General features: G+C 40.5%; 4 protein-coding genes across 11 annotated transcripts in view; 2 read left to right on the top strand and 2 right to left on the bottom strand.

Annotated features, from left to right (window-relative positions):
* Nucleotides 1-917, bottom strand: part of eaf2 (ELL associated factor 2) — a 7,940-nt gene extending 7,023 nt beyond the window's left edge. The window contains exons 1-2 of the mRNA XM_058623433.1: nt 734-917; nt 232-326 (exon numbers count right to left, since the gene is read on the bottom strand). Coding sequence (XP_058479416.1) covers nt 232-326; nt 734-836 — 198 coding nt within the window. The 5' untranslated portion in view covers nt 837-917. The remainder of the gene's footprint in view (nt 1-231; nt 327-733) is intronic.
* Nucleotides 918-4,194: 3,277 nt separating this feature from the next.
* si:dkey-91i10.2 (uncharacterized protein LOC555224 homolog) lies at nt 4,195-61,229 on the top strand. Of its 3 annotated transcripts, none has more exons than XM_058620581.1 (9): nt 4,195-4,461; nt 20,202-20,304; nt 34,794-34,923; nt 42,639-44,317; nt 51,784-51,982; nt 54,002-54,209; nt 56,629-57,218; nt 58,686-58,831; nt 59,980-61,229. In XM_058620581.1, the coding sequence occupies exons 4-9, from the start codon at nt 42,759-42,761 to the stop codon at nt 60,821-60,823; spliced, it is 3,546 nt and encodes a 1,181-aa protein (XP_058476564.1). In that variant the 5' UTR covers nt 4,195-4,461; nt 20,202-20,304; nt 34,794-34,923; nt 42,639-42,758; the 3' UTR covers nt 60,824-61,229. The 3 variants fall into 3 exon arrangements, with proteins under 3 accessions (XP_058476564.1, XP_058476571.1, XP_058476579.1); XM_058620596.1 differs by having other exon boundaries at nt 4,196-4,461; nt 54,005-54,209; XM_058620588.1 differs by lacking the exon at nt 20,202-20,304.
* Nucleotides 61,230-63,114: 1,885 nt separating this feature from the next.
* tsn (translin) lies at nt 63,115-67,075 on the bottom strand. Its single transcript, XM_058620610.1, has 6 exons — nt 66,900-67,075; nt 66,134-66,227; nt 65,952-66,048; nt 65,358-65,473; nt 65,194-65,273; nt 63,115-64,338 (listed from the first exon to the last, which is right to left on the bottom strand). Exons 1-6 carry the CDS (start codon nt 66,963-66,965, stop codon nt 64,108-64,110), a joined length of 684 nt encoding a protein of 227 aa, XP_058476593.1. The 5' UTR covers nt 66,966-67,075; the 3' UTR covers nt 63,115-64,107.
* A 1,178-nt stretch (nt 67,076-68,253) lies between these two features.
* LOC131455356 (protein FAM124A) lies at nt 68,254-103,045 on the top strand. Of its 6 annotated transcripts, none has more exons than XM_058622928.1 (4): nt 68,254-68,502; nt 75,286-75,317; nt 92,663-93,438; nt 100,886-103,045. In XM_058622928.1, exons 1-4 carry the CDS (start codon nt 68,426-68,428, stop codon nt 101,690-101,692), a joined length of 1,692 nt encoding a protein of 563 aa, XP_058478911.1. In that variant the 5' UTR covers nt 68,254-68,425; the 3' UTR covers nt 101,693-103,045. The 6 variants fall into 6 exon arrangements, with proteins under 6 accessions (XP_058478911.1, XP_058478912.1, XP_058478913.1 ...); XM_058622929.1 differs by having other exon boundaries at nt 92,672-93,438; XM_058622931.1 differs by having other exon boundaries at nt 68,475-68,530; nt 92,672-93,438.
* Nucleotides 103,046-109,480: the final 6,435 nt, after the last annotated feature.

Below are 109,480 nucleotides of genomic sequence, written 5' to 3' on the forward strand. Positions count from 1 at the left end.
CTTACAGTATTTTGTTTATAAAAAAAGCTTACCGATGGTACATACATTTATAGTAAGTTTTGTATACTTTTGTAACGCACAGGTGGCACATTTCTATAACCAAAGTATGGAAAAAGAACCAAAGCTACTGTAATAAAGCTCAGTAGGGCTTATAAGGAGTGTAATTCTGGCCTACCAAACGACATCCCCACATATCAATCATGTAGCAAGCTCTGCACATTACATACTGACCTCTAAATTGGGTAAAGTAATCGTGACTTGCTCTCCCTTTCCCACTTCAAGTTCCCCTTCACATGTTGTGTCGATTGAGGCTGGTTTGAAGTCATCTGCGGGGAAATCAAAGAAAGAACATGCATGTATACAACGTGACCATACGGTGGTGTATTCACACAAAAAAACATGGGGAATTTGTGCTGCTACTTCCCACCAGTACCCACCAGATGGCGGTAGTGTAAAGCTCGACGACGCAGTGCCAACACTAGCAAACAATTTGACAGCTGGGGCATCAACACTTTCGAATGGCTGAGATTTAACCAACTAACGAACATAACATTAAACAGAGAGAGAGGCATCCACTTCTTAAACGAAAGCACCGGCGGCTAGCTTTAACATACGAACTGACAATGCGGCTAAAACAGCTGCATGCACTTATCGAGCTAACGAGCTAACTAGCATGCTACTGTTAGCTTCTTAGGAAACCAGGCATAACAAAGTGATTCGAACTCCCACTTACATCGCACTGTGTGGTAGGCACTTTTGGGGTGTTTCTCAAACGTCTCTCCCAATTTCAAGACATGTTCTTGATTGTCAAAGTTGGAGTAAGCCGTCCCATTCATTCTTCGACTTTCATGGGTTTTACACTTTCTACTGTTCTTTTTCCGACAACCATGTATGGCAGAGCTCAGCGCTCCTCATTGGTACCGTCAAGTCCTGCCTTCCCTATCTTATGATTGGTCAGCTCAGCGTAGCCTTGTCTGGTTGGTTTAGCGTCTGTCAATTAAGTTGTTGCGGTGACAAGGCATTACAGGGTAAATCTCATCTATCTATCTATCTATCTATCTATCTATCTATCTATCTATCTATCTATCTATCTATCTATCTATTTATCTATCTATCTATCTATCTAGCTAGCTATCTAGCTATCCATCTATTAAAAGAAAAAACAACATGAAAAATAATAACTTTCAGTTTTTATTTGATATTATGCTCTGAATTGAGTCCAATACTATCTGACACACATTTTATGGTATATTAGAATCCTAACCCACATATTCACTCACTGACTTCTTCATTCATTAATCCATCCATCCATTCATTCATTCATTCATTCATTCATTCATCTTCTACTGCTTTATCCTCCACAGGGTCACAGAGGTCACTGTTGCCAATCCCAGCTGACAGGGCAAGAGACAGTGGACAGGTCGCCAGTCCATCACAGGACCACATAGAGATAAACATCACTGACTTCTCGATACACTAAATTAGCAGCAGTACCGGACTGAGTTGTGAAGCTACAGATATTACTGAATCACGTGAATAGGCCAAGCCCACTGTGGAGGACCTTAAGGTCAAGTAATCAGAGACTAATGAACTACAGCAGTAACACTCACTGACTGTCATTTCAATCTCCACAGGCCGTTGAGACTCTGAACTCCCTGATCCACATGGCACTAACAATAATCTCTTTTTCTTGCTTTAAACTGATAATGAATCCTGAGACTTAAACACTGGCTCTGTCTTGACTTTACCATATGCCGCACTGCCTTCACACATTGAAGGATCAGCGCCCAAGACGACTAGAATGACGAGTGTATACAAGAGTATAACCACCAGTTTCACAACCAACAGTCCCCTTGCCCCCTGTCCTCTCATGCCAACCCCCCCCCCCCTGTTTTTCTGTTTCTGTCATTTCTTCTATATCCAAGCCTAAGTGTCTGTCTAGGGAGAAGTAACACTGGAAAAACTGAAACTGTTGAGTTGTAGGGTGCACCCTCTGCACCTGCAAACACAATTAGTCAATTATTTGACTTAATTTCACCATATGATAAATATCAATTTATCTTAGGTGATGAAACCATGAACTGTCTCACCAATGCTTGTGATTCTCTAAATAATTTCTAAATAAAATATGTGCCACACTCATAGATATTATTCTAACCAATATAAAAAATAACATGTATATAATAATAGATAAATTCAAGTATCCTGTGAGATTCAGTTTCCGTTTTTCACATATTAAAAAAACAAACAAACATAAAAAAAACTTCTAAGATGCCATTGTCATGTGTTTTTAAAACGAACAAGATAGATTGCAAAAAGACAGGCATCCTGTTACACTGTGTCTGTATCCCATATGAAAAGAAGCGAGGAGGGTTGGTTTCCATGGATGGAGGTAAACACTGGCTGCAATTTGATGATATCAGTTACTGAGGGGGTTGCCCTAGCACTGTGGGAGGCAAGGTTTACTGTTTCCAAGCAACTATCCACAAATTCACAATACTGTTGTTGAGTCACAACAGAGAGTTCCCAGGTTGTGAGCCAGTAACTGTGATGGCAGCCCCAGTCTGCAGGGGGGAAGTGTGGGCCTATGTAAACGTTTAGCTTCTTATTAGTATTATTATAGTTTGCATATTGCAGGATGCAGAATAGTCTTTATGATTACAGTCTGTAATATTATACTAGTGCAGTACACGCATCTTGGGCCTCAACTTAGCATCACGAGCATGCCACATGCCACATTGCCCTCTCTCAATTGGCACGACTTCACATCTTTAGGCATACAGAATAATCTATATATGTTGCATTTCTACTGCATCTACTGCTCTTTTGAGCCATAGGTTGGTTGTGGTGTTGTTGAAGGATACACTCCCTTAAAAATGTATAATTTTATGTTCTTCTAGTCATATTATTACCTTAAGTATTATATAACACCAAAAAACATTAGCAATAAGACTAACAGAGAAGTGTTATAGCACCAGAAAAAGATGTGTACTATATATTTATTCAACATTTTTCTTGTTTGCCTCATGTATAAAAAAGACCCACCTTTGGTATTAAATTTCAGAATTTCAGATTTTACTCGAGAGCACCATCATCATCTTTGCCTCTCTGCCTTGTGTGTGTGTGTGTTTTGGGGGTCTGAGGGGACACAAGGGGCTGAATGGGTGGCCTCAGCTAGCGTTTTTTCATCTGGACCAATCAGGAAGAGAGAGTGTGAGAGCATAGTCCAGCATTTGGTTAATGCTCTCTTCACTTGCTGTTGGAAATATACAATTCACCATATGCCTGGCCCATGTATGACCCACTAAAAGCTAAAAATGCCCAGTCAGTCTCCCACTCAACTTAATGTATAATATCAGCCATATATGTATATGTACATGTATATATATATATATATATATATATATATATGTATATATATATATATATATACATATATCTTGTTATGCTACAGATGCATTTAAATGCACGTCCATTTTGATCTTGATCTCTGCTCTTAAAATGTTAAATTATATGTAACTGCACACACACAGTGCACACTTAAGTACAAACGCTAGCATGCAGAGATTAGAGATGGCTTATAATGATGCGCTGACATTTTCTACTTAAGAAGCTCTGATGGAGTATTGCCAGTGAATAGTTTGTCTGTGCGAGTCAATACTCCTCAGGCTGTATTAAGGAAGTTTCAATTTATTAGTCAACTTCATGCATCTGTAGATGAGATCCTGTTGGTCATGTTTAACACCAGGTGCACTATCACACTAATCAGTCCCAGCTATGGAGACATTAGTACAGATACTGTACCTCCTTTCGGAGTTTAGTTATTTGTTTGTATACATTTTGGAACCTGTATATCCTTTTTTATTAGGCTATGATCTTTTGGTGGGGACAGTTTGCTTTTATAATAATATAATAATAAATAATAAATATTATATTATTATATAAATATAATAATAATAATAATACCAATAATAATAATTATCTGGAAATAATGGCTATTTCTTTAAGACAGCTTCTTTCTTTCTTTCTTTCTTTCTTTCATTCATTCTTTCTTTCTTTCTTTCTTTCTTTCTTTCTTTCTTTCTTTCTTTCTTTCTTTCTTTCTTTGTGTAAAGCCAGCTCGCTTTATTGCCATTCCAACCTGAGTGCTGATTTTTACGAGCACGAATTGAACGCAACACAGTTCCCAAGGAGAAACCCGCAAAGCCAAAGGAGAGTGGTCGTGTGTGGTGTATCCGGGATCCACCGTTAAAATCCATCCAGGCAGTACCGGGGAAGGTCGGTCTGTGTTTTAAACAAACGGTCGGTCAGTGCAGGTTCTTGCTTCCTGTGCCTGCACACATTCTTTACTATCCATTAGTGTGAGGAGCTGCCAAGATTCAAGCTGCTGAGCCTCAATGTGAACGGGACTTTCATGTGAGTGATGCGATGCAGGTGAAAGCGCCCTGAACGCACCCCTTAGTAAGTAGCCCTTCAATTTTCTTTCTGAAATGAAAATACAGAGAAGTGAATGTTGCCTGTTTGATAGATCATTTTTTCCCACCACAAACAATGCTGTACTTCACATAAAGTGTTCCTGAGGGCACTGATATGTGTGTGTGTGTGTGTGTTGAGGTCCCTAACTAGGATTATATCAACCATCAGTCGTTTAATTTATTTTTTATGTATTTATTTTTAACACAATATACAGTATTTTATGTATAACAGTCTATGTACATAATACATTTGTAACTGATTCATGGTTTAATTTGTTTAAAGACAAATTAACTGGGACCTAGTGTTTTATCCCTAGAGGTCTTTGACTGACTTTGTTTGATAAAATATTGAAAGATATTTGTGTGCAGTCAGTCGCTGAAGCTCAGTAATGAATTTTGCTGTCTTAACTTAAGAAGCCACTGTGGACAAAAAGTCCCCGTATAGTGCTAAAAATAGAAACATTAACATTTACTCATCCATCTTTTACAAATATTTTTGCGACATCGAACCATAGTCTTGAGTATTTGATTTCCATTGTTCAAAGCTGCTCTAGAAATGACTGTCTGACTCCTACACTTAAGAACTTAACCTCATTACCTGACTCAAAGGAGGAAAACAGCTGTCACACTGAACTCTCCTCACCTTTAGTAATCATCCAACACTGTCACCTGTGTCAGACAGTCCTGTGGACAAATATTGTATGCCCACGACAAAAGAGTGTAAAATGATGATGTTTTAGAATGATGACTGCATTTGTCTTTATTTTCTCATCCCATTATGTGATGTCATTTAGTAAGTGAAATACCAAGGCAGTGCCGTTATTTCTCGGTGAGTCCCTGGAGTTTTTGAAATACTCCCTGGAGTGTGGTCGTGCAACATTTTGGGGATGACTGGGCGTCAGGAAACAGGTGCATCCATCCAAGCAATGACTGGAAATGCCCTGAGGGCCGATGGGAAATCTGGCTGGCTTCTAGACTGCAATCAGATAATGTTAATGAATACAGTAAAACTGTGTAATTAGGACCAGTAGCAGCTCCTTTGTTTTTGTAGGAATGGAAAATACTGTATAATAGAAGCTAGGATTGCTGCTGAGTCCATTTCACCTGCATGTTTGGCTTGTGTGGTTTTAAGCAGGAAAGACTGACAGGAAACAGATTCTTCATTTGCAGAATCTCTTCACAAATTAGATCATGGCAGCACAGACATACGCAGCAGCTGATCACTTTCTAAAACGACACTGTTTGTTTGCTATTTCTGATATTATACATGTGCCGTCCCTGTGGATACTGTATATGTCTGCAATAACCCCTGGGACAATATATGCAATATTTTTGTTAATATTTTTTTATACATTATGCATTTGTGTTCATGATGCTGCAGCTCTTTCGGTTATTTTAATTCTACTCATATTTTACTCTCACAAATCATAGATGTGTGTGAATGAGTGCATATGCATCTTTTTTGGTGCTATTAAGCTTGCTGTTTTGCTTGCTGAGAATTTGTAATAACTCATCTCTAGTGTAAAGGTGAGCTGCAATGGTCGTTTATTGCTGTATGATGGACTGGTGTTTGGTGACCTGGCCTGAACAGCTTGCACCCTGCCTCTCGCCCTTTGGCTCCAGCTCCCCCATGACTCTCGTTAGGTAAGCAGGGTTGATAATAGATGGATATATAGTTAAATTTTAGTAGCAAACACTACTTATGAGTGTCCTCCCCTTTCTTCTCTACATGAGGCCTTTCTTGTGTGTCTAGTTGAAATAAATGAACATATAACCTGATGGCCCTACCATTATGTTTTTACAAATGCACACAGTTTACACATAATATGGTTCCCCATTAACTTGAAAGGGAGGAAATTCTAACATACATTGGGAGTTATTTTCAGTTTCCAATAGTGAAGTTGACAGGCTAATGTCTAGGGACGCTGTCATGCGCTGTAGAAGTCATAGATTTTACATCCTCCTGCAGAGTGTTGCCTTGTTGCTCCCTACATGCATTTAATCAGTGGGGTGATGTGATGAAAGGTCAAACAGTGGTCCTGCAGGCTTACACACACAGATGTAAACAGAAGTCTCTAAGACCAGAATTAATGAGACAGGTCGATCTGTCAGGCTAAACCAGCAGGAATGCATAGCAGGTGTACGAAGAGCCCCGGGGCCTTCAATGCCAGTGTGGCATCGAATTGGTTTTGTTTTGGAGCAACATCAGCTTGACTGGACACAGTGTAATTACCCTCCATTAACTTATTGGCAGAGTTCATGTGTTTCTTTTTTCCATTTTATTGACTTCCAATTGCTTGGACCCTTAGTCATAGTAATTGCTGTGGTCATTAAAATGTCGTGAGTTCACTCCCCACAAATGACACCACTTTATATGACTACAGTGTAAATTTAGATAGGAATACTGCTTTGTGGATTTCTCTGACACCTATTTGTTGCTTGACACTGTCCAACAAACAAAAATACAATATATAATGTGATGGTGGTGCAGTGGTCTCCTTGAGTCAGTCCTATGATGGACGAGGAATTTGTCCAGGATAAACATTATCTCTTACCAAAATGATGGTTGGATGGGCCTCAGATCCTATTACCCTCCACAGGATAAGTGAGTTAACTGTAGATAATTAATTAACCGTACCAACCATATTAATCCCAGTCATTTGTGTGTGACTCAAATCTCTGCAGAGTTTTACTGCACAGGTTTTAGAAACACCTTTTACATTGCACTGTATTCTATTTTTTTGTACATTCTGCTGAATCAACACTTAAAAAAAATGCTGAATAGAGTGGCGCTAAATGTAGCCTCTGCTGTTGACCACAGCTAAAAGACACTCAGCCTTGTTGAGAGGAATGCCACCTTGATTCACGAGCACAGTGATTAAACCTTTTGAAAGAATTTGAAATATCTGAGCTGAGCTGGAAAAGACAGCTCTGCTCAGATGCCATGAACAACATGAAGGTTGTTCATGGCATCTCATTTGGAGATATACGTATAATATTGGGATTTGTGGCGGTAACAATGCAGCATGCAACATAACAATGACCATGGTTGTTGGTGTGTGTGTGAAGCAGCTAAACATTGTTGAACCTCTTACACTGAACCCTGTTGTCCCCTGAGAACCTCCTTTGTTCTTGTGTCCTGCCTGCAGGATAAACTGTAACTCATTCCCCCCCACACACACTTGTCCTGTTAGAACATCAGTCGCAGCTGCATGAAGGCAGTATGAGTCAATGTGTGTGTGTGTGTGTGTGTGTGTCAACCATCCTCCCCCCTTTACCAGAAAACACCGTCTACAAGGGATATTGTGGGTGGGTGACAGTCTGGAGTCCCTATCCCAATTATGGAAAACCTCTAATTACCATTGGAGTAATTAAAATCAGGCAGCTGTGGCAACAATAATCTGCTACACAGAAAGACCATGGGGAAATGCTTTAACTGGAGGTGAAACTGTTAATTTTATCCCTTTACGATGCATGTGCACAACATCAAATATGACCACCAACCCTCAGAGACAGTTTAAGAGAGAATGATCTACTGTACCCCAGCTGAACAGTTGCACTTTGGGGAAGGGTTGATGTATTAATCAGTCCGGCCAATTACATAAGCCGATTTTTGCCATTTTTTAATGGCCATCATTGGTCGATTATAATTTCATTAATCAGCTTCTTATTATAGAGCTCCAGATGCCACATGACTCAATTTGCTTATAGCGCCATGTTGGCAGGAAAAAATGAACGTCACTAGTGCCGATTTTAACCTTTGAGAGCTTACTTTGCACTTTAAATCCACTGAGATCGAGCGATATATCATAGAATCTTACACACTGAGTATATCTGATCCTTACAATACCCCCAGGTGCTTATGGAAGTATGGAAACAACCGGAGTTGAAGGTTAATGTCATAAGGTTAGTGTCTCAAAATACAGTTCAGGCTCTCCATTTTAGTTGCCTGTGTGTCCCCATTACTCCATCTTCTATTCTTGCTTTGAGTTTGTTTTATTGCAGTGATCCACCTTTTCATCTTCGGTATCTTTGGTGAATTGATTTCTGAAGATTAGCATTAGTCATAGAAAGACCCATATTGGTCCACCCTCAGGGTTAGAGGGTTAGATCCTGTAAAGGAAATTCAGCTTTCCTTGTCTTCACACATTGTATATATTAGATATTCTTTTCAAAAACTTGCAGGCATGTCTGAAAATATGGCTTTATGACGCTCAGGAGCCACATTTAGCTCAACTCCTCCTCAAAAATGGTGTCAATATAAAAACTCTCAGGACCTTTAACTGCACCTGCACTACTTCCTTTGTTTTGTCCCACAAATGTGTCTTACTTGGATGTAAAGACACACAGTAAAGCACTGACACTTTATCTAAAAGATGAGGAAATGAAGCAGAGAAGAAGAACAGAAAGAGGAGCAGACTCCTGCTGTGAGGCTGCAGGAGCTGCTAATAAAGAGGGAGAGTGAGGGTGAAGGACTGCTGCTAAACTAGCTCTGTTTATGTGCATGTGTGTTGTTAAACTGCCACCAGAATGGTGAAAATGTTGCTTCTCTACATGTTATCAGAGCGTTTATGTTAATATTCTGTACAAACACTGTAGAACTGCGACGTTCGTAGACTCTGGTCCCCACTTGAACTGGAAGACCAGAATAGTGTGTGTGAGTGTGGCCACGCCCCCACAGTCTCAGAACAGAGAGTGAATCCGAATTTTACATGATTTAAAACCTAATTTTTAAAACACTTAGCGACTTCTATAATCACTCAAATTTGGTGAGGTGGTTATTAACACATCGAAAAGTCAGAAGTGATATTTTTTTATCACTTTACAGGGCTTTTAAGTTGCTGACTGGAGAGCAGGAATGCCGCTTGATAAAAATGCTAATAATTGTTTAGCATGTTCATGCTCTGTCAGTCTGACGAGGCCGGCTGAACTAGTTGGCTCGGGAGATGTGTTCAAATAAACACACACGCAGCAGCTGACAAAAAGAAGCACGTGCTGTGGAGGACGCAGATAGTGTCAGACTTCACGAAGATTCTCGTCGAGATTCACAGACAGAGTGAGTAGTTAAGATTCTCGTTTGATATGAGTTCAGATTTTATCTCACCAAGTACTGGCCTTGTTGCCAAGCCTATTGGCTGACTTTTATTGTTATGTCCAGTGGTGGGAAGAAGAAACAAAGAACATATTATTTTACTCACAAGACATGGCAATTTACCCCACATGACTCATTTCAAACAGCATTTCACAAAGGACATACAATAGTAATGTACACACTGAACAGTGTTTTACTTCCTTACAGCTTTCATTAGTATTAAATTAGTATGATATGTCCAAAGTGTTCCTCCTCCAATGAAGCATTTATTCCATGATAATATAATCTGGATTAGCCTGCATAATCAATCTGGTTTATTAGTATGGTTTTATTAACATAATGGTAGTGGAAGACGTGCAATTGTCATCCATAATCACTTCTGTAAATGTAAAGGTTGATTGAAGGCATTTTCACCCACAAAAATAATTTTGCTTTATTTTATTTTATTAGCTGTTAAAGTAGATCAAGCTTTTTCAATTGAGTTCAACATTTAATTGTGATTTCTGGCAGAGATTGATCCTACATTCACTCTGTAACAGGCATCAAAACAAGATAGAGTTTCACATGACACCACAAATCTAAAGTATTAAAGGACTGAGTGGCATCAACTGAATCCCATGGGTACTCAATGGAATAGGACCAGTTATTTAATATAAGGGGCTCATTATGAGGTAAGGCACTCAAAACAGTTCTTCATTATCAGATGAATATAGATGAATGAAAATGTAATTTTAAATATTGTATTCAATTTCTGTTGGTAACCACCTGGTATTGTAGTTCTTCATGTTATATAAGGCCATTTCTAACAAGACAAACAGAAGATGTAAGTGATGGCTTTAATGTCAGCTCAGCAGCAGCATCAGCCTCTTCTCAGTGCAGTCATCTTTTAAAAGCACAACCTTACTGACAGGCAGCTTGTGGCAGAGTGAACGACCCCTCCATCCATCACCATCTATAATGTAACCACATGTCTGCAGCAGACTGGACTCAAGCAAAAGTCACGCCATCCAACCCTTTTCCTTTTCCTCGCTGACAACCGGTAACGCTTTTTCTATTCCATATATATCCAACCTCAACATAGACATTCAGTGAAGCTCTATTCAAAATAAGTAAGGGGAGGAAAAAACTTGTCCAGCTTTGACAACAAACACATTCCACCTCAGGTTTTCCAGGTTTTTTGTTCAAAATTCACTTTAGGGTTTGTCTCCAAAAGAAAACCGCTACAAAACATTTGCAATTTTGCTCATCAAATCGCTGCGATTCTTGCTTGAATATTTGTATTTGCCACAACGTTGTAAATCAGTGAGCAGAGCTGAATCCTTACATGGACGTGATGAAGTACCTTGATCTGTCGGGTGTTTAATTTGCTAATACAATTTCAAAAAGTTTATCTGTATTATTTTCACATCCTTAATTGGGTTTCCGAAAAATACCACAAATTACTTATTAAAAAAATTTAATGACAGATTTTATCTGTACCGGGCACCATTAACCTTTAATGTCTGTTCAACAATTAAATGAAAGATAATAAAAACATTGTGACTGAGCGGAGTTTTACCCGTGAACACTGTTTTTTATAGAGAAATTATGGTTCCACTTGATCTATTGTTGGCTCACGTTCCCCATCAAAATGCAGTGTATTTCTCTCAGAGGACATTTCTCCCTCTGTGTGTGTTTTTGTGTGTGATGTGAAGCCAGATGCAGAATGTTAATGAGACTGTGCTTCTCTGACAGCTTGAAGACAGCATCTGCTTGTGTGTTTTGTGTTGTTTGCATCCACAACCTTTCCACTGGACTGTTAGGAATTCGGCTCAGAGCACAGGGGTTATTGTAAAAGCAGCTGAGTCGGCCAGATTGTTTCCAGTTAAGAGGTTAGCTAGTTGATCATCGGGGTCCCAAAGGAAACCGTCCGGTTCAAGAGGCTGAAGACGCTGCAGACGCTGAAGACTCTCTTTGTGTGTCTGCTCTGTCTTCAGCAATTTCATTGGTAATTTAAAGCTGCAAGCAGCATCTAACAGGCCTGGGTTCTGGCTGTCAGCTTGTTTTGCTTTACGGGAACTAGAGATGGACACACTTCTGCTGACAGGACTGTCTTGTTCTCAGGTGTCTCCTCATCTCGTATTCACACCAGCCCTTCTAACTCGAAGTGTGTTAGTGTGAAAGCAAACTCGGACCGGCTATGTTGCAACTCCCAATTGAACCGAGTGTAGCGGAGACTATTAGGTGTGAATACGACTTAAGATCTCATGGTAACGCACAGTAACGCGGTTTTGGATGTCTGCAGTTACCAGACTGAGATCATTTTTATAGGGTACATTGACCCCAGCACTTTGCATACATGTGTAGGTGGAATATGCCCCATTTGAGCATTTTGGCACATTCAATTAACCAGATCTGATGCCAAAAGTGTTATTGTGCCAGACACATCTGCGTGTTTAACTTACTGTGTGGGGATTTAGCTATAGATGTGAAGTACAATCTAGTAAGCTGAGTTTCACACTCCTTTTTATAATTACACATTAGGATTCAGCTTGTATTCATTCATTATGCAACTGACATATTGCTTTTTCAAAATCCTTACATAATCAGCAGCTTTTCCATTGTGTCTTCTTTTATTTAGAGTCTCATATTTATGTCCACTGCTTTATGGTGATGTGCATTTCTAGCCCAAGGACTCGTCTAATGGCTTTTCCATGTGCTGCTATTCAAAAGGCAGCGACTTTGTGTGGCTTCCTGCACTTTTCTATGGACCCATGGCCATATTAGTCTCATTGCATAATGTTTGATTCAGACGTGGAGCTCATCCTCATGCAGCATAATTGCCTCCCAACAGCTCACAGCCATCGCTTGTTGCCTTCGTTCTGCCTGAATAGTGTCATTCAGATTCAAAAAGCCTCACGCACTGTTTGAACATTTTGCATACATGTCAGCCAGCCTCCTCCATTAATGTGTAAGTGCTGAATTTTTAGTTGCTTCCTTCTATTACTATGAAGATTACCGCCACTGAATTTTGATGTCCAGTGTGTTTTATTTCTTCCTCCCACGCAAGACTGAATCTTTATCAGCAGCCTTCTCTGTGGATAAGAGGACTATTCATCACTGAACTCTGTTACTCTTCCCTTCATTGATAGTGATCCAGTCCAGCATTGCTTCTGGTGTCTTTTCAGCTCTTGAGATTTAATAATCCAAGCAAACACCATTTGTAAATATGTTTCGCAGGAAAATGTGTCTACCACAATGCATTTATTGTAAGTACCTGAAAGATGTTCTTAAGAGATGTGCCCATTAGATAATGAGACACATTTAAACCAAAAGCTGTTTTAAGAAATGCACTCAAGTCTGGAAATGTTGTGGATGAGACCAATCAAGGCAGGTTGATGAGACAGACACGTGGCTGGTGTACTAAGAGCTCCTGCTTTGAGCGGGACTCTATGGCACACTGCAGGGACACATGGATTGACAGGAAAATTGGATCTCAGGGCTTCCCATCAGGAGGGCTGGGTTTATTCAGGGCCCTGTGCGGCTGCAGGCTTGCTGATTATGAGCGCAGGCTCCCTCCTGCACGTGGGGATTTAACTCAGCAGAAGCACAGCTCAGGGGGAAGCATGTGTACACAAATACCGTAGGCTGACATTTTCATTCATGGGCACATCTGAGAATACAGGTCATCGAGTTTGTGTTTTTCTAACATTCAACATGTAAATGCCAGGTTCATTCACACCAGACCGGATAAGTGTGAATTGAAAATGACTAATAAATTAGGTCAATAGGTCATGATGATGCTTACCTGTGACCCCGTTTTTGCTGTTAATGCACACATACATCAAAGGCATATTTAACATAGCACACACGGTCACGATTAAAAAAACACTGCTATGTTTTAGCATCAGATGGTGGCTCTATAGTTGCAAGCCTCTGTGTTGGCGTTCTGTGGTTTCAGCTTCAGTATTGTGAAGATTGGTTTGTTGGATAATTGTAAACTGAATCTGTATGGATATTTTTTAGATTTCAAAGTCTCATGAACAATGTCATTCCTTAAGACTTCATATAGTTGCCCGTTACGAAAGGATACTAGTGGGTTCAACACCGACTTTGACAGTGTTTGGATGAGAAATGCAAGAGAACAGGTACTGGTTGTGCACTTTTAGACACTCTAATAATACATTATAATACAATAATTATACATTGTTTTACGCTATTTAATAGAAAACATTTTTAAAACCTTATTCAGACATGATATTAACATTCATCCTGAGTGATCTGATCACATTTGGACAGTAAGTACTCGTCAGTGCATGCCAGATCGGATCACAAAAAGCTGGTGAAGCATGAGGTCACAGGGGGCACATTAGGGAAGCATTTTAATTCCAGGTGTGAACAGCATACATACAATGACCTAATATGATTGGGTCTCTCAGGACAGCTGTGAATACCAGGTCTGAACACTGTTGGTTGTTTGGTCGTGTTTGTTTTGGTGCTAGGGTTATGGTTTTATTGAAGTGTTTTCATACCTCTACATTAGAGGTGGTGTTAAAGTAACTCTAGAGCACCGAGCCAACTCTGTCTGACCAAATCCTGCCAAGTGTATTTTTATGCCAGTGGACAAAGACCTAGTTTATTATTTAAATTTAGTTCAGTGTGTCAACCCTGTGGCTACTTCCCTGTATGTGTGCCATTGTGTTCCTTTGTGAGTTGTGCCCTCCATCAACCTCCACCCATCTCTCATTGATTGTCAGGCATCAAAGGATGGCACTGTGCCCCACAATGCCCCTGTGTTTCCCAAGTAATCAAGCACCATGTAAACACACTGGCAAAGGGCTTTGTTTTTTCAACATCCTGTATTAACTCACCACTGCCCCATCCATGTGTATGGATTTCCATTTAGCCAAGGAGGTCAACAACATTGCATTGTCCCTCTCTAGGATAAAACACTAACATTTATTGTTCAGCAGCACTGAGGTTTGCATGTTATGAACAAACTGGCTGTTCACACTTTCCTCCCTCCTCATGCATGTGTATTAGGTCTCATTTAGTCCTGGTATTAAAATTCGTCCGATCGTGGATCATGTGGACAGCCTTAAGGACCACTGTTCATCCATCCATCAATCCATCTTGTACCGCTTTATCGCCCTCATGAGGGTCGCGGGGAGCGCTGTACCAATCTCAGCTGACATAGGGCACGAGGCAGGGTACACCCTGGACAGATCACCAGTCCATCAGGGCCACATACAGAGACAAACAACCATCCACCCTCACACTCACACTCACACTCACGCCTACGGTCCATTTCGAGTGTCCAATTTACCTAATCCCCATATTGCATGTTTTTGGACTGTGGGAGGAAACAGGAGACCCCAGGGAAATCCATGCACTCACGAGGAGAACATGCAAACTGTACTCAAATACAAGGAGAGAAAACAAAATTGACTGTACAGATATGCCCGATATGAACCAAAGCACTGCTCCAGCTGCAAACATGAAATAAGAGTTTAACCCTTAGAAAAAAAAAAGTGACCATCGGTGTTCGTATCGGTTTATTATTAAGTGTAAAACTGCAATAGAAGTTGGATGGATTAGTGTAAAAACATGGTTAAACTGCAGTGGATGCGAGGACGTAGGCTGAGGAAGCGGTCTGTGGATTCTGTGATTGAATCTGAGGAGGAATTCAGGACGTACAGTGTAGGACCATTAAGAGCTGTACGTGATCTGGCTGTGGTTGGATCCCTGAGGACAGACACATGTAAATGACAGGTATTTTAATGTGGACAAATGACTTGAGTGAAGCCTGTCTCCTGCGTCTACTTCCTCCTGTGTTTACTGATTCAGGAAATCCCTCTGCTTTAATAGGCTGCTTCATGCTTTCTGGCCCCCTCAGTTACTACCTCATCACTAAAAGCTGCCTCACCCTCCCTCGTCCTCCTCCCCTGAGTCATGGAGACTGTGCTAAATTTAGCAAGCCTAAAAAAGTAATAGGGTGGCAAGTTGTTATTGAGTTTGCACACAAATGTCTCTCTTTCTTGTACCGTGGTCCCTCTGCTTCCTCTCTCAGTAAAAAGCTTGTCCGTGACTCACCAGTGGCAGAGTAAGGGCCTTGTGAATTATTGAACCAGAGGTGAAGAACTCATAAATTATCTAACTGTGTGTCGCCGGATGGAGTGGGGCCGCTCACTGGAAACATCTCTTCTTGACGACTGGTGTCAGTACCACATACATGGGTCTGATAACAGGACGGGGCCAACCTGAACATTAAGACACCAACACACTCGCTTACTTGACGTACTCTCTGCAGCAAAGGTCATTTGTTCTTGATGGGTACACACCCCCACCGGACCAGCCCCCAGTGCGGTGACCGCGGCCCGACCCGGTACCCAACTCTCAATGAAATCAGAGAGATTGCATTGTGTACACAAGCGCACATATACAGAGAGAGGGGAAAAAAAACATGTGATTTGTCGACTCCTAACGCGACTTGTCGACTTGTGCCACTGACATTTTGACTAATTGGCTTTTCTGTTAATGCCCTAATCTCCACTAATTCATGTTATTTTCCCTGACATTAAAAAAAGGGATCAATTGACTCTCAGTTGACTCTTGCCTTTGCAGCAAGAAGTCCCGGATTCGTGACCCGGCCGGAACAAGGGCTTTTCTGCATAGACTTGCATGTTCTCCCCGTGTGTGTGGGGGTTTTCTCCCAGGCGCTCCAGTTTCCTCCCACAGTCCAAAAACATGCCGATTTGGGGATTAGACAAGTTGGACACTCTAAATTGAGTGAATGGTTGTTTGTCTCTATGTAACCCTGTGATGGACTGGCCAACTGTCCAGAGTGGACCCGGCCTTTCGCCCTATGTCAGCTGGGATTGGCTCCAGCGCCCTCTGCGACCCTCATGCGGAGGATAAAGTAGTAGAAGATGATGATGACGTTGGTGGATGTGGATGTACAACTGCTTGTTTTCATTATGCAGTCTGTGAATGCTGTCCTCGGCAAATAAGCTCAAGATACTCTGCCTACCCAAAGCAGAATGAAAAAGTTAGGTTAGGAAATTGCATTTTTGCAGTTAGTTTTATCATACAAGATCTAATCATCATGAACACGAATGTCATGCAAGACTGATACAAAATCATACAAGAAAAATAAAAAAATCTTGTATTATTATAATAATTAATAATAACAGACATTATTGTAGTATTGGTTTGGTCTATTCAGTGTCAGGAAACAATAAAAACATTTCACCCACTCTCCAGAGCATTTTCAGTTGTCTTGCTCACATTCATGTAAACACGTGTGAGTCCCTCCTCCTGTGAAATGATTTATCTGTTTTGCAGAACTGTTCAACGATTCACTGCACAAAATACTGTGATTGGATTTTTAATGCGAAGGGTCTGCCGTGTTTTTTCAGATGTTGTCCTCGCTCCTTGCAGCAAACACAGCACCTGCCTCTTTAGAATGTGAGCAGCACCTGCAGTCCTGTTGCCATCACGTGCAATCAGTGTAAAATTCAAATGGTCACATTGGAAATGAAAGTGGATTTCTAACATGGTCAGTTTGGCATTAATCTCACAAACCTACACCCCCCTTTTGAATGGATGAAATAATTAATGCCCTCCTGTGGTTGCTAAATTGATTTTTTTTGTGATGGAGCTGCTAGATATTGAAGAAACACTTCTGTTGATGGCTAGAAGTCTTGTGATCCAGAATCCTGGGCGCTTAGTGAACGCACCCCCTACAGGGAAAGCTGCACGGACCGATGCTAATGGTTTCAACAATGTGCGACGTTCTTCTGTCAGAAGCTCTTGAAATAATACTGGTGTAGCACAGTATTGGGAGAATATGTGATAGCATTGTTAGAGATTGCAATGACAATATGACAATTACTTCATACTGAAGTATAGAATAGTGTCTTTCAGCTTTGGTTGACCGCTAACATAGATCCAGACAGTGAGATGCATTATTTCTATTCGATGAGCATGGTTTTATTGAGAGAGGGAAAAAAAAGAAAAAAAAAGGAAGTGTTCTCCTCATGCAATGATTTCTAACACCCCTTACTGCCTGGATTGATGGCATAAATGAATAAAAATCAGAAAATAAGTAAAAATTTGAATAAAAATAATCTTGTCTAATCATTTCCATTCTGATATCCCTATGAGGGTGTTGGACTATGTTGGTCAGATTTAACTAAAGTGTGATAGAAGATGCTGATGAGAAAATGCTAACAATTTAAAAGTTAATTATGAAACAAAAAAGCAGGAATTGCAGTCTTTGCGATGTAAAATACCGACCCAATGTCTTAGGCCACCATTATATGTGTTAGCAATGCTATAATGACCATACAGTATAATGATTTCACTTTATTGGAACAACAATTAAAACAACACAAATATTTAGTATGACCTACACTCACACTTACACAATAGCACGACACTGCCACTCTTTTAACTGGAGTGGAAACTTAATTAATGTTACTGGTGAAACCTGTGTTTGTTCTACTATTTTATTCCAATCTGCTTTGAAAAAAGGTCTATCACACCAGGTTTATGAAAGACAGGCTTTAGCTTTATACTCAACAGCAGATTTCTAAAATATAAGACCAGCTTTTAGTCACATCATTCCAAACAAAATGCCAAAGATCGCAGAATTTGACAGACATAAAAACAACAAAGCTGGTGGAAACCTTTGCACAATATTATGTGATGATGATCCGTTTTCGCTATGTTGTGCAGCTTTAGTCAACACTACAGTTGGACTATAATAAGCAGTGAAGAAATTGGTGTTTATAGATGTTGTATGTCTAATTCTGGCAACGAGACATCTGTAGCCCTTGGTTCGAGCTCTGTTTCATACACACAAACACACACCATGGAACTTCTGGCTAAACCCTGCGTGGCGCCTTCCATGACTGGCATTGCCACAGGAAGTTGGGGTTATGGGATGTCCCTTGAGTCTCTCATGTGGTGCGCCGACGGCAAATACATACAACAACACCAAAGCAGGAGACAGACATGTCCCACATGTGGATTACGAAACAGCTTCATTTTGTGAGCCACGAATACAATGGTGTTTGATGCCGTCGTCTGTTAAAATGATACAGCACATAATCATATTGGAGTTTAAATATTGTGTTATGTAATAAGTGTGCTTATTAAAGAGGAAAATGGGATTTTATTTGCATTAAAATCACTTTGGTGGTATGAGAAGACATTTTCATGGTTCATAATAGGAAGCAATCATGTTAATTGGGTCTTGATGCATTGTGCTGCCCCTCACAGTCAAAAGCCTGCATATCCTTAATGCATATAAAGCAGTCATTTTGTAATAATTTATAATATTTCATGATAGAATGGTTTTGAAATTTTTTTTTTTTTTTTTAAATGCCTCTGTTTGATGAAGAAACAGTAAAATGATTAAGGTTTAGAAACAAAACCAACTGGGTTAGGACAGGAAACGATAATTTGGGCTTTAATTAAATACTTTGTTTGGGTTAACCGCCTCCATCCTCTGACTGAATAGAAGTTAAAAGAAACCAAAATGGTGTTGGGAGACAGGAAACTAGCTGTGGTCTCCCCTTATCCCGACCTAGATATGACTTCATTCACACATGTAGATCCAAAGCTGATGTCTTCAGGACATGCCTTTCTGAAATATCCGCACCATGTTACTCCTGCCTTTCATTTCCTGTCATCTGTTTACAGTGGATGTGGCAACAAAATTCTTGAAAAAGATAACTTACGATATCTTGTCAAGCAAGCATAGTCTTTCAGATTAACTAGCAATTTTGATTCAAGATGACTGTTGTTTTTAAATAGATTCGACTAAGTTTTTCCTGATCTGTACTGTATGCTTGCCACTTTCCTCAACATCAAACTGAATCCACATACAACAACTCATTCAGTCAAAGATGTATTGGAACATTTGTTTTCACTGTTCACATCCAAACTTTCATTAAAGATAAGATATAATTTTAAGTCATTTTATTGGGGTATCATATGTTATATTGTGGGCATGTCTTTCACTGAGACAGGTTTTGTGATGGAGAGATGATGCATGATGAGATTATGGCAGGACCGCTCCAGTTGTTCGGGTTTTTCCAGGTTTAAAGTCAGGAGTTTGGTATGTGTGTGTGTGTGTGTGTGTGTGTGTGTGTGTGTGTGTGTGTGTGTGTGTGTGTGTGCGCACATTGAACTCTGGACTGTGGTGGCTTTACTGTTATCCATGGACACTCAGTCTCTGGAGTCATGTTTTTAATCCAGGTCCTTGGCCAATGTGCAGCTGTCATGTCACTCTCTCTGACGAGAATGAAGTGAAAATCGAAGATTGACCAGCTCTCCAAACGTGGCCAGGATGATGAAAAATTAGAATCAGTTATTTTTCCGCACAGAGGCTGCCCCAAATGACACAGCACCTGCCTCCACTTGGCTGTGTGTGTGTGTGTGTGTGTGGCTACAACAGAAAGCACCTCACAGCTCAAACATAACAGCCGCTTCCCCGTTTCCATGCCAACCACAAGGGCTGTTCATGCTGGAGCATGCTCAGTTTGGCTGCCTTCCATGTAACAATAGCCAGTGAGAGGGCTCACACTCACTCACACACACACACTCACGCTCTCCCTCTCCCTCTCTCTCTCCCTCACACACTCTAGTCCAGCTCACGGTGGGAGCGAGACGGAGAGGAGAGGCTGCCTGCTGCGCTGCAGAGCTCATAACCCACTGACCAACAAACACACACACTCGTCCACAACAAAGGTGAGTACACAAACCAGCAAATGTTGAATTTCCTGTCTTTTTATTTACCGGTGCTGGGGAGTTTACGGCATCTGTGGCTTCACCTCTCTGATGGAAAGGGCTGCAGTGTGGATACAGTTGTTGCTTGTGAAAGACTAGAGATGAAGAGCAAGCATGTGCTCTGCTTTGTGACTGACAGGACGGCGTGTGCTCCCTTCTGTATAATTCTGTTTCAAAGCATCACCGTTGTTATACTGGTTTGACTCCCAGTTCGAGCTTGAGAAAGATGAGGTTTTATTTTATGAATGGCAAAAGCAGATTTAATATTTATTCCGCTCAACTGGAGGTGTAGTAGTTGACAAAGCAGGGTGACTCAATAATTCATGTAGCCTTGTGTGAAGGACAGTCAGTGGGATGACAGCAGGTGTAATGTGATGCTTTGCATGGACACAGATAGCTCTTTTATGCTCTTTTGACACTGCAGCTCAGTTTTACAGCCCCCTCCCGTCTGCCCAGCTCACCATATAAAGAGTTTCAAAGCCTGCTCTTTGAAAACTATCTTCAGCCCCAGTTATGAACCAAACAATAATCAGTCACCGTTAAAAGAAAAGGGAAGATCCAGCCTGGTCTACATTCTCTCTTACTCCTGATGATGTTACATGATCTGAAGGTGGAGTGAATGTGAGGAGCTCATCCTCACGCTTAGCCGACCCTCTACGATCTCGTGTCTCTGTATGTGTGCGAGTGTGTGTCCAGGGGCACAAATAGACTCTCTGTCTCTCATTGTCTGTCTCGCACACACACACACAAGTGTCTCCCACAAGAGTAATTGTTGTGGCTGATACATTTGTGTTTATTCCTTTGCAGCTTGTGTGTGTTGGTTGTTCACAGAGCGCATGATGGTGTGGTCTGATCTGTGGTCTCATATGTAAATTAGAGGTAGAATCAGGGATGGATGATGTGGTTGACATGGGGATATTTGTGCTGTTGTTGTCAGTTTTGTCAATACTTCATTTATTAATCAATATTTGCTTGAAATCATAGATTGAAATTTATATTTAGCCACACCAAAATTGAATTCCTGGCCCATGGAGCACAGGTTGAAAATTGATGCTAGGTGATTTAGTTTGACACCAGTTTTCTGTTAAAGCTCTCTCTTGATCAGCAAGTAAACAATGTTTATTTACTCTAAATAAAAAATAGCCGTTTAATAATAATAACAATAATAATAATACTACAAAAACACTGGCAAGTTTGTTCTAACTGTGTGGACGTTAGGAGAAACCTCTTTTACACTTAAGTCACCTGATTGTTAATCTAAATATATTGATTGATGGACCTTTGAACTCTTTATCATTTCAATTTAAATTGGTAATTTGCCCCTCTTGATAATTTCACTAATTGATCCAACTGTAACATAAATGATTATTGGTTGGCTCCTGTCTGCCTGGTGCGACACATGGAGGACACATGTCAGCACATGGAGAAAGAGGAGGAGGAGGAGGATGAGGAGGAGGACAACATGACAACACAATATTGTGTTAGTGCTGGAATTTCAGCTCAGGGGAAAATGGACAAATAAAAGGCGAGAGGAAGGAACACTGTAAAACAGGGACAGAAAATAGAGAGATGTACAGAGATGTCTGGGAGATAGAGGCAAAAGAGAGAGTCGGAGTCATTCTTACGCCCTGCGGGAAATTGGAAAATAAATTGAGTTGACGTAGGCAGGTTTGCATAGTGATATTGATGCTGGCTGGTGTGGACTCGGGGCTTAGGAAGTTCACACAAGGCTAATCATCTCTGTAGCCACCAGTTAGGATGACCACAAGACTTCCTGGGGATAGCAATTAGTAATTTCCATCTGCCAATGATAAAAAAAAAAGATACAGTTGATCGTGCCCGATGAGTTTAATTAAAGCGGCTGTCAATTTTTCCATTGCAATATTGCAGTTTTTCCCCTTAATCTCGAAACACTGTCAGCTGATGTTTGAGTGTCTGTTTTGTGTCGGGCAGAATATAAAGTGGTACCCAGTGTGGGAATTTCATTGCTTGGAGTGACAGTGTGACACTTCAGCATCGTGAGCAGAACCTTCCCTTCATTTTTCTTTGTTTTCTTCCACATCATCACATTTGTCTTCGTCTCCTTCCTCCTCTGAGGCAGTTTGATTTTGGAGAATTTAAAAGAAACAACTTGTGGTTGTAAAGTTGTCACAGGTAGAGATGTGGGGGGGAAAAAAGCTTCTATCTTCAGTCGTTTGTGTTTGTATCATTACGGATGGATTTGATCTTTCCTTACTTCTTGTTCCTTAGTAGTCTTCAGTTGACGATTTACCTTTACTCCCAATTTGATTCTCTATTTATATGCTTCCTCTCGGCCAAATCATCATGCGACACAATGTCATGTCACATGTGGACGACACAAAGACATCTGAGTATCTGTATCTGAATATCTCAGTGATATTAATGCTGGATGGCACAAAGCTTTCTCTAACTAAACAACTCCACTTCAGAAATCATTTTACAATTATTTGATTCATTGATTATTGATTGACTAGTAGTCAATTGAAGATTACTAATTGATTAACTATTTTGATAACCAATCCATCAGTTTCTACGTCTTAAATGTGAATATTTTCTGGTTTCCATATAACAAAGAAATCATTAAAACTGAATCAGTTTAGTTTCTTGTCAAAACAAGACATTTGAGAACGTCAACGTTTCCCAGTTTGAAAAACACTAATCAACATTTTTTAACAGTTTATGGACCAAACGATTAATCGATTGATTGAGAGAATAATCAACAGAATAATTGTTAGTTGCAGGCCTCATTTTGTTTAATGCCCCAAACTGATGATAATAAATAAACTTGGTTTTCTGTCCGTTTGTGTCAGACCATCAGCCAGAAACCTCAGTGTATACTCTGATACAGATTTGACCTTTGACCCTCAAATAAAGAAAATTGTCAAGTGCTGGTTTTTACAATTAATCCAAAAATCTCTCTCTTGTATGGTTCAACTGGCTTGAGTTTAAGCGTTTACTGTTCACTTTTAAAGCTTGCGTAGCTCTGGCTCCTAGCTGCTTTTCAGAAATGTTGCCCAGAATGTTGTTCCAAATTTTAGGCTCAAATCCAGAGGATCCATCCCTGGACTTTGGAACAATCCGCCTTAGGAGATAAGGTTCACAAAAGCTGCTTTTAAATCCACTTTTATATATTGGCATGATTTACTTATTTATTTTAATGAATTCATGTTTGACAGTTTTTACCTTGTTGTTACTGTTGTTTGTTTCTCGTCCGTCATTGACCTTGTCTGTGAAAGCACTTTGACAACTACATAAATAAAGTTCTGATTTTTATTATTATGAAAAATATGAATCTGTTATTATGAAAAGAGAAAGAAAGAATGCAGTTACAAAAAGATGTTGAAAGAAAATTAATTTTTCCTGCTACAATATTTGTATATGGTAACGAAGCCTCCACTAGGGTTAGGTACTGTTCAAATTTTACTGGATTCAGTACCAGTAATTTGTATCCAGTATTGGTACCCAAAAAGTACTTTATTTCAATACTTTGATTTTGGATATACTTAAAAACCACATTGTACTACATTTTCACACACAAACATACACAGTTTATTCAGTCTACTTCCTGTAAACTGTAGTTGCAGTCAATCATCATGCCTCTTCATTGCCAATCCCATCTCCCACCATTTCCCTCTCCTTTCTCCATCCTCTCCGTCATCCTCTGAGCTGAAAGTCATCTCATCCTTACAGCTATATCCCTCCTCAGCACTCACCCTTTCCTCTCCTGTCCCCCTTTCCCTTGATGGGTCTCTGTCTTTGCTGTCATCTGAAAAGTCCTCCTCTTTCTCCATGTAGTTTAATCCAATTACAAACTTGTCCTTGGCTACTGGAGGAGAAAGAAAACCGGCGTCTCTTTTATTTTAGTCCCCCCTCTTTTGTCTCCCGCTCTCTTCAAAGTAAGAGTGAGTCATACGATGACATCCAGAATGCCTACAGCAGATATAGATCCTTGGAGTCGTTGGCAGCAGCCAGTCACTCGATAACCAGCTCATGATGTATCTCTCGTGCATCCTTGTTAAAGCCGACAATGAGCTGATGAGAAAATCTTTTGGAAAACATTGACACACTCAGTAAGGTCAAGGGCCAGCACTGATCCAGCAGATAAGGAGATGAGCTGAATTTGAAAGCGATTAGTTTAAAAATAAACTTAATAGTGACAGTTTTTTCTCCCAGAAAAAACAAACAAACTATGTATTTGATGTACATTTTTTGACAACATTTTAGAGGAAGCTGAGCTTCCCACTGGCCTGTATAGACATTTACCTACTTATAACTATCACCATCTTACAAAATGTATCCTGAACTTGTTAAACGGGGCTTCCCATGATGAATTCAAATTGCCACAAAATCAGTAATCTGAATAAGATGATGCATCTTGCATAAAGCGACGGTAAATTAGACAAAGGTTAGTGTTCCTTCCAGGAGAAAGCAACTGTAATAGCCACTATTACACATGTTGTTGTGAGGACTGCCTCTTTTGAAACATCATCCTCTTGTCATTTTTATTAACGACAGGGAGGTTATATCCTCAGCAGCTGCCCAGGATCCAGCAGCTCTACAAAACAGCAGACTCTGTTTATTAATTTCTTTAGTGGCGGTCTGGTTAAATAGAGGATGTGGTGCTCTGATTGCATACATGCATTATTTTTCTCTTTCTCTTCCCCTCTGCCTCCATCATCAATCTCCATTTCTCCTTTCTCCCTCCACCCTCACCGTCTCTTATCTTACCTACAGTATCTCCCCTCATTCCTGGTTATGAGAGTGACTCACATAGCCATCTGCTGCCCAGCAGAATCCTCTCTTGCCTTATTAGCCTCCTTTTGTTTATTAACACCACTCCTGGGATGACGCTGATACGTCTATTTACCCTGTCTATCCCTTTCTCTGTGTATCCCCAACTCCTCCAATCCCCTAAAACTCTCCTCTTCTTCACTTTCAGGCCTTTATCTTCTTTTCTTCTTGCACAACCTTTCTCCCATTGCTTGGCCCAATTCATCTCTGCACGGGCTGCTTGCCTTCATCATTTCACCTTTTTTCTTATTTCTCCCAGGAGACAGAATGTAGGAATGAGGTCAGGCATGTATGTGTGTGTGTCTGTGTGTGTGTGTGTTTGTGTGTGTATTTGGATTTGTTGCCTTTTTAGGACCTTTTCTGGCATAAACACTGACCTTGTCAGGACTAGTAGTCCTCATGGAGACCAAAACCTGGTCCTAATGAGGCAGAAGCTAAGGAGATTAAGCTAACTGATTAAGTTAAGGGCTAAAATTGTAATTGTGGTTAGGTTAAAGTTAGGGTTTGTGGTTAATGTTAGGGACAGTGCTTTGGCTTTGTTTAAAAGAAGAAAACCTGTGCAAACCTGTGTGTGTGCGCACGTAAGCATGAGCATATGGATATCAGCAGACTGTTGATGTTTTGTTGATGTAGGTGTTGCTGATGTCATTATGATCCCCTGCAGAATTGTCAACAGAAACAGGAAAATAACCTGGAGTGTATATGTGCGTGTGCATGTGTGTTAGTGTCAGACCTGCTGAACCTAACTAGTGTCATATTACATCTTTATGATTTGCCCAGTTGTTGTTGGTCTTCATGGATTTTTACACTGTGGCTTCCACATGAACACTGCGCTTTGTGACCTTGGGAAGTAATTAGAGTTGAAAACGCTGCAGCCAAAACAGACCGAAAAAAGGCTCAACTGTTTGGTCTGCTGTGGCTGACGTGTTTTCCTGCTTTGTATTGTATTCATAGGAAACAGAAGGGCAGGAAATGTCACTGGCTTGATACACAAAGCCAAAAGAAAACATCGCTGCCACATCATCACATCGCAATACTGTTACTGTGCAGTATAATTACAAAGCATTTTCACCCTACTGTACATGAATTGGGTTTGATGACAAATTCTGTGTTTCTTGTATTGATTTCAACAAATAAGCATTAAAAAGACACTAAAATGGACTTGTAGAGTATGAATTGTTTAGATATGAATACATTCAGAGCAAAAGCTTCATTCAGTTAACATTTAGACAATGGTTGTTATAGCTGGAGCACTTCAGTGGCCTGGATGGACATACAACTGTCAGTACAAAATAACATGTGAGAGTATCTTTCTGTTGCTTTTCCTTGCATTGAAGCGTGTGTAAATAAAAAGAAGAAATATACGTCAGCTGCGACGACCAAGCTCTGCACTAATGGCTGCAAGTTGACTGCAGCCATTAAGATTTATGATGTACTATCAACCTACTGATGTTGAATGTGTTTTGAGGACTAACATCTTTCCAACTAATCATGACTTAAGACTTAAACTTCAAGCAGCATGAATAAAAATCACCAAAATTAAGCAAAATGCTGAAATGTCTGTAAAAGTGGAAAGATTTAATAACAGTGACACAATTTTTAGTTTGTCTCTTTCAATGTAACCCACTGTGAGAGTAATTTCAAAGTCGGTATATCGGAGCGCTCATTTCTCCCTGATGCTTTCTTCTGAGCCTTGAGCAAAGCTAAATGTACAGTATTGATTACTCATTATGTCACTCATTCAGACATTCAGCCTGTCTGTATTTGTATTTCTCTCGTCTCTCTCTGTTTTGTGGAATGAGACTATATCATTCGGTCATTCATCTCCGGTCCCAGATTAACAGTGATGATGGGAGCGCTTCATCGCTAATCCTTGGAGGGAAAGATGCTTGAAAGAGCTTTGGCAACTTGTTCAGTTCATCAAACACCTTGTGTGAAGATCAGAGCTTTAAACTGTCTCAAGGGATTTGCTGCAATTCAAATTGTTCTTTCTGTGTCTGTGTAACCTTTATGTATTGCTCTAAAACCCGCTCTGTTGTAGCAGCTTGTTATAGAGGCTGCCACCAGGCTGAGAGAGATCCATAACCTTCCATCAGTCGATGGGAAAGGCTGGCTGTGGTGTGACAGAAAGTCATTCTGCTGATTGGATGAAAAAACATACACGCACTCACTCACTCACTCACTCACTCACACACACACAGGTTTGCGCGGCTATTTGTCTTAGGACACTGCATTGAATTACATTCATTTGGACAGCCTAAACAATGCTCTGTCCCTAACCTTAATCACAACCAGATAATGCCTAACTCTACCCTCAACCTAATCACTATTCCAATATTTGCCATAAACTTTAGGACCAGGTTTTGGTGCTGACAGGTCAGCTGCTATGCCAGAAAGCGTCCTAACGAGGTAACAAATACACACACGCACACACATTTATTAAGATGATTTCTATTTATATCAAGGCCTGTTTTCCTTTGTGATCACTAGGTAATCACACGCCTTGTTGCTTCATCAAATAAACATAAGCCACTGGTATGCAGACGTCAGTTTCATCTAATATTGACGAGGGCTTTTGTTTCCAAAAGTATGCCACTAATGAACATTTTCATTGAAACGGATTAATAATGTTTCCTCGGAAATTAGTTGAGTCAAAAATCAACGAATCCTGTAATGTGTGTAAGTTAAGTACCCATATGCCGGTGCTGCATGTTTTGTTTGAATGGCAGCAAGAAAACAAAAACAGAAGATTTCCAGTTTACTTTATTTTGTTGGAGGCAAATTCTCACAAAGAGATGTCTGCTGGTCCATCCATGTTCTACTGCATGATCCTCCACATGAGGGTTGTGGTGGGCTGGAGCCAATCCCAGTCCATCGCAGGTCCAACATACAGAGACGAACAACCATTCACTCTCACACCCACAACCTAATCCCCAATCTGTATGTTTCTGGACTGTGGTAGGAGGCCAGAATTCCTGGAGAGAACCCACACACACACACACACACACATGCAAACTCCACACAGGGGGGTCCAACCAGGATCTGAACCGGTGACCTTCTTGTTGTGAAGCAACAATGGGAGCCACCCTCCACCACCATGTGAATACCTAGTATTTTTGTCTAACAGAAATGATTAAATAAATGAGTTGCTCACGTTCTGTCAGACAACAATCAATTATTGCACATAATTCACTCTGCCTCTACATTTGTTTCTGTGGTTGTCAAAAAGAAACACGACACATGTGATCAAAGAATAAATAATAGGCTTTTGGAGGTGGTGACGGACACAGGCTCTTTGCATTGCACTGCAATAATATAAGCACAAACACGATAACTCTCAGAGGAGAATCAGACCCTCTTTGTGTCGTTTCAAAGTGTCAGTCTTTCCAGAGCAATTCATCTTTATAACAAGGCCTCATATCACCTGATATGAGGCTGTGGTCATCATTTGCATGAATTGGCTCTTTTCAACTGAGCAGGGGACGAGTCTCTCTTTTGTCCTCCTGTGAATATGTGCAGATCTGTTCATGGAAAACCTCATGCAAAAGAAGAAAGGTGTTTGCTCCCAGGTCATCTGCTGCCTGTATTATTCATATGCAACATTTCTCCCTCCCAGCACACGAAATATGAATGAGATTTGCAATGACCTGGAACCAGATGAGGAGGACAGAACAGAGCAGGCTGAGTTAGGTGGTCTTTATTGCCACACTCTAAGGTGACCGTTGTTTTTTGACCTTTTATGAAGCTGTTAACTTGATAATGGAGCCTTGACACAGTTACCAGTCAGTAGTCTTTGAGTTTACCATAAAGATTTAAGCTGTAGTAGACTATTGGCTTGAACTTAGCATTATGCAACATATCCATGCACTATTTAGTCGTGCTGCATCCATAGCTATGTTGTGTAATTGGACTATTACTCTTGCCCCAATATACAATAGTGGGAAATCAGTTTATTGGAAGAAGTGTCCACTGTGCTGATATCACCACCTTTTGCAATGCACTGCTCTGGGGAAGCTCCCTGAATTTTGTTGTACACTAGCTGTACAATAGATGCTTCGATAGAATAGAAATGTATTTCAGGATCAAAGTCCAGGGCAGGAACTGGTGAGACCAGTTTGAGTTCGACTGAATGTAGATGCAATGGTAATTTGAATCCCAGCCGCGTTATCTTAGTGTATTAGTATGACTTTCTGTGTTACATGCGGTACATGTTAACATGTATTTTAGAAGTGCAATTTTAGTTGGACTAAATATGGGCAAAATAATAAATTCACGTAAATGTACTGGCTGATTGCGCAGACAAACAACTGCACTTGTATATTAGTCACTTGTAAGCCTTCTTATGGGGCAACAGCAGCTCATTGGTAGAGCGAGTCGTCTTTCAAGTGGAAGGTTGTGGGTTAGATTCCCGGCTCTGCTAGTCTAGATGCTGATGTGTCCTTGGGCAAGACACTTAGCCACACGGTGCTCCTGACATGCATGTGTGCAGTGTGTTACCATATTACTGTGTTATGCTCTTGGCAATAGGACACACGGTTGGTGTAGTGGTTAGCACTCTTTCTGTAGAACTGAATATTATTTTGATCAGGGAAAGCAGCCATTTCCTAGTAAATATATAAATATGCCCTGTGTTATTCTGAACACATATTCATATATCCTATGTAAAAGGCTGGACAAAAATTCAGTAAATAATATATTTGGCAACCTGCAAAGAAATCTCTTGAGCCAGTCTCTAGGAATGACTGATCCATCAATGCAGAATTCCAATAAAATCAAACCATGTTAATGTGAGGGGGCACTGCTAACCACTGCACCACCGTGCTAGCTGAGTTTTGACCAGATGACTAGATCAATTTTAAAATTTAAATACCAGTGCAAAAGATTCCTATTTGAATAGTTCAGACGGGCCATCTCTCTGAGTAATAAATAAATGAAAGGGAACGTTCTGAAACTTAATTATGATCCAGGAAGATTATTTTTTTTTTGAATGACAGCTTCAACAAAAAGTCAGTTTTATTTTTAACTCAGTTTCAGATCCCTGCAGAGTGGAGCTCTCAGCTGCCGTCGGAAGCCGTGTCTACTGTACAACTCCTTTAATCTCCCTGCAGACTTGTAATTCATACACAAACCGCAGCCATTCCAACTAATGAAGTGCACTCGCAGCTTTGATGTTGCCCCTGCTCTGTGTCTCGCAGGCCCACATACCCACTCTCTCGTCTGCCCTCCCTCTGATGAGACTGGTAGAAGGTGTTGTTGATAGTCGCGCCCCCCGAGTGGGGCCTCATTAACCCATATTTCAGGGGCTGTTGGGAAATGTTGTGAAGAGTACGAGAGAGTTTGTGTGTGTCTGTTTGTGTGTGTGTGTGTGTGTGTTTGTGTGCATGGATATGGTAATGCGTTGGGAAAAACATTGAAGAAAAAAAAAATGTGGTAACCATCTGCGGAATCTGGAAGCTTTGTTATTTTATTTTACCACCATTTGTACAAATGTGTGTCCCCCAGTTCCACATAAATTGCAAATGATAGTGTGCACTTAAAATGAACAGAAGCCGTCATTTATGTTTGGTGAAATGTTAATGTTCACTTAATTATAGTGCGACGTCACATTAGTACTATATATATTGTACTATATTTAATGCATGTTACTTTAAAAAGTTAATTTGTTATAGTTACTTCTTTAGTTAGTAACTGAGCTACTGCATTGTAAAATAAGTAACTAGGGAAAGTAACTATTGTGTGTGTTTTTATGTTCAAATATGTCAATGAATTTTAAATTCAAATGTATGTTCAATTATTTATAGTAAAACGGAATATTAAATATATTTAATGATTAAAATGGACACTTAATATGATAAATTATTTATAGGAATCATTGTACACTAATCTGCACTATTTTAATGTTGCTGTGGGACACCTATCAAATATTGTTGATATTATCCTTCCCATTGTTAAAATAGTCGAACAATGAAGCACAACGGATGTTTTAGAACTTTTGATATACATATACATTTGTTTATTTTTATCACAATAAGAGAAAGGTAATGTCTGTGCTTCCACTTTGAAAACGCTACCTTAGAATTCACTGGGCTCACCATCGCTGCATGTGTCTCTTAGTAATAAGTTAGATTACCCTGTTACTGGAAAGTAGAAACAATGCTGTTGTATTCCCATCACTGCTGAGCAACATAACTATTCCACCAGTCCAGCTGGTTCATATGTTTATTACATATTTGTAATAAGTGTCTGTTAAACCAGTGAGAAGTAAAGAGACATTTGTTATGGTATTACTGTAGCAAAATGTTATGCAAATTGAATCATGTGATATTTTAACACAGGCAGTGATGGGGAAGGCCGCACTTTACATTTTGAAAGTCAATTCAATTTTATTTATTTACAAACACAGTTCACCTCAAAGAGCTTTACAGTCTGTACAGCAGGTGACACCCTCTATCCTTAGACTCTCACATACAATGAGAAAAAAACGCCATAAAAACCCTTGCAAAAATACCTCAGGAGGGATGTGTTCAGAAGATTACAAACAAAACATCAAATTCAGTGGAAACATAAATCACAGGAATGTAATATGTAGAAAATAGTGGATATTGTAACAGAAGCTAATAGTAGAGAGGCAAGCGTTCAAAATGACAGTTATTAATATTAATATCAATATTAATATTGATGAATATGACGTGAACACAAGGCTGTGGGTGGTTCACAGTTACAGGTCCATCATAGGGAAATGGAAACACGATTGTGCAGGTTTTGCCAGAATTTGGCAGCACAAGACTCTGCCAAACAGAAAGAAACCACTGACCACTGTGGAGGTCTGGAAGAGGACAGACCACAAGGAAAATGAATCCAATAGACTTCAGAAGACGGCACAATATTAAATAATCGCAATAGTCAATCACAGGTGGGAGGGTCCTCTGGGTGTAAGATGGGAGAAGTCTGAAATTACATGGCCTCCTTTCCGCCTGATGGCCTAAGAGAAAGAGAGAGAGAGAGACTAATATAAAGCTTGGAGCACTTCTGATCTCTCACAGTAACACGCTCTGGCTCTGCTCTCTTGGCCACAGTACAAGTCCCTGTTGTTGCAGGCTGTTACAGTGGTTTGAGAAGCTCATAAAAGAAAAAGCAGTCGGCTGTCGTTTAATGTTCACTGGTGACCAGAGACTTCAGAGTCACTGCTGTGTAAAGTGAAATATCCCAGTGTCACACATGTCAGCACACGGTGTGTGGAAAGCAGTCTTGTCGTTTTCTGCCACGCGTTAAGTGGCAAACAGAGACGTGCTGCGTGCTGGGCACTTAAGCACATGCACACACAAACGTCTGTCGCACCATGAGGCTTTCTTTCATGTCAATTGCTGTGTAAGGTTTTCTGGTGTGCGGTAATTTACTTTGGTTTTCTCTCCGGGTTCACAGTTTAAAAACATGCAGATTTGGGGATTAGGCAAATTGGACACTCTGAATTGACCGTAGGTGTGAGTGTGAGAGTGGATGGTTGTTTGTCTCTATGTGGCCCTGTGATGGACTGGCGACCTGGCCAGGATGTGCCCGGATTGGCACCAGCGCCACCAACGACTCTCATGTGGAGGATAAAGCGGTAGATGGATGGATGGATAGTTCACTTTTCCATTTTCACTCCAAATCTTAAAGGCACTGTAAATGATGTGCACAAAAACACCTTTGGGTAATATGTCCGTTCATCATCTTCTGGTGATGATGTGCGGGGAGGTACCAGAGCTGTACCCCAATGGTTGGCAGGTGCAATGGCGCCTCAGTGATCTCATCCACATCCCTCCAGTGAGGAGCTGGAAGGTGTTGCCTCCCCCTCCTGGGCCACGTGCCCTTTAGTGCTCTCTTGCCCACAGGAGGAGAGTTGGGACCTCCCAAACACAGAGGGTGGATGTTCCATTTTTAGGTCCACAGCTAGACCAGATGGAGGCATGAGACTTAATGCCTGTAAGCGACACTGTAGGTTTCAAAAGCCACGGAACACGGTTATACTCTCCTCTTTTTCCTCTGTAAAAGGTCTAATAGACACACACAGAATCACTTCAACTTCCAAAAGCGCCCAAGAGGAGAGGATGGATGAAATGAATCAGAACGGCAGGGAGTTGGCTCAGTGATTTAAATGCTCACTGGATAAAAGGGAATAAAATAAAATAGAATAAATGGTTCACTTCACTCAGTGCCGAAAGCCAATTTCTCAATCCCTCCCTGAAAAGCCATCAGTTTCAGTGGGATTGTCTGTGAGGTGACTGAGCGGGCACAGGAGCCTGTGAAAGCAAGTGTCTGCAACGTCAAGCCTGGAACACAGAGCTGAGCTGAAACACGGAGCTGGGGACAAACAAACGTGAATAAAAATGAGTTGGATCACTTTTGCAGAGAAGGTGCAGGAGGCTGTTAGCATTAAGGGAGGATCCTCCATTTTTGTCACTTGTGCAGTCCTTGTGGGAGAAAGATGGGGGGGGGATGGTGAAGGGCTTCATTTCACAGTGACAGCCACTTGTCAAAGCTTTGGAAAATGCAGCCACAGCAATATCCATTCCAACATCCCATGAGGTGGAGGGGAGATTGTGTTGACGTCAAAGGTCATGTGCTTCTCCTCGTGTGGCTGAAGATGTGGGTGCGGACGAGGTGTGATGATGATGATGATGATGTTTCTAGAGGAGCAGAGAGAGCGGAGTGTTTTGACCTGAGCTGTCGCTGAGTTGAGTGTGTTTTGGTTTTGCCCTACTGGCCTACATATATTCATGTGTGCTCTGTGTAGTTATGTCTGGAATGTGTGCCATTTATTCCCTGCTTCATATCCTGGAAAGATTTTAGAGGGCATCACCCATTTTTTCCCACTTGGTCAAATGAAGAATAAACTTAAAATCATTACGTTGCTGCTCTGTTTGTTTAATTCGACCACATTTGACCAGTTTTTTTGTTTTTTTTCATTTATTTTATTTTTTCAGATCTTTTACTCACAGAAACACAGTAAAGAGTAGTGTAGGGTTGTTATTTTCTTTGAACGAAGTGACTTTGACGTCGACTTTTTGTCTGTACGTTTTGAAATGCTTGAGTTTAACTTCAACTGTACATATAGTGACTGAATGTTGTTGTTGTGTTAATTAATACTGTATTTTGTATCATTTACATTTGTACTTTTAATACTAGTTTTATTTTTTAAATCTTTATTTGACAAGAATTTAAATAATTCATACTCCACTGTTCTTCTATTGGGACTCTCTGGTAGTGATTGGGTTGTTAATTTGCTTGGAAATACAACATTCAATAATTATCTGAAGGCAGTTTTCCAGGAACTGAAGAAACCTTTGACTGATTCGACACAAACATAAACTGTATACAAACCCTTGGCTCGTTGCGTGTCATCTGCTACTCTCTCCTGACAGGGAAACACTAATTATGTAATTGACTCCGCAGCAAATTCAATCTGTGAAAGGAGGACACAGTTTGTTTAACAGTATCAGAATACACTGCTATTCAAGCCTTGGGTCTCTGTTGCTCGAGTCAAAAGCAGCAGCACTCGTCAGAGGAGTGTTCTCCATCGCTGTTGTTTGTTTTTATGTTCAGAAAATGCACCTTATTGATTGAAGTTTTTTCTTCTCGTTCTCTCTCTGTACCTGTAGCTGCAGGCCACGTCTGTCTGGCTCGGTGGAAGCTCGCGGGGAGACTGAGAAGTGGAAGCCGAGCACTTTGGGATCCGAGCCAATGACCGGTGGGAGGAGAGAGGCAGAGTAAAGGCTTGATTAAAATGGGGTAAGTTTAGAAGATCAGTCAGTGCACTGCCAGCAGCTGCAGGAACTGCTGCCTGCAACAGGATCACTCGTTTCAAAACTTGATCCCTGCAACGCGATGCTCTCTGTTAGATAAAGTCTGCACATCCAAAAGAAACGAAAGCTGTGCCGATGGCAAAATACAGATTCTGACTCACATGCAACACACAGACACAAAAACACAGAAACAGGACGCACTCACACACTGTCATCTTTCAGACAAAACAGAGACATTTTTCTGAAATCTTTTTATTCTACGATACAAGGGTTTCCATCAGCTTGTGCATTGTTGTGCATAAAAAACCTGAATGCAAACAATGTTGTTGAAAACAATGTATATAAATATATAGTTTTTACGCTTGAGGGAGGTGGAAAGGTTGGTGTAACAATATACAATATAAAGTAAATACAAATGACTGCAGTGGACACAGATTCAGCTAAATGTTCCTACAGCTTCCACATTGCTCTGCACTGGAAACAGAACACGTACTGAAACACTGGACGAGGCGACGGATGTGCGGACTGACGAGGAACCCTCAACATTCCTTGACTTAGTGCAAGAAGCAAAGATTTCTACAATAATAGATGGGAAATAGGAATAAAACGCTTTCTGCAACCAGGCCCTAGGGGAAAACCTGATCGCGACATGAATGAGGAGACAACAAATCATTAGTAAAGCAAACATGAGACGCCTGATGGGAATATGGTTATAAGTGGTCCACTGCTGCTGCTGCTGCTGCTGCTGGGACGCTGGAACCTCCTGTGCAAGGACCAATGAGCCACCAGGATCCACCGTCTCACTCACACACACAGGTTATTCAATCAAGCATGCACACCTGCAACCCATCACACACACATGCAGAGAGAGAGACAGAGAGAGAGAGAGAGAGAGAGAGAGAATCACACAAGCAAAGGGAAAGCAAGACCATGCATGAGACTGTAACATCCCATTTTAAAAGAGAACACTATAATATAAATAAGATATGTTTGATACAACAGGAATGCTAAAGTTACACATGCTCTCATGTTCTACATCTAAACAGATAAAAGCAACCTGTTCGTGGCCCAGCCTGTGGTCCCGATTCATACAGCAGCACTGATCACAAAGCGATCTGTGTGGCCTGTGATAGTTTTGATAGCGTTGATATTTATTTTGCATTCTGTTAAATACACTATGATCATGACTATGTGACATAATTATCTTATTTCAAAGAGAAACAAATGCTGTTGCTAATATTGTGCAACCTTTTGATTTTATGCACTTTGAGTTAAACCTGAGTTAAATATGATAAACACATTTCTTTTTTTTATTTAAAATAGTTACAGCTAATGCTGTGTACTTGTAGGTGTGTGGACAGGTGTGACCAACATATTTGTATTAATAGTGCCTCAGATTTTGCTTTTTGATCAATTTTGATACATATATTTGTGGTGGTTTAAAGTTTTTTATTACCTTCTCATGTGTCCCAACTGAGTTGGTAAATGAATAGCCCTTGGTTACAGGATATCTAAGATCTGAACTGGGTTTAACTGAATCTTCGCTGTAGCCAAATCAGTGGTTGCTGCTCCCACAACAACATCACAAATATAAACGTTAACAACAGTAACATAAGTGGGCTGCAACAGCCAAAAACTAAAAGGGTCAAATTCGGAGTCCATCTCCAAAGTTGCTGCCATAGCAACATGCAAAAACCAACACAAGTCAACTGGCATTTACCACAAATCAAAATGATTGAATTGCAAAAAAACGGACTGATTAACTGAAAAGGTCACCACGTTAAGATCTGTGGAGTGACTTGATCCCACACAGGTCACAGCAGAGTGGACTTGCATCAACCATAGCACAAACATTAGCACACACTAATGTTGCCCGTTTACACCTGTGGTGCAACTGAAAAGTGACCCAACAAACAAACAAACATGGAGTGCACAATATTGCAGTTTGTAGTTATTTGTCACAGTGCACCAAGTGAACAGCATCTCACACAAACACCAAAATGATTTTAAAAACGAAAAGAAAGATGAAGCTCAGCCTTGCTATCCTTCAGTGGCTTGTTGAGCTCGAGGCAACTTTAAACACTGACGAGGTGTAGTCATCTGTGACTGATCCTGGGGTCTTAGCATTAGTATATAATCAATAATTGATTCATCGATCTATTCAGCCCTGATTGAAAACTAGCTAGTGCCATTATTGAATTGTGAGACTTCATCCGAAGACAATATACAACATTCAGGCAAGCATTTCGGTTTTGAAGTCTGAGACACCAATGATAATCCCAGCACACGTACTGTATAAGATTATCTGATGATTACCAGACACAAAATGTTGGTCCAAATCAAGATTTCTTGCATAAGAAAAATAACATTTAAATAATTTCTAGTTTGATGAGTGCTGTTGAATGGGACCAGAGTAAAATGAGAGTGTTCTAAATGTGACTGATGCATAATCATCAAACTTGATGAAGATTTTGTACATCACTGAATACGATTGGGGTCACACAGTGGAGCACGTGGCTAGCATTGTTTTGGTTCGGACCTTTCTGTGTGGAGTTTGCATGTCCATGCGTGGGTTTTCTTCGGGTTCTCCAGTTTCCTCCCACATGTCAAAAAACAGAGGTCAATTAGACACTCTAAATTGCCCATAGCTGTGAGTGTATGAATGAATGGCCCTGTGATGGTCTGGCGACCTGTCCAAGGTGATTGGCACAGCACCCCCCGCGACCCTCCTGTGGAGGATAAAGCAGTAGAAAATGGATGGATGGATGGATGGACTCAGAATATATGACTCATACACCACTGTCTCCTTTTTACCTGCTTAAAAATGTTTTTTTTGTCAAACTCATGTGTGTTAATCTGCTGTTGTAACGGCCTCCACTCAGTTTCTTTTTAGGCTTTCAAACTGATTTTGCTGACTGGTTGCAGTTGATTTATTCCTATTCAGTCAAGAGAATGAGTGACATCCAGCTCTGATGTCAGCTGAATAGACCTGGCTCCTAGTCAGTGATCCAGTTCACCTGATTAGTGTTGAATGGGGCTGAAGTCAGGCTCTTCTATATCAAGATAGTTAAAACAATTTCTTCGTTTGAGATTTAATGTCACCAGAAATACAGTTTTTAGGTCAAACCCAGATCAAAAGTCTAGTTGTTGTGTGTTGTCCACACAACAATGACTTGTTTAGCTAAAGATTTTCTTCCTGGACGTTTAATAATGTAGACGGTCGGAAAGCGAATCCTGTCACATAAAAAATGTATTTCCTTCAATTTGATGCTGCCCTCTTCACACACTCACTCACTCAGCCATTATATTTGGAGAAACCAGCTTCTGTGCATGCTGGGAATAGGACGGCTGATTTACTGCCCCGCTCGTAGGGATGAGTTATTCCTCAGTCAACTCCAATGACAGAGAGAGCAGAGAGAGTGCGGACCTCCAGCGAGCGTTTAAACAGTTAATAATTCAGCCAGGGAAAAGCACAGAGAGAGAGAGAGAGAGAGAGAGATGGAGGCACAGGCACACTGCTGGGCACACGCTCATGACTATTAAACCCAAACACCACATATCGGCTATTTCTTCTCTATTAACAATGCACACACGCACTCACCAGTCTCTTTATAACGTTACACCTGCTTACGTCAACTGCTTGTCAAGGCAAATATTAACTTAATGCATTAAGGCAGGTAGACATCAACATCATCCTGGCAGCCGACTGAAATTCAAGCAAAGCATCCGAATTGGAAATAAATCTGACTTAAGTGACTTTGTATAGGGCACTGCTGTTGGTCCCAGAGTATTTCAGAAACTGCTGAGCTGCTGGGATTTTTTTCTTGCACAACCATCTCTAGAGTTAACTAAAAAACAGATAAAATATCCAGTGAGCTGCAGTTCTCCTGATGCTCACAGGACAATAGCCACACTGGTTTAAATGACAGAAAGGAAACAGGAATAACACCAAGGTACACTTGAGAAAACCACACCAGGTGCCTCTAAGGACTCTTAATCAGGTGTCATGTGAACATCACAAGGCGGCCGATGAGTTTAAAATGAGCTGGTGTTAGAGAAAAAAAAAAATGAAGATGTTCTCACTTTTACACGAGAAGGCAAATCAACAGCCGTTCATAAGATCAGCATAACAAAGGTTAAACACTGGCCTCATCGGCATGGAGATAATAGAAAGATAAGATTATATGTACCATGAGATGATATAAAACTGTCAACCATCATGTGTTTTCACTGTTTCTAGCAGGGTAGTTATCGCTTTCATATCTCACATGAGACGTTCGTGGCACCGCTATCTGGGTGACCATGACACTTGTTTTGTGCAGACGCTTATTCACAGAGGATGAAAACCGCTGACCTTGGTGATCCCATGGCTTTCCCTCCTGTACTGGAATGACATTCACATTTGTGTTCTTTATTCTTTTCTACTAGTGTTGTGGTCTATGACCACACGGCCCAAGAAATATAAAGTTAATGATAAGGCTTAAAAAGCATCTCCCTGTCCTCTTTATCCCTGAAACTCATTTGTTCCTGTCAAATACAAACATCTTGGAAAAAAGGAAAAACTCTGCCATTTCCTAAAACAGCTTGGCTTTATAGTATATCTTCTCTGAATAGAGGGAGAATGTGCAGTTCCTGAACTATTATCATGGTTCAGGGTAATTACACAGTTGGTGCTTCAGTGACCTGGCACGACGACTGTGTGTTTGTGTGTTTGTGTGTTTGGGACCGAGTCAAAGTAAACAACAATGTGTGTGTGTCGGTGGAAATGAAGGAAAAGTCATCCAGTCGTTCAGTGCTGTCGCTCAGTGATACTTGGTTATGAAGTCATATTTGGATTTCTTTGACATTGCTGAATTATAAGTAATCAATCTTTGATTACACAGACAATACCTTTGACTTTTTGTTGACAGTGAAAACCCCCCAATTACATTCAGCTTTGTCCTTTTTTATATAAAAAGGAGATACTTGGATTTATGATTTAATCATCACTGATGACTTGGTTTTCAACACAATAGTGCAAATTAGGTTTAAAGCCAGCAAGACATCACTTCCACACAAAGGTTGTTCTCAAGAGAGAGAAAATATAATCATTTTTTAAAATATGTATAGTACAGACAGGCAAAAGGGGGCATAAAACCAAGGTAGGGGATTTTCATTATTGAATAGTCAGTGAATTTAAGAATGTGTGCCTTGCCTTTGATTATTGGTGCAATTTCTGAGTGTTATAAGTATGTGTTTATATGTATGTGTGTATAAGTATGATAATATATGTACTTACATATATGGAGGGTTGTTTTTCCAGTTTAGGCCTGTACATATACACATACAAATACTGAGAAATGTGTTCTTTTTTGCGAGGTGCCAAGAACTTCATGAGAAACGCAGGTGCACTTAGTACCACTTCTTTATCTGCACACGCCGTCACGAAGGTTTCGCCATCTGTGCACAATGTTCTGGCTTCCTCTTTCCACGGATCTTTAGCCATTTGCGTGTCTTTATATGCCTTTCATGATGTGCTGTATAGATTTTTGTACTTCCTTCCTTACTGCCCTAGCCAGCTGATCCTCAAAAATATCCATTATTGTACAACCTTCCACGCCAGTGGATTGACCACAAATTTCTGACCTATCACACTATAGTTGTCGGTCACCACACTAGAAATAAGGTCTGCCCAGATGATGTGTCGCGAACAACATCAACCTACACATTTCTCTCTTCTTATGTAGTCTGTAGTCTTTAGTCTGTAATGTTTATTTCAGTGTGACTTCATATCAAGTCATACTCATGCTACTACTACATAATACATAATGTTTTAGATTCCTCTGAAAGTGATGGATTAATGTCCTTGGGTTTTGTGCATGTGTTTGTTTTGGAGCACCCTCCATTAATTAATAAGCAGCCCATAAATGAGATTTGAGGGAAACCACCTGTGCTTGTTAATGGTGGTTACTGATTAACTGCGATCACATCCTCGCTCACCTCTAGCATGTGCAGAATGAAGATTTATCCATTACACTGTGAAGCTGCGGAAAAAAAGTGCCTCGGCCTGTTCGTGCTTTTGCATCGGGGAGCATTAAAGATAATTTGGGTTTTATTATTCACCTAATGCATCAGGGATGAGCCCTCTGAGTCCCTGCGTTTCATAATCACTGCTGGAACCCTGTAATGCTGAGTGCGACACGGACATAACATAAGATATAGTTGATTGGTGTCAGTGTTGGGAAGCCTACATGTTATTTGTACTCATTACTGTGAGAGGGGGCAGAGAGATGTACTATACCTACTACTGTCTTGCTCTCTTTAGGCTTCTTGCTAATTTGCAACTGTGTGATTAATCGGAGGGGAAGCACAGAGTTGCTTTGCCAGCAGACAGCCGAGCCGTTATCTTCATTACTGTACCCCAAATGTACTGCTTTTTCTTAGCTTCACATTCATTTCCTCCTTCTCTCTCATCGTCCTCTCTGTTACCAGCCCTCCCTCATTTCTACCTCGTCTGTCTCTATATCTGTCTCTCAATCTCATGTTTTAATAGCCAGACAAGCAGGGCAATAATCCCTTGATTATTATTCTTGCTGCAGAGAAAGAAAAGAAGAAAAAGCCAGAGGGTGTAGACACAGAGTCATTTATATAAGACTGAATGTGATTATTCTCGTGAAAGAGACGCTGTATCCAATATTCCATAGTATGTGTGTGTGTGTGTGGTCTGTGCTGACAAAACACACTGTGTTAAGTATCAGTTGTGGATTTGGAGATATACTGTAAGACCGTGGCTGTGTTTGCAAGTTGAATTTTGAAGCTACAATCTGGTACCGAACGATTATATTAGGAAGTTCATGTCTGAACTGTCCCTTTCAAATAAATACTTTTAACAAAGACCATTAAAAAGGTAAAAACGGACAAGGAAAAGGTTTTATGACCAAACACTTTGTTAAATTTTAATCTGTATGCTGATAAGGCTAATCTACACACAAAATGACACACATTAAATCTGTAGTGCATAACTTAAATATTACAACAAACCATTGTCAAATCAATGCTCCACACAACACTTTTTGTGTTTCACTGTATAGCGGCAATTTGATAAATGCTTCGAGTCAGGTCTGACAGTTTTGGTATTACTTAGTTTCTTCTCACACAGAGCAAACAGAGGCAGAATCGTTACAACAAAAATCACCTAAAATAGCCTATTGAGTGATTTCTTGTTAGTTTTGACTTTTAATTTGCATAAATTCATTAATGTTGTTCAAACTGTAATTTGACAAACATCATCTTATATATAGTTTAGCTGGAAGATGTCACATATCTTTTTTCAGAATCTGTATTTGAATTCCGTGCATAAAACGATGCACAAATCCATGTGAAATGTTTCTGTTTTGTGAAACGATACAGCCACTAATGTATATCATCGTAAAAATAGTTTTTTGAGTTGTGTAATCCAAAGAGGTTAACATCAAATCATCTGAAATTACATTGCAGGACATTCAGTCAGCTATTTGTAGATTATGGATTTTATGGTTCAACATACTGTACTGTAGAAATACAGTACGTTAAACATTGGCTCACTAGGAAAATATAAATTGATCTGAGCTTTATGGACCATCAAATATTGAATAAACCAGGGCAACGATCACATTATTAAAAGGGTGTTTACAGGCTCCTGTCTTGTTTCATCTTCATACATTTGTGTGTTTGTCCCTGCAGGCTGAAGATCTTCAAACCTGCTGACTGTGTGTCTGAGTGCCGCTCACTCAGCCCACAGTCGTGCCAGACGTAAAACCTCCTCCACTATGTGACTACGCCTCCTCGTCCTCTGCTGCAGCCATGGAGCCTTGTATTGCCAACCTCCCCCTGTCCCCTGACCCCCTGTCCTCATATCCCCGCTACAGACCAAACGCGCCTCACTACCCGGGCATCCAAGGAACTCCCTTCCCGCTCATGTCCAGGTGTAACAGTAGCACCCTACTCACTAACCTGGGGCTGAGGTACTGCTCCAGCCGACAGGGCCCTCTAGGGTTTGGGTTGGGTCAGGGGATGACCCCGACCTCCTGCATTCACACAGGAAGCAATGGCAGCAGACCTTACAGGAGTATGGAGAACCTGAATTGGAACACTGTGGCAGATTCTGGCCTGTGTGCATTCAGTGCTGCCCCCTACAGGAGCGTAGACAGTGAGTATATTTTACACTATACATCCACCAGCCACTGGTATGACGGACCACCTGATGGTTCTGTGGTGGGGGATCATGGACTAATACCAAACCCAGATGGCATGGCATTCTACCCTCGACATGGGTTACCCAGGAAGGACCTACCACTTTTCCCTCAGTTGCTGTTTCCAGGTGGCATTGACGAATTGGATGCGAGGAAAGGCCTGAGGGAGAAACTCCGCCTCCAGAGTGCAAGGTCAGCAGTTGAGTCTCTGAAACCCCTCCCAATGCGTCCCCAAGTGACCCCAAGTGCTGCACCTGTCGAAAAGGATTGCATGCATCATGTAAGCTCAACGGGGGCTGGTCCCAGGCCGCTTTGTGTGTCACGCATCACAAATCCTGACGACATCAAGCAGGAGGTGCTGAGACGCCTACAGCTGCGGAGGCAGAACAGCAGCCCCAACCTCACTCTCCACAACTCCCCATCGACACCAAAGATGGTAAGAACGTCCTGCACAGTGGACAACATCGCCGGGGACAAGAATGGATTAGATTCTGCATCCAAGTGCCGCAGACCTCCAGTGGGACGGCTACATATCCCTACATTTGAGGAGTTTAAGAGGATGAGACAGAAGGATGAGGAGCACAGAAAAGAGTCCACAGCGGGATCTGTGGTACCTGGAAAACTTGAGGTCGACATGCTGGATGCACAAGCATCAGACGGGGACGGGTCTCCTCCTTCTGAACACACTCTCCCTCAGTCAGGCTCTTGCACAGGAAATGAGAGAGAGCCGAGAGGAGACAAGAGCACAGGTGAAAGGACATGCAACAGTGATGAACGCCTGCAGACTAACATCTCCTCAGAGAAACTTACTTTTAACACTGTGAACGGTAACGGCACTCATCCCAACTCCTCCTCCACCTCGGTCAACAGCACGTGTTCTCCCATCCGCACTGGCCCATCTCCACGTTCACCCCTGCAGACACTGGGCAGCTCAGCCCAGGAGAGAGCACTCACCACACGGGGAGTTGAAGTGAGCAGCAGGCGTAGGAGGAGCAGTCTGGAAACAGCTGGGTCGGTTCCTTTCCCGCATAACAGGGAAAAATGGGAGCGACCCTCCAGTTGTTGCCCAGCGCTGCTTCTGGAGGGGACAGACCTGTCCAGCTATGGAGCCAAGATTTATAAGATGAAGGACGGCCTCATTGGCTCTGCACTGGACCTCATCAAGAAAAGGTTAGTTTGTGCTGGGGGAGGAGGAGAGGGTGGGGTTCATGTGTTTATTATTGTCAGAATATGTCCCAACCCTGGTCCTGGGGGAACACTGTCCTACATGTTTTAGATGCTGCTCCAACACACCTGATTATTGAGCTCTACAAAAGCCTGATAACGAACTATTCATTTAAATCAGGTGTGTTAGAGCAGGAAAACATCTAGGACAATGTTCCCCCAGGACTAGGGTAGGGGAACACTGCTGTAAATGATGCTGTCACATTATGCATGAGTGTCCTTACTAAGGATAGTGTACAAGAATATGTGTGTGTATATATATATATATATTTATATACATATGTTGCTAGGACCTTTGTTGGCATAAACACTGACCTTGTCAGGAACAGTAGGATCTCATGGAGACCAAAACCTTGTCCTAATGAGGGAGAATCTCATTCCTAAGGAACTGGTTACGTTTAGGGTTACTTTATGTTTATGTTTATGTGTAGGCTGTCCAAATGAATGGAACTCAGGGCCGTGTTCTAAGAAGAATAGCTGTGCAAACCTGTGTGTGTGTGTGTGTGTGTGCGCATGAGTCCATCTGTTTAAGCCCCGTCTCTGTTATCGATTTATCTCAGTTATTGTGATAACAGCTGTTGGAGCTAACAGAGTTGGCTCTACGGAGGAGACTGTGGGCAGGAGGCTGGCACAACAGACTGCAGGTCTAGCAACGTCCCTACAGACCCACCATTTCCCTGTCTCTCCTCTTCTTTGCTGTCAGCTGTTGGCTAAATTCATCCAGACTAAGGCTGAATAATTAATCATTTTCAAATGAAAATGGCAATTTGAAACAACACAGCAAAATGTAAAGGCTGCACCTTAAATCTCCTGTTTGTTCTATTGGTTTTATGTATACTCATACATCCTTACATTGTTACATCCTGGTATTAAAATATAGAGTAATTAATGTTGACTTCAACAAATTATGTCTCAAACTATATCTCAATCCAATATCTGGCAGAAAAATCACAGTTGAACAGCACAAATACAGCTGCATTCTGAGGACAAACCAAGGGAGGGTGTGTTTTCACAGCACTCTGCTGATAATTGTGTACATGCTTCTATGCAATGTAAATATTAGACCTTACACAAAGGAAGACTTGATTAGACCTTTTGTATGTAAACTCTCTACTAATGGAAGATATATGCTTATCTTTCCCTGCCTGTCAGGTCTTAGTTTGCACTGATAATAGGGATGATGGATGTTTGAAATAATCTGTGCTTGATGATGAACTCATGGTTTACAAGTAAAGGAGGTTTGCAGAATTTATTACAACACAGCACTGTTGCCAAGTAGGTCCCAGGTTTGGATCCCGGTTCGTGCCAGTGGATCTTGTCAATGTGGGATTTACGTTCTTGCAAAATTCAAAAAGTCAAGTCATATGAATATAGAAGCTGAAGCTGAAGATTTAAAGATGCTATAAAAAGACAGTCATTTTGAACTTTTGAACATTTTGACTCAATAAATTGGGAGACTGGAGGCTTATTTGAGTCAAAAGTCGCTTCGATATGAATGTACTGTTCATATGTAAACATTAAACAGAAGAGAAGAGAAACAAAATCTCATTAGTTAAAACTCAGAAGCAACAAAACAACCTCTATTCGTTATTATTGACATCAGTCAACCTGAGAACTGCGGACATAACATAACAGTCAGACACCTCGGTAAGAAAATGCAAAATTTGCATTTCCATTTCACATACTGTATTTAAGTCCAATAACTGCAATTCATTGTGTTTCACCTAACTTTGGAAAAAACAATATCCCACATTTACCACACATATTTTATCTTCCATAGCATTTCTTATTATCTAACTCCAGAGAGACCAGAGAGAATAAAACCAGGCAAAGTTAAACTTAACTTCGACCTAAAAATCTTGCCATTCCACATCTGTCTTTAATTAAAATGCATAATTGATTCGAAGCCAGTTCTAACATGCCTCAAACTTGATGGTTGCTCTCATAACCAGTGCTCGGAGTGGGCCCGGTATGCGGTACTGGTTTATTTTTATTATCTTATCTTATTATTTTATTATTAAATCATATTATTTTTGCAATAGTGCCCTCCATGTTTGTAGCCTCTCTCATCCATCTCTGGTGTTATGTGCCTCGGTGGGTTGCCAGGTTTGGACCCAAGACCGCAAAATCTGGGACCCAATGTTTTCTGTGTTTCAAAAACAAATTGCAAAATTAACTAAATGCAAATATTCCAGTCATTTTACTCAAGTCCAAGACGAGTCAGAGGTCATGACTGTCAAGTCTCGGTCGAATCTGATTTGTAAAGCAAGTCTTGAGTCCTCAAATTCTCGAAATACTCGAAATAATTTGACTCCTGGTCAACACTACGGACCTCATCGATAAAGGAAGCCAAACACCCACACATTATCTCATTTTTAATCTCCAGTGGATCTTCAATTCTAATTTACACAATCGTATATGCAACATTTATATTTTACAGGTAGGATGAGGTTAACCTGTAGCAAACTGAAATATGAGCTCTATATGCTGTAATATATATGGTATAAGGTCTCAGTCTTAGTGCCACTGTTGTGATTTGGTGCTAACAAAATGGTACTGAGCTCCATGAAGCAAAAACCAAACAAAAACAACAAAACAACAAAAATGTGTTACAAAAAAGCAGTGGTGGACGGTAAACTTTCTCATTATTAACTGTACGTTTGAATAGTCAAATGTTCTAATTAAAAACAAAAATGTTCCGGTGTAGCTGGTGGAAAAGTCCTCAGCTTTGCCAAGCACTCAAACCAAACTTAAGAGTTATTGTAATTTATGCTGTGGGTGTCATGAATATGTTGCTTTAAATGTAATGGTTTAATCCTTTGATTAATTATGAAACAAAAAGAAATATTCTGTTGAACCCAGTGGTGGTGCTAGAGGAGAAGTCAGACAATCTGTCCGATTCATATTTCATATTTATATATAAAAAAAATTGTTCATATTTTTTATTCTAGACCAAAGTGTTTGTACAACCAACAAAGCAATGAATTCTCAATAAACGAATCATTTCATTATAAAAAAAAATCCCCCAGAGCCTGCTAACAGCTCCATTATCTCACATTCAGCATTCTTCATACAAAGTGAATTCTAAAGTTATGTTAATATCTCCCATAATGCACCACACTGTGCCTTTTTGTGATTGTAATTCAATCTTAGGCTCTTTTTTTTTTTTAACTATGTGTACACATTTTACCACCTTTATGATATTCTTTGTGATCTCTGCACCCCAAGGTATTTAACTTTAACCAGTCGGAGCTTGCAGAGCATAATACAGCTCAGGATTCATCATTAGAGTAATATTCATATTATTACACCTTGGAGGGTTTTTACTGTCTTTGTAGAGGGAAACATTAAAGCAGCAGCACAGAGTTAACCGTATATGCAATAAAGGTGCATCACTTGTGTTTAATATTTTAGGGAGTCCACTTCATTAAGTATATTTTTCAATCATTTATTCTGTTTTAGATGCGGACACTCCAGGAGAAATGCTTATTTAATTCCTCGATGCGATATATGCATCAGAGAAAATGATGCATGTATCGGAGCAGGCAGTCTCACGTTGCACAGTTTTAAGCGGTGATCTATCATATACAGTGGTTTTCCCAACATATTAAGATGCAGGTTATTACTTCCCATACATCATATGAGACGTGACAGCAAACGCTGTGAAGGAGAGGCATTTAATGACCAAGTGTCCAAGTGAAAACTGATTAGATGCTTTGGAGCTGAATCCTTAAAACGGCATTAATTATGTCAGCACTCTTTTTCTGCATCGGCACCAGTTTAATCTTTCTGCCACTGTACACCTTTGACCTGCTGTGTCGTCTGTGTTGATTCGATATATTAATGCAGAAATAATGAAGGATGACAGGGTTGGCTGAAGTTTAGAAGTGATGTGTGTGTGTGTGTGTGTGTGCTGAAGAGGTTCAGGAAATGATGGGATATCATTTTATGACTTGTTCGAAAGGTTGAAAAATTACAGTATTTTAAATGAGTTACCATTAGAATAATGAGACCTCATGTGAAGACGATACAGGACGAAGTGAATTGCATACGATATCATAGCAGAGGCTGCTGTTAATAACTTATCAGTGGACTGGCGTGAATGACCTCATTGTTATAATCTCCAGGTGTCAATAGCATAGAATATAAGTGACAGTAAATGCAGTAAATTACATAAAAACTATATTGACTGGTGGACTGCAGTTTCAGCAATTGCAGAAGAAAAAATGCAGGTGTGGGAATTCGGGGAAGTAATGGAGAAGGACTTCTGTTTGGCCCAAAGGACATTCTAGAAAGATCTCAAGGGGTGAGGAGAACTTTGGGTTTAGGAACCAAGGAACTGCATATCTTCTTCTTACAGATCATGTGTTTCTTTGTGACTGCTACCTTTGCTGCACATTGGGGTGAAGCAGCTGGTTTGAGACTGAGCACCTCAAAGATATGGGACTGCTCAGATGGCCTGGTGGTTGGAACACTTACCGCTTTAGTGGGAGGTCAGAGGCCAAAAAGTGATACCAAATATGTTAAATATTGCCTCTTTATGCTTTCCTAAAGTAATTTAATCAATGAAGTATGCAAGCTGTTAATATACTGGGGTTTTGTTTGGACAAAGCATGCAACATGAAGACATCTCCTCAAGTTCTGGGAGCTAACGATAAAAAACCCAAAAAAGTTAATGGAAAATAGTAAACAAAGCAAACAACGAATGGTTTAGGGATTGAGGTAAGGAGTGAAATGTAAATGTTGGCTTCAGCAGCAGATTGACTAATGATAACAAGGTAGTAAACTTGTCAAGACACATGATTAACACGTCAAAAATGTGCTTTACATGCAACCCCAGTCATACAACCTAGTGAGTGAAGAAAAGATGAGGTAACATTCTACAGTGCACTGCAACATTATCTTTAAATTGTTTGTATGTAAGATATGCAACTAGAAAGTAAACCAGGTACTACAATCCAAATGCTTGTCATGTAGTTGAAGACAGAAACTGAAAGATGGATCCATGAGGAACTACACATGTAAACAGACTATAAAGTACATTTTTAATTGTGAATTTAGTGTGTGTGTCATTGTTATCTGTAGGAGCCAGTGTTGAGTTGACTTAGTTTAGGGTTAGTTTAAGTGGTTGGTGCATAATTACTTGTTACAGTGTCATTTGTGAACAGTTAAAGTAGTTAACTGTTGGCCTTAAGCCTTTGATTAAATATTCCTGCAAGGAAAGGAATGGGCTTTGTGGTCCTTTTGATGTTATTTTGTCATTAGATAAAAGTTACCGTGGACACTTTGATATCCTTTGACGGCTATGATAGAAAGAGGGATTGGGAGATATGTACTGGAAAATATGTAGCAGTTTGGGTCGGATGTGTCTGTTAGAAACTGTACTAGGATTGATGTAATAAGGTTTTGTGACGGCCAGGTCCCGCTACGTTGCATTAGGTTACATTGTCTTGACTGTTTGAATCAATAGATCGTCATTCACAACCTGGAACATCGAGGGAATATGTGTCGTTGATTCTGGAGAAGCTTGGATAATCGTGGATAGAAATGTAACTTGGAAGTACGGCAAGTGGAAAAGAAATATGCAAACCCTTCACACAACTCTTTCTTTCCTTGGTGATTGATGAATTAAAACAGTGTCTATGAGTCAAGCCCATAGTGACCTGCCTACAGCTAACGACTATTCGGTGGCATTGGAATTAAGTGTACGTTCGCCATACTACGTTATCAGTGAATTAAATATTTAAATTGAAAATGTTTCCATAATCTCACATTCCATTATGACTATATATAGTATAATATATATTTCATTATTAATATATAACATGTCAGTACAAATCCCTTCTGTTGTTGCATCAAAAAAAATAGGTCATGATTTTTCATTCCTTCGATGTGCCAGACTCTGCTGAGTCTCTATTATTATATGGCTACTACAGTATGCCTTTCATTTATATAAAATAATAATGACCTGTAAAACTGCTGCTTCAAGGGGTTTTTTGGGTGGTGATAGCGGTTCATTGTAGGTTTGAGCCTGTGCTTGTTGGACTGTGAAGCTCACCAGTGTTTGAAAAACAAAATCAATAGTGTATGTAGTCCGTAGTTCCTGTTTTTAATGGTGTGTGCATTATTTGTGAGCTGGACTCTTCAGTGTGACCACACAAGGAGACACTCAGGGGAATTGTATTTATTTTCTTCTTCTTTTTAGCCTCTTTTAGCTCATAGTTTTGGTTTCATTGCAGATGTAATTGTTTTATTACTTCTGTCTTTTCAGAAACAAGAGAAATGTGAGGGGATTTTTATTTTTTAAAAAATGAAATAAACCGACTGTACACTTGTTCTCTTTTGCACAAACACCAGACAGATCAAAACAGTGGAGGAAGTGGGATGTTTACCTTTTAGGGATTAGCCGTGTTGCTTTAGTTACTCATGGTGTTCATGTGCCCTCAAGTGGTCAAAACACTGAGGATGGTCCGCTACACATTTAGACTTTTGTTATTGTTGATATCTCAGAGCATGTGTGCCTTTATTGAACATACCACAGAAAGGGAGAGAAAGAGTGACTTTATTACATAGAGTTTTAGTTGTTTATTACATTTCAGTGATTGACAAGCTCATTACAAAACAATGAGGGGACAAAACAAAGATCAATAATTGTTCTAGCTCTCTTGAAGAGCATAATGTGTTTACGTCCTCATTTATTTTCTTTTCCCCTAATGATGACGTTCGCCATCTTGGTCTGGTCCGAGTCAGAAGTTTATTATCTAACATTTGACTTGGACAGATTTAGGCGGACACCTCACTTGCTTCTTCTCTTAATTATGTCTCCCATTTTTTTTGCTTAAATCGCTGCATGCTTTTTTTCAATAACGTGTGCTGCGGGATTTGATCCTCGGCTAAAAGAGTGATGTGATGTATTTTTGTGTGTGGTTGTGTGCAGGCAGTGTCCCTGTGTCCTAGTTCAGTCCAGGTGTTGATGTCCACCAATGTGTCTAATTACTGTCCCCCTGTTGCGCGGTTGAGGGTGAGGGTGTAAGACAAGCGCTATTGATTTTTGTGTTTGAGGAGGTTGTAGGATGATGATGGATGAGGTGAAGGGTGGGTGATGGGGACAGAAGAAAACACAGCAGGAAGCAGAGAGCTGGAGAAGGAAGGAATTAGTTGGAATGAATGACAGGGGAGCTGTAAAGAGACACGAGCTCTGCTAGCATGATCGTTTCCTGCCCCCCTTTGACTTTGCCTCTGTCTTCAATTGCTTTTGCTTTTTCCCACATTCTGCTTCTCCTCCCCTTTTCCTCGGATCCTCCCTCTCATCTTTTCCCTCGCCTTACCTTTCCCTTTCCCCATTGTCCCTCCCTTTTACTCTCTGCTTCCATCCATCCATCCTTACCTCACTCTCTTCCTCTGACTACCAGCTGCAGTGCAGAGATTTCCACCGAGACCCCTGTCAGGCTGTCATGTGACCGGCATGGAGGCTGTGACATCACCGCCCCCTCGACCGACTGTCAGCCCTCCACCGTTGCCATGGCAACGTCGGCAACGACCTGCGGAGCTGAAGCTGGCGAAGAGACGCCTGCAGGAGGAGCGGAAAGAGGAGAGGAAGCAGGAGAATGCGTAAGGATTCCTTTTCATTTTTGATATTCTGTTTCATGTCGTCTCTCTGTGTGTGTGTGTGTGTCTTTGTTCACCGCTTTTCACTGCTTGCCTCACAATGTGTAGAAACACATAGATCTATTGGTATGCAAGGATGACAGGGACAAGCAAGGGGACTGCGACACAAAAACACACACACACACACACACACATGCACATGCACACTCAGACATACTGATGCAGAGGTATTTGCAGAGACGAGAATGAGGAGGCAGAACTGTTTTCCAGCATCAGCTCGACGTGTGAAGGTGCAGTGGGGAGAGGATTAAACGCGCTACATTCCTGCTCCCTGCACCGCTCCTCTCTGCTGGATGGCTGCAGCCTGACACAAGCCTCAGCTGCAGCTAATATTGTGCTGCCTCTCTGTGCATCCGCAGAACAGACGAGTCGGACTGACATGGAGTCGCATCTTGCTTGCAGGCTGTATGTAGTAACTGATGTGGATGGTGTGCGTTTGATTCTTGCCTTTCTCAGTTTTTGGCTTTGAATCCGCAGTGGACCCTGACTCTGCGTTCTTTAAGTAAGAGCTGCTGTTTGTTAATTCATTCGAGCATGAATTGTTCTCTTTGATCGCTGCAAGCTGTTTATCATTGTGTGCTGGCAGGCGATTGAAACAATGCGACGCCTTTCAGTTGGGTGTAGTTGCAGGAGAATTGTCAACATGCAATCATGAGAGAGCCAATCAGATCATCAAGTCCAGTGGATATGGACGATGGCATGTTGGAGGGATGACCTTTGAACTTTTAATCTCAGCCAACTCTCAGGGGCTTGATTGACCCTAAACAGATTTTGAAAGCCACGTGAGGAGTGTTTGTCCATGTCAGTGTCAGGAAATACCTTTTTTCACCTCAAAAATATATGAAAACCCATAGATTATATATGAAAAAGTGGGCATAGTCTTCTCGTCTGCTTGTTAAGGCCAAACAGGAAGTAAGAATATATTGAATAGCCACTAGGGGCAACTCCCTGGTTGCAAAAAGAACACCATTTGAATGGAAGTTTGTAGAAATGGAGCCTATTTCTCACTAGATCTATGTCACTTAACATCTTCCTGAAGAGTTAATGTTCTCAGTCGTCTTCTTCAACAGAACATGAAGACAGTTTTGTCATTCAAATTCCTATTCTGAGGATAACTGACGATAAAGCATGGCACATATGATTGGACACATAGTGTGAGTGACAGCTGGTGTCATCCAGTCATTTTCGGCTCCAAAACCTCAGCAAGGTGCCGAACCTAATCGAGAATCTCATGGCTTCAAAATGGGAATCAGATTGTTGTGGGTGATGTCACGGCTGGGTGCGATTGGTGAAAATACTGGAGATACTTTTAACTGTGACTCCAGGGACAGCCCTCATCTTCAAGGCTGGATGGTTTTGATAAGAGCAGATTTTTGGTTGTGCAGCCTTGTATTGTTTACAACACTTGACTGACGCTTAGTGCTGCAATCTCGGCATGAAATTTGGATTCTTTTCAGTTTTTCAGAGCGATGTTACAGACACTGAACATGCTGACGTTGTAAATGAAAATATCTCTCATATAGGGCTGGTTAGAGAACTTGAATGCTTTTGTGGTATAGCAGGACCTGGCTCTGTTTCAGCAAATGGAGCCAATAAGCATACAGCATCTGCTCATGATTAGCTTTCTTGAAGCGTGCAGAACGTTACGACCAGAGACGGAGCTCATACCCCGAGGGCTTAGCAAGTGTGTGAGAGTGTGTGTCTGTTTTGTGTATTAAGAGGCTGGTGCTTGTTTAAAGAATGAAAGTATGTCAAGAAGATCTAAAGTGACTCGAGAAATATTACTTAACAATTGTTAGTGCATGGATTGAACGTGAGAGCAGAAAGTTGCTCCGCGTTCGGCTGCCAGATGATGACGAAGGTGACTGGACCGGCTGAACATTTTTCTCATCATTTTAATCTCATCCCGGCAGATGTTTTCTTGTGTTGCTATCGAACCATGACATGTGTCCTCTCACCCAGCAGCTCAGCAGTCTGGGCTGCAGGCGCTCCAGCTCGGACGCAGCCTATGAGCTGGCGGAGACGGTGAGGGCGCACCGCGAGTGTCGCCTCCGGCCCCATTACAGCGACCCCATGCCAGCCGACGCCTCCAAGCGCAAACAGCTGGAGATGAAGATCGCTGCTGCTGCCCGACACCAAGGCCATCGACGAGACCGCGACCGAGACAGTGGTGAGTACATGACACACGAGTGACAACTGTGTCACTTAGTTTGACGTTTTTTCTGTTTGAAATCCATTTCATAGCAGTTGAGCAACACTTTTTTTTACTGTTTTAGAACATATCTATTTTGAGTGAATCAGAATCATTGTAACTGTAGCTCTGGTGGCTGGTTTGTGCTTCACAGGTTAATATGAAGTAGACACCTGTGGAAATCCTTTATAACACTTTGTTTATCCATATTTTATGCATCAGCTCTGATGGAAATTGTTGTTGGTTTTTTTTTCAGTAATAGTAAAATATGTAGCTTGAAGTATAACATCCTGGACAAAAAGATTTATTTCTACACCTCAAGGCACAAACAGCACACCATACATGTTTTATGAATTGAACCGTGCCTGTAACTCAATCCATAATCGATGAGGCCATCAATCATGCACTGATTCTTGAAATGAACCCCACTACAGTCCACTTAATCTATCCCACATTTCCCTTCATGCAAATCATTATTCTTTTAGTTTGACCCTCCAGAACATCTCCACCACACACACACACACACACACGCTAATGCTTTTTCCTGTCAACAGAAACTCTTTGACACCAGCCTTAGAATGTCAGTCATGACATCAAATGATGACCTTGTTTCTCTTTCCTGCACATAAGAGGAATATTGACTGGTAATTGTTTTGAAACCTAGTTTGTTCCGCCATCACATTATGGTATTTCATTTGGTTTCAACCCTTTATGAATGTAGACATTATAAAGATTTGTCTCAGGGAGCTGGCAAGTTAAACTCTGTTTAATGTCCAGTTTTCTGTTGTTTGCATTCATACATTCAGGGTTTCAGTGTCTGTCAGCTACTTTTGCCTCACGTTTACTCCTCAAAGATATTAAAGCATCTCATATAACATCTGTAACTTACACCTTTACTGAATCTGTCCAAAAAATGACAAGGAAATCTGTTGCTAGGTGTGTTTTTTTGGTATGTGGTAAAAGCGATGCTGATCGTTCCCATCCCTCACTTATTTGGAGATGTAGTGCTAGACCAAAAATGATCATCATCAATGAGTTGTTGTTTATTGACAAATAATAAACATGGAATCAGTACAATGAACCAGGAGTTTGACTGTTACATTTAAAGGGTATTTGGGAGACAGTAGACCTCTTTACAGACCTCAAACATGTCTTCTGTTCAGGATTTTTTAAGGTGCCATAGAGCCATAATTAGCACAACTCCCCCTAAAATGCTGTAATGATATAAAAAGCCTCAGTGTGCTTTATCAGCTCTGCCACTTCCCAAGTTCCCAAAGATGAGGAAACGAAGTCGAGATGAATGACAGAAAGAAAAGCAGACTTGTGAGGGAGAGAGAGAGGGAGAGAGAGAGGGGGCAGGACTGTGGCTAGAACCAGCTCTGTGTTTGTGGAGAGTATGTTGTTGAACTGTGACCAACTTGTTGAAAATGTTGCTTCTCTACATGTTTGTTGAACAGGAATTTTGACAGCAGAGCATTTACATTAATATTCTGTTCAAACACTGATGCAACAGCAACGTTTATGGACTTTGGTCCCCCAAAAAAGGTGAAAAGGCCAGAATGTGTTTGTGGCGGTGCATTAAGAGGAGAGAACAGAACTCCTCCAGTGTGTGTGTAAGTGTGTGTTTGGCTGATTTACAACACAAAGTTGGTTATTGACACATTTTTCTGTGGGGTGAAAAAGTCAGTCAGTCATCATCTACCGCTTTATCCTCCACCAGAGGGTCGCGGGGGGTGCTGTGCCAATCTCAGCTACATCGGGCGATAGGAGGGGTACACCCTGGACAGTTCGCCAGTCCATCGCAGGGCCACACACAGATAGAGACAAACAACCATTCACTCTCACACTCACTCCTATGGTCAATTTGGAGTGTCCAATTTACCTATCCCCACATTGCATGTTTTTGGACTGTGGGAGGAAGCCGGAGAACCCGGAGAGAACCCACGCACACACGGGGAGAACATGCAAACTCCATGCAGAAAGGCCCTTGTTCCAACCGGGGCCTCGAACCCTGGTCTTCTCGCTGCAAGGCAAGAGTGCTTACCACTACACCACCGTGTGGCCCGGGTCAAAAAGTCATTAGAGATATTTGTATTGCTGTGGATTATTTGCTGTGCGTATTGTCTCTGCAAAGGAACTACATCTCCATAATATGACTATGTAAACAGATTAATGGCCTCAGAACACGAGTATTACCAGACTCACACACACGATCTGTATTGACAACAAAGGTTAAAACCTCAGGAATCTGGAATGTAATTATTGGAGAAAGATAATATCTATAGTCATTGAATAATGACGAGCCCAAATGATATAGGCGTGGGGAGGATGTTATTAATTTTGAGTGCAGATTGTGCAGACTCAATCCATAAACACTAATGAATCTGCACTTCGCCAGCTCCTGCAGCACTCCGCGGCCGCTCAGAGCCTCCTGGTGAGGAGCGCCAAGTGGGTCTGGGTGTGACTCGGTCCAGGCAGCATCGCTGGAGCACCATCAGCAGTCTGAGTGCCGACAGCGGTGTGGTCGGTCTCAGTGATGAGCGGGAGGAGGAAGACAGTGAGCCTCACCGTTACCGCAGAAACAGGGGAGCTGAGGTTGAGCGGGTGGACAGTGGCATCGGGCCAGGTCTGTCCCGCACCTGGAAGAGACCGTCTGCGTCCCTCAGAGCCTGGGAGGCACAGAGACCTTGTCCAGACTGCGGACTGAGGGACGGCTCCTCCAAAGAGCGAGGAGAGCGGATGTGTGAGCGTTGCTCCAAACTACGCACAGAGCGCAAGGAAGCCATCCTGGAGTTTCTGAACACAGAGTCGAGCTATGGCGAAGACCTGCGGATCATCAAAGAGGAATTTTACTGTCCCATGCAGAGCGCTGGGCTGCTGACCGCCGAGCAGCTCACTGTGGTGTTTGGTAACGTTCAGGAGCTCATAGACGTCAACGACCGCTTCACTGAACATCTGCAGGACACCATCGACCACGCCTTTGACCAGGTGACCCACTCACTGTCTCCCTCACATATGTTTTCAGGTTTCTAATGTTCTCTGGCTTTGAGTACCTGTTACTTTCAACATCACCATCGAGAAAATGTCGTTCTTTCTTTTGAGTGCAGATTCCTACATCACACACTGCAAAAAGGTTCATATTAACGAAACCTTTTTGTTTGTTATTGACTCCAGGGGGACAAAATGATGGGTTTCAAGCTTATATCATTTAATATCTCAATAAGACTTGACTTTAAAACTCAGCAGTTAAACAATTAAATGGGTTATGTAACAGTATGTAAAATGATGTAAAACTGCAGACATTAGCATTCTGACAGCATTACCCCCTCCACCACACAGTCATGCTCTCCTAGGTAGCTAGAAATGTTCCTAAAGACAGATAAACACTATACACTGGCTGTATTGCTATCAGTGAAGCCACTGTTTAACCTGAACATGTAGACGTCCATGTTCAAAGAGTGAAGGGATAGAACATGATGAACTGGCTTTTCTTTGCAATTAAAAATAAGTTTGGTCAAATATGATTGTAATTCTTGGAAAGGTGAGAAAGAGGGTCATGAAGCACTTACAAGCATCTGTAAGAGCAAATATGGGAACAATGCTAACTAATGCTGTTTTTCCACTACATGGTCCCAGCTCGCCTCATCTCGGCACGGCTCGTCTCTACACAGTTCTAATGTAGTAGCTCCTCAACGTGGGCGTGGCTGTATGAAACTGCTGTGACTTTCGTTTCACACACACAAACTAGTGACTAGTGACTTGTAAGGCAGTTATTTTAGGTGTACTGAATCATTAGAACCAGTTAATTAAAAAGATTTGTTCACAGAATCATTCAGTACTTCCTCCATGACCGGAGCGCAGACTCTACACCAGACTCCTCTGTTAAATATTGAGTTTTTAGACATTTCCATGCTAAATGTTGGAGATTAACGCATGTAGATACGCATCGTATCAGCTCAGCTCGCTTGGAACCTCGCCAGGGCAGGTACGAAAAAAAAGTACCAGGTACTATCGCTAATGGAAAAGCAAAATAACCATGCCGTGCTGAGGTGTGGCGAGTCTCGCTCGTGGAAAAGCGCCAATAGATGAAAAAGGACAATGTTTTTCTATGTGGCCGATAGTATGTATACCTCCCCAAGAAACAAGACTGATGATTTTACAACCAGATGATTTTATCATGAAGAGATATCGATAAAATCTGTAGACCTCTGATTAGACTCTATTCACAACAACAACTCACATGCACGGATTCATGCACATGCATGAATGTAAATATAACCATATTCCGGTTATATACTTTTTGGTGACTGAACTCATAGCCAACCAGCAGTTCTTTTAGGTGATTTATTTCTACTATTTCTGGAAATCAGCTTGAGATGACTTGAGTTGTTCAGAGCAGGAAGTAAATGTGTTTAAAACTAACTTGACCACTTTCTCTCATGGTGTTGACCTCAGGGAGATGAGGATCTGCTGACAGTATACATAGGAGAGATCTTTCTGGAGTTTGTCAACATGCTCCCAGCCTTCCAAACATACTGCCTGCAGCAGTCCACCTCGGTCAACATGCTCAACACGCTGGAGAAGGAGAAAGAACTGCTCAGGTACAAACACGGGACAAAGACTCATCTCTCTGTTGGTTCATGAGATGGGAAAGTTACTTTGCGAGCTTTCTCGAGTTCCTGCCATGACTGTTCTGTGTAATTCTTCATGGGAAAGACAAGGGGTTATCACTAATTCAGAAGAGGTTTCTATTTTGAGAGGAGAGCTGCAATGGTTCATATTTTTAGACAGAACCACAGCTCATTCATGAGTCAGGCTGTCCTGTGAGTCCAGTTAATTAACGTATAAAGAGATCTCCCAGGACATGCACAGACTTTAATAAAAGCTTCATTTTCTTGAAGCTTTGTATAAGTTAATGCAGGGCACGATAGTCCTATACCCTACCTGTATCCAGCTAACTGCAGTCAAACACCAATCACAGCCATTCTATCACTAAGGTAGTTGATTTAAATTAGACATTGTTGTATTGCTACACAAACACTGCCTCACACTGCTCCTGTTGGCAGAACTTTGCTGCCACCATCGCGACCTCAACCTTTCTACATCGTAGTCTAACAGGCTCAAAATGTCTGTGTGGATCAAGGTTATTATAGGTTATGAAAACATTTTTGTGAACTGAAATTAAAATAAAAACTAGAGTTAAAAAAAACAGAAAAAAAACTAACAAAACTAACTAAAATTGTCATGAAAATGTGCTTAGTTTCTGTCTTTGTAAATTGATTTCATACATACCCTTTTGGGTTCATATGAAGTGTATTTATTTTTTACAATATAAGGAGTTGTGTATTATTTACATTTTTTTATTATTATTTTATATACAGTATATACTGTATATATATATCATTTTTATTATTTGTGTATTATTTATTATTATTTATTATTTTTAAGGGTGCACCTTACGGCACAGATCTGTGCAAGGGTTAAAATGGCATATTTTGTTGGGTTTTTATGACACAATACTTAAAATCCAAAACTATTATAACCGTGGTTTGGATTAGCATGTTGCTTCACCAATCGTGGGAGCATAAAGAGCAAAGCCATCAGCGCCAAAACTAACTGCATTCCTAGTTGTCGCAGTCATTGACAGTTAAGTCTGAAATGTGACTTGCATAGACAAAAGAACAGAGACAGAATACTTATGATTAGAACATTCCCAAGTGAAACTGTATTTTTCTGTTTCTCTTTCCAGAATCTTCCTTGATGTCTCCCAGAATGACAACACAGCCTTGCGTCGTATGAACTTGCGCTCCTTCCTCATGGCACCCCTCCAGCGCGTGACCAAATACCCACTTTTATTGAGCCGCATCAGTAAGGTCACCCCCGAATGTCACCCCGACTATTCTCGTCTGCGCGAGGCCAAGAGTCGGGTGGAGTCCCACTTGGAGCACATCAACATGAAGACTAAGCAGGAGGGCAACGGCGTCAGCTGGTCCCTCCGTTCCTTCCGCCGCGACAGTCGCAAGAACCGGGAGGTGATCAACATCGAGATGCGAGAGTTGTCGATGAAGACGGTGGGCTGGGCCAGAGAATACACCCGTTTCGTCATGGAGGGACCACTCCAACTGTCGCAGCCAGCAGATGGTCAGTGGGTGAGGAAGGGAAGCAAGGCCCTCAAGTTCCAAAATGTTCAGAGTCTGCTGATGGTGAGCACTCAGCGGATGGGTGAAGCCCCAGGACAGGGCACTGATGTCGGTGCACGTGGAGATCAGGGGGAGGGTGGTGGTGGTGGTGGTGAAAGCATCCGAGATGGAGTGCTGATTCTAATCAAGGACAAAAGCAGCGGGAAGTTCACAGTGCTGAGAGAGCCCATCCGTCTGGGCAACTGTGTGGTGTCAACGGATCCTGACTGCGAGGACACGTTTGAGGTGCTCGATATTCGACGGGAGTCATTTGTTTTTCGCGCCTCAGACAAATCGCGCACGCAGCAGTGGTTCCATCAGTTAAAGAGGTATACGCGAGATTTGGGCACGTGGAGGAAAAGACGCAACGCTTTGCCGAACATAATGATTAACACAAGCCAGACCCGCTCCTGAGACCAACCATCCGTCGCCTTTGTTACACTGTACATACTTAACTCCTCCTTCTGCAAAAGCTGACAAGAAAAGTTTGAGTGACACCACTGTTATAAAGAAAAACAAAAAAAAGCCCCATCTTTTCTCAAAGTCTAAGAGGAAGATTACAGCACTTTTTTTTTTTACAAAGCTATAAGTGCTATGAGCTACTGTCATGAGGATTTAATTTAAAGCTGTTATGGAAAAAAATGTCAGTCTTGGACAACCAAAAAACTTGGGCTGTTGGTCAGCCTTGATTGTAAAGAGTGTTTGCTCTTGGAGAAAAAAAGAGCTGAGGTGTGTCTGTTGAATGGCATGACTGAACATGACTGACTGCAAGAAGAAAAATTGTAATGTCACCTTTTTATACAAGACAGTACATGGGGGGGGGGGGGGGGGGGGGAGGATTTGTTTTGGTATGAAGTGTTGAGGATGTGGTCAAACAGCATTGTTCAGTTCAGTGGTTTCTTTTTGTCCTACAGCCCTCTCCTCTCTGCGTGCCGCCCTCTACTGTACGTCGGCGGTAGAGCAACTTTCACTGCCAGAGATGCAGTTGAGCAGACCTCCTGTATCACTGTGTTTTAAATGAGAACTCACATTACAGCAATAATATCTGCCAGTTTCAAAACTAGTAGCTACTGTATATGTTTTTCATTTCACTGTATTTCCTTTGGCATCAGATGCTTTATTTCCCTCGAGTTTCACATGGTAGGTTCAATTTGAAGTCTCAAATATGCTCATCTTTTGTTCCTTATCTTCATCTTAGTGCCATGAAAGCAGCTGAAGAGAAGTCTTGTCAACCTCCTATGTAACCATCTCATTTAATAGATTATCACACACGCTACAGTTTTCTCACTGGGTTAAAGGTCCAGTGTGTAAGGATTTGGGACATCTAATGGCGACACTGCAGATTGGAACAAATGGAAGACTCACTCGCTACCCGATCTCTATCAGAAACCCAATTTGTTCTGCACATGCACGATGCACAGCTGCTTCCTGTTGAAATAATTTGGCAGTTTCGGGGATTTTAAATAAAACATTTTGTTTTAGTCGTCATTCTTATAAAGTACATACACGTAAGGGTTTGCTTCTTTCGTTTTATGAAGGAGGCGACCACACCTGTCATATAACAATGACGCACTTTACAAAATGTGTTGAACAAATTGGGTTTCTGTTAACAGTTCTGTTATCAGGGAAAGATGCTGGCCTCTGCATACCAGAAAGAAGATTGTTCTCCTTTCTGCACAGTATTTATGGCACGCTGGACCTTTACGTGCCGAGATTCTAAACCTTGGATTTGTGGGACAGATAAACTGGTCTATACAATGTCCAAAAATAGTTTCAATTTAGTCTGCTACCCTTAAGTTATTCTACAACTCTATAATCAACATAAGAGAAACAGGTGAATAAGTGGCTTAAACAATCAGTTGATTATCAACATTGGTGACTTGTGTCAGTCAGCGAATATACTGGTTTATAAAATTTCACAAAATATCCAAACCATTTTGTCATGACACAGTTCTAATTGTGTGACTTAGCAATGAGCTGTTGTGCCTTGGTACTCAATTACTGTTAAGTTGACTGAAATGTGTGCAACCAGCCACAGTAGCTTTTATCCCCGAGATGTGGTCTAGACTGCCCTCTGCTGGCACATGGTTGAGGTCAATAGTAAATGTAACGTGAAGATTCCTCTGGCAGTCTTTGGCTGCTGATAATATGTGACCACTTTGATGCTCTCTCTTCTTTGAGTGGTTGTGTGTTTATTTGTGTCTGTGACAGCTTTATTTTGTTTAATGCACTTTATTATAAGTCAGTAACACAAGACTTTCCAGAGGCAACTGCTGGAAAAATATGTTAATAACACAGTTCTTCATATTAGAAGGAACCCAGTCGACCGAAGCTGATCTCAGTTGACACCGTCAAACCAAAACTGCTATTTAAGACCAACGCTGTTTTACGTTTGCAATGAAGTAGCACTTGAAAAAGTAGCAAATCACTGTTTTTTGAGGGCCGAGTTGCTCAACACCAACACTCCTGTGCTGTTAAAGGAAAATGTTTCAGATGAACTCTTTTTAAAATGTATTAAAAATAACTACTGAATTGCATACCATGAATTTCCTTTTCCTCTTTTGCATTTGAATGACCTGATGTATTATTTCCCTCAATTAATTCCATTAAAGGATTTTAAACACAACTGTGGCCCTTTTCTTCTGTGTGTATTAAAATCGGACAAAGCTTGAGATGTAGTAAGAAGAAATACAGAATGTTTACAGTCATTTTAAACATCTTTTAAGACAAAAGATTCAAAGACATGAATATACACATTACAGGTGGAGCACAGGTTGGTATTACTCCAGAAACAGGAACGCAAGATGGTCAACATGAAAAAAAAGCAGTGATGCCGAGGAGAAACAAATGAAGAAACACTTGAAAAAACATGACCAAGCCGTACTTGATATTCTGAATATTTTGTAATAATAGGTTTCTAACTGGCAAAGTAGCTTTAGAACATATGAGGTGCATCTTTGTCATTTCTTTGGCTCGACCTCTCTTAGAGCTTCATTTACAAAATCCTGTGTATTAAATTACTTGAAAAAAGAATCTTAAAAGAAATATGGAGAAAAGAATATGCTGTGTATGCTTCAAACTTCAATTATCTTAATCTTGCGCCAAATGTCCAAAATCAGGCAAGAGCCTTTAACAAGAAATACCAGGCATGAATGAATTTGGTAAAAAAAAAAAAGAAACACATTTTACGTTTTTCTTTTTGCAAATGAACACGAAACAAACGTACGCTCTGCGCAGCAGGAGCAAACTCTCCTTATCCTCTTGTATGAACTGAACACCAAATGACTACGATTCAATAAAAGGAAATTGTTGCAAATAAGAAACAGTTGCAAAACCAACTCAGGAAAAATACCATTTGCATCAGATGACGCCAAGGACACAGATTTCGAAAAAACAATTAACAACCAACCAAACTTCAGTTGCTGAGCTTCTGAATGAGGGATTCTATCTCAAACTCCCCACTTCTGCCACCCCTCTGACAGACTGCCATCCACGTGAACCATGCATACACTCACGCACTAACTTTCCTGCACATATACACAGTCTGTCGTTGGCTGCTGGGGCATCAGGCAGATCCCGGGGTCTAGCCTTCAAGGTGAGATAAGGTCTCCGATCTGCAGCAGCCGTGGAGAGGTTCCAGCTCTGGGTAGCAACTGCGCCCTCCTCCATCTCCCACAGCCAATCACGACTTCTGACCTCTACTTTCCCTCTCCAGACTCTGCCTCCTTGGCAAGGCCACGGATGGACAGGTCGTACACCACCTCTTCAATTTTCTTGACGTCGTACTTCAGACCGTCGTAGCGCTTCCGCAGCGGGTCATTCTTCAGATTGAGCAGGCGGAAGCCGGAGTCTAGCTCGTTGATGAAGTTGGAGATACGGAGTGGCCGGTTGTAGTCTCCTGCTGTGACGCTGTTCACTGCCAGCCGCGACTGGAGGTACATCATCATGTATTAAACACAAAGCTTAAACATATCGATTGGCTAATTTATTAGGTTTAACTGCTTATTAATGCAAATATCTAATCAGCCAATCACATAGTAGCAAGTCAGAGCAGTTTGGCATGTAGATGTGGTCAAAAACAAACTGCTGAAGCTCAAACTGCACGACAGAATGGAGAAGAAATGTGATGTCTTTGACATTGAATGTAGCGTGGTTGTTAATGGCAGACTGGCTGATCTGAGTATTGCAGAAACTGCTGATCTACTGGGAATTTTGCCACCAACCATCGCAAGAGTTTACAGAAAATGGTTAGAAAACGAGAGAATATCGATAATTATCTTGGTGTAAAAGCCTGGTTGATGCCAGAAACTGATTCAAAATATTAGAAAGGACTCATTAAATCTACTGTATGCAGAAGAGCATATCTGAGTGCACAGCACATTGAACTTTGAAGCTGATGGACTACAGCAGCAGAAGACCACACTCATACTTCATTCACTGTCATATATGTGTCCTAAAGTGGCCATTGAGTGCAGTTTATAATGTGCAAGCGGACATTTCGAACCCACAAGTCATTTGTTTTGGCTCCACATTCCATAGTGTGTAAACACATCATTGTAAACACATCTAGACTAAGGGCAGTGGCTGACATGCCTTTATATCAAATGTATTTAAATATGTTTCTAAATTTAGCTTATTATTTTTTTTTACTGTATTTATAAATGACCTGAGTCCAATCATAAAGATAAGGAGACAGAAATGATGATTGTTTCAGACCTAGCACGCTGCTAATCTAACATATCTACACATATCTATAATCTATACAGCAATTACAAAACACTCACCAGTTCACTCGCCATGATCAGCACACCTGCCAGGTAATCCTCAACATCCAGGTGAAAGCCTCTCTCTCGCACCACCTCAACTGAAGAGGGCAGAGCAAAAAGGAGGAGAGTAAGGCCACATTTCCCACTGACAAGTACACACCAACACACAAACTGCTACTTACTGCCAAGGATCTTAGCCACCTCCTCCCGAGTGACAAGCGCTTCACTCTCCAGGTAGACGACAAAGGCTGCTAAGAAAACCGAGCGCTGCAGGACAAACCTCCAGTGTTCGTGGAACCTTAAGTGGGATCAAAGAGATCAGATTAAGACCCACCCAGTGTTTATTACAAGCATTTAACAGAAAGCAATAAAACTACAAGAGATCCAAAAACATATTTAACAAGAACAACAACAAGTGCAGTCTGAGGTTTTCAAATATTTGTACTTTACTAACCAAAATTGAAATGACTTGTGAGTGCACCATTAAAGGAGATTAGTGTTAGTGCTGATGATGATTCTATTAATACCAAAATATCAGTCACAGCAAGTTTAGCTCTGGTTAAACAATAGTAAATTTAGATCAAACCATGTTCAGCATGAAGAAAATGAGTTAGGCAGCAGAAAATGTTCAAGCAGATATGTCAATATGTGAGAAGATGAGCCTCTGTTATTACTGAGAAGGTGGAACGATTAACAGGGCTAAAATATAATATATTATTATATGATTTACTTTGTAAAGTGAGCACACAAAGCATGAGCTGAAAAGTGACTCATACCTGTAATACTGCTCCATGGGAAATTTTGTTTTGAGGTCTGCAATGTGTGTCCTGACTGTGCAGAACAACTCGCGCGCCTTTGCACATTTATTGGGAACTGAGGAGAAACATAGGTCAAATTTGGGGGAATACACCATTAAGTTCACATAAATCCATTCACTCAAATCAAGTCAAATACTTACTTTCCTTGAATCCACTTGGTTGGTGGACACTTTGGAGTACGGTGAGTATTTCTCTAGCAGTCTGCTCCAGTATCTGAACCACCTTACGAATATCCTATAAAAAAAGGAGGGTGAACTATTCAGCAAAGGTTATGTTTATTCGATTGTTTTTCAAAGAGAAAGACAAATCTTAGGCAATGACTGAGACTTTCACATAAAGTCTAGGTTCAGTAACTTAGGGCTGCAAGTAACTATAAAATCATTACATGTTTCCATTATTATGTTGAATATTATTATTAATTATGTAATTGATAATCAGTTCATTGGTTACTGTATACTCAATCATCGAATAGCTGTTGCAAGCCTTAACTAATGCAATGCAATTATTGTGAGCTGAATTTAGCCAACAAGCAGGTGTAAATAAACTATGCCGAAATAATGCACGTACAAAATAGTGGTGAGAAATTAAGCTACTACATTTAAAGCACAGATGATGACAGCATGACAGCAATAAACGTACATTTTTTTTAATGAGTGTTTGTCTTTGTCTGCTGGACTGTGCTGAGCGTGTGTAAAGTATGACAACCACAGTCTCTCAATTGGTAATCTATTGTTAAAGTGACATGTCTATTACTGAAGGCCTTGCTGCATTATAAGTAGAACATCTGTCTTGTTTAAACCATTATTATTATTCTGTGAAGTAAAATGTGTTGACAGGATTTCGGCTTTTGTTAGCAGCTAGCCAAACGTCTGTGAGAGCTACCGCTGACGGGCTCTACGGTATTACCTCTCTGGTTTCCTGGTCGGCGTCCAGGAAACCCTGGATGTAACCGAACATCTCGGTGACAGACATTTCTGCTCGGTCAAACTGAGGAGGATGATGATGTTGAGGCGTCCGCGGCTAGTTCAGACGAACATCAGCGTGCACGAGACCCGTCGCTGCCGCTCAAACTGGCGCGTGGAGATGACATCACCACTTCGCCACAACGTCACGTTGTAGTCGTTCAGAAAATCTTGAATGTCCATCCATCCATTTTCTACCGCTTATCAAAGTGAATACGCGCGTGTAATTATTGATACCTTTATTTTTTTGATACGTGATTATTGTTTATAAACAACACAACAGCACATACTGTATTTTGTTTTTGGCTCTTATGTCTTACTTTGGGGCAGTTAACAATTCTGGGAAACAAATATGTATTATTCTTTGGAGAGACCCAGGTTGAGAGTCTAAACCAAACAAAATATATTTTATAAATTATAATCCTTATTATTAACTCTATAATTAGCTCTTTTGACTTTACTCGGCCTGTATCCTTTCTGAGTCTTTATTAATCAACAAAAAATCTCATACAATCCCCAATCTTAAACAACCTGAAACATATTCCAGGACTTTCTAAGAATGTTGACATGAACAAATTACAATGTGATGTAATGTAATACAGGCCAAGAAAAACATGATTCCTTTACAAGGCTCAGTGTGTAAGTGCTTAATTAATGAAGAGAAACTGCTTTGTTTCCTGGGCAGAAATGTAATAACCCCTCTCCTAAACTTGCTTGGATTTATTCTGGGAAAGACACGCTGCATTACCTCATTCAGCCTGTTGATGGAGCCAAAGGAGACACCTTGGGCATGTTGCCTTCAAGTGCTCCTGGAAAACAGACTACTAGCAACAATAAATGGCTAATACATGTTCTTAGGATATCTTTCTTATGTAGGTGGAGAGAATAGCCACATACACACAGTCAAAACAAAAATACGTCAAACGTAAACCTAATATAGATAAATAAATCATTAGATTTCATGAAAATGTCAATTAAGTTTGAGGAATTCCACTTTTATCCTATGGAAGTGCATCCTAATAATAGTGTTCCAGTTTGATAACATGTAGGCCGGGTATGGATGCGTTGAAATTATTTTTTATTGTCAACGGGTTTATTGTATTTAAGTATTATGAATAAACTTGTGGTTCTGAATTTGTAACGAGCTCCATACATTTTAACGTCTTCTCATTCCCAGAGACTAAGAAGTAAGAAAGAAAGAAAGAAAGAAAGAAAGCTGTTCCTGGTAGTTGTCAAATTTCCCACGGCTCTCGAAGGCATCAGCTCAGAGCGCAACTGACGCAGCAGAGCAGCGGAGATTCTCAGTCAGACTCAGTCGCCTGTTGTTCTTACTAGATCTTTTCACACGACTCATTACAGACCAGGCTGTCTGTCCTTTCATGTTAACTCTCTTATTTATCTGCCGTGCTTGTGAAAACCTTGTTTTATTCGTTGCACCAGGACTTTAGTTTGAAGCCATGCAGCTGACTTATGTTCAGTCGAGCCTCTGAGATGGAGAAAACCTCAGCAGAAGATGACTGCGTGGATTCAGGAGCCGAAACTGGAGGGTGAGTGAAGCAGAAATCACACAGAGAAGTGAGTGACTGATCGTGGATGTAATTAACAATACATGCATATTCACATGTTCTGGGCTTGATGTAGTTTTAGGACTTTTTAACAGTGTAATTGAAGTGAATAAGGAAATCCGTTAGTGAATTAAATGTGCCGAATGAAAGCGAGTATGCGAAAAACTTTTAGTGCTTTTTAAATGTAGCCACGCGAGCTGTATAACTTGTCAGATGAAGTATACAAAATTAAATTGACAACTTTTTGAATTTTGTTTGGTGTTATGGAACAGAACGAAGGGGTTTCCGCTGGGAATATGTGACATTAGTATGCACTTCAGTCTAGTTATTAAATCATGGGTGTGTTGTCAAACAGTGTGCAGGATCAGTCTAAATAAATCCACACACATGTAATGATGCCAAATATACTGTGTGTAGTTAAATGTTATATTTCTGGATGTGGAAAGTTTAATCACCAGCTCAGTTGTTAATGTTGTCGCTGAAGGTGGATGTTCACTCAGTGCTGCTTTGATGTTAGAGAGTTAAATGAATTATTGTGTTGTTCACTTTGTTTCCAGCCAGTAAACAAAAGTTGTGCCACAGTCTCTCCTGCGGTAGGCACACAACTGCTTGATGTGGCTTTGTTGTTGTTTTGAAGGGTGTGTGTCTTTGTGTGTGCGTGCGCGCGCACTTGTATTTGTTACCTCTTTAGGACCTTTTCTGGCATAAACACTACCCTTGTCAGGACCAGTTGTCCTCATGGAGACAAATGAGGGCAAAACCTGATTTCTGGGGATAGGTTTAGGGCTAAGATTTGAATTGTGGTTAGATTAAGGTGAGGGAGAACACTTTGTTTAGGCTGCCCAAATGAATGGAGGTCAATGCAGTGTCCTAAGAAGAATAGCTGTGTAAACCTGTATGTGTGTGTGTGTTTACGTGAGAGACCCTTGATGACTCACAACCCCATGTAAGACACTATAATCAAAACATGTAGACTTCAGAGATGGTTGTTTACAAGCAAAGTTACACCAGTTTGTGATTTGTTTTGCTTTCTAAATGCTCGCGAATTGCATCAAAGAGTCATGAAGAAATGTCTTAGGCCACATCTACACAGAGTAGTACATGGAACATGCCGATGTGTCCTTGGGCAAGACACTTAGTGGCCTACGTTGCTCCTCATACATAGATGCGCTGTATGAAAGTGTGGGTGAATGGCAAAAGTGTAAAGCAACTTTGAGTGGTCCTCAAGACTAGAAAAGCATTATATAAATACAGACCATTTACCAATCAGGTCTGTAAATGGTGCTAAATGATAGGAGACAACAACAGTGGTGCCAACTTAGAGACTTTGTTGCTATATGTAGCAACTTTACAGACCTTCAGACCTTACGAATACGAGCGAGTCGCGACGTTATGGCATAACCCTAACTACTTTCCGACAAGGAAATGGCCAGTACTGCCTGAGTAGCCTCGAGTGAGCTTCATCTAACTGTATTTACTGCGGGTGGAGATTTGGTCTGACTGTAAACACAGAGGGAGAGAAACACTATGAACACACAGAGAACACAGAGTCACAGAGTAAGGACGAGCTGTGGATGTGCAGTGCAGCTGACTGTGTGCACAACAATCACTCATCTGTTCATTCAAGTAAAAATAGTGTCTGTGATAATATGTTTGTTATCGCCTCTCCCTATTTTACTAATCAGTTTCACTGTTAATCTTCAACACTTTTTTTTTTCTTAACCTCCGTGTCTGAAGTCACTGAGGACAGGACATGTTCTAGTGCTATAGGTTCTAGGTTCTAGTGCTATCTGCCGTCTTTGACTTTAGTTACCTTTTATTGAAAGTAGTTTTCTACCCTGCCAAATCATTTCCAAGGATGCCGTTAACAATGGCGTCATCTGACGATATATGGATAGTGAATGCCAGCGCAAGAGAGAGGTGGGATTTAAAGGGCTCTCTATCCCTTATATACACACCGTTGACATCATTAATTAATTTGTTTGATCAAAAAAAACAGAAGAGTCACCCAGGTGATAATCACAGAGCTGATCCTTCCATCCTTGACTGATTCACTTCCTGTTCACATCCCTTGTGCTCAGTCATTTTCCTCAGAATATCAGCCAATATGAACCATCAACCCCCTCCAATCAATCATTTCAGTGGCTTTATGGATGTACGATATTGGAGTTTCTGCCGATATCCGATATGCCGGTATAGCGGGAGTGCTTGGGTCAATAACCGATACCGATGTATATGTCTTTCCTTTTGCCCAACTGCAGAGGTAATTTAGTCTCTTCTGTAGTGAAATTAACATAATACTTGGAGGTAGCAGATTTCCAGCCCCCTATTTTAGTCATTAGTCATAATGGCAGATCTTTGCCTATGTCCGATAATACGTTTGAAAGCCAATATCTGCCGATACCGATGTTAATAATAATAATAATAATATCGCGCATCCCTTAAATATTGTACGATTACTACTATTGATAGAAAAATAACATCCAGTAAAACATTTATACAGGAAGACAAGATCTTAAAAAAATAAATAATGAATGGGAGCTCTAAGGTGTGTGGATCCTTTCCTTGTGTTGAAAGTCCACCTAAACCGTAGGCCTAAGACATTCATATTGTGAATCCTCAAAGAGTTGTTCTGGTAATATAATTAGCATATACTACAGCCTTTTGTATAGTGTCGCAAGAGAAGAATAATGGGGTTTTCATACTCTGAAATCATGAATCTAATGTTGGAAAGAGCAGCCCATGCACTCACCTCTCACTCACTGAGATTTACTACTTAGTCCCAACATTGAAATGCTGCCAAACATCATGGAACATTGACAGCTAATGAACCAGATACTTTTCCTAGAAGTGGGGAGGGAACGCACCAGATCTCAATCTTGGATTTACAGTGTACTAATTGCTGTGCTCTATATCTTCAGTATCTTTACTTGTCAATTGTTCACTGAAGTACTGCGTTAATTATAGTGCGGCTCGAGCCACTTTCTTTCTGTCCAAACCTGACCGAGCCCGAGAGAATGTTGCCCAAACCCGATTCAAATCTGACACATGTCCTGTACTTTTGTCGGAGCCTGACCTAAACCCAACACAGTTAGAGTAACCTGCAGCATATACTGCATGCAGGTCGTTGTTAGCGTTTATTTTAGTTAAAGACAAAATCTGTATCATTATGTCCAAGAGGGAGCAGTGACTAGCCCAATGACCACACATGCAGCACATATACTGTACACACAAGTCACCAGCACTTTAGACAGTGCACCTGTTTATTAAATGTTTACACTGTATTTTCAATAAAGCAGTTAAAAAAACACACTTGAATTCACCCAAACTAGTGTGTAAAGATCTCTGCCCCCTGCTGGCCAAACCAATGTAGCGGTGGTGAACCTTTGCCTGCCGTTCACTTCCATTCTTTTCAAACAGGGAGCAAATAAAACATTAGCTTCGTGTGGTGAAGCAAATCTGCAGCATTGCTTCGTGTGGAGTTCAACTTTGATCATATTTTACCGGTGACTTCACAGGTTCAGCCAGTGTTAGCTATGTTTGTACAGCTGTCATTGGCTTAAGTTGTCAAAGTGAGCCAAGATGGAGGAGACCCGTAGGAGCTGTGTCAAACCAGCTGGTACTTTATTCAATCAGTGTTGATTTGTTTAGCCCTTTACCACACCCATAAGGTACCTAATGTGCTTATTGATAAAATAAGAATCAATAAAAGAAACAAAAATTATCTGAAAATAAACCTTAAGAGTAGAAGGAAAGTGTCACAGTTGCTACTAGGTTTTAAAGGCCAATCTGAATAAATACGTTTTAAGTTTGGCTTTAAAAGGTGACTTGAGGAGAGCAACACCCTGTTATTTTCACTTAAGGTTAAGATCTCTGTCAAGTTACAAGACTCTTAATTGCTTTAAAAACGAACAGTAAAACCTTAAAATCAATTCTAAAATTAAATGGGCAGACAGTGAAGAGCGTGAAGACAGAGATGATTGGTTAAGACCAGCATAAAGTACATTATAATAGTCGATTCGAGAGCTAATTAAATGTGTGTTAAATCCTGCATCATGTGCCCCTAAAAGAACATGTAGTTTACATAGTTTACAATAAACCCTTTATGGGCGACTGCCCTGTGGAAGCAGCATGACAATGTACTGTATAAGGCTACATTTACACAACTTTCACTTTCACTTTCACCTTGTTGTCAGTCTCATAATAGAAATCCTCATTCTTACTTTTCAGGAAAGAGTCAACTTCCTGTTTTTACCAGCACATGCTCAGTGAACCTGAATCCTCTTTCAATTTGGATGTTGATTTGGATGCGTATTACTTCTGTAACTTATAATGCAGAGCTTTTATGAGTCATTGTTTGGAACAGTTGCATGTTTTAAGATCTGCTTCTTAATGTGAAGTGTCTTTCTATCGTCATACATGCTCTCCATCCCTACGCTCACTTCCTGCATCTCTACTTCAGTCAAAGTATGCGCCACGTGAATGAATTTCCCCTTTCCATATGTATAAGAGTAAAAAACCCTTCGGACTAATTCCTGGTCTCTGTGCAGTCAAACGTTCTGTGCGTGACCAGGCAGATGCCTGTCTTCGCTTCTCTTTGGGTTTATTGTCTTTGGGCGGAGATGAAACGAGACAGTGTGGCCAGACTGGGAACACTAAGTGAGATGCTAACCAGCACGGCTGGGGTAGTTCTGCCAAACACACACACACCCATGAGAGCCATCAGAACAGACATGCAACTGCGCATACTACAACCTCAAACTCTATTCATGACTTTAAAAAGGCAGATTGCACCGTGTTTTTTTTTCTCTCTCCACATTCCCTCATTTTCCTCCATATTAAGGAGTAAGCGTGTGCGTCTCCGTCTGGAAAACCCCTGAAACTTTACAATCCGCTCTTTCTCTATTCTTCCCCTCTGCAGTACCCCGTCATCTTTGCTTTTTACCTCTCTCTGTTCTCATCTGCCTCTTTTCACATTCTTGTCCACTCTTTTCTCTGCACTGCCAATGCTCGTTAGTTAGATTGATAACCGCCTGTGGCAGGAAACAGGCTCGATCCTCTGTTTCCCGCCGTCCTGCAGCTCCAGTCGAGGCCTTATTCATTTACAAACGGAGTCATAGTGTGTGTATGTGTAGGAACAGCCTCCTCTGGTTGTCAGCTGACTCTTGTGGGACTAATATTTTCAGGATGTGTAGTAAACATGTGAGCTGAGTTTTCACAGATGGTGGGGACATGGATTAATCAATCAGTCGGGTTGTATCTGGGCACACATGCCTCTTACATGCTGCCTGCTAAACGGATATTTGTGTAATTGCATAAAATTGTCAGACTTTAACGCTCAGAGATCAGATTAGTGGGAATCTAATTCTGCTCCTGTTCCAGTTCAAAGATGGGAATTTGAGATTAGACCCATTTGAGGGAGAATTTATGTGAGCATATGTCTGTTCCCCGCAGTGGAAGAAATAAGATCCTTTACTTCAAGAAAATCTTTGAGATTTAGATTAAAACAAACATGACTCTTGTTTCTGCAAATTACGTGTGGAGCTGTAACATAAATATGAAAGGCAGGAAAACCTGTCCCTTTGACATACTCTATATGTGTCTTGGGAGATGTTATTGCTTTCCAAAATTCCCAATATTTCCATTTAGGGGTGGGAATCACAGGGTACCTCATGAAGCGATACATGGTCCAGGATACCAATATCAATATATTGTAAGACAATCATCCATACGTCAAGATATCTGTCTGAATAAAACAAATAGTCTGTGAAAACGTAAAAGTGCAGGATTTCTCTTTTTATTCACAACATAGAGAACATAGTGCATAACGTCTATGTATTGAACATCTTTAACGTAGTTTTCTCTGCTATTATCCCGCTGTAAACTCCCTCTTCTTCTGCCAGGTAACTTCCACGCAACTTTCCCTCATTCATTGAGGTCGCCAAGAGGGGACATGAAGTAGTGACACACAGCGAGTGAAACTGGCACGGACTGTTTACATTAGAGCGCCTTAATTTGTTAATTCAGTTATTGGCATTTGCCCTGGCCGTCTATCTTGTGATTACAAGCTTAACTGTATTACATGGTAACAGCACTTCCACGAGATGACACTGGTCTTCTTATGTAACTCTCAGAGAGAAAGACATAATAAATGTACTGGATTATTTATTCACGCATTCACTCACACGCATTTATTCAGGCACATTTTTCTGATTATACACATTGACAAATGTCCATCGTTATTATGGAAACAATACAGATGTATTATTACAGAATGTCCATGTGTTATAAACATAGTGTTCGATTAATGTGGCTAATACATTAAGTAAGAATGGTAATGTCATGACCGGATAAGATAGGGCTAATAGGGTATTTATGCGTAGTTCATTCTATAATTATTAAAAGTTGTCGAAAAACTTAATGATTAGTGAGAATAACTTTAAAAAAAACACTTTATTTGAACACAGAAGTGGTTGGAGCATCTGTCTTACAAACAGCATAAGAGTGAATGTCCCTCTTGTATCCCCTCAGCAAAATGTCTGTGTGCATTTTTGGTGACCTTTCCACAGTTGGACGTCTCTCACTGTTTAGCCAGATGTCAGCACTTTATTTGAAATAGGAGTGTGTCGCCCTGTAAATCATGTTGATCGTGCTTTGTGATGTAATATAAACCCCTGTGTCCTCTCCCTGTTTCCTCTCCTCTTTGTCTCTGTCCCAACTCCCCCTGTTTCTCTCTTTTCTTTCTTTCTCTGTCGTCCACTGTAGGTCTGATTACAGCCCCCTGTCCTCAACGAGCAGTAAGTAAACCAATGGTGACCTGAACCTTGGCCATGACTCAAACACACAAATACTGGCTCGGCACTGGGAATTTATCACATTAATTCACACTGACAAAATAAATCCACTAACAGAGGAAGGTTGTGTTTGTGTGTATGTTTAGTGATGCTCAAAGTCTACAACAGATTGAAGGCAGGGGTCATTGTACAACAACAACGAGCTGCTTGATTTATTATTCTGTTATTACTCAGCGTGATGCTAAACATTTAACATTTCTTGCATTGTATCAGAGCTTTGTCAGACAAAATTAAATTGACAACTGATGACCAATCTATAATTTTTCAAGTGGAAATATAAAAAGGTTTTCAAATATTAAGATTTTCAGATTATCTTTGAGTTGTAGATTTGCATCTTCTACCTTCATTTATTTCATTTTATGTTTATTCAGTAAGGACAGGTGCACTGTAGTGGCGTGCACAGTACATCACAGCATATATAGTATACTCACTTATAGTTTTTAATGCATGTGGCACATTTTGTCGATGTGGTTGACTTAACAAAAAGTGGAACGTTGTTCATTAAATTCTAAGATGTTATGTTTTTTCTTTCTGAACTTCTGTAAATGAAATCATTCATCATTGATTGATGACATAAAGCAATTAAGTGTCAGTGAATAGAAACAATTACAGTTCATTAACATTTAAATTGTGGGTGGTCTGAATAATTCCCATTTGTTTTTACAAATCCAAATTTTCCTTTTAATTTGCATGTTGAAAAACACTTTTTTTTGTTCAGTGTGATAATGGTCTAATTTTTTACTGATGCCAAAGAGCATTTCTCTAGCAACGTCATTGAATAGTGCTACCCAGGAGAAAATCCTCTTTTCATTGTTTTTTAGTAATTATTAGGTTTGGAAATACAGTGATATCACGATACAGATTTCCCAGCAGCAAGATGAACAGATGTTGAAAACAAACCTCCTGGTCAGTTTCATTTATTTGAAAGAGAACAAAGGACAAAATCACTAATACTTTGAAGATCATCTGCTTCAAACTGCTTTCATTTGTGTACAAAGTGTCTGCGTGTGACCTCTGCCCAGACTGGGTTGCTCGGTCTCCAGCCATTCCACAATGGGAGGATTATACCCAATATTAGCTTTCTTTAATCTAGTCTACAGGAAACTGCATTATCCTGACTTTGCACCCCACCCACTCCACAGGAAGTGTAGGACCACATACTCACAGACGCACACACACACTGACAGATTCAGCAGTGTCTGCTTTGGTCTTCTCCCCCCGATGTTTAGTGTGTCATTGCTGTATTATATGAACTTTTCTGCCCACTATTGTCGCTGACTATCGGAGGTCAGGATGGGAACAAAACGTGCACTGGCATCAAAACCACAAAAGGAAAGTGTGACATTGAACTACTGTAGGATGGGTCTTTAAGTGTTCTAGGACCACATTGTGTGCCATTTTTGGATGTTTTATATTATTGTATGCTTAACATAATTATTTTATATTTAAAAACAACACACAGTGTGTTAATCTGTTCGCAGCTACCCTTCACAGGTGTGATTGATTCACCAATTTACCAACATGTTGTAACATTTTAACATAACTTAAAAAGGCAACAGAAACGTTTTTGTCCCTGTGGTTCCTGTTTTGGTCACTAAGGATGCAGTGGTTTTAATGAGTCACAGATACTTTCAAAGGCAGTGCTGATGTGAAAAACACCACACTGGGTGAAAGCTTTGCTCATTGTTGTTTTGAAAATGGAATTACTGCATATTTTGTGCAGGGATTTGACAAAAAAAAAATGGAACAGCAAAAGCAAGACAGAAAGAAGATCAATTGAAACATACAGTAGATGATGTCAATTGCTGCATAATCTGTTATTATAAATAACATTTAAACCAAAAAGCTGTCCATTTTTAGTTTGAACCTTTTGTGCTTTAAAGGTCAGTTTCACCTTGTGTTGTCCCATTATTCTGTAATATCAGGAAATATTATCATGTAGCGAGCATTAACTTGTTCCTATATCTGCTGAAAGATTCCTGACTGCTTACCAAAGTGCTCATGTTTGTGCCACTCCATCTCATTATCACATATTCACTTCTAGAAGAATTTAGCTCCTTCTGCAGATGATTTTTCTCAGTACCTGGTTGAGCCTCCCCAATCTGCCCCTAAAATGCCTAAAGGGATTCCATTAATCATTTCCTGCTGCAGCATCTGTAGTTTTTTCTCCAAAAGGAAAAAAGATGGACTCCAACTGTCTGAGACACTGAGTGACTTACTGTATGTCAAGCCCTTATTGCCCCTCAGGGAACTCGTCTCGCGAAAGCGACTGACCTTTAAAGACATGGCAGGAATCCCTCTGTAATAACAGTCAGAACATTTCCATGCACAGTTAATTCATGCTACCTCGACTAAACTGTGCTACAGTTGTTACTCAACTTGAGTCATTTAATTGGACTACTATCCCAGTATACAAGCACTTGCAGGGAATCCATTTATTGAATGAAGAGTGATTGCCTCCACTGAGCTAGATGGTGATGTGCCACCTTTTAGCTTGTTAGTATTCGATGGTTACTTAAAATATCCAATTCTTTGAGCAGGCTGGACATAAATTAGATCTGGTCAGTCCAGAAAATGTACTGGCCTGGATTTTGCTATGTTTTTTCCTTGCTGTTCTCTTCTTCAGTGTGCTGGCTTCTTCTATTGTTTCTGCTACAAAGCCGGGGGGTGGCAACTGTGGAGCATGTGTGTATACATGCAGTAGTAGCTTGACTCCCAATCTCATAATCTGGGTGTGTTATGCCTGCCCCACACTAGAGCATGTTCAAATCTGACTTCATTTTAAAAACGTGGGAGACCACACAACGAACTTTGTAACCGATTTTCTAGAAAGCCAGATTAGACGATCCAGTCAAGACGCAGGACCACACACTTGGCATGAAGAAATGATTTTGGGCAGGAGATTCCAGGGATTTCACAGAAATCTGTGATTTAACGTGATTTCAGAATATAAACAGACATGGAGGTGGACTGTCAGCGTTGTCAGTTGATAGCTGTTGTGTGTGCGATGTTTAGTGCTGAATTAAGTCATGGCTGAGATACCGACAAGTACAAGTTATGGGAGTACGCGAAAGTATGCAACATCCTGGTAAACTTACTCTAATTGGTTATTGTGGGGTTCTGGTCACACCCCCAATCACTGTGCAGTTGTAAATATCAAACATGTTTAATACTTACGATTTGAAATCAGGAAGACTCTCGTGTCCGATGGCGTTAAAGTCGTGTCTGTTAACCCTCTCACACTACAGGATCATTTGGGAACCATTTGGAAGTGAAAAAGGAGAAATGTTAAATGCAGGTGCAACAGTGGCGCACTGTTGCCCTCACTAATTATCCTCTAGTGTGGGACAGACACACATGTTTGGTTTTGGTCAGACTAACACACAAAGTCTGTGAAAATATATACGTTCTACATACAGACAGATAGAGTGAAAGTGAAAGGAGCAGCCTCGGTTTATTGGTTTTAAGAGACGGGGAAGATGGATGCAAACTGCTGTGTTGACAGATTTAACAATTAATCTGTGAATCTGTGTGTGGCTGCCTGTGTTTGTCCTCTGTGTGTGTGCGTGTGTGTGCGTGTGTGTGTGTGTGTGTCTGAATGCACTGACATGTTCATTGCAAAGGTGCGTGCAGCATTAGTCTCCCATGTCTGCTGCCTCCACAGAAGTATATTTAGCTTATGGTATGGAGCGTACTCGTGTTTGTACAGGTGGTCTTAACCCTTGAACTTTGACCTTAGTTCAGGCCAGTCATAAGCCCCCCGGAGACACAGTGATATGCTAAACCGCCAACATCAGACTGATTGATGTTAGACTGTAGTGTAGGTCCAATCTAACAGATCAAATTACTTACAGTATGTTTTGAAAAGGAAGCAATAAAATGTGCTTAAATTTAACAAAAGCTATTATTCACCTCCTCTACTGAGGCAGCTGAAGGTTAAGCTTTTGATTGTTGTTTTTTCATGTTAATGCAGATGCAATTTGGTTAAAGCTGAAACTTTTGGGTTAAACTTGTCATCAAGTTGTTAAAACTGATTGTGCCGTGTAATGGATACCATCTACACTAATATTAGTACTTTTTTCACTATATTACAGGACGCAGTTTTCATGGACTGTGTATTGACAAGGATCAAAAGAAAACTCTCTAGTAATAATAACAATGTTATATGCATAAACAATACATAGTTGTATTAGTTTAGTGAGAGAAGTGTGCAGGACGGGCACAGAGTCAAATGGCTAAAAGCACATAAAGCTACTCTCAAGAATATTCTTATAAGAAAAAGAGTAAAAGCATTTTTTCTTCTTCTCTGTTGTCTCCAAATTGGTGTCGATAACGTCATTGAGAATGGGCGTTCTAATAAGCACTCCTGCTGTGAAGAACAAATCATCACTGGAATGCACATTTGCATCACATGTGTGATGAAAATGTTTGCCAGAAATTCTTATTATGGCACTGGCTCTGATAGTACCCGTGTCCTTACTGTGTCTGTCGTTGCTGCATCTTTACAACAGTGGCCAAATATTAATTAATTAAAACACCTCAAACCACTAGGGGACCATACATGTGTCTATGTCCTATAATATTTTAATATTTGAAATATTTGAAATCTGCCAAAATAAAACAAGTCCGGATCCTAAACTGACTCTCAAAAGTAAGACTTGGACTTTGTTGCAAATTACAAAGTGCAAATTTGTAATATGAGATCATTTGAAGCCAATCTGGAAAACAAGTGACTCTGTTTCTAACAACAGCAAATAACATACAAAGAAACACAAAACATACTTAAACCTCTCTGCAGTTTTGAATCATATATATAGTCTTACATGAATACAATAAGCAAGGTCTTTATCACTTAGATTTAAACAAGAAGTGGACATTGTGTTTGCAAGAATTTCATGCAGCTGCAGGACAATGCTAATTTTAATCTGTCCTTCACTCGGTCTGCAGCTGTTGCGTCCACCACCTTTGCACTCTCAATGGAAGGTTAATAGTTTTTTATTCAAGAGGCTTCAACTGAGCCCCACACCAAACACTTAATCACACAAGCAACAATCACACAAGCTCACTTTCTAAAGGTCACAGCAGAGGAGAGTTCATTCAGCCACAGACAGCCAGAGTGACAAAATGTCTTTTTTCCCAATGGTTTCCTGCATATGTGTGTGTAAGAATAAACCGAGGGGTCAACCTTCTGAGTAATTAATGCTGTTTTGGGACAAAAGATGGAGTTTTAAACAGCACAGGTCAGACGGACTAGCATAGATGCTAACAGAGATGTTAGCAGTTAGCCTATGATGTCATCCTTCTTTATTTAAAAACAGGGAAGGGCCAATAAAAGCAAGCTCCCTTTTTCAAGGTCGCCCCTGGAACATTACATATAAACTTAAAGACAAAAACAGAAAAGATACACACGAATGAGCAAAACACAGCAGTGCACACAGACAGGAAACAGTCAAACAACCACACACACACACACACACACACACACACTCATTCTGCTCCTGGAATGTTGTTATGCTTTTCTATTTTGTGGTGAAAACTATTTCAAATCAAGTTTTCTGGTGAGATTTCAAATACTTTATAGTAACAATAGATAGATTCAGGAGGTCCAACTTTTCCAGATAATAGTGAGAGAAACCAAGGTGGTGAAAATGCTTCTTATCATGAGAGACTGGGAAAGTAAGATTTGAAAGGCGAGTGAATAAGATAAATGTTCAGCGAGGTCCTTGTAGAGTTCAAGATAGGGAATGATTGTTGTCTGACAAAAGCCGGAGAGTCACAGGTTGACATCGGGGGTTTATTTTCAGGGATTAGCTTGCTGTCATCAGCAGATGTTAGCTCACTGAGACAAAGACATATTTGTGTGTGAGTAGGATAACACATGTACTGTTGTATTCACAGAAAGTACATGTAAAGGCTGTTTTTTAGCTGTAAATATCATCTCTGGTGTTAGTACACTTCTTGGCTCTTAGTGTTTTTGGGTTACGTTTGACTGAAGTTGAAATAAGATATACCACACATTATCCATGTCTGTACTTCAGGTCATCATGGTAATCATTTTCGTCGAATAGTGTGTTCACGTCAGTGGGAGTAAAAAAAAAAAAAGACGAGTCTTCACCACAAAGTAGAACACTGGGCCTGTGCAGTCCAGTGCTGCCTGAGGCCCTGCTCTTGTTATTTCATCTCAGACAGGCAGTGTATTAGCAGAAGCAGAAACACATGTGTATGAAAGTTACTCCTCCTCCATTCTTTAATATTTGTATAGAACCTACACTGTTGTGTTTCAGCCGCTGGATTAAATAATTACTGGTGAATGTGTACGAGCCTGTGAATGTTTTTCATTGTTCCCTCGTGAAAATAATTTGCGGTTTTCTGTGGTAATTTTGAACTGCTGAACATCTCGTAGACATATAAAATATAAGGTGTCTACTTTATTGATTATTTACATCACTTCTTTCAATTTAAGTAGCAATGATATGGGCTTACAAGGCAATGTGCAGACCTTTGTACTCTATGATTTTTAAAGTTAACCAAGAGGAGGAAAATAGTACAGTATATGTCGTTTTTGCTTGAAGTTGAATTTAATGTCCTTGTTATGACGAGGCCTTTGGGGTAACCCTGATCAAAACATGAAAAAAGAGATTTCCCTTTTCCCAACTTTTCAAGAAACCACCAGAAAGACATTAAACATCGTAAAGGTTTATTTAAAAACAAGTATGAGACATCTGCTGAAAGCCTGGCTGTGAATGGTTAATGGTACGTCAACTGCAGGTGGAGACGATCAGGCCTCAGCTCTCAGGATCCACCTAAACACACACTCACATACACACACATTATTCAATCAAGGATGCACACCTACAACCCATCACACACTCACATGCAGAAAAAGACACACACACAAAAGGCCAGGCATCTTTATTTGTATAGCACATTTCATACAGGTGCAACTCACACATAAAACAAAATAACAGTTAAAAAACACACAATTTGAACCAAAAGAAACATTATAATAACAAAAAAATATAGGCATATGAGAATAGATTTAAAATAATATTCACATTTGGTGCTGATTTCAGTTCTTTTGGTAGCTTCTATATCATGTGCAGCATAACAGCTGAATGCTGCTTCACCATATTGCTTTGGAACTCTGGGCTCGATTATTGGACATGAGTCATTAGATCTTAGAGGCTTCCTACTAGGTTTATATTATTTTAATATGTCATTAATGTATTCTGGACCTAAACTATTAAGTGATTTGATTTGTAGACGTGCAGTAGAACTTGAAAGTCTATTATATACCTGGCAGAGAGCCAAAGTAAAGTCTTTAAATTGGGATAATGTGGTCTGATCTCTTTGTTCTGGTAAAACATGGAGCTGCAGGGTTCTGAACGAGCTACAGCTGGGAGTCCTGTCAGAAGAGCTTTACAATAGTCGAACCATATGGATTAGCTTCTCCTGTTCTGTTTGGGACATACAACCTTTGACCCTGGATGTATTTTTTAGCTGATACAAAGCTGTTTTTGTTATTGATTTGATATGACTTGTTTTTTAGAGACAGTGACTTAAGGTATTTACTGAAAGATGTCCCCTTCTCTTTATTGCCAAAAGCAATAACCTTTGTGATTTAGGTGAAGACAAATTTGGTCAATCTAATGATTTACTTGCTCTAAACAGTGATACTATGACTCTATTGGACTGTAGTCATCTGGGGCCAGTGCTAGATATACGGTATCTGAATGTCATCTGCAAAACTGACAGTCAACATTAGATTTCTGCAGAATTTGACCCAAAGGCAGCATATATAATGCTAAACAGATGGGGTCCAAGAATCTACCCCTGAGGGACTCCACATATCATAGCCCCTTGATCAGATTCATAGCTTCCAATGTCACAAAATTACTCCCAATTCATTCAAGTATGACCTAAACCATTCTACTACAATTCCATATAGTCCTGCCCATGTTACCTGTTTAACAACAGTATAGTGTGATCCACAGTATAAAATGCAGCACCAAAAAGACGAGAACAGACACCTCAGTGTTCACCCTTATATCATTAAGAGTGTGTCAGTACTTAATGAGGTCGGAAACCTGATTTAAATTTGTCAAAAGGTCCATTAGTGTTCAGGAAATTGTTGTGTTGACTAAAAAGGCTATAAAAGGAAGAGGATGTCAAGGTTCTCAGTTATCCAGGTCATAGTCATCTTCACTAGTTAGTTGTAGGCCATTGGACTTGCTTAAATTGAAGATGTTTCACCTGTCATCCAAGAAGCTTCTCAAGTTCTGATTAACTGGTGCAGATATCCACATATTTAGACTCTACTCGGGAGACCTGTGATACTCTGGATACAGTGCTGCTGTGTGAGTGCTGGAGTTCACCTTTCTTGTTCCGTGTGTGAGTGTTGATCCTTTTTGGAAGAGAGCTCAGGACAGCATTGTACGTGGCTGATACCGCCTTTCTTTCATTCTTCTTTCAAACCATCTATCTTCTCTGGCCAGATTGTGAAGATTCTCATCATCTAAAAAGTGTTCGTTGCCCTTCAGATGAAGGTGGACAGCTGACTCTTCTGTGTTGTGTCATGCATTTATCTTCCATCCTCTTGGGATGGCAGAAACATGGGCTTGCCATGGGGTTACCAGTATCTTCAATAGTGGCCAAATGTTGCATGGTAGAGGTGGGAAGTACAGCCATGGCCTCCTTCACATGAACTGCATCAAAACAAAATGATTAACTTTGAATGATTTCTTTGTTATCCAGAGCAAAGAAATGAAGAAAATACTCACATTTAAGAAGCTTAAACTATCAGAAATCTTGTTTTAATCATGAAAAGTGCTTTGATTCGATTAATTTAGTAATCGATTAGAAATCAATTAATGGATTAATTGTTTCAGCTCTACAGAACACATCAACAGTATAGTCGACATAACATTCACCAGTGAGGGCGTGAAAGGTATAGTCTGGCCTTCCTGGATTGTGGAGTGCACAGTGGAGAGAGAGTCTTCAACTTAATTCGCGTACAGCTAACAATTGAAGACAAGGAAAGGGAAAACACTATCTTGGGTTTTTTTTAAACACATTGTTGCTTTGGATTCATAGGTTCAGTTCAGATTTCACTTGTTGATGGTATCCCAGCATCAACAGCGATACCTTTTCAACGATTTTACATCATTGGATTTGCATACAGGTCTCTTTTGTGTCTCCTTGCCTCAGAAACTACCCTCACACATGGGTTTGCAATGTGTGCAGGTTTTTAATGGAAATGACTTTGCGAGAGTATTTTCTTTTGCTTTATTGTCGTTGGCTTCACTTTTCAAGCTTTCCCTGCCAAACATGGGAACACGAGCAGTGTTTTACTGTCGTGTTTGTTTGATAAAAGATATCGTTTTGTTTTTCCTCCGCCAAGGAGACATGAAAGAGAGATAAAAATCTGCCATTTATTTGACTGACTGTACGCAAGACCACAACGCTGATTTTCTTTTGTGCCTGATAACAAAACAAGACAGCATTATATTTTTGTGACGAGAGTGCAACTATCTATCTCGAAGGAGAAGGTGTGGAATGATCCAGATATTAGTGTTGGAGGGAAGTGCTCTCAGAGCATGCTCTAGATACTAAGTTTTTACACTCAGATTGTAGTATTTACTCTAAGCATATTATCTGAGTCCAAACTGACCATTCAGTTCCTCTTTTCCCTTTGTTAGAACTCACACTAGGGAAGAGGACGCACGTGTTGAGTGTCAAGTTACACGCCAAACCACTTAGCGTGGTGTCAGCAAAGGTGCTTTTAGCACAATTAAAACAGCACCTAAAGGGACCAAGGACCACCCATGACAAGTCTCACACACACACACACACATACATATTCTTTCTGCCTGCTTTAATGTGACTTATAGATGTACGGCAGCTTGGATTAAGTTTTACCAAATGTGCGTCATCCTAAATGAGGTTTGGACCATGAAGCAGATCGCAGCTAAATATGCTGCAGTTGGCTGTTTGTTAATTGTTTAATTTGAAACAGTCAGTTCAGTCTGTAAGCCTTGTTGTGAACCTTTCATGGTCCTGAATGAGTGTACATTCAGTTCAGCACTGGGAAACATGTGCTGTTTTGGATCTGTACCACGGCACATTAGATTTGACATGAAGAATTGACTGAGAGGCAGAAGTCAAGAGTTTTTCACACGTCCTTGTAATGAAAATCCAACCTGGGACGCACCAGCACCATTAGCTGGGACAGGTTCAATTTATATTCAAGTATAATGGGATACAACTTGGGATTCATAGTGTGTAGTCCAAGTATTGTCTGTCTAAACTAAGAATCATGATAGGTTGTTTTCCGTCGGACTGTTTTTATGTGGATTTTTGATTTTGAACATGAGAAAAGTTGAATGGAAGCACACAAACAAATCTAAAAAAATCTTGAAATATCAACATCATTTCAGAAGGTGGAAAAGTTGGTGTATCATTAAAGGATAAATGCAAATAAGTGCAATGGAAACAATCCAGCGAATAAAGGATCATGTTTAGAAATCATGTGACTGAGGAAACCACAGCATTCCTCAACGTAGTGCAAGAAGCAAATGCTACTACAATAACAGATAAGAAGCAGCAACAAAAAGCTTCTTCATTTAACACTTTTTGATTTCACTTAGTGTTTTTTATTTATGTCATCAAGTTGTGCTTCTTGCACTTTTGTGCCACTGACTACTACTAATCTTCTAATATTTTTGTTAACAACACTCTTAAATTAGCATTTTCTTTTATCAAATTTGAGAGCATTTATGACAAATTTGAATGGTACCAATTTCAAAACAGATGTTATTATCCTGGGTTTTTTCTCATTGTTCTCATTCTCATTGAGATTTCTGTTGGAGTAAAGTATTAAAGCAGGTTTCCTTCCATCCATTTTGCATCTGCATTGTAAACCAAATGTTTTACTTCATGAACAGTGCAATATGAATGTGAACCTCCTCAAACACCCTGAAACCTATTCATTTTATTTCATTTTTAATGTATTGGAATAGATATAGACCACTTTCCAAATGCTTAGAGAGCATTATTGTTGATGTTTGACTTCTTTTTCATAGCTCTTATAATAACTCTTATATCTGCCTTCCTCCAGTGTATGATGAGGGTCAGGCATGGCTTGCATGAACCAGCTCTGTTGACTGGCTCCCGACTAAGCCTCCACTTTTAATCTTCTCCCAACAACAGTCTGTCCTAACTCATCTAATCTATCTAATCCTCAAGTTTAGAACCAACAGCAATGGGCAGTGAATAGTGGCTCCACATTGTGGTCTTTTTTGCTTTTATCTCCTGAGAAACTGGAGGGTTGGCGGCATACACATACAGACCCCCTTTGTATATCTTGCTCTGGGAAAAGGAAGTTGGCAATTCTCCTCATTTTCAGGTTTTGCTAATGCAGCAGCGGAGCGCCAAGCTGTGTTCCTTTGTGTCTTCGAGACGACGAAGTAAACAAAGTCCTTCACTTTCATTGTGTCAACATATGCAGGCATCATTTACACAAGTTTAATTATGTGCAGAAATGCCGAGTTGCAGTTTTCTGTGTGCATATTGGACTAATGAGTGAGACGCAGCTGAAAAGCAGCGACCTCAGCAGCCGTTTTCAATTCCAGCTCTATCTCACAAGACAGTGATTTATCATCCATCACTTAAATGTCTCTGTCATATGAGAAAGGACTGGAGTTGTTTAACATAGTCAGTAAATACAAATAAAAGCACAAAACTTAAAGTCCCAGGTCATATTTTCAGTGTCAACATGTGTGCAGGTCCACTACATGAAGGAGGTACGCATGCTCAACTGCGAATGCCCTCGTAGCACTTTCCAGTCTTCTTTTTTTTTTGGTTGAAAGTGTCAAAGAAGAAGAAGTTTCATGAGAAAGTCCACCAGTATCCATTCAGGTACAACTCAGCACTCAAAGAATACAAGGAAAAACAATTGAGGGCAATTTCCTGGTAAGAAATTGCTGCTACTTAAAGTGAGATCGGGTACACATGCGTGGAATGTTAGACTGTATGCACATGTAGAAAAGAGCGTTTCACCCAGCCCTAAAGCCCTGTCCATGGTGCCAGGTTGTTTGATTTTTAAAAAAGAAATTGTAACAGGTGATTAGTACTTTTAAGCCAGTGGCATATAGTGCTTCTGTTAAAAGACTATTTTCTACCATGGACTAACACGCATGGTCCAGATGTAATCTGAAAAACGTGTTGGAACATCTGTCTACATGACAGAGGCACATCACTGTTTGTGTTTTTACATGGCCGTGCAATGATAATAAAGGCATTAGAATTGTTTTAAAATGTTTGTTTACATATATTTCAGTCTTAAGTGAGTCCTTACCTAACCTTTTATAAGCCTTGAAACAGAGTTAGAAGATGAGAGACAGATAGTGAGAGAATGGAATCAGGAGGGAAACTTACCTTATTAGGCTTGTGCTTTATTGTTACTATTTACTGCCCAGAAAATACAGTTGAACTTCTCTGCAGCACTGATTTATTAAATTGCTGAAGGTCACCACCTCACTTAGTGATGACCCACGTGCATTAAAGATCAATCTTGTGTTGCTGAGTGTGTGACAGGAGACGATAAGGAAATACACAGCACACACTGCAACAGCTATTGTTTCATGGCCCAGACGACCTATGAGCTCTGGCTCTTAACTACTTGTTATTAGGATCAGGTCATTGTTGTTTTTAAAATATAAAATATTGCCAGTCTTATTCTGTAAGTGTCCCATTTACAGTACAGTTCATTTACACAGGAGACTTGGCGGGGTCTCAATCAGAGTAAAAGTTAAATGTGTTTGGCACCACAAAACAAATCACTTCTTATGGTTTTTCCTGAGCTTTAGAACTTTATTATATAGCTAGGACTTACCAATTTTAATTTACTTGGCATGCCTAAAAGCTGATGTATGACTGTTGGACCTTGCATCTTTTTTTCCATCTTTCTTTTTTTTTTACCAGACGACAAAAAAGGGGCCCCCAGCTTGAATTTCCTCCCTTAGTTGTTTTGACTTTTCACTGAGGGCCAAGCTAGCTAAAGCTGTGACTGCAGTGCACACACACACACACACACACTGAGGCCTTGGTTAAGTTTTCGCTGCTAATCACTTTCATATGTGCAGGGCAACTGGAAAGTGTGTTGTTTTATCTCACGTCATCGTCCGTGCCTATGGCTGCGAGCATGTGTTGCCGGTTAACACTTGAAAACACAGTCTGCGAGAATCAGAAAAGACAGGCCTATCTATAACAGAGCAAATTGATTTTGTGTGTGTGTTGTGGACGGTTGTGCACATGCATGAGTGTGTATGCAGTCAGTCAAGTCAGAGCATCAGCTTCAGCCTGACGACTGGAGTGGATTAAGAGCTTAGAGACACACTCCTCCAGGGCTTTACACACAAACCTCTTCACAGGATTGGAGTGACTTAATCTCTCAATTTTTCTCCTTGGTACCAGCTTCCCATTAACCTTTATTACTAAGGCAAATGATCAGACTAAGTACTAAGTACTGAGTTGGTTACAAAAATACAGCTAAATGCCTTTTTTATTTGGCTGCTGAATTAATTAATTAATTTTGTTCTTGTGACCAAGATTATAAAAGTTTTATTTTTTTGTTTTGACTTTTTGTTTTTAAAATGAGTTACTTTTAATTTGTTTTTATAGTGAGTATAGTTTTAAAAAATAAAGCCAAGAGACGAAAGACACACATAAACATAACAACATATATAATAATAATAATAACCCTCAAAACAATAAACCCAATAAAAGACTAGAGGTTTAATTCACGTAGATGAACCAACTCAACCCAATTAACTACATAACAAATGTTGTGTTTAACTTGAACAGCCTTATGTCCCACATTGTAAATAAAAACAAATTAAAAACATTTTTTACATATTTTGTATGAATGAAAAGTGCTGGCAGACAAAAAATAAATACACTTCATTGGAACCCAAAATGTATGAAATTAATTTTCAAAGACGAAACCTAAGCACATTTTTCCTACAATTGTAGCTACTTTTATAAACACACAATTAAGTGTCAGTTAGTTATTTGTTTTTTTTAAACTCTAGTTATTATTATTTCCTTAGTTTTAGTTAACTATAAAAACCTTGCTTGTGACAAGTTTCTGTACATTTTGTGAACTTCTAACACATTTGAACAGGATTACCTAAAGCAACAGATGGTTATATTATTGTGTCTACCATTTATATGAGCTTTATATCTTAAGAGGTCAAATTAGATTTAATAGAATTAAGACAAAACACGAGAAATACTTCAGCATCCAATGAACGGTGAAAGCCTTGATAAATACAAATCAAACAAAGACAGTGAAACTCTGTAAACTGCAAAATATTTTTTAATCAAAAGGAGGCAGGTGGGACAAATGCATTCATAAACAATGCTTAAAAAACTCAATTTTGACTCAAATAGTTGTCCTTTTATGTGCCTTATCTCCTTTGAGGGGTAGAAACATGCTCCCACCGTGTTAGCTTTTGTTTCTCATGTGATAGCTATAATTGCAACAGTAACAGGATCACAGGATATTCCGATCACGTTTTCTCAGTGAGCGGTGATGGATTGATAACCCTGCATACCAGCGAGATTCTTAGGTTCAAAATGTGTATCCTGTTGTTTCGTAGTGAGACAGCGCGGTACAGTTGTTAGACCACCAACGGCACTACTTGACTTTTTGACTTTTATTCTTTCTTGTAGGTTCTTCTAGGGAGAAACAAGTGCATAACTGTTTAAGGTATGAGAGTCTGTTCAGAGTTTTAAATGTTTGATGTGATTGCCAGTCATCCACGGGTTAGTGGTTTACGATTCAAATATCAGATACCAGAAGGAGCGATAATGATTCTTATGTGGTGTGTGGTCGTCAGTATGTGTGGGCTCTTTTGTGGCCTCCGTCAGACCCAAAGTTAGATTCTTATTTATTTCCTGTGTCTTTTATGTTACCACTTCCCAGGAATTATGGTGAAAATAAATGTAAAAAAAAAGGAAGACGTAGTGGTGGAGCGATTTGGGGAAAGTCAAGTGACAGAGAGAAGACAGGTTAACACACATTGGAAAAAAAGGAACCACTGTCTTAGTGCTGTATTTGATTATATCACATTTGCTGCTCTGTTTGCTTTATTGTCTGTCATCAGTTTGAACAAGGCAGATGTTGGACTGTATTTGTATTTCTGACTCTTCAGAGACTGTGAGAGACACCTGTGTGTGATTAAAGTCAGTGTGGAGGGCAAAAACTCTGCATGTGTGACTGCACTGGACAGTAAATAACCACTAAGAACTCCATCATCATCCCTGTGGTAATGGGTGTGTAAATGCCGGTGACATGTCACTGATTCTGATTGGATCAGGAGGACATGAATGAACATGGCACACTGTGTGTGTGTGGGTGTGTGCGTGTGTGTGTGTGTGTGTGAGAGAGTGTTCCAGGACATCTGTGTCCTGGCACTTGACTTAATTCCGCAACAGATCTGTCGTTGATGCTGCTTTCTTTATCTCATTAGACAGACTTGAGTGTCATGAGGACGCTTGGAACTCGATACCAGAATGAAGTCTGTTCGGTGTTTATTTAGTTTCTAACAACTTAAAGTAATGACATTTGAGATACTTCAAAGGTTTTGCAGGGACTCTTCCTCTTCCACTTCTCATCATCCTGACCGTTTATCTGACCAACAAGTGTGTCCTGATCCAGTCATCGGGGGTTTTCCATGTTGTAAATTTGCTGTTTTGATATTTTTTTTTTCTCACACAATTGCATATCTATCCAACCAAGAACAGAAATCCCTTTTCACCCGTACTGACACTGATACACCGGTACTGATTTTGTTGACCCTTAATGACCTGTCCAGGATGTACTCCACCTTTCGCCCTATGTCAGCTGGGATTGCTCCAGTAACCCTGTGACCCTCATGTGGAGGATAAAGTGGTAGATGATGAATGAATAAATATAACTTAGTACAGAGAATGAAACTCAATTTAATGTTCAAAAAACATTTTTAAAATTGTCCATTTCCATTATAGATGTTTATTTTAAAAACATAGTTTCAGGTTTTTATACTTGCCATCACACTTATTACTTATCTTACATATATCAAGCGATAACTGTGGTTTCTTTTTAAGGTCCTGTAATGCACACCTCTAATGATGACCTTTTAGCAGTGTTCCACTGTAACCTAATCTTAACATTTCCAAAATGTCACCTCTTTTGGTCAAGTAGAAAGTTACAAAGGCCAGCGGGCCTCATGAGAGACAACCTGTCCCTTGTTGGCCTCTCTGTTTCACGGGGAGGTTCTGGCAACGGTCAAACACTCTGCTGTTCCAGGGACAAGAAGGCTGTGTGTCTTTTCCCAAAATGCCTCGAAGCACAAAACGAAATGGGACAAATCCCACGAGGAGTCGGGAGACAGACCAAAGAAAATGTGCACAGAGGAGGAAAAGAATGAGAGATCAGAGAACATAAAGTTTGAATACGTGCATATATAAGAATGAAAACATTAAGAAGGACTGCAGTGTGGGAGCGTGTCATTCGTAGTGTTTGCACTACCTGTGCCAGGATGCTGAGCATTTCGAGGTCAGGGGTTCAGGAGGAGGCCACACCTGAATGCATTGCTCCTGCTGTGGTCTGGAACATTCCTCTGGCTTCAGTAATAACCTCCTAATGGCACTAATGATCCTCACCAGAGAAGCCTTGCTCCATGGTGGTGGTGGTGGTGGTGTTGGTGGGGCGAGGAAACAAAAATGTTTTCCACAGTTATTTACATAATTTTTTTGTGGCATGAATTCACTGACACTCAAAGTGTGCTTAAAACCATAGAATATGTCTCATAGAATTGTTCCAGTTGGTTGTTTTGTGCAGCAGATTGTTGTTCTAGTGATATTTGTTGAGTAGTGGAGAAGATCCATTTATATTTTGAGTATTATTATTATTATTGGCTTGGTGGTGGCTAGGGCAACAAGTTCTCATTTGTGTTATCGTGTGTGTTGAGTGTGTGGTGAGTATGTCCAGGTCCCTGAGTGTGCATAGAGAAGGAGATAGTGGAATGGTAGAGCCAATGAGTCCACACAGTGTGTTAGTTACTTGTTCCCATAAACATTGTACTTGTGGGCCGAGCCAGAGTGTGTGGAGGAAAAATGGATTGTCTAGCTTCCTTCATTGTATGATTGTAACAAGTTCAAAAAGAAAAGACTAATAATAATTTTTTTCTCTTCCCCATGTTTTCTTGCTCCTTCCTCCCTCTCCACTTGTCTTGATGGTGTTGTATGTGGAGGTGAAGTATCCATGGGCGAGCTCCAGGATCCCTTCCTCGTCAGTGTCCATCTCATCGCCGACCCTGGCCAGGGCAAGTTCTTGCAGCGAGCTGCCGATGCCGTGCTTGCATGGGTTCACCCAGAGCTGCAGCTCTTCAGAGTCTCGGAGCGAGCGTCTGTTTCCCACCGGCCCCGGCCCAAGAACCACCAAAATGGCAGCCTGGGAACAACCTGCCAGCCAGCAATGGCTGTCATCGTCTTCCTCCAGGAGGCATACGGTGGCGAGGAGCAGATACTAATGTTGCACCGTGCTCTGCAGAGGCCGCCATGGAGATACCACCACACTGAGAAAGTCAGCAATGGTCGGCGGATGCTTCCACTGTCACCATGCAGTCAGGACTTTTTCACTCTGTCTCCTGGAACACCACTGTGGGCCGTGCGACAGGTGCATTACGGGAAAGAGATAGTGCGATTTACTGTTTATTGCCGACATGAAAATTATGCCGACATGGTGCGGCTGTACAAGCTGCTGCTTCACCGCAGGTTATCGCAGAAGAAGGAGGACTTCTGTTTCTTTGTGGTGTACTCCAACCCAGATATGGAGATTCAGTTATCCTTTAAGAGGCTCCCACGAGGTCAGACTCCGCTGGTGCTGGAGTCGGCAGTGATGGAGGTGAGGGTACGGGACGTTGGAGTGCTGGTGCCCCTGCTGCCACATACCTGCAGCCCAATCAGTGAGGTCCGCTGGCAGACGGAGGACTATGAAGGAAATAAGATCCTCCTGCAGGTGAGAGTGCATTCAGTTCTTGATTTGAGGTCAAATCAGATAAAGCAGTGGACAGTAAATGATGCCCGATGCCTTACGTCAGACTACACAATCTTTTTGTCTGTTACAGTGGTCACTAGAGATGAGCAGATATGATACTCAGTATCGGTATTGGTCCATTTCGGGCTAAAACAATAGTTGCAGATATCAGAAAGGTGTAAAAGTAAGATGTGAAGCGATCCATTGACTCTAAATAAGATGTAAATGCTTCACTAATCACTGGCAACATGGTGGGATTAATGATTGTCCTTGATTGTTAAGGACAAATCAAGTCCTTAACTAGCCAGTGGCAAGGATGTGATATCCGTATGGTATCAGACCAAAAACTGGTATGGTTCCTATCCCTTATAGTCAGTATTTACTCGTCAGATTATGCAAACACAGAGTCGTACATTTCTACTGAGGCTTGACTGAGAGACATGACAGACTACACCATTGTACCCAATCTGACCAATCATCACGTCTGACTTGATGGAAGGAAAAGATCCAGAGGGCCTCGCTAGATGAAACAAAACAAAAGCCGCGTGCCTGATAGTTGCTGTGTGCTCTGATTATTCAGCGTTGCTGATGTGAGAGAACACATCAGAGACGGCATAAAAAAGATCAAACATGCCAGACTTTCTGTTGGGAGGTTGCGAGGAGTCCCAGACGCGGCATTAATTATCGTTCACTGTGACGCACTACATGTGAAAAAGATGTGAATAAGAATCGATTTGCAGGTCCAACCGTTCCAAATACCATCTGTTCATCTGCTGTAATCATGCTTCTAATGTGTAGTTTGACCCTGGCAGTAGATTGGCAAATCCAGCCCAGTTTTCACTGATGAGGTTGAGCCTTCTGCTCTTGCACTTAGTTCTGAGGATTTCCCCAAAACTTATCCTGTCGACCAAAGAGCGAGGGATTTATTTTGGTGCTGTGTAGCCTTTAATAATCTTTATATTTTGGTGCACTTTGCCTGAAACATAAATTGTGGAAGTAACATTTCAAAAGATAGAAAAACCGCTTCCACTTCCACTCGAAAGACGTATGTTTTATTTTCTATCATTAAAATAATCTGATTCTACGAAGGTCTAAATATAACAAGCTCTTAACGAAAGTCTCTATCCAACATCCAGTATAATTGAAGTTTGAATTTACAGATTTTATTTACTGCGACTGCTTTATGACAATTACATAACAATGAGGGCTGCCAGAAGTGTGTGAACACACACACACAGTGGTCCTTGTTTGGAGGGTATCAGTTTCCAAGAGGATATTTGTCCAGGCAGTGTTAGATAATTCATTTTGAAAGTTCAATCCATTTAAGCTGCAGTCCATTACTGGGATTGAAACAGCACTGAGGGAAGCAATAAGCTGATCTATCATGACATTTTACCATATGTATGATGCTTAACTGCCACCTGGACTGAAGTCATGTGGTCCCGCTCCATTTTAGACAATAAAACCAGTCTCTAAAAAGCTAATAACAATATATCACCCATTTTCTGCTTTTTAACAATTTACAAGGAAGGAGCAAGTCTAGACTTCAGCTTGCCATTAGCAGGACACAATACAGATATTTAAGCTCTGCGTTTGGATGTTTCTTTCTTGACATGCATTTGGGAGTCATACCTGAGTTTTCCCTCAAACCAGTTGTGTTTTTGCTGTACAGATGATTTAACTAGTTTTATGTGCACCCAAGTCCATAGTGTTCCAGCTGTCACATAACATTGTCTACACAGAAAATCAATGGGACTTTTATTCAACTTTCCAGAAGTAGTGCATGCCTGAAACAGCTGCAACTCCATCCTGTTTCCTTTAAGGTCCATCGAATAGGGGAGAAAAAGTATAAAACTTTATGATACATCTTTTTTTTTTCTTCCTGTACCATATATAGAATCTAGGATTAGAAATAGAAGAATGGAATGCCCATTTTGACTACCTTGACCTCAATGTGACATCCTAAAAAGTTTGACATTCAACTGAAAAATATAAAATGTACAATATTATATTCTATATTATACTATTCATCTATTTTGATAATTGATCAATCCTTAAAGCCTTTCAAATATCATGATTTTCTGCTTTTATTTGTTATATCTTATTTCAAGGGTAATATATTTGGGTTCTGGACTGCTGGGCATTTGATTTATGGTAATTGTGACTGGTATTTCTTTATATATTTCTATATTTTAATAACAAAATGAGTACAGCATAACTGCATATTGATAATCGTTTCCAGTTGAATGGGATATTAGGACTTTAAAAAGAGCCACAAACAAACTGTCGAGCAGATTATTAAATCACACATTTCCCTGACTCTGCACAACTGTGTGTAACTGAAGATTAATGTTCTGTTGTGCTGTTTTTGTCTTTCTAAAGGTCAGTTCTCTGGCTGACCCAGCTTATCCCAAGTTTTTTTTTCTTTATTTTTAAAAAGGGTCTGATCATTGTCACGTCAACAACCTCATTACCCAGCACCCCCTGCTGCTGCTCCTCACTACCACTGTAGCATATTGTCCTCACAGAAAACTAGACAGATCCTGTCACGTCATATTAGCAGAAAGAGGGATGCACACTTTAACCCAAATGTTCACTGGAACAGTTGAAGTACAGAACACAAGTGCAGTGGACCTGCATGATGTTTGAGATAACAACACACACGCGTGCATGCACACACACACACACGCACACACACACACACACCTTCTCCTTCTCTAGCCTCCCAAAAGTGTCATTACACTTTAAATCACAGCCTCAGCAGCAGACAAGAATAAACCTCCCTCTTCCCTGAAGGGGAGAGACTAGATGAGACAAACAGAAGACGAAATAAAGAAGTGAAGAGTGAGAGAAAGATAAACGGGACCAAGTGCACTGCAGAAAATAACTTGGAGCAGACACACAATTGCTGTTGCCTTAACTTTAGCACTCACCATCCTACCTACATGCATATGTGAGGTAATGAAAAACAAAACATCTTACGCTCAGGTGATTACACACTTATAAGAATGAAAGTATAACTGTATTAAAGCTTCAAATTCTGTCAAATGAAAATAATTTCACTTCATGTTTTACAGACTGGCTTAATAAAACCGTTATTATACAACCGAATATTATTATCATATTATTTATTATTCATTTAAAAATAATGTTTACTCCTACTCCTTTCAGTCACTGAATGGTTATATATATTTATATGAATGCAACAAACAATAAAACACATTTTCTCACTCATCTGTCATGGATGGTATTTTGTTTTCAGGTTTTCAAATAAAGTCCAGACACCAAGTATTTTGGCAGTCACATATTTTCTGCTCTTCATACACCATGCGTCAGTACATTTCAATTTTAAATATTATAATGGATAGACTGAAAGACTCCATCACAACAAGGAATTACAAGCAGAAGGAATTAAGAGAAACAGAAAAAAGATGTTTTGGCAACACATTCCCACACAAATTGATCCCTCATTGAAGTGCTCACATTTTCCTCTTGTCATACTTCTCCTGCTCCAGCACCACCTCAGGAACAACACACAACAACACACAACAGACAAACACATTATGAAAGGAAGCAAATGATGTGCTTCCTTTCCTTTCTTGTGTTTTCTGTTGTGGTAGCATATTAGGTTTTTTTTATTAGAAAGCAATACAGGCAGATTTTTTCATTATTATTATTTTACATTTGAAAATTGAGGTAAAATGTTGAGAAAGAAGTCAGTTATCTTAAAAAGAAACTATCAGATGAGATGATTTTTTATCTGCATATGAAGAATAACGTTTAAAGCAGCTGTATGTAACTTTTGTTGATTTTTTTTTGTTTTTTTCTGCCTCAGTTTGGTCTTTGTGAACAGAAACATTATTTTATATGCTGCGTCCTGCATCTGAAAACAGGCTTTCTAAAGCAATACTATTAAACTTAGAAGAATTTGCTTCTCTAACTTTGCTGTTAACTCATTTGACAGTGGTTTAAGTGTAACAAACATTTGTTTATAGTTAAAGGTTAAGCTACAGCTTTAAAAAATCAAGCTGGACGTATAGTGTTCTGTGAACACTGCAAACAATTTACATTTGTCTTTCAGTGCATGCACACAAAGTCGTCGTCAGCATTTCAGACAGTTCAGAAGCAGGAACCACACATTAGGAAGATTTTGATGATAGGATGTAATGCCGTGGTAGCTCCTCGTACTGAAAATGAACCTTTCCACTTTATTTTGTTTTTAAAGAGTCGGTGATTTAGTTTGACTTCCTTTTTGACTTGAATTGTAGTTTCAAGAACAAACCTGACATCCTACTTTGTGAATGAAGTTGAAAGTTGACTCAATCTCAACATCTTTAACTTCATTTTCTAAGGTTTGAAAGAAAAATTTCTTTTTCCTTCTGCCTGTCCACTATTTTATGAAAAGCAGCAGCAGATAATAACAGAGAGTGATGATGTGATTTTCACTGAACAGAGCGTCCACTCAACGAGTGAGTGTCTCACTCACATGAACAGGTGTCGCCCTAACGAGTCATTAGCTTAAGGAGCTGCACCTGTGAGGAGAGACCCTCTGCTCAATAGTCTCTCATGTTACATGTTGTTTTAGCATAACCTTCACCGTTCACCCCCTTTGTAAATATCAGCCACAATTGGATGGATGGTAATTCTATATAACTTGTATAATCAATTAATCAATTTTAAGTTATGTTAAAAGGCCAGAAATGTCCAGAAGCCAAGGTGAAATCCTATTAACCATGAAAAGAAAAAAACTTGTTAGTAACACAGACGCTTGTCTCCACGAAAATCACAGCTCCACTCTTGTTCTCAGGACACTTAAATCTTTCCATGATAATTACTGTTGTTGAATCTGAACATACGGAAATTAAAAAAAAAAAAATTAAAAAAAGAAAGAAAAATCCCCTTTTTCCCCAAATTGTTAGAAATGATTGTCTCGAGGCTGCCGTGTGAAAAGTTATTGACCCTGCTCGTATTGTTCGTATGAAAAGCCGGATGATGGAGCAGAAACATGGAGAAACTATCAGTACACAGAGTGGGAGGGAGCTGCGGTATCACTACTGAAGGAAAAAGAAAACAAAGATGAGGGACCGAACTGACAGAGCGGTGAAATGAACACTGCTGCAGCTGCATTACATGTTATAAACGAGAACATATTCACGTCTTGGTCAGAACAGGAGATCTTTACTCTGCTCTCCAGACGACTTTGGCCCTCGCAGATGTAACGTATGATTCTGATCCACAGTGTCCGTGTTTGGAGATAACTCAGCTCCATAAATGAAGGTGTGACATAAATGGGCCTCCTTTGGACACTAATGACTTCTCCAGCTGCTGCTGAGATTCATAAAGTGGCTGCGCTAAAAACAGGGGGCATGAGGGGGCTTTTTTAACCCCAGGGTTCCCTTATACTCCTCCGTCTAACACTCTGCTGGGTTGCATAACAGCCCACAGAGGGCGGTTAATGGTCTTGAATGTGCACCTATTTTCCTTTTCTTTCTCCTGTGACCTCATAGAGTGTGCATTAAGATAGCACCACCACCATTTTCCCTGTGCAAGCAAAGCAGAAGTCCTATCAAACAACACGGCGCAAGCTTGAAATCACTGCCATGCATCCTTTATTTTGTGTAACTTTAAAATATACACAAATGTCTGTTACATTCAAACCGTTTTCAGATGAGTTCACGCAGCGCTATTGAAGCCTTTTCAGGTTCACACGACTCTCCCTGCGTTTCTCAGCACCGTGTTGTTTAGAACTCATATCACCCGGAGACGTTCCCTCCCTGCACACAGGAGGTGATTTATTTCACGTCGAGACACATGGAGGCAACAGCAGTAAAATGTAGTAAAACGAGACGACGCCCACAAAAGGATTCAGCAGGGAATTCTACGTAGAAAACGTTCAGCTGGTTGTCGAGATAAAGGCTTCTTCTTCAGGTACAGGCGTGTGTATAAAGAGTGGAAGTTTATCGAATAGCCAGCTGATGGCTTGATGCAAACAGATCTCCATTTCTATTTGAATGGAAGTCACATGGGAAAAAGAGCCTACTTGATTTTAAAATATCAGTATACGTTTTCCTCAGGAGTAATAGTCTCAGGTCTAAGTTTCAGTTCTTCTTCAACAGAACGTGGTGTCATTTGCATAAATTATATTGCCATTAAGAGGAAAATAGAATGTAAGGAAAGATAAATAAAAATAAATAAAAATAAAGAAAGAAAATAAATATGAATGGATACTATGTGATTATTGATAGTTCAGTGTCTCACAGTTTCAAAACGTGGGTTTTCCGTCCCAAACGGAAGATTATGTCTACTTTTTAGATATGGTCTATGGGAGTCGCTCTTATTTCTACTCTTTGCAATGAAAAAGAGCATTAAAATATGCCTCTGTGTATCAGACACAGAGAATGATTTAGAGAGAACATCGCTTGTATCCACAGGAAACTGAGATGCACCTCATGCTCATTTCTCTGGAAGTGACAGACGTTAAGTCATTTTGAAGTTTCACACTGAGACTGTCTTGGCAGCTTATGTATGTATAGTGCGCGCGCGTGTTGAAAATGTATCACCTTGTTGTGTTATTGTTTTCGCACACGCAGCTGCATGCATGTAAGAATAATCCGATCCCAGACATAAGCAAAGACTGTTCCCTTCACATGTGTGAGGAATATGAGTGTAATAATTCAATATGAGACTTATTCTTGGCGGCGCTAACCTGGTTCACCTCCCACAAAGTGAAAACACTTTGGCTACTCAGTCTGATTATCAGAGTGTGAGGTCTAGTTAAAGAGCACTCTCTTTTAAAACTCAAATTCAAACATTTTTGGCTTAAAGTGTCTGTGTTTGTTTGTTTGTATTCGGCCATTGTATTAAAGGCATTTTAATTGACTCCATTGTGTCTCATTTAGAAGGGATTGTTTGAGAGAATATGGATATACTGTACTACACAAGCTTTAAAATAAAAATCGTTTGGTTTTCACAAACTCTATACGTAAGGACCTTGCTATGGAGGCTGCTGTTTGTGACACCATGTTTGTTAAAGCAGCCTTAAATGGCAAACCAGCCAGAGCATGTATTTAGCATTTTGAAGTGGAACCTTTATACGCAAACAAAGAAGAACAACATCCTTTCTGGCATGCAAACGTCACCGTAGTTCCCTGTAAGCAGAGGAGTGCTCTGTTTGGTACAAACTGCAGTCTCACCATTAGATGTCAGTAATTCTTACACACTGGACCTTTATTGAGTCTAGGAAGTGCTCCTACCCAAAGCATTATGATGTATTTCAAATTTTGCATATTACATTTATTATCTCTCATAAAAATAATCGCCCAAAAATGAGCTGTTATGGTAAAATGACTCATTGGACTGACTCAAACCACTGAAGTTAGATGCACAATCAGCACGGATCTTTATTGATTTCTCTTTCTCTCCTGCTCAGGTGCAAAGCTCAGGTCCCCACTTCAAACGCAGACACGACCCTGGCAACGAAACAGCTTCGGCGCCATCCACCATCACCCGCACTGGCTCCTCTTACAGGAACCGCAGGCATCATCAGCGAGTGATGCCTCATCCTCAGGTCCACCACCAAACCTCCCACAGCTCCCTCCCACTGGCCTGTGAGGAGCCAGAGGAGCAGGAGCCGTGGCCTGACCGGCAACATCCGGACAGCTGGGGGACTCAGTGGAGGGGCCAGCAGCAGTCCGGCTCCCTCTTCTCTATACCCAACCTTGGATCAGCCAGCTCCCACTCCACCTGCTCCTCTTCCGGCCCTTCTTCCAGCCCGCACCACAGGAGCCACTCCCACCGCAGAAACTCTTCCCTCATCCCGCCCTTCAGACTCAATGTGGAGTCTCTGATTGGAGCAGAGGAGACAGATGTGGACACTGGGAACACAGTAACCCCAGGCAACAGTGTGGACTTAACTGTGGTGTCTGCGTACATCAAATCAAACACGCCACAGACTAGCAGGCCGTCATCGGCACCACCTGAAGACATCGCACCCTCCCTTTGCTCTGGAGTCCCAGAGAACACCTACAAGGCAGCCACACTGGGGCGGACTCCACAAAGCTTCTCCATCAACTACACCCCGTGCACATATCTCCAAAGCACCAGTGTGTCCATAAGTGCTGCTCCGTCTCTGAGCGACGTGTCCATAAACCAGTTTGACAGTTGCAGCATTATTAGTGCACCCATTGAAGAGGCAGATGATAAGGCAGAGGAAGAAGACCAGGAATTCTACATTTGAGCTACAGCTATAATCTGAGATGACTCACTCTCACCATGAATGACAGGAGTCAGGGCTGAGACACTTGGAACAGCTCAACTCTGCCCACTGGTGTTTGAGAGTAGAACTACAGTGATAGTGAGCGTAAATACCAGTAAAAAAAAAAAACTGTATATAATGTTCTCATGTATTCATGACTGGTGGGTTTTTTTTCACGTTGAGATTTAATCTGTGTAAATATTAGGTTAAGATGAAGTTACTCATATAAAGGACCAATCAATAACTGTGTATAGATACACTTAAATAAATAAAATCGTTTCACTTTCAAGTCTGCTCCTTGTACTGCTACTTTAAAGGAACATACCAACCCTTGAGGAAAAATAAGTGCAATTTCAACAATATTATGCAAAAGTTTACCATTTACATGTGCAACAACTTACAGATCATAATGAAGCTACAAAGGCACAACATATTTAGTCACAGATATCTGAAATTGACAAATACAGTTTTTCACATTATGAGCAGACTGTAATTATAATGTGAAATTTTAACAAATTCATCCTGCAGGGCCAATTGGACCCTTGGGTGGTCCGGTTCTGGCCTGTGGGCCCTATGTTTGACACTCCTGCTCTAAACAAGTAGGGAGACTTCTATGGCTGACTTGGGTACCTTTGTGCTCACACTGCACAGATTTGTATATGCATATTCAGGCTTTACAAAATGTGTTTTTTGATATAAAGTAGCAATAATTCTACAAAAATCACAAAATAGCCCGTTTTTCTTTTCTTTTTGTTCATAACAACGAGCCAAGTGAACTTTGAACTGTGACATATTTCCAAATTTCACAAATTCAATACGGTTTTAAACATGTTGAGTACTTTGTGCTCAAGTGTGTTTATATGGTTGGTGAAAATGAAAGAACATTTTCATCAGAGTGCCTAGGTTGTGATGAAAAAAAGGATATAGGACTCTATTGCACATTCTTATAAATAAGGGTTAAGGGTTAACTTACATTGTTATGTATGTACTTATATTATTCATAGAGTCTGTGGGAGCTTCTGAAAGCAGCTCAGATCTTTTCCTACAACTACAAACTGACTAAAAAATGATTTTGGTCCCTGTCAGTCAGCTGATACATCAGTGTGGCAGCTATCTGGAAACAGATACTTGTGTAAATGGGTTAAATAGATGATTGACAAAGGCTGACCTGAAGCACATGCCTTTAAGATGTGTACATTATATCCATGGTATATAAAGACCATGTTGTGCAGTGTATGTATGCAGTGGTTAAGTGCCTGCAGGTGGGAACAGGGAGGACCTTCACCAACTGAGCTCACGTTGTTACCACCCATTAGCCTGAAGTGTAGATGTCTGTGTTGGGATCAGCTGACAGACACACAGTCCCTGCAGCAGTTGTGGATCCTTAAATATTTAACAGTTGTGTTTGTGTTTGTGTTTACCTGATGACTGTTAGTCCGGCGTGTTGTGGGCTCATTAGAGAGAGATACTTACATTTTAATATTAACATATCGCATCATCTCCAGAAGATGGAAGAAGATATGGAAAGGCAGTTATTCCTTCACAGATGAAAACAACTGAAAATAAAAATGTCAATTCAAATCTAAGGTTTCTTTACTTTAGACACATGCTAATGATCATTAATGAATTCAGTGATCATTATAAAAAGAACTTATTACTTAAAACACAAGTCAAATCAATAAAAATTACAGGCACATTAAAATAAGGAATGTCAACCAAAATGCTTATTAAAGTGAGGTTAAACTGTACACACAGAATATAAGTCATAATAACATTTAAATGAAAATGAAATCCAAATGACATTTAAATCTTTAATACAACACTGTGCTGCCCTCTTGTGTTTACCATTAAGGCTTAAGATTTAATTTGAAAGTAGCACTAACTCTTTAAAAGTTAATTAAGGAATTGTACCTTGATTATAAACTAATCTGTGCTATATCATGTCATGTTTCAGTTTCTTGTTGGTGCAGTTTATCAGTCTGTCTGCTGTGTGTCTGGGGAAATCTTTAACAACCTCATGTTTGAGCTGAAACCGCCCTCTCTCTCTCCACCGTTAGAGCACTTTAACAGGTGTGGATCTGTCTGTGTGGTCTCTGCACACACTGAAGAGGGAAATCCAAATACGGTGCACAAGGAGTCGCCATGACGGAGTCTCGTCGCAGCCAAGAGATGATGTCGTCGTCAACCAATTGACATGGAGATGTGGTAGAATGTGTTGCTTCCACAGATCAGAGGTTACACATGTAGAGGCCTGGAAAACACATCCGTGTGCAAACTGAGATCCTTGAATTCTTGACAAAGTTTTACATACTTTTTTATGATACTTTTTCATTTTCTGACCCAGATCTCTACTAGAAGCAATACACAAAAACGATTTTATGCATAATTCATGCCATTTAAAGTGTTTTTTTCCCCCAGTGTAAAACCATAGCATTATGTTTAAATTCTATTGGAGCACATGTGCCTCACTATCTCGCAAAGAAATGTACCGTATATAATTTGACATGGACTTTATTAATCCCCTGGGGAAAATTTGGTATCAGTAAAGAAATTGGATAAAGGTAAAGAAACCAAACAAACGTTTACCTACAGCATCCGAGCTACATTAGATTTTGGATTCAGCGCTGATCATTTTTGTTCAGGAGAAAAATAGAGAAAGCACTCAGAGAGCACAAACCTCCACCAAGGCCTGACATCTGAACAGTGAGGCATCATCGCAGATTCAGGTCTGATACGTATAGTTAGTAAGTCTTGAGATAGTGTATCCGGTCCAGACGTCTGGCACCTTGGTATCTAGGCAGGGAACCTTGAAAGGTGCCTAGTTTGTGTCTTATCCTAACTTATACTTGTTTATATTGAACACCAGGCCTGGTTATAAGAATATGTGAGTAATTAAACTTAAAGTTGACTGAAGATTAAATTCTTCTCTCACAATAGTAAAACAGAAAATGTGAAAATAGTCTGAATATCCTCACTGACCTACTAAATGGCAACAGATGGCGCCAGAGTACAACAGAAATAGGTTGAAAGTTATTCAACAAGTCACTAACCTGAGCATTAAAATCCTCACAAAGTTTTCTCTGCAAAGTTTCTCATTGCTTTACATTTACAACGTTTCTCCAATATTACATTCTCATGTTCACGTTCTTTAATGCCGTCGACATTTTCCCATGGTTCTCCAAAGCCACACTCATGCTCCTGTGAGGTGAGGCCGACCCGTCCCACACGTCACCTCTCTCCCAGTGCCAAGTGGCTCTAATCCGCCGCGGCGTACCTGGCAGATCGCACTGGCGACACCGGCGGTGTTTGCAGCCTGGCCTGGCCCCACACACCAGCGTCCCCTCTAATCCTTCCCTGCCCGAACAGCCTGAAGGCCCAGGAGCCTGAAGGGAAATGGAGCAGTGGAGGTGAAAGCTGAATGAGTCAGTCAGTCACAGTGAAGTGTGCTCAGTGCATCTCTGCTCCAAACTCAATTCTGCTGCTAAATCACTGCGCATGCATACATCATTTACTCAAGCAGGCTTTTATTTAGACCATTTGTAGCTTTGACAGAAGTCTGCTTCTCTTTGTAATGCTATTTCTGACATCTGCTTCTTCTCTTGTGTGTTGTTCTTCTTGTTTTTTGTTAAATGATAATTCCTCTTGCAGGTGTTTTCCTCTGTAAAACACAAGAAACAAAGCCAGAAAGAGGAATTGTGGTGCAATTTGTGAATATGTTTACTTACTCATCCTCTTTTTCATCGCCATTTATAATCAAATTTTCCTTGTGGGGTCAAAAGTTACAGAGTTGGAGAAGGGACTGGGGTAAAATATCTGAATGGAGAGCCTGGGGACTGTCTCCACCAGTCAGGGATTAAGTTGCTGCTGTGTGGAGACAGGCGGAGGCGGCACACAGTTACACAGACAATCATCAATGCACATATTTGGTGGAAGGAAGGAGGAATTCACTGGGAGTAGTAACAGTAATCTGCTGGAAACATAGACTGACTGTGGTACATGTTTGTTATTCCTTCTGGCATGACATTTCTCATTGAACAGCTAAACTCAACCACCAATGTTGAAATATTCAAGTAATTGTTACTACACTTTGTAACTGAGCTGCAATCATTTGAAACCCTTGATAAAAAAAACCCATAAAAGACATCATTCACCTGAGATCGATCCCCACACACACACACAGACAGACTTTTCCCACAGCCATAAACTTGATGAACTCAGAAATCTCAGTCTGGATTACCTCATGCTGGTAATGTGCAACAAACTTTTAATTTGGGCTATAATCTAGATGCGGCTAAACAATGTGCAACAATAATCTGCTGTTTGGCAAGATAGAGCGTTCTATAGTTACTTCCTTCATGGCTGCACTCCACTTGCTCATCCATTTGCACATTTTCTTTGCTTCTGTTTGAGTGTGAGATGGTTAATTGAAAGATGTGTGAGTATTTCCACCTACAATGGACTTCCCTTGAACCACACAGACCCATCATAAATCTCTTTCTTGTTTTTAAATTCACTTTTAAAATGTTTTGTTTGGAGGGTGAGCTGTGAGTTGGGGAAAAGGGAGAATCTCTTCACGTTGCTCCCAGGTTTTTCCCCTCAACCTGGATGTAGCCTTATCAAGACCCAAGACTTGACTTGGACATCTAAAGGTCTTGGACATCTGCTGTGCTGCTGTAGAGCAGTGCCAGGTCTCTTCTCCAGCTTGGCCTAAGTGTGACCATGTGGCAGTGGACCAAAGTGTGGGGGGAAAGTTGCAGCTCAAAGAGCAGTGAGGGTGACGGTGCTGTTATTATTAGTATGTTGTCATGAAATATTGCCAAGTACACATGACTACCTGACAGATATGTGAAGAGGGTGCTGCTCCTGTCATGACGAGGCCCACAGAGCAGCTGAGGTTTGCTTCACGGTCGGTCCAGAGATCAGAGTAGAGAGCACACATTTTTCTACCTCACAAATATGAACCCCCTACAAAAGCCTCACAGCCACCAACATTAAAAGCTGCGTTTTATGGCGGCGTCTCTTCAGAATCATTGTCTTTGCTCAGCTACCGTGACATCTCAACTCCTCCATCAAAGTCCTTCAAATTCCAAATTCCACTGGGTTTTAAAAGAATGTGTCGATGACATTTAATGAAGCCGAGGCACGGCTCCACTAATTAGTCAAGTCCAGCCATGGCCGGAATCCCCGTGAGACAAAGCAGCCTGATAGCTACCAATCACAGTTTCTCCTTCGTGGGAAAAGATGTCCACAATTTATTTTGCTGACTGTTATGTTCCCCAATTAAGAGGGACGATTGAAGGAAGTCGCTCCACAGCACTCAATTTTAGGTGGAATACAATGCACAGTATCGTTCATTAGGTGCAAATCTTTATGTAATTATGTGTTGTGCTGTACTAAAGCCACATTAAAGCACTTTAATTTACTCTATTCCTTCTCATTTCATCAACAGCTGTTAGGAGCTGTAAACATGAGCTTTATTCGTGTAAATGGTTGAAAATGTGATGCCATTCAATGATGTATCTCTTGTCTAATGTTTAAAAGATGTCTTGTAGTTTTAGGTGGAACATATAGGATTTATTTTGGTGCTGCTGCTTTCACTCCAAGGATATTTGTCACATGGTTTTGACAAAATACAGCAATGAATAAACATCTGGAGATGACTTGTAATAACTTTGGTGCCCTTCCTTGTACCTGTGCTGATCGGCTTATTGTTAGTGTGCAACATTAAGATGGTAAAATAAACTTCAATTAACAAACTCCAATTAACCGGAGGTGGAAAGAGTACTAAAAATATTCTACTCAAGTAAAAGTACAACTATTTGATGAAATTTTATTTAAGTACAAGTAAAAATACTGGTCTAAAAATGTACTTAAGTTAAAGTAAAAAAGAAGCTTGTTTGAAATTTAACAAAAGTTACTTAGTTACTTTGGGTTGGGATTCTTTCCTTTGTCTTGCAAAAAGGACAAGGGGACACAAACCTCAGATTAATTGTTTTTAATTGTTTTTAATTAAAGGCAAACCTTTACAAATTCAAGTGTTGACAAAATAAAATATGTTAATACATAATGTATCAGTCAAAATGGGTCAACGGTCACAAATGCTTTAACTTTCTCATTCACCCAGGGACCTTAATCAACAGCAATTCACCTGTCCTCGTCATTGACCTGTCCTTGTCATTTACCTGTCCTCGGCATTCACCTCTTCTCGTCAATCACCTGTCCTCAGCATTCACCTGTCCTCGTCATTCACCTGTCCATGCATTCACTTGTCCTCAGCATTCCTCTCTTTTCGTCATTCACCTGTCCTCAGCATTCACCTGTTCTCGTCATTCACCTGTCCTCGTCATTCACCTGTCCTCAGCATTCACCTGTCCTCGTCATTCACCTGTCCTCAGCATTCACCTCTCCTCGTCATTCACCTGTCCTCGTCATTCACCTGTCCTCAGTATTCACCTCTCCTCGTCATTCACCTGTCCTCAGCATTTGCCTGTCCTCAGCATTCACCTCTCCTCGTCATTCAACTGTCCTCAGCCTGTCCTTGTCATTCACCTGTCCTCAGCATTCACCTGTCCTCGTCATTCACCTGTCCTCGACATTCACCTGTCCTCAGCATTCACTTGTCCTCGTCATTCACCTGTCCTTGTCATTCATTTGTCCTCATCATTCGCCTGTCCTCATCATTCACCTGTCCTTGTCATTCACCTGTTCTCATCATTCGCCTGTCCTCAGCATTCACCTGTCCTCGTCATTCACCTGTCCTTTCCGGTGAATTCATTATTTTTTTTCAATTCAGGCCAACATTTTTATACGGATGTGATTTAAAACGTAGCATAGGACAGTACTTCCAAAAAAACATACTTAAGTAAAAGTACAAGTCATTACTTTCCACCTCTGTAATTAACATACATTTGGGGCTAAAAAGATAAAAAAAATAATAATTTGAACAGTCATCAATTTCTACCGTTAAACCCTCCTAAATGTGACACACTGGACCTTTAACCAGGTTTAAAGAAAAGAGAAGACTCATTAATGCCCCTTTGCAAACAGAACTGATTTAACATCTCCCGATGACTGAGACACTGTTGTTTGTCACATACTGGAGCAGCAACGTGTCCAAGATGAGTGGGTTCACATTCCACAGAGTGAAACCAATTATAAACCCTGACACAGCAAAGCGACGCTCAAAGCAGAAATGCCTTTTGATCAAAACAACAAAAGGCCAAATGAACATGTACAACACTGCAAATGTCTTTCTCTCCCTCTCTCTCCCCTCTCTCTCTCTCTCTCTGTATACAGTATATGCATTAACTGGTTATGCTAAGATTAGGTAAAGATTTGTCGAGCTGCAAGACACCCAGTATATGTAATAATACAATGCACATAGTCATATCCAGGTGAGTGACTTGCATATGATGTATGCAATCACAGATGATTTTGTTATTTGGGAAATACACTTAACTCTGCCATGTGAAAATCGTACATAACTTTCCTCTAGTGACACAAACAAAAATTTACCATTGTAAAAGGCAGTTTAATGGTGAATTCAAGTGTCAAATATACTCCTACAATATGTGTCATTAGCTCGTACAACCACACTTCAAAAAGACCTGAATAATCCCTTTAAAATGACCCTTTCAATGAACATGTTGTCTATCTACAAATCAAATCAAACTTTGTAGTTGACCTGCTAACAGCACCAGTGTGTGCAGTCCCGTCTTTGACATTGTCCCGAAATGGAAGAAATTTCGGGACAAATGCGACAGATCTATC

Source organism: Solea solea, chromosome 2 (assembly GCF_958295425.1).
Source record: "Solea solea chromosome 2, fSolSol10.1, whole genome shotgun sequence".
Lineage (NCBI taxonomy): Eukaryota > Metazoa > Chordata > Actinopteri > Pleuronectiformes > Soleidae > Solea > Solea solea.

What these genes read in the sequence shown, in the direction of transcription:
- si:dkey-91i10.2 (XM_058620581.1), top strand. Translation starts at nt 42,759, where the DNA reads ATGGAGCCTTGTATTGCCAACCTCCCCCTGTCCCCTGACCCCCTGTCC. An exon ending in CTGGACCTCATCAAGAAAAG is followed by an intron (nt 44,318 to 51,783) that starts GTTAGTTTGTGC and finishes TCTGACTACCAG; the next exon opens with CTGCAGTGCAGAGATTTCCA. An exon ending in AGACCGCGACCGAGACAGTG is followed by an intron (nt 54,210 to 56,628) that starts GTGAGTACATGA and finishes GCACTTCGCCAG; the next exon opens with CTCCTGCAGCACTCCGCGGC.
- tsn (XM_058620610.1), bottom strand. Translation starts at nt 66,965, where the DNA reads ATGTCTGTCACCGAGATGTTCGGTTACATCCAGGGTTTCCTGGACGCC. An exon ending in ACCAAGTGGATTCAAGGAAA is followed by an intron (nt 66,049 to 66,133) that starts GTAAGTATTTGA and finishes GTTTCTCCTCAG; the next exon opens with TTCCCAATAAATGTGCAAAG. An exon ending in CCCATGGAGCAGTATTACAG is followed by an intron (nt 65,474 to 65,951) that starts GTATGAGTCACT and finishes ATCCCACTTAAG; the next exon opens with GTTCCACGAACACTGGAGGT.
- LOC131455356 (XM_058622928.1), top strand. Translation starts at nt 68,426, where the DNA reads ATGTTCAGTCGAGCCTCTGAGATGGAGAAAACCTCAGCAGAAGATGAC. An exon ending in TCAGGAGCCGAAACTGGAGG is followed by an intron (nt 68,503 to 75,285) that starts GTGAGTGAAGCA and finishes CGTCCACTGTAG; the next exon opens with GTCTGATTACAGCCCCCTGT. An exon ending in CCCCCTGTCCTCAACGAGCA is followed by an intron (nt 75,318 to 92,662) that starts GTAAGTAAACCA and finishes TTGATGGTGTTG; the next exon opens with TATGTGGAGGTGAAGTATCC.